The sequence below is a fragment of the Pleurodeles waltl genome, chromosome 7 (genome assembly GCF_031143425.1).
Source record: "Pleurodeles waltl isolate 20211129_DDA chromosome 7, aPleWal1.hap1.20221129, whole genome shotgun sequence".
NCBI classification, from domain to species: Eukaryota; Metazoa; Chordata; class Amphibia; order Caudata; family Salamandridae; genus Pleurodeles; species Pleurodeles waltl.
The window spans coordinates 970,104,416-970,248,594 of NC_090446.1; the positions used below are offsets into that span (position 1 = coordinate 970,104,416).

Sequence of the window (144,179 nt, forward strand, 5' to 3'; positions counted from 1 at the left end):
TATTTAGAGCTGTGCCAAGCGGCAATACTTAACTTGCCATATCAGCAATACATCTAGTAGGGGGCGCAGTGTCTCGTTTATTTAGAACAAAACTGTGGTGGACCGTGACCCTCCTCTGGCCACGTCTAGGGTTCTCAAAGAAATGCAACAACCCCTGGGGCAGTTGAAAGGGGCTGCAACCTAGACTAAGAAGTGTCCTTCCTGGTATTAGGTGAAAACTCGAATATTGGGAGGGCATCTCAAGGACAGGCTCTACTTCCTAGTCCCTCATTTGAAGCCGCAGTCCACGGTTCTCTTTAAAAGGGGACCCACCATGCCAAGGGGAGCTTGCTACCAGGGTTGGAGTGGCATATAGAGCAATCAGGCCGGGCCTGAAGGGCTGGTTTGACAGGTCAGTGTGTGGGCCATTTTTCTGGCTATGTGGGCCTGTTTTATGGTCTGGTGGACCGGTTTTTACTGTTTACTTCCCTGATATTACCACAAACATTGCTCGCAGCAAGCACAAATGCATACAGTCTCTCAAACCACACATATAAAGCATGTCTTCAAAAGTTTACAAAGGCCCTGAATAGAATACATGGGCCATTTTTTTTAGCTATTAGATTCACTTATGGGGCCACTTGTAATTTGATGATCGGGCCTATTTTTGTCCCACTCCGACCCTGCTTGCAGCCCACCTCTTGACCCAGGCTGGTGAAATATAAACACAGACATTTAAACTGTAGTGTCTCTAAGGAGGGCCACATGGGGCTTGTAACCCAGCTCTGTTTGTCCTGCCCCCATTATGCCCTGCCACCACAGCTTCTGCATGTGTAAGGAGGTGACAAACAAACAATAAATAGTGCACCTTTGTGCATATATTAAATTGTCCAACTACTTCACAGTACAAAAGAAAACTGTTTAGCTCTGACTTTGCTTGTGTGTGTATATATATCTATAAAAAATATATACATTTAGAGGTATGTATACACACATAAATGCAAAGTAAAATGTAAACATTGTAAGCAAAAAAGTATTTACAACTTTATCGAGGGCCCCACTAGTTTCATTTGTGGCCCAATGTGTGCCACTCTTGAGATACAGTTCTAGAGATGCCACGGGCAGACAGCCATTAAAGTATGTCAGGGAGCTCCTACATAGCTGCCAAAACTGTCAGCACATGATCTACCTCTGAGGACACTACATGTCCAGTACTTCCATACAGCCAGGTATCTCTCTTCAGGGTGGGTGTGAGTGACTAAGTAGGTCTGACAAGGCATGGTGGTCGAGAGCAGCTAGTGACATGGCTATGTGCCACATAATGGCCACTTACAGTAAGTGTTGGCAAAGCCAATAAGTCTAGATATAATGTGCTACCACATGCAGTGTTAGCACATTAAAGTGAGACACACAGAAGGGCGCGAGCACAGAGGACTGTAGTTGTAAAGTAGTTGATCATGGAGCTCAAGGAAAGTACTCAAGTAGAGGCAGACGGATGCACCCAGACATCCAGTAGAAGTAGGTAAGAGATGGATCGTCCTGTGAGCTGACCCAAGAGAATTGATTGACAACGTTTCAAGTCAATGGCTGAAAGAGGCCTGTGGTTGAAAAGGCCTGGTCCAACACACTGAATCTCTATGTATATTTTTAGCATTAGGTCTGTATGACAGTTACACTGTCAAAACCCATATCTAAATATGACAAGGTCACCACTTGGGAAAGCCAACAGGCAAAGGGACTAGCCAAGCTGTATCGAAAGGAAGTTGGGTTAGAGCAGGTGACCTAGGATTAACCTTGCAAGATTCTGGGATGGAGATCTGGGTGACAGTCCCTATGATGGAAAATCACCACCCAGCAGAGTTCGCTTAGATTCTTGGAGGAAATATTCAGATCTAGTTATCACATGAGCCAGCCCTATAGCAGCCAGAGTGGTAGCATTTCTGGGACAGTCTCTGGGCAGAAGAAAACAGCAGCAGGGCAGGTTGCAGGCCTCTTAGAGATCACAGGACCGGCCTCTGCATGACATCCCGAGAGAACAAAACTGTGTGTGGTACAATTCTTGAACCAGTGTTTGCTCTTCTCTTAATACTGTTTGAATAGGTGGCTTCGGGGCACAGTAAGACTCTTGTGTTGGACCCTGTGGTTCTCAACTATCAGACATTTCTGGGAAGGCCTCTAGGCAGCAGACAGGATGCAGGTCTCTTGGAGAAAGCGGAGGTCATCCTCCCACCAAGTGAAGGCCTAGGCTTTCTCTCTGAGCTCAAGGACACAACCTTCTGGGTCAGGATGCAGGTCAATGCTTTGTGGCATGGAGAACCCCAAAGTGGTATTGTTTGGAGGGGATATAGATTTTCACATGCTCTGTTGAGTTGCTTCCTTCCTTAGGAGTGCTCTGATGGATATGTTCAAATGGTCTTTGTCAATGACAAGGCCTTCAAGCCCCTCGGAGTTGGATCTGGCCTTGTCACAGCTGTGCACATCAGTTGACCTGTCACTGTTGTTGTGCTCTCCTTAGTCAAGCAGCAAAGCTAAGTTATTCCTGACCCCAGAGAAGTATCTGCCATTAGAGATGAAAACAAGAGTGCCTTTCCGAGAGAAGCCAGGCCGGTTGAGTGTTTTTTTATGAAACCAGGAAACTCAACCTGTATATATAGTAGCATCATGTGCTTTGTTGTTTTAGGGAGTAAGTTCATAATAGCACTTTTCAAACACACTGTACCTGCAGCCTCCATTTTCTGCCACATCACTGCAGCTTCATCACAATTGAACCAGGTTTAAAGCTCATTACAAGGTAAAAATCAAAAGAGCGCTGCATAGCATGCTTGCATTAATGCTAACTACTGCTAATTACTCTGGGCCACTACCCGGGAGCTTTAGCTTCAAAACTGATGATCTTTCTCAGCATTTCCTGCACTGATGCCTTCCTACAGCCCAGGGGACATGAGAAGGGGAGGGGGGAGAAAGACAATTAACGATTTGGCCTTTAGAAGCTGATAACCCTGCGACCACTACAGAGATGTAGATACACTCAGCAAAGCCGTCTCTAGCTAGCTGCTTGACAGTCCCCAGGCTAGGAGAGGGATTTGAGATCTCCTTGATGTCCTGTGAAGGCAGTGGGGGCAAGAGGAGGGCACACAAAGGAGATAAGGGACAAGGAGGCCCACCACATGCATCTGTAAAGGGCCACATCACGTTCCGTAGTTGGCAACGTGCTCTGGAACAGCGTAGAACTCTCAATGCTCCCAGAGGTCCTTCCTGGCAGCCAGACTGTTGGTATCTCCTCTTAGATAGGCTCCAGCACCCCTCGCCACAATAGGCAGGGCTTTCCCTCCATCAAGGTAGTCCAAGAGGACTTGTAGGGGGCATTTTGACCTAGGCCTCGTAGGCAGCAGTAAGGCAGACTCTAAACCTGGAGCTCAATATAATCTCACCTACAGTATTGTGCAGTTCATCCTTGGGTAGTGAGAATTTCTGAAACATTGACCTGACTAGCAGAGCCACTGTTTATCCTCGGCACTAGGTGTGAGTTTAATTTGCTATAATCTAATTGCATTAAAGTACAGCAAAATTGTGTGAGATTATGGGGAATTACGGAAGCAGCAATACCTCAGTAGTTAGTGCTATTTTCTTAATGCAAACTGCACGTCCAGTTTGTGCTTTGAAAATAGCTCTAAATACAACTGGACACAAACAGCAGCAGCGAACAGCCAGTCGCACGTGCCAAGTTCATTGCTCATGTGCTCCTGCAGTAGGATTTTTGTGACAAGTTACTCATAATTATGCAAATCACTTAATTTGGTAACTTTGTGGCAAAAGAGTAAAGCACAATTACCAAAATTACTCCATTTACACAGGCATAATAACATTTTACCCAGGCCTTAGCAGGATTGGTCTGTCAGTTCCCGACAGCTGCTCGAATTTTATGGGTTTTTCCAAATCCTTCATGCACACAGCATCATCAGTGACCACCAAGTAGATGTTCCAGAAGGGCCCTTCTTACACTGGTTGCAACCAATTCAGGTATTCATGTCCGTTGGACTTAGACAGCCAGACCAAATCATTGGTGGCACAGATGAGGCAGCAAGAAGGGACAGAACTAAGTGGCCTGGACTGCCGAATCAATCCTTTATGAAAACTCCAAAATATTTCTCTTCCCGGATTACATCCTATCAGTACAACACCGCAGAGCATCCTTCCTGGGAGTGAAGAGAAGACTGTGACAAGCTGCCCTCAGTTACTCGCTGCTCACCCTGGCTACATTCAAAGTCATGGTCAGAAAGAGAAGCTCTTTGCCTGGGAATGGGTAGAACAACGCTGATATGAGTCCTCTGTCCCACCTTCGCCATTGCCTGGGCCACGTGAAGCCAGGAATAAACGCAGCAGCTAGCTCAGGGTCCAAGACACTAGAGCCGGAAAAGTTAAATGGGCCGCTAACCCAGCCCAAGCGGAACAGATACAAGCGCTGTCAACTGCAACCATATTATGGGCAGACTGGCGTTCCCGCGGCCCCAAACTCAAGATGATGTACCCTCAGAAACTGAATCAGGCATGTCAAAAGGCAGAATTTTGTTGGTGATACTACCAGATGTGACCCACAGACTGCAGCCATCATGATGCGAAGGATTCACAGATAATGCCCAGATGACTCACACTTGGGGCCTCCTATAAATGACTAAGTTGAATGATTGACAACAGAAGGCTCTTTTCCAGGCCCTATAGCATTCCTAACACTTACCATGAAGAAATGGGTTGACTAACCTTCTTTAGACATGGGGGGTCATTCTGACCCCGGCGGGCGGCGGGAGCCGCCCGTCTGGAGGGAACCGCCAGAAGACCGTACCGCGGTCAAAAGACCGCGGCGGTCATTCTGGGTTTCCCACTGGGCTGGCGGGCGACCGCCAAAAGGCCACCCGCCAGCCCAGTGGGAAACAGCCCTCCATGAGGATGCCGGCTCCGAATGGAGCCGGCGGAGTGGAGGATGTGCGACGGGTGCAGTGGCACCCGTCGCGTATTTCAGAGTCTGCAATGCAGACACTGAAATACAAAGTGGGGCCCTCTTACGGGGGCCCCTGCAGTGCCCATGCCATTGGCATGGGCACTGCAGGGGCCCCCAGGGGCCCCATGACACCCCTCACCGCCATCCTGTTCCTGGCGGGCGGAACCGCCAGGAACAGGATGGCGGTGAGGGGGTCGGAATCCCCCATGGCAGCGCAGCAAGCTGAGCCGCCATGGGGGATTCCCAGGGCAGTGGAAAACCGGCGGGAGACCGCTGGTTTTCCTGTTCTGACCGCGGCCGAACCGCTGCGGTCAGAATGCCCAAGGGAGCACCGCCAGCCTGTTGGCGGTGCTCCCGCGGTTCCCGGCCCTGGCGGTATTTACCGCCAGGGTCGGAATGACCCCCATGGTATTGTCATGTCTTGCTGTCTGCCCTAGACTGATTCCGACACTTTGGACACCCCAGCCTCACTCCTGGGGGACAACTACGTCTACTTAACGCACATCCAGGAGAACCCCCTCGATGGGATTGTTTATTACCTGTTTGAGTGACGACAGGTTATGTGACTGCCAAGGTTTGGGAGTTGAGGGTTCTAGTTTTATTGTTTACAAAGTCATACAGTGTGTATTTGTTTAATCCTGAACAGTATGTATCTTGTGAGCTTAGGCATGTAGGGATCATTACAGAGCACACCTTTTCCCCCTCAACCCACCCCTCAGCTACAACATCAAAATAGCTGGAGTAAGCATATTAACGTGCAATGTCCATGGTATGGGTACCGTACACAAAAGACGTGCAGTGCAGAAATATATCAGGAGGAGAGGGACTCAGATTGCATTCCTACAAGAGAGTTATGTTGCAGGGGCGAAAATGACTGCAGAAGTGCTAGCGAGGCCACTACTACTATACCACACACACTTTGCTCGGGGGTCCAAACCCCGAATCCCGTTCTGCTGTACGACTACACAAATAAACCCTGAAGGGTCATTATGTTCTGGTCGAGGGGCAGTTAGATGGCAGGCCTTTCTTACTGGGGAGCATATTTGCTCCTAATGTGGCACAGCCGGCCTTCTTAACCCACCTCTCAACTAATCTTACTAGATGGGCACACATCCCATGGATTATCAGGGAAGACTTTAACTGTGTACTAGACTCACAACTAGATTTCTCACACCCACCTTTGCCGACTTCTCCTGTTGTGACTCCTGCCAACCATTTCTCCCAATGGCTGTGCACTGGTCCCTACTTGACAGTTGGCACACTCTTTATTCATCTGCTAGGGAATACTCCTACTACTCACCCTCACATGACCTGCTTGTGAGACTGGATTGCATATTTTGTAACCTAGCTACTCAGTTGCAGACCATTATAGCTGAATACTTAAGGAAAACATTTTCAGGTCATTACCTCCTCCAGCTAAAACTGGAATGGGGAGTGCCGCACCCACCAGTTCCCCAATGGTGATTACATAGGACAAGGTCTTCCGAGATGCAGCAAATGAGACATTATCCCATTATTTGATGGAAAACTGGGGTACGGAGTACCCAAGGCCAGTAGAATGGGAGGCACTGAAAGTTGTACTCAAAGGTCATTGAATCTGTGCTGTAGTTGGTATTAGAGCGGAAAAGCATAGAGACTTGAAGCACCTAAAAACATCACTAGGGACTTTAGAAATTGCAGCTCAGGCTGATCTGTGAAGCAGGGTGAATTGACAGCGGCCAGGCAGCGACATACCCAATTGATAGAACAGCTTCCCTGGCTATATTTTAGGGCTTACCAGGTAAAGATGCATGCGGAAGGGGACAAGTCAGGCCGCTTTTCGGCATGGCTCCTATGCAGCGCAATACCAGCCTCCTCTGTCCCTTTGATTAGAACAACTACCGACACAGCTAGTTACTAATTAAGTGGACATACATAGCGTATTCGCTGCTTACTACCAAGCCCTATATGACCCTCCCTCCATTGATCACCAACCTCACACCTAAGACTTCCTCAGTAGGATTACCTTACCTGCCATTGAGCCCCTAGACAGAGATGAACTTAACACACCTATCACTATACAGGGAATCCAGGACCATAAGGGGCGCAGCCACAAATAAGACTCCTGGATTGGAGGGGTTCCCCATCAAATACTATAAAGCATACCCTCAACCCCTAGCTCCCAAGCTGCTAGAACTGTACCAAGCGATGCAGAAGGGAGGTTGGCTCCCGCTGTCACTCTGAGAAGTATCCCTTCCCAAGCCCGATAAAGACACCCTAGAATTACCTTTGTCTCACCCATTGTCTATGCTTGGGTCGAATTACCAGATCTTAAGCAAGATCATTGTTGGCTGGCCTTTTAAACATATGCCTAAACTGGTTCATCCAGACTAGAATGGTTTTATCCCAGGGAGATCTACCATGCTCATCAGACGTACACTACATAGAGTGATGTAGTTTTCTCCTACCCAGTGGCCCTATAATGCTTGTATGATACTGGACTTGAAGAAAGAGTTTGATATGGTGGATTGGGATTACCTGTTCTTGACCTTGACCTCCTTGGGCATCACGGGCAGGTTACAAAGACTCATTCGTCTTTTATTCACAGAGCCCACTGCCCGAGTGAAGATTGGCCAATGCATCTTCCCTTCATTCCAGGTGAGCAGAGGAACGCGGCAAGGCTGCCCTCTGTCTCAGCTACTCTTTGACCTGGCCATGAATCACTACTGCAGAGGCTCCGACAGCAGGGTCAGGCATGGGGAATTCTGGTGAACAGAGAGACACATATCGTCTCTATATGCGGATGATGTCTTAATCTATGTTTGAGATATCCGAACCAGAATAACAGGCATCAGGAATATCCTGTCAGAATTACGAGCAGCCTCAGATCTAGGAGTAAACTGGGCCAAATTCTGCCTTTTCCCACTGCACCCTGATTTCCCACCACAACACCTAGTGGTAGATTCACATTCACTTTGCTGCGAGCCCCGTACATTCTGTTATCTCGGCAGACATATTTACCATGCGACGCAAGACCTCATAAATGGCAATCTCACTAAAGCCATCACCTTCCTCCACCCCCAAATGGCTTTCTGAAGTACACTTCCACTCACTGTCAAGGGTAGAGTGTCTCTATCCAAAATGGTGATGCTCCCTCGCCTATTATAGTACTTCCCCAATCTTCCTGTTCACATAGATCCAATTTACACACATTACATGCCACACTAGGGAGCTTCCTCAGGAATAAGGGCGGATGCTGAGTCACAACTACTGGTGGACAAAGGGGGCCTATGAGCCCCAAACTTTGAACGCTAGAACCTAGTGGCACAGCTCCAATGGCCTTCCCGATGGTTAGCGGAACACAAGAAGGAGGAACTGGGGCTATCCTGTTCTAATCGCGTGCAGTATGTGGTGTAGGAGGCTTTCCTCCCAAAAGTGCAACCCCCTTGTGAGTCCAACAACCTACTGCACGTAGCATACAACAGTTTCCGTTGCAACCGGTGACTCCTGCCACCCACTCCTCCTTATTCTCCTGAAATCCGACTATGTTCCACCATATCGTTTCACAACAGGATTGGGAGGGAGCGCCTGTCATCGTGGTAGGCCGCAGGGGTGGGCACACTGGGAGCTCTATTCCACAACAGCACGCTCATACCCTTTGAGAACCTGCAGGGGGATTGTGAGTACCGGCTGGTCACTTCCTGGCACACAGCTATATACTAGCTGAACTGGGTCAGATGTAGCACATCACAGACATGGAGCCGGGGCAGCACCCACTAGTACATACACTCCACACCATAAGTAGCAGTCATTGACTAATCACATGGTTTGTCCGGCCCATAGCATATACAACATATGACCCAATGTCATTGACTCGTAGGTGCTGGAAAGGAGACATAGGCTGGGAACTAACAAGAAAAGAGTGGAAGAGAGCACATATATACCCAAGAAAGCTGTCACGCAACCCGCTTTCAGCAACATAACATCCTGCATAGGGCTTAATTTGCACCAGCGAACCTACACAAGATGTTTGGGTCTTCCTTGGACTGTGCCCAATGCCAACAACCAGGGTAGACATGGCACATATGTTCTGGAGTTGTCCAATGTGTTTACCATAGAAGGCTCACTGCTAGGGCTGTTCAGGCACTTGAAAACTGCAAAAGCTCAGAATCATTTTCTTGACCTAGCACTACCAATAGTTCGCAGATTCATCACCACGCACTGGAAAACCCGTTCACTACCGGGACTACCCCACTGGTGCACAGCAACACTCAATTGGTGTAAGGCTGAGATGTGGCACTTAGATGCCAGGAGGCTTGCGGATGGTGCAGGATCCCCATAGCTGCAGACTGGGAGACACTGCTCCATGACTTGCAAACATTCAAGGAGGGTCTCCCTGGTTAACGAACAACCACACTCAACTCTAGTCCCACGTCCTGCTACTCGGTCCAGTTAGACCCTCCTACCTCATCTCCCTCTGCCCCCTTCCCATTCCCCTCATAACTGAGCCATTTATTACACAACACAATCATGTAACATGTTTCAAACATGCATCTCAACGTACGCTGCCATGCAAATAAGCAATACGACCACACCAGTGAAAGATGATAAAATCGCCAAAGTATTCAATATTTTCCAAAATGCGATAATATCACTGATATGACCTGTTATTTCCAATTGTTTATGTGCTTCTACCAAGGACCAAAGACTCCTGCCATGCATATTGCGCCACAGTATATGTATGATATGTAAGATGGGAACATCACTTCTGCATATGTTTCATAGATTCTTCTATACTCACCATGTTTGGTTACTACTGCTGAAACTAAATGTTTTTTTTTTTTAAAGGGACAGAAGTAGGAGCTCTCTGGCAAGGGGAAGAGAAGACAAAAAGTGACCTTAGCCCTCTTCAGTAAACTTTTGAGGGAAGGGATGTCCCAGTACAGGCACCCAGGTTACCGTGACTTTGGCAGCCTCACCCAGAGCCTCCACCTTTTTCTGCTGCCATGCATACAAAGAGAAGCCAAGACGTATTCCTGGATTCACGCAGCCGAATATGCACTCACTGTGTATACACACACGTTTTTCAAAGATCGAACTGGAACCAGCAGAACGTTTTAAACCGGGGAGGCCCATGGGCATCTTCCTCTGAAAGAGACAGATGGGGAAGGCCTCTGACATTGTTGTGATCCATCCTGCCACGACTGCCAGTGCCACAAAGCCCAGGTAAAGAGGGTTATAGCCACTATCCCAGCGGAGGAGCTCTTTGGCTGTCCCCTTGACCTCAGAGAACTTTATTCGTTTGAGAGAGGCTCTTTAGTGAGCACACGATTGTTGTGCTCCCAGAGGGAAAAATAAAAACCTGTGGCGATTTTGGAGTGACTTGTTAGGAGATCAGTACAGAGTGGGTGAGGGGGGATTCCTGATTTCCACAACCACTAGGGGTAATTTCCATCTCGACAGAGGCAATAACAAACTGTCTTTCGATATTGAGGGTTGTGAATTAATAAATCATCTATGTGTGGGGTTTCCAGTCCCTGTTTGATAAATTTGCATAGCGAGAAGGGAACAGCGAGGTACCACATCCTCTTCTGTGTCCCAAACCCTGAATCTCAGAGGATAAGACGCAGGCGTTTATCCTCCTAAAGTTGATAAAATATGTAGTATTGTGTTGGCTTGTTAGGCATACCTTTGACGCATAGCACTTCGAGGGAAAAAGTCTTTAACAGCACGCGATAAATAAACAAGGTGATATTATACAGCACGAGTACCGTCGAGCTACTACTATCATTCCCTATATTTTATCAGGTATCTCCAGACTAACCTGCTCCATGTGCAGATCTAACCATGCAGTGGCCATCGCACATCCGAGCTGGCCACCTCCCAGTGGCGGCCCGTCTTTTAGGGCGGAGGGGCCACGCCCCCCCACCTTTTGCCCCTCATGAAGAGTGTCTGTCAGGCTGAACAAAGGTCAGCCTGACAGACTCTCTTCATGTTCAGCTCAGGCAGCCAGGAGCAGACATGCACGATTTGCGCAGACTCCTGGCTGCCTGAGCTGAACTTTGCTGGGCTGAGGAGGTCACAGCTCCTATGGGCGTGACCTCCTCAGCCCAGCAAAGGTGCCTCGAGGCCCTCCCCTGGGTGACGAGGAAAGCGTCACCAATTGACACTCTCCCTGGGCGCTTCAGTTTAAGCCCTGAAGTACCCAGGGCGAGTGTCAATCAGTGACACTTTGTCACAGTGTGGGGTGGGGTCAGCAGTCTCACTGACCCCATCCCACTCTGTGACGAGGCTGGGACTGCTGCCTTCCCTCATTGGCTGACCTAAGGTCAGGGAAGGCAGCAGTCCCAACCCTCCTGGGACCTGGAGGCCGAAGGTAAGTGTGTGTGTGTGTGTATGTGTGTGATGTTTCAAATTGAATGTTTGGTGCGTGCGTGCATGTTTGAATAGTATGAATGTTGTTAATGGATGTGCGTGCGTGTGTGAAAGAATGAGTGTGTGTGATGTTTTAAAATGAATGTTTGGTGCGTGCGTGCATGTTTGAATGGTATGAGTGTTGTTAATGGATGTGCGTGCGTGCGTGTCTGTGTGTGAAAGAATGAGTGTATGTGTGTGTGTGTGCCCCGCCCGCCCCCCTCCCTCCTAAAGCTGCCAGCTGCCACTGCCACCTCCCCCCTACTCAGGCTGAACTTGTATTCCCAGTGTATCACACCGAGATTCACCCTGTGTTCCACAGAGTGCGCAAGTGTACGGGGCTCTGCCTTCCTCCCTCGTGCCCAGGCTGCCCTCCTCCCTTGTATCCAGTTGCCCTCGCCTCTCTACGCTGACCTCCTCTTAAAGATGGACCCACTGAATGCCCATGGAATGTTGCCAATATCCAACGCTCTGACCTCCTTCCTGGTGTCTCCGTGGAAGAGATCATTCTGCTGGACACTGTTAGCGTAGTCTGCTGGACACTGGGAAGAGGTGTCCTTAGGCACCATAGATGAGGTTCCTGAGGGGAAGGACTCCAGTAGACGCCAGACCAAGAGGGCCCTGTGCCCAGGAGGCAGTCACCATTCCATCTAGAGATGCCAAGCATGCTGATCTCATACCCAGGTTGCCCTCCTTGACTCTGTCAAGGTTCCTCCCTACTTGTCCCTCTCCATAACCAACTAACCCTCCAGATATAGGCAAACATTCACAAAGCTACGCAAAAAAGGGACAGGCCAGGTATAAAAGTCGGAGTAAAATATTTAGTCCTTCTTTTATGTCTGACCGGTCTCGGTTTTTGCTCCTCAAAATCTGGCCACCCTACCTATAACCCCAGCAGGGCTCTTCGGTTCCCGTGCCCCTTGCGCCGCTCTCGCACACAAACGTTCGTTATATTTGTGACAGTTTGGTGCCTCTTGAAGGCTGATGAGACTGGGGTGGAGACGGGCACCTCAGGCGGCGCCCCGGGCCCGCTGGCTTTTCAGGTGCACTCCTGCCTGGCTGACTCCGAGCAGCTCCTTCGGTCTTTCAGAGGCAGCGGGCTGTCACTAAAGCGCCACTGCGGTCTTATTTGCATGCAAACTACCCGTGAGGCTCCGCGCAGCGAGCACCGGCGTCTGATTTCCATATAACCTGCCGCTGCGAGCCTCGGCAATTAATTTTCGTTTTATAATTAGGAACAGTTCTTCTTTTTAATGGCGTAGGGTTGGAAGAGGAATGTCGGAGGCCAGCGTGGAATGCATGAAGCCACACTTCCCCAATTTAACAGTGACCTGGGAGTCTCTACCTTCAAGTACCTACCCTTCATGACTGCATAGTGTGTTTAATGAATGGATAATTGTCACCAGAGCATGAGAGAGCCAGTGATCCACCCCACATCATATGCACTCTATAACACTGATCCCATCTAGCCGTGTGGCATCCCCTGGAACCGTATACTGTAGTTTACCACGTGGTCTCATGCCCACCAAGGACACAAGGTTCCACTCCCGTGGTTTACTTTAAAACCCAAATGCACTCTGGGACTGGTTCAGTTCAGTGGATCCAATAGAACTCATGCGCCTGAAAAGAACGATTTGTAAAAGAAAAGTCTAGAGCTCGACTTTCCATCCTTAATGAGGTGTCATCTGGATCCGTACCGATATTTGTGTGATTGTCAGGGCGCTTGAAATTGCTGACTCCTCTAGGGCTCCAACATGTCTAGAAATTATATTTGCACTCTAAGGCTTTGCGTCCCTCTTGCGTCGATCGATGTCTCAATCTGATTTTGAAATGTTTAGGCCCTGAAACTGTTACCTGAACGGTGATCAATTGCTTTCTTGTTGGCCAGACCAGGCGCTCTGCCCATCCCCTGGAGCTCTTAAAAGCCCACGACAGGAGGGTCTCAGCTCTGAGAGTGACTGCATTCAGAAGCCAAGGGGAGGCCATGCTTTGTTTGGCAGCTGCTTAGCATCAAGTTCAGAGGTCACAGATCCAGTCATCTAACAAGTATTAGCAGAGCCAATAGCTTTCGCCTATGAGATCTATTGGGTTGGCAATGATTTTAGTCATGGTGTACAGTATTGTGGCGGTCGCGCCATTTTATAGGCGTGTGCCAACACCGTTTCACACAAGATAAGGTGTGCATTTAAAAAAAACAAAAAAACAATCCGAGATGAATTAGCAAATAAAAAGTCGTCTGAAATGTGTTTTTTAAAATAGCGCTAATGTGTTTTTTGGATATAGTACTAATGCGCTTTTTCTAAAAAAAAAATAAAAAAAAATTAAAAAACACCTGGGGAGTGAGTTGAGATTGGAGAGCTGGTGGAGATGTGGTAACATGGAAGGACATAAGGCAGAACAGAAGGATGTGAGTTATGAGACAGAAAGATAAGGAAAGGACAACAGTGGGGAACCAAGCACACAGACAACGGATGGCAGGGGGTGGGGAAGCACATGGACAAAGGAGGGTGGGCAGTGATGGGAAAGGATGACAGAGGCTGGCCAAGAGGCGATGAGATGGTACACAGACAAGGAAGAGGTGATGAGGAAGCAATCTGATATCAGAAGGTGGGAGGGTTGGGATAGGGAAACAAAAGGAGGTGGGGAAGCAAGAATGGCATCTAAAGGTGGGCGGTGGGGAGGAAGCAAGAGTGGCAACCGAGGGAGGGGAGAAACACACAGGCAAGAAAGAGGAAGATGAAGAACACAAGTGAAGCAGCTGGCAAACACATGTATTCTCATAGAATGCTTAACCTAAAAGACAAAAGTGCTGCCTGAAAAGGGAGCAGTGGGAGGGCTTAAGTAATGAGTCCGTGCTCCAGGGAAGGAAAACCCATAGAAGCCAACTAATGAGAAGCAAGCAAATGAGAGTGACAAGCAAACCACTGGTAAGAAATGAGCAGGCCCCTAACCCATTGTAAGCTAACAATATGTCTTGCTAAAGACAGCACATGTGCTGTCTTAAGTACGACCTAAAAGCCAACTTGAATTTACATAATTCAGCATATTGTCTTTTTTGCCAAACTTGAAGGATTATGGGATAGGAGATATGCTATGTGCATTACAATTACAGCTGCTTTGAACCTTGTATGGATTTCCATTTGTTTTGCCGAGTTCTCACTTTCTTGTCTGTGGTTAGTATTTTAAAAAGAATGTTCTGCACAACTTCAAACAACTTAGTAATAATTACTCTTGGGGGTCTTTCTTACCCACCAAATGATGTTTTGCATACACATCCAGCTTGCCTCCTTCTTACCTACCTATAGTGTAAAGTCTGATTGTGTTTGTAATACACAAAGACGTTCTTGAGCTTCATTGTCTGCCCTTTTGTTTCGCTATTTAGCTTTCTACACTAGCCCATACTTTCTGAAAGCTTTTAATCTGCCTTGCTTTTTTGTCATTCAAGAAAAGGAGTGTTATCCCCTGACCAACTGTTAGTGAGATATCTAGGCGGTTCAGTCCCTGTGAGCATATCAAAGAACACGCATCGAGTCTTGTGCGCTGTATCGAAATGTGATCCTCTATTTTCTATCCTTCGTCAATACTTCTAGCCAATCTTCTAGCCAGCACGTTTCATCCAGCTTCATAGTTTAGACTTCTTCAGGTCTTATTCTGACTAGAGTCTTGCATGAGTTGCAGGCCTTTCCAACATTACACACAGTAATGATAATATTCAAATGAGCTGTTGAACGACTTTAAAAGTTGCTTGGATTTCTGTCTCACTCCATAGCTGACTTCACTGTGTACTCGCTATTCGTTCTAAATGGCATAGAGTGACTTTTAGTGTAGCTCATTTGAATATTATTGTGACTGTGTTTAATTTTGATATTAGAAGTTTGTCTCGAAGTATTGAAGAAGAGAGTAAAATAAAGGACCAAATTTGGGATACAATGCACGAAACTCAACACATGTTCTTTTGTGTGCTCACAAGAACTGAACTTTGATATTTGTGTTCTCATCAGACCTTGAAAAGCAATGGTGGGCTGCTCCTCCCATTTGTTCGAGCATCTTGGGAATATTCGGTATTAACTGAGTGATGACTGTGACAACACAAACTCTGACCACCAGTATCAGTGAATAAAAAAAAAGAGATCTAGGCACTTTATGTTGGAGAGCAGTGGCAGCCCTCAACATTTTGAAAAGGTGCAGCACCGAGGCTAAGATTGCACTGGGTGTGTGTGGGTTCAAAATCTTTTCATGGAGGTTGGCCCCTGTGTGACTCTCTAGAACATAACTACTCAGGCTGTGGTTGAGCTGCTGCAAAACAATTACTTACAGGTTTATGGCTACTTTTCAATACCTGTCAAAACAAAAAATCAACACAAACATCGTCCACGGCAGCTCCTTCGCGGTGGTAGAGGAGCGTTGCCCTGCTGGCTCAGAGCCAGCAGCAGAAAAAGGAAACAATATTTCACTATTGTTCTTTTTTTCTGCTGCTAGCTGAGCCAGCCTGCGCAGGGAGGTGCAGGGTCGGGGCATGGGCGGGAGGAGGGGGAGTGGAGTATGCCCTTAACTTTAACTATGGATGCCTGTTGGCCGGACATTTTAGGCCGGCCCAACAGACATGCGCAGTTATGTTTCTCCAACCCAGCAGTATTTGACAGTCGGTTTATTTAAAAAAAAAAATAAGGCACACCAAAGTAGTCCACGGAGTTTGTGGGGTGTAAAGCAAGTCAGTAAGAGACACGTGTTTCGTCATCTAAACATTTTCAAGGCAAATTCAATGGAAATGCATCCATATGTGAATTAAAGACATGTCTTACTCTACGCTTTATGCCACTAACTTCTTGGCTTATAATGGCATTGTCTCTCAAGTCTTGTTGAATTATCTCTCTCCACAGAGGACAGCGAAATTTAAAGTACTCTAATCAGCACAAACTTTAATCCACATATGGATGCATTTCCGTTGAATTTGCTTTGAAAAATGCTAGATGACAAAACACGTTTTGTCTGTTGCTATTGGAACCATCATAGCGTGGGATGAATAAATCATAATCAACAACAGGATGTATCCGGAACTCTTATTGACTTGCTTTACACACCACATACTTTGTGTACTACTTTGGTATGCCTCAGTTGTTTAAATAAACTTGTTCAGTCCTAATTGGTTCTCCGGTTGGGGCAGCCAGACCCTTGTTGGTTGGGTGTGAATACCAGTACAGCACCTAATGGACATTGCATGAGATTATTAGATACATCTCTCCCCGATTACTTAGTTTGTGTATTTAGGATGTGCGAACTTGTAAGCACAACCATCTTTACCTTGTAGTTTGTATTTGACAGCCCAGTTGAAAAAACAGCACAGAATCCCTGTGCCTGAGTGAGCGGTAAACCAGCCCGCTCAGGCCAATCCCTGCCCTGCTCTCATGCTAGGTAGTGGCATGAGGTCAGCGCAGGGATTGCACAGGGAGTCTTTGATGCTGAGACCAGGAAGCAGAGAAGCGCGAGGCGGCCATCAGCACCTGGTAAGTGTTTTTTTTTATTAACCCCGCGCTCACCCCTTGCACTCTCCACTCCCCCCTCGCACTCCCTGCTGTCCCTCCTCCCGCCCCACCACTTTTAATTTAGGTCGGCCGCCACTGAACATCAGGTTCCTGAGTGACAGCAGAAGGGCTTTCAGATGCTGACATGGCATATAACCTGAGAGAGAATGGTGTTAGAACTTGCATATTTTGTCATTCATTCAGACACCTAGCCATTCCTTGCAATGACGTAAACACCCGCTCAAGAGATCTGTCTGGAACCCACCTGCCACTCATTCCTTAACTGTGTATGTTCTGTGAGTAGGAAGGGTGTGCACTAGTCTTTCCTACAGGATATGTCCTGCAGGGAATGGAAGATTGCACTTGCTGCTTTCCCTGGGAAAGGGAAGCCTGCTTTGCTACTGCAATGATGTATGTGTTCTGTGAAGGAGCAAAACCTTTACTGCTGCTGCTTGATTTGTAAATTACCTGTAATGGGAAAACGTGTGTCGTAGCCGCCCTAGCTGTACCTGTCCTCCTAAGGAGCGAAGGCTGCACTGTCTCTTCCCAAGGTGCAGCTGTTCTAAGAAGATCGGTTCCACTGCTGTTGCCCCTTGTTGTAAAAAACAACAGCTATATTAAATGCACTCGAATACCATGCCCTATCAAACTGAAACTGTATCCCCTGATCCTCTAGGGGCATTATTTGAGCACCAAAACATGCTGATGGAAAAGAAAAAGAGGGTCTGTAATTTCACACTCCTTTGTTAGTCGTCCGGTAGGGAGACACTAGTAAAAACACAGGGAGATCAGAAATGTTGAAATAAGAGAAATAATCTCATGTAAATTAGGAAACCCATAACTAGGATACTACACAGTTAGTGAACATTAGCACTTTTTGATGCTTTCCAGTGCTAGGTGTGGACACAACTTATGAAGCATACCACTGTTTCTTCCAGGGGGTTTGTATTTATTACACATGCATGTTTGTTTTTGGCAAGCGTGCAACAATCCTTTAACTGCTGTCTCTCTCTCTTCAGTGTGGTAGCTACCTGTGTTGTGCCTGGTCTGGATGTGTGAGAGAATCTTGTGATGTTTTTCTGCTAATTTCACTTGCAATTTACCTATTCTTTGTATTACGGTAGGTTGCATGGCTGCTGTCCTTTTTGTCCCTTTATTCTGTTGTAAATCTCTATAAAAAACCTTCCAATGCACAAAAGACAAAACAATTGGCATAACCAATGCTGGCTTTAATGCATGATGTGAATGAAAGTGTGACCCTTCACAATATATGTGAGCATAGTTCACCTTTGGATTTATGAGTGAAACAATCAGTTTTTCAAACTGATTAAACAACTTTGTAAAATTTTGAAACACGGCTGATAAGTGGCTCAAGGGCCTGCATAACACCTCCAGCTAATGCTAGCATTTTAGCCACCAGCACTTTGTATGCTGGGGTTTTAACCTTATTTTGAAACTATTAACAGCAAATCAATAACCCAACAATGCAACATGATGTTGTTTTAAAAGCCAGGAGTAGCTGATGGTATCAAACAGTGTAGTGTCAATTGGCAAAATTGTGAAATGCAAATAAAATGTAGTTCTTGACCTTCCACCTTTGTTCATATAGGCAATCCAGGTTTAAACAGCCCAGTGGGTGAGAGGGCATAGACAATCTTTCACATGCAAATGCAAGCATCTCCCAGTTAATGATCTAACATTAACAGTCTTTTGAAAAGCAGCATGTTAAAGAACATCCTGTTTGTGAGACAACGCAGAAGTAGCCAGGGTTGCCACTTTTCTGTGACAAAAAAAACGGCCATTCATTTATGGCTTGCTAGGATGAAATCCCCAAGAGATAGGGAGATAAAAAATGCAAACCTATTCTGTACATCTTCATTATTATTTGTAACACTGAAGTTATTCCTGTATTTGCTCTAATTCTCATCTAGAAATAATTTGATAATTCTTAAATTCTTTTTAAGTGATTTCATAATTGGTTTCCTGTGTGAGATGTTTGGTTAAACAAAATATTGGCTTTCACTGTTTTTCCCAATAGCTTTATCTGCACGGGCTTAACAATACAGACCAGGCCAGTAAATAACAGTCAGATGGCAACCCTAGCCGTTAGACCTTTCTGAAGAGAGACAGAGAAAGGAAAAACAAGGTGCTGGCACACCACTTCCAGAGCTCATCCTCGGTTGAGAGGTTGGTGCGATTTATGTGGAGTATTTAAAGCACCAGTGTGAGGCACCCTACCTTGAACAAATGCAGCATGTGCTGCAGGTGCTGCTCATGAAGGCCACTAGTGCTGGAGAGATATGGAGACCCCGACGGGTGGGTGAAAAGTATGTCTGATTTCCAGGGGTGCATAACTTATAAACTGTTGATTGTGTGAGATGCCCAGAGTGAGAGTGAAGGTTCTGGTTCACCTTTTTAGAATTAGTGACCAGTAGTCTGATGGGGAGGTCAGTGTCCCATCACATTTTCTAATCCCATTCCAGTTCAGTTAGTGAGGGCTGTGTTATGTATGTGCTACACTGAAGAGGAAACACCCCTGTGGTTTCTCTGGAATTGGTTTCTTCAGAGGCATAGGAGACACTAGGGCCCATATTTATACTTTTTGACGCTAAACTGCGCTAACGCAGTTTAGCGTCACAAAATTTTGCGCCGTCTAACGCCATTCTGAAGCGCCATGCTGGCGCCGTATTTATGGAATGGCGTTAGACGGCGCAATCAGACCGGCGCTGCCTGGTGTGCGTGGAAAAAAACCACATAGACCAGGCAGCGCCGGCGTTGGGAAAAAATGACGTTAGGGCGTCTTAAAATGGCGCAAGTCAGGTTGACGCTAAAAAATCGTCTTAACCCGATTTGCGCCATTTTTTCGACGCCCAGACGCCATTTCATGACTCCTGTCTTAGTAAAGACAGGAGTCATGCCCCCTTGCCCAATGGCCATGCCCAGGGGACTTGTGTCCCCTGGGCATGGTCATTGGGCATAGTGGCATGTAGGGGGGCACAAATAAGGCCCCCCTATGCCACAAAAAAAATAAAAAAAAAATAAAAATTATACTTACCTGAACTTACCTGTACTTCACTGGGATGGGTCCCTCCATCCTTGGGTGTCCTCCTGGGGTGGGCAGGGGTGGCAGGGGGGGTCCCTGGGGGCAGGGGAGGGCACCTGTGGGCTCATTCTGAGCCCACAGGTCCCTTAACGCCTACCCTGACCCAGGCGTTAAATTCAGGCGCAAATGCGGGTTTTTTTGACCCGCCACCTCCCGGGCGTGATTTTTGCCCGGGAGTATAAATACGACGCATTTGCGTCGCCGTCATTTTTTTAGACGGGAACGCCTTCCTTGCATCTCATTAACGCAAGGAAGGCGTTCACGCTAAAAAATGACGCTCTTTGCCCATACTTTGGCGCTAGCCGCGTCTAACGCCAAAGTATAAATATGGCGTTAGTTTTGCGCCGAATTTGCGTCGAAAAAAACGACGCTAATTCGGCGCAAACGGAGTATAAATACGGGCCTAGGTTTCTTGGCAAGGGAGTGGCAGGGTCAGCCTTGGGGCCATCTGACTGACCCAATATGAATTACCTGCGGTCTTTGCACTGTAGGTGCGAATACATTTGTAACACAAAAGGATGATGGAAGGAGTGCTGAAACTTTTCAAAGACTCAGCCCTGTCACAGATCTGGGTTTAATCCATCGTTCTTTTGCTCACCATGCCACCCCAGTTTGGATCCAGCCATTTGCAAATCAATCTTCACCCTGTTCCTCATGGGAGCAGTCCAGCCCGAACTGCCAGGCCAGGTCCTCCCTGGATCAGAAACAAGCATCCTGGGACCGGTTTAAGGGTATCCCCCTTTATCAGCCAGGCTAGCTTGAATCCAGTGACACAGTGTGCACAGGACACATGTCTGGGCATACCCTTCCCACTTAGGGTGGCTTTAGCAGCACAAAAGAATGATGGACGGAGTGCTGAAACTTTTCAAATACTCACCTCCAGTCACAACTCTGGGGTTAATCCATCGTTCTTTTGCTCACCATGCCACCCCAGTTTGGACCCAGCCATATGCAAATCAGTCTTGACCCTGTTCTTCATGGGAACAGTCCAGCTCAAACTGCCGGGCCAGGTCCTCCATGGACCGGAAACAAGCATCCTGGGACCAGTTTCAGGGTATCACCCTTCATCAGCCAGGCTAGCTTGAATCCTGCGGCACAGTGAGCACTTGACAATTACTAAATATGGCTAAATGCAGAGAAGTAGCTGAGGTAGAGAGAACCCAGGCCTTGCCTGGAGCTGGGAGCCTTTAAACAGATATGTCATCTTTGCTTTTCTGTGGTCTTTACTCTTTTCTCGCATAGACTGGGACTGGCAGAGAAGGCAGGTCAGCATCTCATGCTGCCCATAAGTCTTTTAGAAATGGAGTGGGGCCCTCAGGGGAGTGTCAGGAAATGGAGAAGTCAGGTAAAGGAAGGACAGTGTTTCATGGCACCATTGTGTGTATTGGGAAAGAGTGAGGTAGTTTAGGCCCATCTGCCTTTTCTTTTCAAAGGCTGCTGAAGAGGAGTGAGGTTAGCCTTGGGCACGTGTAGATAAAAAAAATGACTGTGCCTTTCTGCAGCTGCTGAAGGGCAAGAGAATATGCCCAGGGAAGGGGCTGTATAGAAAGTGTCTGGCTTTCTGTGGTGCTGCTGAGATAAGGGGGACAGGCCCTTATCACTGTACTCACAATCACAGTTCCCATACTTTCTGTATGCACAAACTTGCATGGCTGTCCGAGTTTAAACTTTGCACAGTGTTGGACAGAACATGGATATCTTCCAACAACAATCTCATACCGGAAGTGGAGGTCTGCAAGTGTCAGACGAGGAGGTACATTGGTTTTTACTGCGAAGGGAAGTCCTGCAGGGCTCCACTTCAATGTGCCGGGTAGGGCTGAGGAGGGGTTTGGACACTAGGTGACCCACAGCCTGGGCTTGCCTGGCCTGGGGTGGCCCATGGACGTCCTGCTCTCCATCCGAAAGGCAGCTATTGCGCTTCCTCCTCTTCATTTGTCCTCAGCTGCGAATGTCTCTTTGAAGTTGACCTGGAGGGCAGGCAGACAACATCACAAAGAATTTTCAAAGCCTTTGAGCCTAAATAAAAGGTCAGAGGGCTTAGGGTGGGGGGGTCAACTTTGTGATGTCAGGCTCATTGCTGACCCGTATATTGGTCATAAGTACTGGAGGCAGGTCAGCAGGCTGTACAGCAGGGCCATCCTATGTACCACTTTCACTCACCAATGGCCCTGCGAACAGTGGAGGTGCGCCACAACCCCCCATACTTGTCCCCATACCTTCTCCACTCTAACAGCTGCACCCAGGGATTTATTCCACAACGTGTTACGTTGGTTAAATAAAAAAATGTGCTGCACGCCCAAGTCAATTGGCACACGAAGACTAAACTAAACACATCTCTGTTTCTTCATTCACCCTGCAGCAGCAGCACATGCCCGCACCTGGCAGCACACCAGTGGGTACAGCCGGAGGAAAATGGCTTACAGGATAATTGGGACTTTTGAAAGGCAGGAGCTTTGGGTCGGATTTCAAGGAAAGGCAGAGCCAGTCACTGTTCTACACATTTATATCTCCTTTAAGTTGTTTCCTCTGCTCCCTGTGGTGATTGGCGACCAGGCCCAATTTGATCTTAGAAACTTTACAGAAAAATAACAAAGTAGGCAAAGTTCTGAAGCAGTATATTTCTTTATTTTTTATTGTGTAAAAATAAACTCAACATTTCATGTCCTTTTAGCGGTAAAAGAAAATCAAATGCAGTAAATTCAATAGAAAATGAACCACAAACACATCGGTGGAAGCTGTTGACCTGTGACATACAACGTACAACCTAGCAAAAAGCCAAAGGATGTTGTGAAATCGAGGTGAACTGAAAAGGTGTACAGCTTTGCTGAACAAGAACGACAATGCAGGTACTGTCATTCTTTAGTTCTGCCTGTACAATATTTACAACTCATGAATATCACTACATGTTGGCGTATAAGACATACAAGGAAACATGGTGGTATTGTCTTCAAGAGAGTCATAAACCTTACAAACCAATTGATGTGTGTGCAGAAATCATCTTTCTTTTTCTGTCCCTAGCCTAAGTCTTATTCCATATTTAATTTTCTATTGTTAAAAAATGCCTGAATCCGCAAGCCCTTGTGCATGGCATCTCAGAAGTAAACCAGCTGATAGTGAAATCTCATGCTTTGACGAAAAGTGAATCAAGTCTGATATACAGCCCTCCCATCTTTCAGAGGTAGGGGCCTGTCTGTAGAGCTCAGATTCCCTCTAGGTCAACCATGCTGCGGTATGTTCATTAACAGCAGGGTGCAAGTGAACTAAGCAAGCCACGGCATAATAACCACAGTTACCCTCTCCACTCATTGTTTTAGTGTTGCAATGTTGCTAACCAGAAGGGTGAAAACAAGTTTCAAAAGTGGCAATGCCCGAAGTGGCATAGCTTGCTTAGAATTCTGTGGGACCAGATGCCACATGGAACTTGTGGAATGTTTTTCTCTCTGATCTAAAAAGAATGTATGAGTTGGGGAAGATAAGTCTTGGACACACAATACTCATTTGTAATAGTTACATACTCATAAAAACGTTTTCTTTTCTTTTTTTCTCTTTCTAAATTGTGCTTAAGTGCCTTACTGCCTTCAGTCAAGCTTTTAGTTAATCAGGAAACTGCCCACCCCACTTGCATGGCTTGAAATAGGTTGCTAAGTTCTAAAATACATTTCAATGCCCCATCGTTTGGATCCAAACAAGTACCTGTAGTTAGTTACTTCGCCTGCTTGCACTTGGGCCTTACTTCCTGTTTCAGTCATAACATGAAACAGGCATATCCAATCAAGTTACTCATTAGAATATCAACAGAAGCAGCATTCCTTGTCTCACTGATGTGGCTGGACAGTGTCACTGCTTCCATTCTTTAGCTTCTCCCCAAAAATCATTTTTGGCAGTAATCCAGTATACAGCCCCCTCCCCACACCTTGTGCCATAAACACGTCTGAGGGCTGCAAAGCAAGTAAATAAAAATATACAAAGTCTATTCCTTTTGAAAATAAGTGCTTTTATATTCTAATTTTTGCAGATTGTTTAGAGGTTTTTTGTGCCAGGGATTAATAGTTGTTTTAAATTTAAATCTACTTTTTAAAGTTATCATTTTTCGTACAAAATATATCAGTTATAAACTCATCTTTAATCTTTACAGTAAGAGCTCACACGCAGCGTTATCAAAAGTTGGAAAGCTTCGAGAGGTGTGAAGTCGGCCAACTTGGCCGGCGTGTAATAGTGTTTAAAATGCACTGGGAGTGGCAAGCAGCAAACACACGAAGGAAAATAGGGAGCTGCAATGCAGTGTTCAGTATAAAATAGCATGGCCTCAGAGCGAGGCATGATCAGTCACTGCAGGCTGCGAGATGGGTTTGGCTGAAGGGATGCAAGAACAGTTCGTATTTTGCCAGAAATAAATATTTCATGTACCTGGACAAGCCCATGGTTTACTACTCTGATTCACCGAGGCGTGGCTACAGTCTAGTTTTGGTGGTAAAACACCACCGTGCAGATATGTACCAATTAAAATAATCTAGAATTATGAGAGGTTCTCTTTTTTGAGACGCCTGGGGAGTAGTTCCACTCAGTCGACGTCAAGAAATACTGCCAAGTAAGGCACAGGGAGATTTGCATCAAAATCGGAGGTAACCTTAAACACAACTTTGACAAACTTGAAATGTATTCTGCCTGGCTCAGTCCCAGTTTCTCGAAAGTCCCCTTAGTTTTCAAATGTTTTTAAACATGTGCATCGCTAACCTGAAGAAAACAGTAGACGTTTCAAGAGGGAGTTTTCGGAGCGTGGGAAGGAGGCTGCGACCCTGCAGCTCCGTTCACCCCTCTGCGGCTATCGTCGTCTTCTGGGTGTGGGAACACATTGTCATCAGGCCCATCCTTCCACGCCACGGAGGTGTTGTGCCTGCTACGTCACAGCTGCGTGAACATCACGGGAAAGCAGCACTTGCGGTGCCTAAGCTTACTTAGAAGCAGCAGCCCAGCAGAAACTGTGCACGCTATGTCACAGCTGGCTTAGTGTCCCTGGAAACAAGCGTTTCAGATGCTCACTGGCGATAAATATCACAGCTTTATTTTTATTCGGGGCAAGCAGCAGTCCAGTCAGTGTGCCTCTTGTGTAACAACTTAACTGTACATGTCCAGAAAAAGCACAGCAGAAAGCTGCCTGCTTGGCATCCTGGGACAGGCCTGGTTCACCTGGTATGCCTTTTGTGTGACATCTTACCTTGTTCTTGTGTCCAAGAGTAAAGTAGATGCAGACATTTAGGGAAAAAATGTACATTACCCAACCTTGTTTTTCACTAGGCCTACGAGCCAGAAATGCTTGAACAGGGGACATGTAAAGTTGTGTAGCCTGGGTTTGTCTTTTGTCAAGTTGTATTGCTGAGTGAAAAATGTTGGGGTGCACACGGCCAGTCGAGCTGCTCAATAGAAAGCTGTATTCCATGACACCAGTAGACTGCATTACTGCACCACTCGAGATTGTGCAGCACCACATGCAAGCAAGCGGGCGCCTCGCGGCCTGATGACAACGCATTCATGCTTGTATCGTGATAAACGTGCGACCTGTACAGGAAATATGGGCTTCAAAATATGTGGACCATACACCAAATCGCAGTGCACTCAACATTCAGTGTTAAAAAACGGCACACTAGGAAAAGATTCTGAGTAGACGTTTTCTATTATAACATGAGATTTAAACCTAGATCACGCGTCACTCCTGAATGTGGGTCTTGCGCATGCGCTATACTCTGCAGCTGACTGGCCAATGGAGTACCGGAAGGTATGTGTTCAGTCTGTGTGTATGCCTTGTGCGAAATGAGTAAAAAAGCCTCTTCATTTTTTATATTCTAAAGTGAAAATCACGTGTCTGTTATTTTACTCGCTCAAACCAGCCAACTCATAAACGCGCCAGCCATGGCATTTGTTCGCACATTTACATATTTTGCGTCTCGTAAAAAATTGATTTTTCAGGGGAACAGAATGGGCCGAAAGCACAACAACAACTCTGTACATAAGTTTGCTGTTTCTCGTGACGTCTGCCGTGCGTTCAGCTTTAGAAACAGTGGGTTGACACGGGATTGTCGGGCATTCTTGCGGCGAGCTGGGTGAGAGTGGCGAGAGCAAAAACAACAAAAACTAAACCCCCAGAGAGGAGGGCACCTCTGACGAGCGGCGTGAAGCCCATTCATTTTCAGAACAGATGATAGTCAGCTAGTGATGTAATAAAGGGGTGGGGCTGATGATGCAGGCGCCTGCGGGGTGTGTGCCGAGGCACTATGGCTCTGAGCTGAGTTGGCAACGGGAAAGTCTGTACATCTAGAAAAGCAGGTTACTAGCGCCCTGTCATACCAGGCCTTCGAGGCACTCTCCGGAGCAGTGCTTGCAGAGGCAGAGAAACAATCGGACATATTCACTGCTTGGGTAGCAGCATCTTCCTTAAGGAAGTGTCGACATTGTCCAATCAAAGTCATGCATACTTATGTCAGTACTGTTGTGTTCTGTTAGCCATCGAAGTCCTGCAGAGAAGCCCCCACAACGTCTTCCTGGAATTGGCGCCTATGCTGACTCCTGGTTGGCGTCAGTTCTGCACAAGAGTGCAATTACTATCCGTTCACCGATGTCACCGCCCTACACGTACTGTGCTAACGAAAGGTACGTAGTCTTGTCCATGTAGGTTCTGCCGGGCGCGCCACTGGTTATGAAAATAATTACAGGGTGTACCTAAAGTGCTAGCACCCGAACTAAAAATGTGCCACCACCTGCACAGAACTGGCTGTGGGTAACCGCAATAACAAGCGCAAAATTGCAGAAAAGTGCCGTTACTGTCCAATTTGCACGGCTGTTTTGTTGAAAAAGTGCTGGTATTGTCCCTTTAAAACTTCTGCAGCCAAGCGAAGAGATTCCAGTACTGTCCAATTAAAAGTATCACAGCTCAGCAGCAAGTCCCGGTACTAACCTATGGCAGCCACGCTCAGAAATGCTCGTACAGTCCGCGTAGCAGGTACTGAGGCCTGGCAAGAATCCCCGTGTTGAACACTGCTCCGAATAAAGCCGCGCCCTCCCACAAACCTCCGTGCAAGCTCAACCTGGCCTATGGTGTGCTTGTTGCGATCTGCTTCGACACAGTTATTGACTTCTGAATGATGATAAACGGTGATTGATTGGTGATAGTTTTTTTGTTTTGTTTTTTGTTGTTGCTAGAAATGAAAACGCACCCGCCCTTTCCTCTTCCCCCGGGGGTGGAAAGGAAAGAGGCGGAAGCGGCGAATGGCTAAAAGGGGCTGGGCCATGCCCCGCCGAAGGGTCTGGGCGCGCCTCAGTTGATCTGGCGACAGGCCTCGAAGGTCCACTTTGTGGCCCCGCCGTAGATGTCGATGTTGGATTCGGACCAGGTGATAACGTTGCTGGCTGGGGCCTTGGTACTGCAGGTCGCCAGGTTGTACACTTCAGCGGGCACCAACTTCCGGTCCCAGATGTTGAAATGAGAGAGTTCTCCAACGAAGGCCTGCGTGGCGTCAAACCCGCCTCCGAGCGTATCCTGCAGATGAACACAGCAAGAAGAGAACTTTAGGATGTTTCTTTTATGATTTCTTATTTTACGATTTTTTAGAGCCTTGATTACAAAGAACAGGCTACTTACTGTTCACTGTGTGTGTTTTGAGACCTGAGTCAGACCTCTTACTTTCTTATATGAAAACAAATTACAGGGCACCCTGTATGCCCATGGAACTAGTGTAATTAAAGACATATAAATAAAAACAGTTGCAGAAGGAATCACTTACAGTAAATATTTAATACAGCTACAGGGCTACCTGACATAAAGGCCCTGCTGACACAATCAATGTGCTATAGATCAGTGATTTAAAACATTTAATCCCTTGTCATTGGTTGTACAGTACCTGCTTGTTTCTGACAAGTGCCAGTACACTCCAATTAAAATTATTGTGTTTTTCTTGAGAAGTGCAGGTACTCTCCCTCTCAAAATAAAGTACACATACAAACCAGTGACAGTTCCCATTAAAAGGGCTACAAGTGATGGCGAAATGCAAGTGAAAGGAAAGGGAAGAACAAAAATAAACATAAAATAAAATCATATAAATAAATGTATTAATGATACGGACATCATTACACAAAATAAAATCTAATTCAGAAATGATTTTTCAAATATCTCTCACATCTGACACAAAAAGCAAACACGATTAAGACCAATTAGTTGACATTTCGACCTCAAGATCTCATTTAAACACGGTATTCCTCAGTACAAGAAAGTAGCAACCTACATGTGACTAAAAAGTGACAACAAGCCATTTGTAATGCAATGGGTCTCGTGTTCGCTCGCGTTAGAGCTATTAGCCTTGTAAACTCCTAACTGGACTTTTCTTGCTACATAAATAGAAAATGAAAAATAAAACATTTGACATAAGCGAGACAATTCAAAGCGTTACAGCCGCCATAGGCATGAGTGTGAAGGAGAGACACAAAAGGAATAACAAGTTTGCTCGCAGTCAAATGTATCGGCAAACGTGCAATTATCCATGTAACACGGTCGGTGTCTAAGGTGGTAACAAGCCTGCCCTGAGGAGGAACAAACATAAAGCATTTACTAATGATAACAAAGGATTTTTGAAAAGCAAGCCCACAAACAAGTGAAAGTGATGGTCGTGGAGTGGGCATGAGTAGAAAGAAGCCCACAATACTGACAGGCCAAAGCGCTTGCACGCTCGACCTAAAAAGGGGGGTGGGGGGGCGTGTCTACATTAACAAGGTCCCACAGAGATCAAAGGGTCCATACATGTCCTAGGGCCATCCCATCACATGGGTGTAATGATTATTAATGAAAGTCATATAGGTGATCTGATATATCACCAAGGTCTCTGAGCATGATGGTAATAATGAAGCTGAAGAACGCATGGCCACCGGCTGCAGACGCACCATTTTGTAGAATTTCATTTATCAAAAGGACACATTTACTGCTTAAACCTATAAACATTAACAATAAAGATGTATGATTCTGATTCTCGAATCCCTATTCACACACCTTCAAGGGGGAACACAATTCTGATTCTAGAATTTTGTATTGAAACATCATAAATGGGACACCCACATCTAACTCTATAATATGAAATACAGAATCACATGCCATACACATGATCAAAATTACACATACTTTGCATTCTATAATCCTTATATAAGCATTTACAGACATACATTTTCCAGCTTTAGAATCCCCCACAATCATCAATTCGTCCTAAAATATGCATTATGGTATCCATATTTATTCTTTGAAGGGATTTGTGATTGTTGGTCTAGAATCCCTACTAACATATGATAAAATAAACACATAATTCGGATACTATTATGAATAGTCACTTATCAAAGGAGCAAACGCTTCTGGTTGTGGAATCCACACTCCTGACTGTAGAATGTATACCAACACATTGTGGAATGGACCCAAGATTATGATTCCCAAGATTATAATTCTAATATTCCTATTCACACATTATCAACGGGGACACAGTTCTAAGTCCTGAATCCCCATTTGCACATCGAAAGACTCAGGATTCTGATCCAAAATACACACTCATTCACCAAAGGGACACAAAGAGCCTCATTATGAACATGGCAGTCCAGACCACCATGCCGGCGGAAATTACCACCACTGGCATTTTGGTCTGGACCGCCATATAATGAACAAGGGAGACTGCCACAGACGGCCCTCCACCACCGCCAGGCTTCCGCCGGAAGGCACCCTGACGATGGTGGATTTCTCTATCCGACAGGGCAGCGCTGCTTGAAGCGCCGCCCTACAGATCTCTTTCAGTTCATAGACCTCAAGGCTCAATCCTGAGTTTATGCTTATTTTCTTTATACACTATTCTTTTGGGTGAAATCTTCTCCTCCTCCTACATAGCCTTGTCGCGCAGTCTGCGCGACGGGTGCTGCTGCACCCGCAGCACTGCGGCATTGACGTCGGCTCCATGTGGAGCCGTTGGCAATGTTCTGGCCCAGCATTCCGCTGTGCCGGCGGGCGGAAACACTGTTTCCGCCTGCCGGGCCAGTGGAATGTATATTATAGGGCCGGCGAGGTCTTCTAGGGGCTGGCGGTGTATGTTTAGACCGCCAGCATGAACACGGCGGGGAATCCCACCGTGTTCATAATGAGCCCCAAAATCTGACTCCACACTCTTTATTCAGTCTCCATTGGGATACAAATTCTGAACTGTAGAATCCATATTAGCACATCGTGGAAGGGACTCGTGCCTATGGTTCTAGAATATCTATTCACACATTATCAGAGATGAACAGAGTTCTGATTCTAAAATCCCTACTTACACTTCATCTAAACTGTCACAATAGCTTCAGTACAATTTTGAATTACTGATCACCCAACAATTAACCCCATCAGGGGGTCAATAATTATAAGGCTGCACTGCCTCACTCTGAATTCACAGTGAGCACTAACAGAGGGATATTAGAATATTTTTGTCTGCGTTCCTGCAAATCAATTACATTTGGCAATTCAGCAGCAACAGATGGTAAACATTCAGAATTATTCTCAAATAATCTTGTTTAATGGTACCAAAAGCAGTGGGATAGAGGGTTGCTAAAATATGTCACGTTCATTGAAACAGGCTGATTGAAGCGTTTCTCCCCAAGCATGCCCTACTGGATGCCAATATTGGACAATACCCATATTGGATGTGGCAGAAAAAGTTTACAAAAAAATTATGCATTCACATCTCTCTAGATGAGTAGATAATTGGAACAGTCTACCAGATAGGTTGACTAGATTTGTTAGTGCAATTAACACTCTCTAGTGCAGTGGTTCCCAACTGTTGTTCGGGGACCCCTGGGGGTCCGCAAAGCCTCCTCAGGGGGTCCGCGACTGCTTAGAAAATTAATTTATATGAACAGATTTGGTGCCCAGCTTTCAATAATTACTCAGTGAGGGGTACCCGGATTCCAGTAGTGATTCAGTGGGGGTCCCCAGGTTCCAGCAATGATAAAGTGGAGGTCCACAGAAGTCAAAAGGTTGGGAACCACTGCTCTAATGTGTAAGACTCTTTATGGTAAGTGTGTTCAAATTACAGGTAGATGGCTGTTTGCTACTTTTCTGACCATTTCTAAAGCCTTTGACACCAATGACTGCACCAGAGTTTTAATCAAATACAGCTACGCTGGTACTTTCCCTTGTATTATGAATCTGATCCAGGTGGTCAATTCTGGTAACATAGAAGTATGTGCACAATGCAGGAGGGCATTAGACAGGCAATCCCAGCGGATGAGCGGCTAGGAAGGAGTGTATGAAGATCGGACTGACACTTACAGGGCTATTTACCCTGCAGAGGTCAATGGGGGTGATATCAGTCTTTGCTGTATGCGGACCATATGCCAAAATTAGATCTGTCAGTTGATGGGTAAGAGCTCATATTATCTCAGGCTAATTAGTATTTTAAGAAACAACACCATGACTTCAACTTAGAGCATATAAAGTTAGTGTGCTCTGGGAAAGGTAGGTGTAGTTATGGCTGATATTTCTAGTGGCGTGAATTAGAATCAGCTAACATCCGCATATACCATATATATTTTGGTTTTCACTGTCTCAAAAACGGAGAAATCATGTTATAAGGGCCAGAAACTCACATCAAGCAAGATGCTGGGTTCAAGCTGCTTTTGCTTTAAATACAAAGCATGGTCTAACGTATACTACTTAGGAATACATTTTGGAAAGTTTAGTAGCCTCTAAATGGAAGCGAGATTTATGGTGGGATCAAAGCTGACAGAAGGGATGTTATGCTGGACCGTTTCATTTACACAGTACTGTGGGTCCCAAACTACTGTATACTTCATCTGCAGCACATCATCTGAAGACTTGTACTCAGATCACTGAGATACAAGCAAGGGGGCGCCTGTGAAATGCCACTTAAAGATCGTGATGAGTTAGCAAGTGTATGCAAATAAGGTCCATATTCTGAGCTTGCTATTTGAGGAGGTGATCAAGAATTCAAACAACTTATAAAAGCTTGTGATTTGGGGATAATTGCCCAAGTGAACAATCAATGAATCAAGTACATTTATGATCTGCTCCTTGCTCCCCGACAATCAGGATTCCACGTACTCCCCTCTACTGAGACAGCACTCACTTCACTCCCCTCTACTGAGACAGCACTCACACATATAATCAACTTCACTCCCCTTCACTGAGACATCACTCACACATATAACCAACTTCACTCCCCTTCACTGAGACAGCACTCACACATATAACCAACTTCACTCCCGTCCACTGAGACAGCACTCACACATATAATCAACTTCACTCCCCTTCACTGAGACAGTACTCACACATATAACCAACTTCACTCCCATCCACTGAGACAGCACTCACACATATAATCAACTTCACTCCTCTCTACTGAGACAGCACGCACACATATACTCACCTTCACTCCCCTCTACTGAGACAGCACTCACACACATTTAATCAACTTCACTCCCCTCTACTGAGACAGCACGCACACATATACTCACCTTCACTCCCCTCTACTGAGACAGCACTCACCCACATATAATCAGCTTCACTCCCCTCTACTGAGACATCACTCACACATATAACCAACTTCACTCCCCTCTACTGAGACAGCACGCGCACATATACTCACCTTCACTCCCCTCTACTGAGACAGCACTCACCCACATATAATCAGCTTCACTTCCCTCTACTGAGACATAACTCACTTCACTCCCCTCTACTGAGACAGCACTCACACATATAATCAACTTCACTCCCCTTCACTGAGACATCACTCACACATATAACCAACTTCACTCCCCTTCACTGAGACAGCACTCACACATATAATCAACTTCACTCCTCTCTACTGAGACAGAACTCACACACATAGAATCAACTTCACTCCCCTCTACTGAGACAGCACTCACACATATATAATCAGCTTCACTTCCCTCTACTGAGACATAACTCACTTCACTCCCCTCTACTGAGACAGCACTCACACATATAATCAACTTCACTCCCCTTCACTGAGACATCACTCACACATATAACCAACTTCACTCCCCTTCACTGAGACAGCACTCACACATATAATCAACTTCACTCCTCTCTACTGAGACAGAACTCACACACATAGAATCAACTTCACTCCCCTCTACTGAGACAGCACTCACACATATATAATCAACTTCACTCCCCTCCACTGAGACAGCACTCACACATATAACCAACTTCACTCCCCTCCACTGAGACAGCACTCACACATATAACCAACTTCACTCCCCTCCACTGAGACAGCACTCACACACATATAATCAACTTCATTCCCCTTCAATGAGACAGCACTCACACATATAATCATCTTCACTCCCCTTCACTGAGACAGCACTCACACATATAATCATATTCACTCCCCTTCACTGAGACAGCACTCACACATATAACCTACTTCACTCCCCTCTACTGAGATAGCACTCACACACATATAATCAACTTCACTCCCCTCCACTGCGACAGCACTCGCACACATATAATCAACTTGACTCCCCTCTACTGAGACAGCACTCACACATATAACCAACTTCACTCCCCTCCACTGAGACAGCACTCACACATATAACCAACTTCACTCCCCTCTACTGAGACAGCACTCACACATATAATCAACTTTACTCCCCTCCACTGAGACAGCACTCACACATATAACCAACTTCACTCCCTTCCACTGAGACAGCACTCACATATAATCAACTTCACTCCCCTCCACTGAGACAGCACTCACACACATATAACCAACTTCAAAGCAACAGCCCAGCACGTTCTTCTCTTCTTCATTCCTCGGTCTGCCTGCTGCGCTTGGTATGTTTGATCATGCTACTCTGACCCTTAAGGTTCTCGACATGAAGGGCTCTGCCCTTAAATGCTCTAACCCCTCCTATCGCTCGTACACTTCTGGTACAGTTGCCTGGGACTCCAGACTATCCCAACCGACTGCTCTTTCAGTTCATGGACCTCAAGACTCAGTCCCAAGTTTATGCTTATTTTCTTTATACACTACTGTATTCTTTTTGGTGAAATCTTCTCCTCCTTTGGTTACTCGCATCATCTCTGTTCTGGTGGTACCCAAATATTTTCCTATTCCACATCTTTCTCAAGACTTCTCCAGTTAAGCACATCGGATGCCACTACAGTCATCCCTCATTGTATGGCATTAAGATCCCTCATGCTGGGCTCCTCCAAGGCAGGGATCCAATACCTTCCTTCCTCAGCTGCACACACCTCTTCGCTCCCGACATTTCCCCCTCTGAAGAAATCTTAGAGTTCTTTCTAGTACTACTGCAGATCGGAATCTTTCATTACTACTGCAATGCCAGCCCCGTATCAAGTATTAAATACACAAAGGCTCTTTCCATGCATCCTATTACACACAGCCATATCTCCGCACAATGGGATTTATTTTGCGGCGGTCTGATTGCAGGTCCGTCTATTTAATTGTTTACCCTGTTGGACAAAGCCTTAAAGTAAGCCACAAGAGCACATGCTCTCTTCCCAGGCACCCCTCCCCTATTCACATCAACACCGGGCTGGCGGCCTGGCTGTCTTAAAACAGAGGCTGTTACACGTTGCCAACACTTGTATTTGAAGTTGTTCATGACTTTGCCCCTGACTAACGTTTGACAGCCATAGCCTGCTACAGTCATTACAATCACCTACTTTTTGCTCACCAGAAACTTCTGGCTTCACCCAAACCCCCCAGTGCTGTATCGTGGTTTTGGCTCTTCCTTCCACTATGACCCCAAGTACTTCCTGCTAACATCAGGACCAGCCTCTCCATTCAGGAATGTTAACGAACACAAAAGGATCACCATCTGGTCGTAGAAGACAAAGACTGATCTCAACATCCGACCGTCCCCACTCACAGTAAAGATGTGGATCCAATACATTTGCTTTCAAGCGCATGGAACCCTATATTAGGTGTGTATGAATGTAAATTTCAGGTTTTTTTCCTCATTCTTATTCATTTTTCTTATTCATGTACGGTCTTATATTGCTGCTTGTTATATAACTGTGTTTTACTCTCATCACATACTCTGCATCTAGTTTTTTTCCAATCATACACCTGCCTACGATATTAAGCATGAGAAGCGCTTATCCCGATTGTAACATGAAAAATCAAAAATGGATTAAATATTCTGATTCCAGACTCTAGATTTACTCACTAAAGAAGCACATGATTCTGATTTTCAAATGATCACTCTCTCATCAAAGGACCGCAGGATTATAATTTGAGAATCCTTATTTACACATCTTTAAGATGGTCCTGGATTACTACTTTAGAACATATATTCACTCAAAAAAGGAATCACAGATCTGACTTTGTGGCCTACATTTTTGGTATTGATTGTAAGTGGTGCTTCAAAGCCGGATAGGGTTTCACTTTTTCAAATCCTTTCGTACTGTGATGAATCTTCCTTTTTGCGTATGACGCACAATTTTCCACTTTCTTTAGACATTTGATTTTTTTTCTCTTCTTTTTGCTGTGTATTCGGACTCCCTACTCAAGATGGTCTAAGGAGAATTCACATCACTCTCTGGGGAAAGCAAGATTCATTACAAAGCGCAAATTCTTTAAGTGTAACAGTTAGCGTCTGCGGGGAAGACCCATTACAGATCATAACCAGTAGCGAGAGAGAGCGGTTTAATAAGTCGACATAAAAGATGCTGCCCTTTCTGCCTATTTTATTCCTGATGAAGGTCAAAGCTAGACCTTGAGTTTCCACATACACTGCATGGTTTCTGCACTAATTCCACCCGTCACCTTGCATCATATCCTCACGGTGTTCACCACAAGAGATTATTATAAAGATTATAAACATAAAAGAACCCAGTTATTCCCTTTTAATTAAACATAATTGCTCCACGTTGTTAGCTAATACTCAAATTCAGCACATGACATGCCGCCTTACAAATTCATCTTTTTCAGTTTTTCTACTTTACGAAGAAATAAAGTTGCTGGTACTAATATGACCGTTTCCAAGGTTACACCACAGATACCTCCCTTCCTGGACTTCTTTAATGTTATGCTTAAAAAGGACTGGAATTAACAATTTTTACACAGATTTGCGACATACAATTCAGTCTCCATAATATACAAGTAACAATTAAAATTACATTTTGTCCTAGGACTTTTCTCCCAACTACGTGGACAGGTTTAATGGCCAAATGGCAGAGACTACACTAGTTAAAAACTACTTTCTTGGTAATGTTTTGTCTTTCATGACATACAATTATAGCGACACATATTTACCACTTACCTTCGGTGTGTCAAGCCAGAAACCTCAGCGTAGTAGTATCACAGGGATCCAGCCAGTTAATCAATTGATTCGCTGTGAGTTTCACGCAAGCACCACTCTTTGCATTAAGCAGAAGAGTCCACTAATACCCTTGCAGCAAATGTCACTAATTGTGAATTAACCCAAATTTTCTGCACCTAGGCACCTCTAACCAAGGATGAAACTAGTTTGTGTGGGAAAGAAGTAGCTCTGCGCACTTTGCACCACCTATTATGCTGTTTCTATTTTGCACCGATCGGCCTCCTTCCACCCCTGCCACCTCCTGCTTTTGACACATCCCACAGAAACACTTCACTGATGCCTTACTGGGTGCCAGTTCCCACTGTGCCCCCTGGATGCCCCTGGCATCTGCTGTCTAGGGTTACCCCAACGGCCCCCTTCTCAAGCAGTTCACTCCATCTAACTGTCTGTGTTGAGGTCATCTGATCAGATGGATTTTGGGTTGCAGCATCAGCTGCATTTCCCTGTGGTCATGCCTACCGCTCATGTCACAGACCCCAGGAACCCCTAACGAGAGGCACATTGTGAAAATTGTTTGCTTCAATCCATTCAGAGGACTTAACGCACATTACCTGACCAGAGACCATGCTGGCCATATCGAAGTTGTTATGTTTCTGTCTTGAAGTATCTTGACCAACATGCAAGTCTTTTGACCCTTTTTACCCAGCAAGGGATTGAGTGAAAGATGCCCGGCCCATTAAACTTTTACAATGCAGGTCTACGGGTAGACCTGTGACCCCTTTCTTGGTCAAGCATAGCCAGTGCCATTGAATATACCTCAAAAGCTGCTTTGACCTCTGAGTACACATTCAAGAGGTATACCATTTTATGTGCTCAGGTCCCTGCCCAGTAAGGACACCTGACGCTTTTACCCCCCCTTGACCTCCAAGAAAGCTTCGCTACCTGCTTGGCAACCTCTTGTGGCCAGCAGTAGGAGCACCTGCTGCCCATGTCTTATGTGCAGGGGTGGGATGGCCATTAACTCAGTCTGGCTAATGCCAGACTGGCTGGCTGTATTAAGGGTTCAAGCAGGTTCCCTGCTGGTGTATGACTGGTCCCCACCTCGTTTGTGGCCACTTCATTGTGAGGTAACAATAACTGCCCTATGCCCTTGATGCCGCACATGAGTTGAGAGCTATTCTGAGCCAATAATATTACACTCTCGCTAAGTGACACCTCAAAATTTCTTAGTACTTAATGTAGGTGATTTTGCCTAGTGAGCACACCCATGGATGCACGTGGAGGATCGGACACATTTAAGGACTCTTTCCCACTTCATCTACTCCTTCCTACCTATGCTACTTCATGGAATAAGAATACAGACCACTTTCCCAGTCCAAACAATGCGTTCTCACCCAAGGTCTCAGCCTACCACAAGAAATGATCTCCTGCACCAAAGCTATTAAACAAATCTTTTTCTCCTCATAATCTCTCTTTCCATCATTGAATCAGACTGCTGCCTGGATCTATAAAGTATGTTGTGGCCATCTAGTGCTGGTATCCATCCTTGAGACTTGCACCCTACCAAAAATGGCATTAAAATGGTTGTGTACCATGGTCACAGGTCTTCTGTTTCGAGAGAGCATTGGTCATTGTCAAAAGTAAGACAATGGTTTCTCCCCATCAATATAGAGGTTGAAATTCCTCTCCATGTCTGTCCTGTTGCTATATTTCATTAAACAGGAGCTGTGTCCATCCATAAAAACAGAGGGAACTCAAAATATCCAACAATGAGGGTTGGAACCAAAAACATCCAACAATGAGCGTTGGGATCCTGACACACACCAGTAATCGATTTTGCTTTGCTGTGAGTGGCTGTAGGGGATAATTTTGAACACATAGAATCAAGCCCCACAGGAAGAGGGAGAAGACATCTTCCAGTAGTCAAGTGTTCATCAAGGAAAATGGCCAATTGGTGTACCTACTGGCCTCTGCCCCTGTATGAGCATGTGGTGCGCTCTCGATTCCCCTTACACAGTTTGATTCCCCCTATATTAGATTCAGATCCTACCACATGAGCATTTTTGTTTGTTCTATGTGATAATTACTACAGGGATCATTTATGTAGAGAGGGTAAGAGTCAAGTGTCACACATCCTGAAGAAGGTCACTGACCTGGCTGGGCTTCAAAGCTGGCTGAAACAGATCCACTCTTATGATCAGGCATTAACTGTTTTTCCATGGCACTCCCCTTACACGTTTTTTAAGGTTGAGCGCGCATGCGCTCTGGCATGTTGTAATCTATCTGTGGGCTTTTACCCATGCCCACCGCAAGCCCATCACTATCACTTTTTTGGTGGGCTTGCCTTTCAAAAAGCCTTTGATATCGTTGGTAAATGCTTTACGTTTCTCCCTCCTTGGGGCAGTTTTATTATCGCCTTGGCCATCAACCCTGTTAGATGGATAATTGCACTTTTGCCGATACGTTTGACTGCGAGCAAACATCTTTTTCCTTCTCTGTCTCTCCTTAGTGCTCATGACGGCCGTGGCGCTTTGAATCAGCTCGCTTATGTCAACTATTTTACTTTTTATTTTCAATTTGTATGGCAACAAAAGTCCAGTTAAGAATTTACAGTGCTAATTGCTCTTACTCGAGCAAACGCAAGACTTATTACATTGTAAATGCTTGTTAATATTATCATGAGCACCCCCATTGAATTTTATTTGAAAGACCCACTAGATAATTTTATTCTTAAGTCTCTGAGATCTTCCAATTATGTTTCATGAACATATAAGAGCTCCCAATGTTGGCTGAGCTCATTAAACAATGATTTGCCTTGAATATGGAGAGTACCCAGTGGTGAAGCATGCCACAAATTGTGGGTGAGGGTTCTTTGTCTCCAAATACTTTTTGCTTTTATTGCGGAGTCTGTCACACTAGTATGTATCTTCTGCTGGTTCGCTTTTTTTGTGTGTAGGTATTTTGTACCAAAAATTATATTTGCTTTTGAGTATGACTTAGGAGGTTTTGTGTATGCACATGCATGTGTGTGAGAGGAAGCCTTGCAAATGACAACTACCTCCATTTAGTTGAGGCTCAGAGAAGAAATTATGTGGCTAACTATGTGGCTTTCAGGGGTTTGTGGCAGGGCATCGGTCACATTAAAAGTGGTTCACTCTGTGACCACGGTCAGATGCTCTTCCCCTCGCCCTTTTCTTCCAAGCGACAGAAGTGCATCAGTTGCTACACTCTGCGCTGCTAAGCTCTGGCTCTGTAGATGAAACCTGCCATGGCCCTCTGAGTACCTCTCTCGGGGACACATCCATCAAACATCAGACGTCTTGGCCACCAGCTGACGCTGCATGAGAAGAACGCGCTGCTTTGTAAGCTGGATCATACTTCCCCCTGCTACAAAGGGCCCTGGACATTGCTTTATCTCCAACCAACGGCAAATGAATTCATGGCTTCAAAGGCAAGGGTGGGGGGGACTGCCTTTGTCTCAATGTGTTATCATCAAAAGCAGCACTGCTGGCGGGGAGCCTGGGCCTCTTTCTGTCTCTGCCACTCGCTCTGATGTACTCACCCTCCTGGCCTGCTCTGCGCAGTCCTCCTTCTAAGGAGGCAGAGACGCAAAATCTGCAGGGCTGTTTCTTTAGGAGGAGCAAGATACTGCGTTGCCGTTCTGTCTCCCTCAGCCACTGCCCCCTCCCCGTCCTCCTCGAGCCTTTTGAATGTGCAATGACCTTGACAACTATTTACAGTGCAACTTGTGTGTGTGGCGCTTGGCACTTCAGCTGAGGGTGTAGGGGTGGGCAGTGAGAGGCCACCCCTAACCTCCTAGAGCCTTCTAGAACATGCAATGACCTTGACAACTATTTACAGTGCAACTTGTGTGTGTGGCGCTTGGCACTTCATCTGAGGGTGTAGGGGTGGGCAGTGAGAGGTCACCCCTTACCTCCTAGAGCCTTCTAGAACATGCAATGACCTTGACAATTATTTACAGTGCAACTTGTGTGTGTGGCGCATGACACTTCAGCTGAGGGTGTAGGGGTGGGCAGTGAGAGGTCACCCCTAACCTCCTAGAGCCTTCTAGAACATGCAATGACCTTGACAATTATTTACAGTGCAACTTGTGTGTGTGGCGCATGACACTTCAGCTGAGGGTGTAGGGGTGGGCAGTGAGAGGTCACCCCTAACCTCCTAGAGCCTTCTAGAACATGCAATGACCTTGACAATTATTTACAGTGCAACTTGTGTGTGTGGCGCATGACACTTCATCTGAGGGTGTAGGGGTGGGCAGTGAGAGGTCACCCCTAACCTCCTAGAGCCTTCTAGAACGTGCAATGACCTTGACAATTATTTACAGTGCAACTTGTGTGTGTGGCGCATGACACTTCAGCTGAGGGTGTAGGGGTGGGCAGTGAGAGGTCACCCCTAACCTCCTAGAGCCTTCTAGAACGTGCAATGACCTTGACAATTATCTACAGTGCAACTTGTGTGTGTGGCGCATGAAACTTCAGCTGAGGGTGTAGGAGTGGGCAGTAAGAGGCCGCCGTACTCCGCGATCCTTTTGAATGTGCAATGACCTTGACAATTATTTACAGTGCAACTTGTGTGTGTGGCGCATGGCACTTCAGCTGGGGATATAGGGGTGGGCAGGGAGAGGCCACCCCAAACCCCCTAGAGCCTTCTAGGACATGCAATGACTTTGACAACTATTTACAGTGCAACTTGTGTGTGTGGCGCATGACACTTCATCTGAGGGTGTAGGAGTGGGCAGTAAGAGGCCGCCGTAGACCGCAATCCTTTTGAATGTCCAATGACCGTGGCAACTATTTATAGTGCAACTTGTGTGTGTGGCTAGGGGTGCGCAGTGCAAGGCAGGTAATTTGGCCACGGGTCTTCCAGAGAGATTCCAAATACATGATCTCACAAACAGAGGGTCCATTATGAACTAACTTTACTTGTGAGAAGGACCACTAGAATTACGCAAAATACGCTGACAAAGTTTGTGGCTCGGAAAGAAAAATTATGCAGCAAACAATGTGATTAAATGCAAGCCATGCTAAACATTCCATGGACTTAACATCTTGCTAGTTTGACATTTTTAACACATATTACTACAAGAGGGTCCCAGTGCTATAAAATTGAATAGTTTTTGTCCCAAAACAGGTAAAAACTTTAGGATTCATTGGCACTCAAGTTTAAGTTTATCTCCTCAAACTGTCAAGGTCACCAAACAATCCTGGCTCACGGTCTGCAGGCTTCATAAACAACTCTATGCTGCAGTGGAATCCCATAAAACGTGATAGGAGCACAAATAAATTCCAAATTGCTTTTTGGAAGTGCTCTTTGTGGAGGGCTCCTAAATTGTCTGCTTGCACGACTGCAGCAATGACTTACTGCAGCAGTTCACAGTATTCTAGAACTCCCTAAAATTGACTCAATTTTAAAGCTGCAGAAAGCTGCCTGCCAAATCCAGGGTCAAGTTTAAAATACTGACACTGTTCTTAATATGTGTCCATTACATGGCACCTTCTAATCTTGGACAAAAAAATAGGAATACATAGCCTCTCATCTTATACATCATGTATCACAGGAGTATTCACAGTTTGTGGAGCAGTTGCATTCTGCACCCAAAATAAAAGCGAGGGTCGATTTCAGAATTCTAGTAGCTGTTGTTTAATTGCAATGCTCGCCTCAAAGAAGAAACACTTCCCAAACTTTTTCTTAGATAAGCTCTTGAAATGGGAAACGACGAAACTGTTATTACAATATACATGCAATGGCCATTTTGGCAAGCAAGCTAAGGTTGAGTGAAATACAAACCTTTGTGTGTTTTATTGTGTATGGTATGGTATGCTATGCTATGGTATGGTACAGCTCTTAAGGAAATCGATCTGATTCGCGCACACCAGCATCACCCCTTAGTGCCTGTAAAACTCTCTAATGACAATGGGCTATTGCCAAAACTTTTGACCACCAATGCAATACTTCTTTCACTTTGTATGACCAACTTAATGGATACCCTTGACCAGGTCGAGAGTTTGATCCCTAGTTTGAAGAGTGTCAAAATAACACGCTTGGCCTTTGTGGATGACCTAATACTTCAATCTGAAATTCCGTTGAGCTTGAAAAGGCTGTCAAACCAGTTTCAGGTATGCAACTTTAGCAATTACTTAAAATCAACTTATTCAGAACCAAACCATACATTCCCCAGAAGAAAGCCAAATGTAGTTGGTTTATCGATAATACTGAAATTGAGCTTGTTAATTAAGATCCGTATTTAGGCGTATTGGTGGATATTAAGGCAACCTGGAACATACATTAGTCATCTGTGACCAAGTGCTGTTCTGGAATTGTTAATGGCCGGAAGAGGCTCGTGGTTACCTACAGGAGTGGACCGAGAGAAGCTGCCTTGTCTGCTTTTTGTTGCAAAGTCAATCCTGTTAATTTGTATGAGTCCATTGCTTTTATGGGATCAACTAATAACAAGTAGGAAGCTATTAGAATGAGGTGTGTGCGCAATCTGTTTAATATGACAACTTCAACCCTCCACAGTAGCACTGGATGAGAATTACATGTGATGTCTGTTTCAGTCCTAGTGGATGCACGTTCTGTTACCTATCACTGTGTACAAAAGCTGAGCTAGGTTACCTGAAAATGTTGAAATGTTGATTTATTCAGCACTCTCTCTGGGATGGAGCAGCAACAGTAAGTCTTCTTTTGTGCTACAACTGCAGCAATGTGTTGCTGAATATAATTTGGGATATTGAGAATCACTGAAAGAGATGCTTTTGCTCCCGAGTAAAACTTTAGTGAAGAAACCCAGTAATGAACGTACTTTTATTCAAGATCTTGAAAAGTGTTCTAATTATAAATATCAAAGATGTCCCCTCAGAAGACTTCATCCAACAAGGCTATCTTATATGCTTAGCATCTCATGTCCCCCTACTAAAAGGCAAAGCCTCCATTTCCGACTCCAGTACACACCTATACATTTGAAGGATCCTGGAAGGGTATTGCACAGGAAGACCGGTGTTGTCAATTACGTAATTTATACTTAGAGACAATTCACCACATCCTAGGTATTTGCCCCACAATTTTTGATTTGAGGAATACAGTCCTCTCACCCATTTGAGAACTTTAGATGTCTCAGTGAAATTAATTATCTTGCAATGGTCGATCGAACTGAGATATTGGGTGAATGATTTAATATTTGAGCTTGACCTCCAAGCAACTTGGATCATTTGAATAAATGAGAACTTTGTATAAATAATAATTTGTTACAGAATATCATTGACTCAGTTGTTACTAATATGTCATAGACAGTCTTCTGAAACTGTAGGTCTGACAGTAAATATATCATAACCTGGCATTGTTTTGGATCTATGTGTATGTGAGGTTACATTGTTATAGGTAAGATGCATTGTAAATTATTTTCTTTAATTTATACAATTACATTTTTTATCTGGCCACTAGGCCTTTGGTGACTTTCTGCACCTACTAGTTTTCGGAACAAAATATATAGCACACGGTGACCAGAGATTTTCGGTTCTTGGCCCCACATATTGGAAAGAACTGCCACTAACCATCTGTAGAAGCATTGTTCACTCTTGATAGATAATGCTCTAGATGTTTGCTAAGTATGATAATTGCACTGTCTTGACCCATTGGCCTGTGCTCCCGCAACTTTTGCTCATTCATCGCCTAGATAAGGCTCGCTACTTTCAGAATATAAATAAAATGCAATTAAAAATCACTCTAATGAACCATTCATCGGCGTCTGCAGAGTAACTTCAACTGAAAGCTTTTGGTTCCAATAGTATCAGTTTCCTCATTAATGAACAAGGACCCAAAGGGTCGTTGGCTAGAGATGGAGTTTCATGTCCTCTGTAATAAAGGGTTCACATTATGGAGGTGGCACGCCTGAAAATGAGAGTCATGTAAACAACAGGAGTTACCCATAAACCTCTCAGGGACCTGGGTATTGATCATAACAACAACAATGTCCCACAGGAAATATTCAACTTACAACGGTCATCAATTCAATATAAGGTATTTTATACCATCATAGAGAAGAAAAGAGAAGAAAAAATATGACCCAAACTGGAGAATTAGCAAAATATCATTTTTTTAAAAAATAACTGATTGTTTTTTCGAAAGCAGCATTTCAAATTGTCTCAAGTGCAGTGTGCAAAGAACAGGCTCAAAGAAGAGCGAACAGCGAAAGAGGTTCACACGAAGACAGAGGAGCAGTGAAAAGAACACAATCTTTGAGTAAACCATATTTTGACATAATTCATTGAACAAAGGGAATGTATAGTTCCTTTTTAGTTGATATATTGTCAAACGTCGTCAAAAAGGTTGTATTGATCATTTTTTTCTTTTTGCTGCCCCTCTTTGTGTAAATTTTGTTGCCGCTTCCCATTTTTGAGCCCGTTCTTAGCACATTGCACTTGAGAAACTCCTATGAAATGCTAATTTCTAAAAAAAAAACAGTTATTTAAAAAAATGATATTTTATCAATTCTTCAGTTTGGGTCATATTTTTCCTTTTCTTTTCCTTCTCTAAGATGGTATAAATTACCTTGTATAGAATTGATGACCATTGTAAGTTGAATGCTACCTCTGCGACATTGTTTTTGTTACTGAAAATAAAACAGGAGACGTATTTACTTCTCTAATTTTGCTCTGCTAGTGCATGAGAAGGGGGTCAATACTGAAGAACCTTCTCAGGCGTCTTGGCACAGATAGAGGTTCATAATACAGTAGCCACCTCCTCAGAACTTCTACGGCCCATAAAAAGCATGGATGTCCTACATAGGTGGAAAGTGCAGTCTCATGAAAAGCATAGCAGTCTGGCTGAGAAGTGCAGACGCTGTGCCGTAACGCCATGTAGAGTAATGCTTTCACTGTATGAATGGGAGAGAAGTACTGCTGAGAGTTGACATTGGTACCCATTTAGATATCACAAGTAGCAATCACTGGTCAGCAAGAGATGTCTTGATTCGTATGCTACCATTACATCGCATGCAAGTACTTTGATGGTGGGCTTTCACTCAATTTAGATTGTGTTATTTTACTTTACAGTCAAAGGCTTTTTTATACTTTCAAGTGACATAAACATGGGGTGCGTGTGTATGTGTTTTTTATTTTTTAAGGTTATGTAATTTAAATAGAGGCAATAAGGGATTTTTAGGATTCAGGAATGGGTAGAGTCAAGGAGCAGAAAAGGTTTTTTTGGATTTCAGGGCGGATAATGTCAAGTAAGAGATTTTTGGGGTTCAGAGATGGTTAATATTACGGGTAGTAAAGATTGTTTTAGAACATGGGTACTCACAAACATGTTCACAGGTGCCACAAAGTATAGTTTGTGGTGTACCCAAGAGCCGCACTGACGCCAGTACAATGGGGGTGGGCTTTGTGTGTGGGGGAGGGAGGGGTACTGTGGGGGTTACGTCAAGCGTAGGGAAAACACATCATATGCATTGTCTAAATTAAACCTCTAGTCAATAGAAGATTCATAGCTGTGAAAATACTGTTTTATTGTGTATCTGAGTCACTATCCCTTCACGTACTGCACCTTGGGGTAAGCCTTCTCTGCTTGCTTTTGCTACCTTAGGAGAGCGAAGTGTGAAAAGGAAGATTGTGTGATCTTAGGCAATTGTCTAATTTCACTTAGCCTCCCTTTTCCATTTTGATCTATAAGAGTACCTTGAAATGGATGTGGTTAAAATATAAGGCGTACAAAATATTTTGATTGTTTGATTTAATAAGTTATAATGTTGTCCATCTATAAAAACAACCCAGCCCACCCATAGGGTTCCTGGTGATAACTGGTTTGCCTCTTCATTCAGTATTGGCATTGTTGCCATTGTGGGAGGAGGCATGACTGTTTCTATGTTCATTTTGAAAACTGTCACTTTTAAAAAATACATCTCAAAGCACTGGCATAATCTGATGTACTAAGGTGAAGCATATGTTGATGAAGACTTTTTTTTTACACCTTTGTTGAAAGGTGTCTTAAAAAGAATGTGTTCCTAAAGTTAAATGGTGCAGGGCACCTTATTTGCTTAATTCTTCCAGTTATTGTAGATAAATGCTTGCCCGTTTAATTAACATCTTTATGAATGTTAGTGCTCTCAGCAGCCCGTGCAGTTGTTCAGCTGGGGGCTGCATGGAAGGTCAGGAGGGCCGCGCGTGGCCCCCGGGCCGTACTTTGAGCATTACTATGTAGGATATACTGGGAAGCCAGCACCATAAGCTGGGTGGCCTAGGGTCATATGAGGAGATGTTGGCATCAGAGGTAGTAGGGCAGGGTGTCGCAGGAACATAATGCAGATTGTTTTTTATAAGGATTGGCTCAGGTGTGAATCAGCTTCAGCAGGCTCCCGACCCTCCCCAGCAGCCGGGGAGATGTACAAAAGGGAATAGAATAAATAACTACTCCCATAGCCTGAATGACCCCTTGTCTAAACTATGAATAGCTACTCTAAAGCTTAACTATCTGTGGTTTCAAAAACAGTTACTTAGTGATGCATATTTGTATGAATGCACAACTTTACACACTCCCTGCCCACATTATCATTTCTCACACTAATGTGGATATATTGTTAGAGGTGCTTGTTGCTGCTTTTTTCTTAGATATCTTTATTAAGAGCTGGATGTGAGGTGAAGATCCTTTAGAGTCTTTTCCCATTCCTACGGCTTCTATGAATTTAGAGAAAATTGATCCTAGTAAAACTTAAAGTGCAGTGCATATGATACAAATATTACTCTATCAAAGGCCAGAGTTCCAGCACAAAGTCTTGCTTAGTACTGGGGAGGGTGCAATTGCACATTTTTGGTGGTTACAATTAAAAATTGCACAGTTATGCATATAATGTACATTTTCTGGCCAGTATCTCATCAGAAAATTGAACTCAGGGGTGTAACTTGTGTCCAGAATTAATGCAAGATACCAGTAGGAGACTGGCGCTGAAGGAGAACATTTCTCTGTGATTGGGTTGTGCTGTGCCATTCTAGAACCAGTCTCTTACGGACAAAAATCATGTGAAATGTTGTCATATGGCAAATAATTTTGCAAATTTGCAAGATTTTACCATTCTTAAAAGAAAAACTAGCCTATGCCTGGTCAAAAACCGTGTCCCACAGGAAGCCATGGCCCCCCGCTCTTAAGGTGTGTGGTATAACTGCCCGGGAGCACAGGTGGGGCAGACTATTGGAGAAACAAAGGGATATCCAGACAGACTAGTACTTCAATAACACAAGTAGGGTTGTGGCAGAGCCAGTCAGATTACAGGCATGAGTTTCTCTTCCATTCCTTTTTTTTTCTTGACATTCTGGCTGTTGTAGTTTTGCTTTTCCAACAGTATTAATGCAGGACTACAACTTCCAGGATACAATGTCACTTTCTTGCATGGGGCAGCTGGCGATTTCAGGCTTATATTTTTAGCTGTTTGGAATTTCATGTGAGCCATACCTGTTCTTGCCCCAGCACTAGTACTCCATGGGGTTTGATGGGATGGTAAGGGGCCAGGTTCTCCCCGCTGCCTTTCAAGGTGCCATCCTGATAGGCCTCCCAGACCCCATCCCGGGTGGTCCAGGTCAGGCAGATGTGGTGCCATTTGCCATCGTTGATCACGAAGGGCAACTTTGCAACCTGTGGGTAGAAGAGGAAAATAGTCAGAGGTCCTGAAAAATAGGAAAAAAAGGGACTTAACAACTGTCCCCTTTACAAACATGTTAAGAACTTAACAAGCATAGTTTAGTTTAAACATGATATAACTTTGTAAACATTATTGTGGTCATTATGAATGTGGCGGTCCCACCACCAACAGGCTGGCGGTGAAGACCACCACATAATGAGTGTGGCGGGTTGGCCTCTTCCAACCGGCCACATCTCCACTTATACCAACATGACGGTCGGAACCGCCAAGCCGGAGATGATGATCTCTGACCCGGCTGCTCACAGAAGACTGCCGGCGGTATTAGGAGCCGGGTTTCCACCATGGTTTCCGCAGCGGTAGCACCGCGATGAAAACCATGGCGGAAGGGCTACCGGTGACAGGGAATTTCTTCTCTGTCACTGGTAAACTGCTCCCCCCCCAGCAAGCACTAGACCCCTCTCCCCCTCCCCCCAACCCCACACCCCCATTCATACACATCGTTCCTCACACACATTCATGCACACACTCAGACACCACACACTCATACACACGCACACACCATCCCTCACCCTCCCACCCCCATCCCCTGCCAGACGATCACCTCACCTGTTCCTGGGAGAAGGTCGTCTGGCAGGGAACGGGAAGGGGCGCTTCAACCGCCGGCAGCACCCTGCCAGCAGGACACCGCCAGGCCATATTATGGCCCATAAAATGGTGGGCGGTGTCCTACTGGCAGGGCGGTGCAGGTGGTAGAACCACCAGAGCGCCTCCGCCTGCCAGCATGACTACTGCCGGATTTCCACCCAAAGTGTGGCGGAAATCAGGAAGTACCCATGATATGGCGGGCGGGAGACCACCAGCACTGGCAGTCTCCTGGCGGCCATGGCTTTGGCGGTCTTCATGGAAGACCACCAAAGTCATAATGAGGGCCTCTATATGTATATAGATATAGAAGTACACTCTTTATTTGGACGTTTAAGGACAGCAAAGTGATACATTTTCCTAGGCCTATGCCTTACTTGGTCAAGGTTTTTTGTTGAATGCTAGTATTTGTAGTTCTGTTTACCCTATTAGAAATGCAGAACTACGCCTCTCAGTATCCAAAGAAAAGGCAGGTCTGGGCGCGCTACTCATGCGTGAGCCTCACAGATCTGACACTTGTGTCAGGATGTTCTTGCGTGCCTTCAAACATGATCACCGGTGCGTTCTTCGGATACCAACCATTGTGTTTAGGTCAAGGGCGCAAGTGCCTTTTACCTGTTGTGAGTCTTGTGGGCTTTTAACCATGCCCACGTCACACCCATCACTTTCACTTGTTCGTGGGCTTGCCTTTCAAAAATCCTGTGTCATCATTGGTAAATGCTTAACGTTTGTCCCCCCTTGGGAAGGTTTTGTTACTGACGTGCAGACTGACCCTGTTACATGGATAATTGTACGATTGCCGGGATGTTTGATTGCGAGCGAGCTTCTTTTTCCTTTTGTGTCTCTCCTTCGGGCTCATGCTCATGGTGGCCATGGAGCTTTGAATCGGCTCGCTTATGTCAACTGTTTTACTTTTCATTATCAATTTATGTGTCAAGAAAAGTCCAGTTAGGAATTTACAACGCCAGTAGTAGGAGGAAATGCGAGACCCATTGCATTGCAAATGCTTGTTTTGTCTGTGATTTCAGTTCGCGGCAGGGGCGCGGAGGCACTGGTCTGCATGCTGGCCCCGCAGCATCATTAGCTCCTACAGCGCCTGGGCCCATAAGATCTCCAAGGCACCTCTCTTTCCGCTTCCTTTAATGGTCTTTTTCTTTGAGGTCGGGGGAGGGATGGCTGAGAGGAAGCAAGCTAACAGACCATTACGCACGAGAGCGGAGGGCACAATTTGAAAGGAACATGCTGGCGAAAAGAAGCATGCCAGTTGCACTGATAATGAATCTAATTTCGTTCTTCGAAAAGGAAGAAATAGCCGAGGCTCCCCTTTTAGCAGGGCTGTCATCTGTGGCTGCCATTTTGTCGGGTGCCGGCGGCACCGTGAGTTCAGGGCTCGGAGGGGATTACAAGCGCAAAGCTGGCTGTGTCTGATCTCGGCTGTCTCTAATCTCGGCTGCCTGTCACCCTGTCTGTTTAAAGCGACGTCCTCCTGTAAACCCCAGCATCTCTAACCCTCTCTGTCTCTAAGCCTGTCTTTCTCTAACTCTGCCCATCTGCCCCTGGATCCGACCGTCCCAAACCCTACCTGTCACCAACACTGCATTTCTGTGACGTGGGCTATCTTTAGCAGTGGCCGTCTCCCCCACTCGATGCCTGATTCTCAACATAATTTTCACTCTCTCCCTGGTTATCTTTCACCCCATTGTGTGGTGCTCAGTGTCTCTTATCCTGGTTGTTTCTGACCCTCGTTGTCTCTCAACTCTGTTTTGTCCTGCACTGTTTGTCTCTCGCCTAGGTTGCCTCGTGCCCTGGTCGTCTCTCTTCCCCGTTGTGTGTTGCTCTGTCTGGCACCCAGGTGGTCTCTCTCCCTGCTTGTTTCTTGCCCTGGTTGTTTCTCACCCGGATGTGTGTTGCTCTATTATTCTGTAGCCTAGGTTGTCTTTCCCCCTGATTGTCTCTCACCTCGGTTGCTTGCTGCTCTCTTGTCTCTTACCCTGGTTATCTCTTATTCCCAGTGTCTCCCACCCCGGTTGCGTATTGCTTTGTTTGCCTCCACGCCCTGGCTATCCCTCAGCATGTTTGTCTAACATCCTTGTTGTGTGTTGCTCTGTTTGCCTTTCACCTAGCCCGTCTTGCTTCATCGTTGTTTCTAACCATGGTTGTGTGTCGCCCTAGTTGCCTCTCACCTTGTTGTCACTTGCCCCAGTTATCTGTTTGTCTTTCGCCTCCATTTAGCCCTGGATGTCTCTTGCCATGGTTGTTTCTCACCCTAGCCATCTCTCACTCTTGTTGTCTTTCATCTCTGCTGTGTGCTGCTCTGTTTTCTCTTGCCTTGTTGTCTATCACTGTTTCAGGTCCTGAGCTCGCCCCCCACGACCGCAGCACCAACCTGCTGCCTCCTGCCTCTGTCCCCTGACCACGCTGCTGTTTGCGTGTTTGAGGCCCTCCTCCACCCGCAGGCATCCTCCTGCGCCTCATCCCTGGGGTCTAGTGGGCTCTGACTAGCTTCACTTGACCCGTGTGCCGCTTTCCGCCGTCCCGTAAGTGTTTTTCTTTTTTTTCGCTTTTTTCAGCGCCTCGCCGCCGGCGCTTCTGCCCCCTTTGTGCCCCCCTGATTGCTGTCTCCCCGATCGTATATTGTGCCATTTTGTTTTTCTGATTGTGTGCTTTTCTTATTGTAACTGCTTGTATTTTGCTCGTTTTCAGTGTTTTGCCCCTTGTGCGCTCCCCGTTCCCTGCCGCTGCCTCCCTGCGGCCCCGCCCCCCTCGCGCCCCCATTTGCCGCTCCCTCCCGCCTCCCGCCTCCCAGCTGCTCCTCCCTCCCCCCTCCCTTCTTAATGGCTGGCGCTGCGCGTCGCGAGTGAGCGACCTCTGACCTGTTTCAGGTCCTGAGCTCGCCCCCCACGACCGCAGCACCAACCTGCTGCCTCCTGCCTCTGTCCCCTGACCACGCTGCTGTTTGCGTGTTCGAGGCCCTCCTCCACCCGCAGGCATCCTCCTGCGCCTCATCCCTGGGGTCTAGTGGGCTCTGACTAGCTTCACTTGACCCGTGTGCCGCTTTCCGCCGTCCCGTAAGTGTTTTTCGTTTTTTTCGCTTTTTTCAGCGCCTTGCCGCCGGCACTTCTGCCCCCTTCAACGACACCATCGCTGACCTTGCAAGCACCCACGCCCTCGCTTCCCCGGATTACATCCTCCTGGGAGATCTGAACTACCATCTGGAAAATGCCAACGACGTCAACACCGCGTCACTGACCTCCAACCTCCTCAACCTCGGTCTCCGCCAGCTAGTCAACACACCTACCCACATCGCCGGTCACACCCTTGACCCCCTCTTCACCTCTAGCAACCACATTTCCTTCAGCCACACCTCCGAACTCCACTGGACTGACCATCACTGTGTCCATTTCACCTATAAGAAAACCACAGAGCAACACCGCATCCAGCTACCTCCCCACCGCCGCTGGGGCAAAGTCACCCAAGAACAACTGACCAGCACCCTCATCAACAACCTTCCACCCGACGCAATCGACCCGAGCACAGCCGCCATCAACCTCCATCAATGGATCCTCGACTGCGCCAACACCCTTGCCCCTCTCAAGAAACCCACCACCATCCAAGGAAAGAAAAAACCAGCCTGGTTCACAGACGATCTCACCACCTCCAAAAGCAACTGCCAGAAACTCAAAAAGAAATGGATCCAAGAACGCACACCCGACAACCTCGCCGCCCTCAAAAACGCCAACCGCGAACACCACCAACGGATCCGCACCGCCAATCGCGCCCACTTCACCGAACGCATCAACAACAACGCCCACGACTGCAAAGAACTCTTCGGCATCGTGAAGGAACTCTCCAATCCGAAAGCCAACTCCAACGACATCCCGCCCTCCCAGAAACTCTGCGACGACCTCTCCACCTTCTTCCACCAGAAAATCACCACCATCCACGACAGCTTCATCACCGGTCCACCGCCAGACCCCACCCCGACGTCTCCTCCCGCGACTGCCGCCTCACCGCCTGGACCCGCGTGGACGAGGCAGAAACCATAGCAACCATGAACACCATCCACTCAGGCTCCCCCACGGACCCCTGCCCCCATCATGTTTTCAACTCAGCCAACGCCACCATCGCCCCCGAACTCCGCAAGATCATCAACCTCTCCTTCACTTCTGCCACCTTCCCGGACAGCTGGAAACACGCAGAAATCCAACCCCTCCTCAAAAAACCCAAGGCTGACCCCAACGACCTCAAAAACTTCCGTCCGATCTCTCTCCTCCCTTTTCCAGTGAAAGTCATCGAGAAGATCGTCAACACTCAGCTCACCCACTTCCTCGAAGACAATTCCATCCTGGACCCCTCACAATCCGGATTCAGACGAAACCACAGCACTGAGACCGCCCTCCTCGCCGCCACAGATGACATCAGACATCAAATGGACAACGGTGAAACCTCAGCCCTCATCCTCCTCGACCTATCAGCCGCTTTTGACACCGTCTGCCACCGCACCCTACTGACCCGCCTCCAGGAAGCCGGCATCCAAGATAAAGCCCTCCACTGGATCTCATCCTTCCTCTCCGACAGAACGCAGAGAGTCCGTCTCTCCCCTTTCCGCTCCAAAGCCACCAACCTCATCTGCGGCGTCCCCCAAGGATCCTCCCTCAGCCCCACGTTGTTCAACGTCTACATGGCCCCCCTCGCTCAACTGGCCCGCCAACATCATCTCAGCATCATCTCCTACGCCGACGATACCCAGCTCGTTCTCTCCCTGACCAAAGACCCGCTCACCGCCAAAACAAACCTCCACGAGGGACTAAAATCCATCGCCGATTGGATGAACAACAGTCGCCTGAAACTCAACTCCGACAAGACGGAAGTCCTCATCCTCGGACGCACTCCCTCAGCCTGGAACGACTCATGGTGGCCCTCCGTCCTCGGACCCCCACCCACCCCTGCCAGCCACGCAAGAAACCTCGGCTTCATCCTGGACTCCGCCCTCACCATGTCCAAACAGGTCAGCGCCGTCTCCTCCTCCTGTTTCAACACCCTTCGAATGCTCCGCAGAATCTTCAAGTGGATTCCAACAGAAACCAGAAAGACGGTGACCCAGGCCCTCGTCAGCAGCAGACTTGACTACGGCAACGCACTCTACACAGGCATCCCAAAGACATCAAACGCCTCCAACGTATCCAAAATGCCTCCGCCCGACTGATCCTCAACATACCCCGCCGAAGTCACATCTCCCCTCACCTAAAGGAACTCCACTGGCTCCCGGAAGACAAAAGGATCACCTTCAAACTCCTGACCCACGCTCACAAGGCACTTCACAACTCCGGACCCTCCTACCTCAACACCAGACTCAACTTCTACACTCCAACACGTCAACTCCGATCCGCCAACCTCGCCCTCTCCATCGTACCCCGAATCCAGCGCAAGACATCCGGCGGCAGATCCTTCTCCTTCCTCGCCGCCAAGACCTGGAACTCTCTCCCCACATCTCTTCGCCAGACCCAGGACCTCCTCGCATTCAGAAGGCTCCTCAAGACCTGGCTCTTCGACCGCTAAACCAGCAGCGCTCCCAACCCCCCCCCCCTCAGCGCCTCGAAACCCTGACGGGTACATAGCGCGCTTAATAAATATTATGATTGATTGATTGATTGATCACTCTTGTCTTTCACACCAGTTGTGTGTTGCTCTGTCTGTCTCTTGCCATAGTTGTCTTCTGTCCTGTTGTCTCATACCCTCGTGTTGTGCTCTGTATGTTTTTCGCCCAGTCCCTAGATGTCGCTAGTCCTGACTGTCTCTTACTATAACTGTCTTGGACCCTGGCTATTGATGCCTGGCGTTTTCTGCCTATAGCCAGGGCAACTGGAATTATGCAGCAGGAGAGGGCCAAATATTGCGGCAGGCTTGAGTAAATTATGTGACAACAAAAGCCAAATTATGCTGCATAATGTGGCACATTTTGTAAATGTATAACTTAATTATTTCGGCATTTTTAACATTGGTACTATTGTATGGACATTGGTTGCACCCTATTAGCAACAGAAAGGTGACCAGTCAAGCTTTGAAAAGGGGCTTCTACTGTGCGACAACACGTGATGCTACATGTTTAGTAACTTTTAAACCTTCTGAGCTAGAATTTTTTTTTTTAAATCAGCAGAATATGTGGCAGATTATGGATTATGTGGCAAATGCAGCAAATCTATAATTATGTGGAAATCTCTGCAGCCGCAAAAGCACACAATTCCAGTGGCCCTGCTACGTATAACCCTTTCTGCCTTCAGGCTCCCCTTTTTGATACTGGCTGTGCCAAGGCTAGCTGTCTCTCTCCAGATGTGTATAGCTCTGGCTATCCCTAACCATCACTACATCTAGTTCTTGATGTGTTTACCTATTTCTGTGCCAACCTATGACTGTTTTTTGACATTGCTGTGTCTGGCCTTGGCACTCTCTAATCCAGCTGTCCTCAACAGTAGATGTTCCCGCCCTTATCTAGCCCAGGCTGCAGCCGGCACTGACGGTATCCATCCCTGACTGTATTTAACTATCTCTGGATAACCCTGAGTGCAGCCGGCACTGTCGGTATCCACCCCTCACTGTATTAAACCTCTCTGTATAAACCTGGCTGCAGCCAGCATTGGTGATACCCATCCCTCACAGTACTTAACCCTCCATCTACATGGCCCACCCTGCGGCCAGCACTGGCGCGATCTCTCCTTGATTTCATTCACCCCTCTCTAGGAGTGAACTAAGATGCAGTGGGCACTGGCGGTATCTATTCTTGATTGCACGTACCTCCCTATAGGAGTAAACTAAAATGCAGTGGGCACTGGCGGTATCTATTCTTGATTGCACTTAGCCCTCTCTAAGAGTAATCTAAGATGCAGTGGGCACTGGTGGTATCTATCCTTGATTGCATTTACCCCTCTCTAGGTGTAAACTAAGATGCAGTGGGCACTGGCGGTATCTATCCTTGATTGCATTTACCCCTCTCTAGGAGTAATCTAAGATGCAGTGGGCACTGGCTGTATCTTTCCTTGTTTGCACTTACCCCTCTCTAGGAGTAAACTAAGATGCAGTGGGCACTGGCGGTATCTATTCTTGATTGCACTTACCCTCTCTAGAAGTAAACTAAGGTGCAGTGGGCACCGGTGGCATCTATCCTTGATTTCATGAACCCCTCTCTAGGAGTAAACTAAGATGCAGTGGGCACTGGCTGTATCTATCCTTGTTTGCACTTACCCCTCTCTAGGAGTAAACTAAGATGCAGTGGGCACTGGCGGTATCTATTCTTGATTGCACTTACCCTCTCTAGAAGTAAACTAAGGTGCAGTGGGCACCAGTGGTATCTATCCTTGATTTCATGAACCCCTCTCTAGGAGTAAACTAAGATGCAGTGGGCACTGGCTGTATCTATCCTTGATTGCACTTATCCCTCTCTAGCAGTAAACTTAGATGTAGTGGGCACTGGCGGTATCTATCCTTGATTTCATGCACCCCTCTCTAGGAGTAAACTAAGATGCAGTGGGCACTGGCAGTATCTATTCTTGATTGCACTTACCCTCTCTAGGAGTAAACTAAGATGCAGTGGGCACTGGTGGTATCTATCCTTGATTGCACTTACCCTCTCTAGGAGTAAACTAAGATGCAGTGGGCACTGGCGGTATCTATCCTTGATTGCATTTACCCCTCTCTAGGAGTAATCTAAGATGCAGTGGGCACTGGCTGTATCTTTCCTTGTTTGCACTTACCCCTCTCTAGGAGTAAACTAAGATGCAGTGGGCACTGGCGGTATCTATTCTTGATTGCACTTACCCTCTCTAGAAGTAAACTAAGGTGCAGTGGGCACCGGTGGTATCTATCCTTGATTTCATGAACCCCTCTCTAGGAGTAAACTAAGATGCAGTGGGCACTGGCTGTATCTATCCTTGATTGCACTTATCCCTCTCTAGGAGTAAACTTAGATGTAGTGGGCACTGGCGGTATCTATCCTTGATTTCATGCACCCCTCTCTAGGAGTAAACTAAGATGCAGTGGGCACTGGCGGTATCTATTCTTGATTGCACTTACCCTCTCTAGGAGTAAACTAAGATGCAGTGGGCACTGGCTGTATCTATCCTTGATTGCACTTACCCTCTCTAGGAGTAAACTAAGATGCAGTGGGCACTGGTGGTATCTATCCTTGATTGCACTTACCCTCTCTAGGAGTAAACTTAGATGCAGTGGGCACTGGCTGTATCTATCCTTGAATGCACTTACCCTCTCTAGGAGTAAACTTAGATGCAGTGGGCACTGGCTGTATCTATCCTTGATTGCACTTATCCCTCTCTAGGAATAAACTAAGGTGCAGTGGGCACTGGTGGTATCTATCCTTGATTGCACTTACCCTCTCTAGAAGTAAACTAAGATGCAATGGGCACTGGCGGTATCTATCCTTGATTGCACTTACCCTCTCTAGGAATAAACTAAGGTGCAGTGGGCACTGGTGGTATCTATGTGTCTCTCTATTCATCCCTGTTTCTTCATAACCTGAGCAGCACTGAGCCCCGGCGATATGTATCCCTCGCCTCTGTTGGACTGACCCTGACTGCCACCAGCCTGGTTGTGTCTATCACTGATGGCGTCCAGTCCAAGGTAAAACAATCCCTGACTGCCTCCAACACTTGACTATATTCCGCTGCCTCGACCTCTTCACTATCTCAGTGTCTCTGACCCCTGGGTATCTTTATCCAGGCTATCTATGGATGCTTCTTACTTCGGGGTGTCTCTGGCTGCGCTGACACCTGGCTCCTGCATGATACCCCTGCCTGCCCCCAGCTGCCTCTGACCCTCCTCTCTACCTCTGGTGCTTCTTCCCCCCCGGGTATCCCAAGCTATCACCCCTGCGGTGTTTAGTTGCCACCCACCCGCAGCGATGCCTGGCTCACTCTGACCCCTGGATATCTCTGGCTCACTCTGTCCCCTGGATATCTCTGGCTCCCTCTGACCCCTGGATATCTCTGGCTCCCTCTGACCCCTTGATATCTCTGGCTCCTTCTGACCCCTTGATATCTCTGGCTCCCTCTGTCCCCTGGATATCTCTGGCTCCTCTGTCCCCTGTATATCTCTGGCTCCCTCTGATCCCTTGATATCTCTGGCTCCCTCTGTCCCCTGGATATCTAGCGCTCCCTGTGTCCCCTGGATATCTCTGGCTCCCGCTGTCCCCTGGATATCTAGCGCTCCCTCTGACCCCTGGATACCTGGATATCTCTGGCTCCCTCTGTCCCCTGGATATCTCTGGCTCCCTCTGTCCCCTGGATATCTCTGGCTCCCTCTGTCCCCTGGATATCTAGCGCTCCCTCTGACCCCTGGATATCTCTGGCTCCCTCTGTCCCCTGGATATCTCTGGCTCCCTCTGTCCCCTGGATATCTAGCGCTCCCTCTGACCCCTGGATATCTCTGGCTCCCTCTGTCCCCTGGATATCTCTGGCTCCCTCTGTCCCCTGGATACCTGGATATCTCTGGCTTCCTCTGTCCCCTGGATATCTCTGGCTCCCTCTGTCCCCTGGATATCTCTGGCTCCCTCTGTCCCCTGGATATCTAGAGCTCCCTCTGTCCCCTGGATATCTAGAGCTCCCTCTGTCCCCTGGATATCTCTGGCTCCCTCTGTCCCCTGGATACCTGGATATCTCTGGCTTCCTCTGTCCCCTGGATATCTAGAGCTCCCGCTGTCCCCGGGCTATCTCTAGCTGCTGCTGACCCCCTTTCCCCCCCTGCTTATCTCTGACTCTCTCTGACCCTTGGCCATCTCTGGCAGACTCTAACCCCTGGCTGTCTCTGACTCCCTCTGTCCCCTGGATATCTCTGGCTCCCTCTGTCCCCTGGCTATCTCTGGCTGCCGCTGACCCCCGGCTATCTCTGGCTGGGACTGTCTCCTGGCTATCTCTGGCTGCCTCTGTCCCCTGGCTGTCTCTAGCTGCCTGCAGCGTGGGCTCTCACTGCGTCAGCTGACGGCGGGGGCTGGGACTGAGCTCTGACCGCTCCCAGGGATTATCCTGGGCTCAGCCCTGACTCATGGCTGTCAGCATGTGATGGAAGATTATAGGGTCAGATTATAGGAAGGCAGCCTAGAAGATTCACATTTAGCCGGTGGTGTGTGTAGATGGGGGAGGGAGAGGACAGGGTAGAACGGAGAGTAAGGGAGAAACTGAGTAAGACATAGTCTAAAGGGGAGTTTGAGAGAGAGGCTGAGTGGAAGGAAAATTCAAAGCAAGAGATAACAGCAGGGGACAGTAGAGAGATGGAGGGAAGCTAAGAAAGGAAAAATAGAGTGAGAAGAGAGATATGCAAAAAGAGCATGAGAGAGAGAGGGGAGATGGAAAGACGAGGCAAAAGGTTCAAAGGAAGTCAGAAAGAGTGAGTGGAGGCGCGAGGGACAGCAATGACACCACATTGAGGGGGTTCAATGACAAGTGAAATGGAGAATTAGAGCAATGAAAGGAGGGGGGAAGGGGGCGAGGCTTGCTTCTGTTCCCTGACCCCATAGTGTATTGTCCGTCCAGAGGGAAGTTAACTTGCGGTTTGCTGAGACCTTTCTTTTCTGTATTTTCTTTACAAAAACATCTAGTTACCAGAGCATTACTCCATCCACACAAATGAACCCAAGGTAGCAATGTTGGTAATTATGTTACTCGTGATGTCACCTATGATATCATACATGACGTCAGGAGCAGGTCACTGCAGGAATCATTGCTGCATAGCCCACCATAACTGGCATTCTCGGTGTTCTTTTCCTTTTTGATCATAGCCACAATGTCTCCTCGATTAAAGTTTTTTAGTGGAGTTTCTTAATAGCACTCGAGATTATGTGATCTAGGTAACAACCTTTCGCTTCCCTTTAACACAGTTTTCTGTGGTTATTTGCATACCAGTAACTTCTGCCCATGCTTTGCTTAATGGGAGAAATCTATTCTTAAAATTGTTTCATGGCATTGTGTATACCGTGAGCATGATCACTGTGTATATTTATTTTCTATTATACAAGACAGTTGATGTTTCCTCACTTCACCTCATGTGTCCTGACTTTGAGGTGACTTGGCAACCCTACAAGGAGAAGGTAAGTGCGGTCTCAACCCACCTTGTCGTTGATCAAGATCTCCATTGGGTTGTTGCCCCATTCAATCAGCACCACCTCATTGGCTTGGCCTGGCACAGCATAAGAGAAGGGGGTGCCCACTCCGGGAGAGGCATTGGACTTGAGCCACATGCATACGGTGAAGGCGTACATCTCTGGCAGGCTCTTCTTCACCTTGGCGTACATGTAGTTGGTCCGGAGTGGGAAGGTGAGCTGGAACTTATCAGTAGGCCTGTTCTCCTTCTGACCTGAAATCATATTAAGAAGTGACATTTACTTCCTCTGCGCACAAACATGACAGGGTGGCAGAAGGTGATGACAGCACAGAAGGTGATATCAGAAAAGACTGTAATTGGATTGCATGAAACAGGCCTCTTAGATGCACCTAAAGCACAGGAATGGGCGATGCCATAGTAGCTTACTCCCAGAGGCAGCATGTCAAGTCAGACCTAACTTCAATTGACGCCATCACAGGTCTAGTTAATGAAATCTTTCACATAAGCCTAGTTAACCATTGAGGCCAGAACTGAAGGCAGGCTGGAGAAGGTCTGGTACCAGCTGTAAGAATATTGTCTGGCTTAAACATTGTGGCCTATATATAGTCTACAAAATATGGCTGCTTGGGGTTAATATTAGAAAATCTACAAACAGTAGGGAGACATTTTTTGTAAACGATATTTAATACTCACTATTTATGCAAGACAACATTTCAGTAAATGATATTCTGACTTGCAGCCTCAGAGAATGAGGGGGAAAGGATGAACAAGGAAAGGCACAGCCAATAGGCCTGCCTTTATAATGCAAGTGCCTTTGATTTTGCTGATGCTTGTTTGTAAAGCATTGTTAATAAAAGAAAAAACATTACAAATAGAGAAATAAACAATTAGTTAAATCTTTTCAATATTTATAAACAGCATGGTTTGTTTTTCAAATTTCATTCAGGAAACTCTGAACAGACTTTAAAAAGTCAGCTTAATAACAACACAGAGGACTAGTTACAGCTATTTAAAAGAACATGTCAGGTCTCTGAAGCCACCAAGATCATCTGCGGCATACCCCAGGGGTCGCCCCTCTGCCCGACCCTCTTTAACGTTTACATCGATCTGCTCGCAAACATCATCCGATCACACAATCTCAACATCGTCTCATACGCTGATGACACCCAGCTGATCCTCTCCCTCACCAAGGACCCCGCCAATGCCAAAACCAACCTCTACGATGGGATGAAGGCCATCGCCGAATGGATGGAGAACAGCTGCCTGAAAATGAATTCTGACAAAACTGAGGTCCTCATCCTCGGCTCCACCCCCTCTGCCTAGGACGTCTCCTGGTGGCCTGCCACACTGGGAACCGCACCTACACCCACCAACCACGCACGCTACCTGGGGTTCATCCTAGACTCATCGCTATCAATGACCCAGTGAGTCAACGCCGTCTCTTCCTCCTGCTTCAACACCATCCGCATGCTTCGGAAGATCTACAAATGGATCCCCACCGGAACCAGAAAGATGGTTACCCAAGCCCTCGTATGCAGCTGACGGGACTTTGGCATCGCCCTCTATGCAGGAACCACAGCCAAGCTCCAGAAAAGACTGCAACGCATCCAGAACACCACCGCATGCCTCATCCTGGACATCCCACGCCACAGCCACATCACAGCCCACCTGAAAGACCTGCACTGGCTCCACGTCATCAAGAGAATCACTCACGCTCACAACGCACTGCACAACACCGGACCAGAATACCTCAACAGATGGCTCTCCTTCTACACCCGACTTGACAGCTTCACTCCACTGACCTTGCCCTCGCCACCGTTCCATGCATCCACAGAACGACCGCCGGTGGCAGATCGTTCTCCCACCTTGCCACCAAGACGTGGAACACTCTTCCTATCCACCTGCGACAGACACAGGACCTGCTAACTTCAGGAGACACCTCCCGGTGAGAAGGCCCCTCAAATACAAGGGAGATACAGAAGTTCTTAGATGCAACTTTGGGGTAAATTGATGAAAATGTCAAGGGTAGTAGACACCATGCACCCTTTGACCACCTTTGACACCACCGCTTTTGTTCCTTAGCTAGTGCTCATTTCTCCAACAGCATCTCCTTTTCTAATGATGAGCAGAAAGAATGGAGGCTAACAAGGAATGTAAAGTGCAGTAACTGTACCTGTAACTATTTGGCTGACATATTAAATACTTTTGATTGTGAAGCCTCTTTGATGAAGTTAAGAACTTCCTGACTTTCTGGCTTGTTTGCACCACAAGTTACTTCATCAGTATCACAACAAAGCTTGCACCTAGCCACTCTGCTGCAGGGCCAACTATCACAATGCATCACTAAAAAAAATTAAATAGGAAGATTCAGCATTTATCACCCAATCACTGAGTTACCTGTTGCCCTCACAGAATGACAAAAGATCATAACAAAATAGTTACAGGATCTCAAATTAACAACCTTGGTCCTTCTCAGACAGGTGTTCTTCCCATCACAGGAGCAATACATCCCAGGAAGTATCTTGAGGACCAGAAACAAAGGGGGCCCTGCTAGGCTAGCGCTATTATACTTTTCTGCTGTCTTTGATATGGTAGATCACCCAATGCTGCTTGATTGCCTTACATATGTACTGATGTGCAAAGAAAGCTACTTACATGGTTTGGTTGAATTACAGTACAACACTCTAAACTGTCCATTTACACATTTCAATCTCCTCCTAAAAAAACTAACCATGGTGTCCAGCAGTGATCTCCCCTCTGACTATGGCCCTCATTACAACCCTAGTGGAAGGTGGTAAAATGGAGAAAAGTACTGCCAACAGGCTGGCGGTACTTTTCCCCATATTATGACATTGGCGGTTTGGTTCAAGCCAAACCGCCAATGTACCACTCAGTCTGCCACAGCGATAACAGCCACAGGGCTGGAGACTTCAGTCTCCAGCCAGTGGGCCGTCACTGTTCCGCCTGTGGGATTATGACCCCCGCCTACCGCCATGGTTTTCATGGCTTCCTTAGTGCCACGAAAACCATGGCGGTAGGCACTAACAGTGAAAGGGAATTCCTTCCCTGTCACTGATAGGGGTCTTCCCTGTCCCCCTACCCCAGTCTCCTCTCCCCACTCCCCCTCCCACTCCAGACCCAACCCAACATACATGCACCTTCACCCACCATCGTACACACACATATACACACTCATACCCACATTCACACATGCATTTATACATCCATTCACACACACATCCACACATACTGACATACATACAAGCACACACGCATTCACACAAAACAACATACACTCACTCATCCATACATACACACACATACAACATGCAACACACACCCGAATTGACGCACACACAAACATTCACACACAGACACACACAACAACCCCCACCCCCTCCCCTGTCGGAGCACCCGACTTACCTTTTGAAAGGGGTCCTCCGGCAAGAGACAGGACGGGCGCTGCTGCCAGCAGCAGTGTCCACCAGCAGGATACCGCCAGGCCGTATCATTGGTCACGATATGGTCTGCGGCGGTCTACTGCCGTGGTACTACTGCGGGCAGCAGCGCACCTTACCGCCATCGACTGCCATAGCCGCAGTTGGAATACCGCCATCCTTCTGGTGGAACTCCGGCTATGTTCATAATTTGGCGGACGGCTGGTATCCGCAGCGACGGTATTTTGGCAGCCGTCGCCGCAACGGTAGGTGGTTTTTACCGCTAATGTTATAATGAGGGCCTATGTCTGTTTAACAATTATATTACTTCCTTCCTGCAAGCTATTCTTGGTTAGGGTCTATGTATCCATTCATACACTGACAACGCATTTGTTGTGATATCGTGCAGTTCACCCAGCTTGTACAAGTTATGGGCACCCAGTAACATTTGTCTCAGTCTCCGCCAGCTGGAGGTAAAGGCTACGAAAACAGAGGCCAGGTAGACTAGAACCTGCCTGAAAATAGTTTACCGCTAGGGTCAGTTAGTGGAAAGAAACATCACACCTGAAATTTCGAAATCTGAATAAGATGTCAATTTTCTCATTAATTTATTTGCTCACATGATTTATTTGTTTAGGAGTCATGTTTTTTTGCAAAACTCTTTTTACATGCAAGAGTGATGGCATTTAGCCAGACTGAGGCAGACAGGAACATTGTATCATGTTCCTCAGCTGCAGCTTCTATTGCCCATGAACTTTGACTCTAAGCAAATGCTGGTGGTTGAATAAGTAGTTGAAGCACAGACCTCTTTGTGACTACTGATATATATGCAATAGCAACACAGGGCATGGTAAAGCCTAGACAAAGAATTGTTCATGGAAGCCTGGCCAGTCCAACAAGGTGTCTCTTAGTAGAATGCAAGACACTCACCCACCAATGCTGGCATGCTTCATCGTAGGGAACGCGACTCATTCAAAACAGGTAACAGTCCTGTCTGAACGGGTTCCTATTGGAAGGACAATAAATGTACATATTTTTCTTTTCAACAACAGGTCTGTGCTAAATTTCCAGGCTCCAAGGTGTTTTTACTGTTAAAATTATGTGGTGATCAGCCAATATGATTTTATTATGATTATTACTGATATGACTTAAAAGCAAGAATTTTATGTTATTGAAATTCAGTCATTGGTCAGTTATCTTGGTCGATGTGTTTCGGTCAATTATTAAGCCCATGGGAATCAGTATCCTTCGTCAGAACCTAAGAATCCCCAAACACTGTTCCTATACTCTGTGCTGTGTCTATTATATATGAGGTATAGGGTAAGAAAATAAACAAAATATGAATGCTTGTGATTCAGTTTGGCCGGTATTGCGAGAAAGGCAGATCCCAAACCAACCCAATAGTGTTATTTACTTCCATGAAAAAGTAACCAGTCATACTCTTAAAAACACTATCAAAAGGAATGGAAGACTTTGAGAATTGATTCATTGACTATCAACTCCAGGCCTTAGGGATTTGTAATGGTCTTGATACAATTATTACTCTCCTTAACCTGAAAGTCCAACAATTGACCCATATTTTCATTATTCTCAAAACAACGTTATTATAGTAAAGTGGCTTTTACTGGATTGTTCTATTTTTCTCTGAATTGTAATTTTGAGAGCAATTAATTCTGAGAGCAGTTCTTTTTCTCAAGGCTCAAACCATTGTTCCACTATGCATTTAGCTTGGGAGAATTCTATTTGAAGTAACTGCTATCTCAACAAGTCTACTTTTTTGTTCTCCTAATCCCCTTGAATTGTGAAGCTTAAAGAAGCCCCTGGGCATTTGCTTTCCAGGCTTCCCAAACACAATATAAAGATGTAGAGTTTTCATTGTTGTTTACATAGTCTACAATAGCCTTGGGCATATACGAATCAAATGACTAGGATCTTCCCATGATACTTAATAGTACTAATTATGTTTTCCCTATAGCAGGCGTTACTATCCTAGTTACCAGCTATACTCGATTTCTTTTGTGTTTACCTTTAATAGTGTTTGTCTACAGGAGTTAGTACCAAAGTTCCCTCCATGTGACCTGTTACCCTTCTATGAAAGGTAAGATAGGACTATATGCTGTGCTTTTTATTCACACAGATGTGCTTTCCTTCTTGCCTCAGTTTTGCAGGGAATCACTTGGCTGTGAAGTGTGTCCATATCAAGGATTCAATGTGTTTTCACCTAATAATAGTTTTGTTAAGTGTGTGATGACTAGTTAATCTGTCTGGAAGTATGTGACATAATATTTTTTCATTCTAAATTTCTCGTAATACTAGGTATTTATTGCAGCCAAATTGAACTGTGAGTATTTCATTATTTATTTTCCTGCCCTACATATTATACAAATAGGGGCATGGAAAGTGTTGGGGGATCCTTTGGTCCTGACAAAAGCCTCTAATCCTTCCGGGCTAATTATCTTACTGAAACATGTTGACGAGGAAATGTACTGGATGACTATATTCCTCTAACATCCAACAATTGCCTTTTAGTCTCTACAGTGATAACCATAATCAAAACATATTGTCTGGACACAGGATAATTTTAACAGTATCAAAGACTTTTGATCCCAGGCTTTAATTAGAGCCCTACTGTTAAAAATAAATGGATCCCCATTAGAGTGGTGGGTCAGAGTCCTGTACTTTATTAAAAGGTGCCGTGTTGGACAGGCTAGGTTTTCATGAGCAATTCTTTGTCATGGACTTGCCATACCTTGTGCTAGCAATACATGTAGGTTGGAAGGATGTATAGCTGATCTCCTCAATTCTCTCAATATCCCTGTTCTAGTGTTTTGATAGTGCTCTTTATAATCAGTCCAGAACCCTAGAGACGTTTCCATGTCTCGCCCGCCCACAGTTAAGGCCAGATTTACTTTTATTTCACTCAACACATCAAGGTAACTTCAAAAGCTAATATAATGTTTTTAGACATTATTAATAATAAGACACCAAAACAAACCAAGGCAAATAAACAAGGATTCTACAACTGGCCATCTACACAATTTAATCTCCAACTATAAAATTTAAGGTTTATGATTTCATAGTTGCAATTCCTACCAAATTACAATTCCTAATTTCTAAATAAGTATTTACAAAATAGTGATTCATAATGGATTTGCAAATTGACCTACCTCATGAATATTAATGAGGTAGTTTGCAATTTGCCACACATCAGGAACTGCTGCCATCACAAGGATGGTGGCTTGCTGAGGTCAGCAGACCATCAAGTCTGTGATTGCTTTCTGTTAAAGGAAGCTTTTTTAATGCAGCCAGTTTTCCTTAAAGAGAAACATGATGTGTTTAAAAAGACAAAATGAAACTTTTAAGTTTATCTTTTTAAGAGTACGTAGTAGTCCGTGGGACCATTTACTGCTCTTAAAAATAATGTTGTTTACATTCTCAAATGGGGAAGCGGTCCCTTGGTAACCCCTTCCTATTTGCGAATGGAACCACTTCCTTTTATTAGTTTGGAAAACATTAATGTTTTTCATTCACATAACATTAATAAATATCACTGCCATTTAGCTTTGGAAGGGACGACCTAAACATGCCCCTTCCAAATACAGAATTTGTGTGTATCTACAATTCCACATTGCGATTTGGTAATGTGTTACTGAATCTCAATATTGGATTCATACATTCCAAAATCCTTTTTGGGGGTTTGCAAGTGGGCTAATTCTGTGAATTTTTCCATTTGCAACTGCAAAAAAGTGTTGTACATTGAGCAAATTAGTTTTGTTTTAGATATCCCTCTATCTGATGAAAATCTGTGTTTTGTCTGTATAAAAGTAGAACCCAATACACTGGCTGTGCTCAAGAGCAGCAACTGGCTTTGTAAATGAGGAAGAATACTGGCATATGCAAGAGAGTAGCCAGAAAATAAACTACTCATCACTTTGGACCATGTCCCAAATGGCACCAAGTGTGCAGAAGAGATGAGCAAGCCTGGCATGTGATGGGTTGCACTCCCAAGCTATTAAAGTGGAGGTTAATGATGCCCCTTGGGCTAAGGGCAGATTCTAGGGGCATTCCAGATGTCACTCATCCCACCTTAGATCAAAATCCAGGCAGTGTCATGATTGGAATCTTCTTGCTAGATAGGATTCAGTCGATACTAATGCTTTGCCTGAACTGCATGTTGCAGCCTTTGCAAAAGAAGAGGGTAGCTCACATTGTCAAAGGTTGCTGATAAATCCAACATCACCAATTCATAAAAATCCTATGTTCTTCTGTCTTCAAACCATCCGACACAGATATGGTTACTCACTCTGTACCCCTACTGAGCAGGAACTAGTGCTGGGCAAAGTCTTGATTACCGCAATGTACTTTTACCAAGGTCCTGATTGTTGACCTACTCGTAGCTCAGAATGTCTTGCTTGTCATACACCAACATGCTAACAGAATGGGTTTCTGTTGCAAGTGTTAATTCTAGTAACTTCCAAGCACTTTATATGCTAGTGCATACATATGTTTTAACCGCAAGTGACTAAACACATGCAAAAGTTCTGATTTTCTCAGGAAAGGCTACCTCACATGGATCTTTGCGACCTCCTTTCCCTAGTTTTGTAGTTTTTGCCAGAAATACCCAGAGTTTTCGGGACAAAAAATGCAACTTTTCATACCCACGGTTGAAACCCCACCTGTAGATTGACAGAAGTTGTATTTCCATTAATAACGTTCAATAGTATGTTTCACTATGTCACATGCAGTATATGGCACAACAATATTATTTGCATCGACTACATCATCCTACCACTTGTTGCAAGGTAAGTATCATAGGTGGGTACAATATTTAGCTGTGATGGAGATGATGTAAAGATAAAAATGTGAATGCTCCCTTAAGTCCCCCACCCCACTCATTTAGGGTATCTTCTCCCTTTCAGTGTCTTCCCTCCCATAGAGACTCTCTAGTGTCTCCCATGCTTCTCTAGGTGGGAGGGGACAACTTGGATGGGAAGAGAGGCCTGGATAAGTGGGGTGAACCCAAATTGGGGGAAACCCCCAAAGAAGAAAGAGACACGTTGGAGCAGGGGGCTTTTAATGTCAAGAGAGACCCTTGGTAGATAGAGGTTGACCACAGATTTGAAGGGGCGTTCCATGTATGTGAGAGAGAGACCTCTAAAAGGTGGGGAACCCATACAAAGGAGAGAGAAGCCCTAATCGGAGGCTATGGAATCTTACATATGAAGGGTGACCACAGAGGGAGGGAGTGATCTCAAGTGAGAGAAGAGGTAGTTAGAGACCTTAATGATGGCAGAGACCTAGGTAGGAGGAGCAACTCCGAAAGGGAAAGAAGACCTGGATAGGGAAATACAAAATACTGCAAAAGGAGAGGGAGGCAACAAATAATGAGGGAGTTCGTGGGTGGAATGAAGAGGCTGCAGATGGGAAGGATAGACGGCTAGATGTGAGGGGCAGACCTGTAAAGAGAGGGGTGAGTCTCAGTGGGGTGGCGGGGATAACCCTGGTTGGAAGAGAAGAAGTTGATAGGAAGGGAATCCCATATAGGATAGAGACACCTCAAGTAGAAGGTGAGACCCTGGATGGGACAGGTATGTCCTGGACTATGAGAGGAAGTAGTGAGGGGGTAGAGAGGCCGTGGATGGGTAAGGGAGACTCTGGATATGAGTATGAAACATTGATTCAGAAGAAACAACACGGATGAAAGAAGAGCATCTGAATAACAGATGCAAACATGGTTGAATCTAATATGAAACTGGCTCTGCTCCTGCCCTACCAGGCTTCCAGAGGTACTGGCCTGTCATAAATCAGAGCTGTTAATAGCAGACAAGGGCCAGCAGGCTGCCTAGTCTGGTTGTATTTGTACCAGCTGCAACTACATAGACTCTCTGAGTACAAATGCCTGGAGATATTTCTTGCTCCTCTCTTAACTTACTGCTTGTTTGATGCTTCGACTCCACATGTCATCCAGGTGCCTGCTCTACCTGTGCACCACATGAGCACCATGGGCTGATGGGGGTGTGCGGCACCAAAAGGAAGTACTCTCCCTTACCTGTTTTAGTGCTGATGGGGGGTTCTGACAGTTCAAGGTACAGTCTTTGCCCTGCTCTCAGAGGGATCCATTCCAGAAGCAGCCTGCTGTTCGGTGGGGCTCCCAATCCATTAGACTGAGGAACCGTCCTGGGATGTCTCCGCTGAGGGAAAGAGGAATCTCTAGGATGGTCTCTTGTTTGAGAGTGCTGTCTAAGGGATACCTCTGGCTGGCTCATGAGTGGGACAGTAGAGCACCATGTACCACTAAAAAGTGACATGCCTCAGCCTGAGTGTATATGAATAGGCCAGAAGATATAGAGGCCAGTCCTAGTGCCTTGTTCGTGGACAACTGGGACAAAAGAAGATGAGGACCAGGCTCTGGACATGTCCTCTTTTGTGATGGGTCAAACAACAACAGTGGCTCACCTCTCTCTCCCCTCTTCATTTGAGGCTAGGAGTGCACTTTGCTGGCAGAACGGGGACAAGTGGTTCCACAAGGTCACTCACATCAGTGACCAGACCGATGAAGGGCACAGGCCTAGAGCACCCATCCTACCTCTGTGGGCATTTCTCCTTCTGCGCCTCATGTGTGAGCACCAGAAGGTCAGACTCCGGTCTGGGTAACTGAATCTTGGCTGTGTTCCTCCCTTGTCATGTTTCTCCCATGTGGTGGAACAGACTGTGGGACCAGGAGGCCAATAGTCTGACGAATCTCCTCAGACAGGGGAAGACTGCCCTGTTATGTCGTGGACTGTCCCCCAAGCCACAGTATATGCCGGTTAAACTGACTGAGCATGCAAAGGAACCCTGCCTCTCTGGCATGAGTTTCAGAATAGAACCCTAAACTATTTGAAGGGCAAGCCAAGGCATGTAGGATTTCTTACTTTTAGAAGGGTCTAATATTACAGAGCTTTCGGTAGAGGTTAGAATAAAGGTCTATTTAATGGATGTCCCTGTGATGTACCCCTTTACAATTAAAAGTACTAATGCCAATGTAGAAAATGTTTAGAGTTCCCAAAATATGACCCTTCCTATTACCTCTGAGTGCGTTGCAGGAATATGAGATGGATACCGAAGTGTGCAAATGTAACTCCACTCTGGACGGTGACTAGCCGTATTGGCAGGAACCCTTCTAGAACCACTGCCAACCTACATGTTTCTTTTTAGAAAGTAATCTAGCTAAGGCTGCCATTTTGTTGCTCTGAGAGTGTCTAGCTGAAATGTTCGCCATATTCAAACACCTGCCACTAAATCTGGGGGGAAAATCGTCCTATTCATAAAACTTTGGCTGCCCGAACTCCTGCGACATCCGGGCTTATTTACTGTCTGGGTGTGTCCCAAAACCTTTCAATTAATGCTGAATTGCTCTTTTAAATTGACATTGCCTTCAGGTTCTTTATTTTCCCTTCGTTGTTACCGTTCTCTTTTTGGTGTTTCTTCGTTTTGGATTCTGGATTATGTTTTTATTATGCTCTCTTCGTTGTCGCATGATGCTGACCCCGGAGCTTCTCAGCTCTTCCTTGTCACTGGAGCCCAGTGACGTCATGACATCCGCAGAGGTCGGAATCAACGAATGGGCGTCTCTGAGGGTCACTCACCTTTCTCCAGGTCGGAGATGCGCTGGTGCAGCGAGGTCAGGGTACTTTCGATCTTGCCCCGCTGCTCGCTGTCGTTCTTGCCCCCCAGCTTGCCCTCCTCCAGGCTGTTGACCCTGGAGAGCACCTGCCGCTCGAGGTCCTCGATCTTGCTCTGCAGCAGGTCCTTCATGGTGCTGGTCTGGGTGGAGGTATTGCCCCGGCTGTACTGCTGAGGGGGGAGAAGGGGAGCACGCCGGGTAAGTGGATTGTGGCTAAAACAACATTAGCACCTGGTATTTAACGGTGACAGTAATCCCGGGCCTCCCGCTAGGAGTGCGGTTAATTGAGAGATTACCGGGCAAACACTGTAATCACATTACAGAGCGCAGCGCGCGGCTCCGGCCAGCAGGTGCTGAGACAGAGGCGTGTGTGGTACAAAGAGACGAGAGAGGGAGAAACAGAAAGACGGACGGAGAGAGAGAGAAAATTAGAGACAGGAGGAGAGAGAGTGTGCGAGAGAGACAGACGGAAAGAGGGAGAGAAAGTGCGAGACGGAGAGAGAGAGAACGTGAGAGAGGCAGCAAGAGATAACATGCGAGAGAGAGTGATATAGGTAGGAAGATAAAGACCGAGAGAGCAAAAGAAGGCAAAACAAAGGGAGAGAGCAAAAGAAAACAAGAGACCAAGACAGAGAGAGAAGAGATCAAACGGATGAGACGGGGAAAAGGGGAGAGCGGAAGAGAAAAAGCGAAAAGTAGAGGTCATACGATAGAGCGAGAGGGAGATTAACTGGATGAGGCAGAGAGACGATCAAAGAGAGAGAGAGTGGGCATGATTCCCAAGGGAGCAAGAGACAGAGAGAGACAGCCCAAAAACGAGAAAGAGATCAAAAGACAGAGCTGGTAGATCGAGTGAATGAGACAGAGGAAAGGGACGAGATGATGAGACACAAAGACAAATATAGAGTGAGACGGCATGACAGACAAAGGAAGTGAGAGACTGAGAAAGAAAGGGAGGTAGGAGTAGAGAAATGAAGGATAGAGAGGGGGAAGTAGCGGGAGTTAGAGAGCAACATAAAGAGGGACAGGCAGAAGAAGAGAGATACGGAGAAACCGAAAGAGCGTGACAACGGGTGAGACAGAGAGACGATGAAAAAGCCAGGCATGAGGGAGACAACGAAAAGCAAGAGAGGTGGGCTCAGGACGAAGAGACAATCAGAAAGAGTGGGAGCGGAAGAATTTATAAGATAAAGAGCGAGTGAAGAACAGGTACAAAGTGCAGGAGACAAAGAGAGAGTGCCAGAGACAGAAAGGGAGGGACGGATAGGGAAAGCAAGCCAGACAAGGATACAGCGAGAAAGAGTGAGACAGAGAGACGCGGAGAGAGAGAGAGCAAGAAAAAGAGGGAGAGGGAGACCGACAGGCAGTGAGAAAGGGCGGAAGGAGGAAGAGAGAGGCGGAGATGTATAGAGTGTAAGAAACATACACACGAGGCAAAGAGAAAGGGGTAGAAACAGATCAAATGGAATTAGGTAGCGAGACAAAAAGGTAGGAGATAGAGAGGACAAGACAGAGAAGGAAAGAGACAGAGAAGGCAAGGCACAAGTAGAGAGACAGACAGAAAGTGAGGGAAATAAAAAGGAGAGAGAGGGTAAGCAGAGAGGATATAAAGTGTCGGAGAGATAAAGTGAAAGAAGGGGTGAGGAAGGGAGATATGGAAAAAGGGGGATAGAGAGAGAAAGATTTCGGGGGAGAATGAGTGACAAAGAAGGTGAAGAGAGACAGTGAGAGTGAGAAAGAAGAGGAGGTAGCAAGATAAAGAGCCGAGAGAGAGGGGACAAGACAGACACAAGACGAAAGAGAGAATGGAAAGAGAGGACAAGACACTCGAGGAGAAAGAGAGAGACAGCGAGATAAACATGCGAGAGACAGCCACAAGGCAAGAGTGGGGATGGAAAGAGAAGGCAAGGCATTCTGGGAGAGCGAGAGCGAGACAGAAAGTGAGGGAATGAAAACACAAGTGAGAGGGGGAAGCAAAGAGGATATAAAGAGTTAGACAAATAAAGTGAAACACGGAGTGAAGAAGGGAGATATGGAAAAAGGAGGCATAGAGACAGAGAGAAAGTTGTCAAGAGAAATTAAGTGACAGAGAAAGGGAGAAAGGGAAGGAGGTAGTGAGAGAAAGACGCGAGAGAGAGGGGACAAGATAGACAAGGCGAGAGTGAAAATGGTAAGAGAGGACAGGACACTCAGGGGGAGAGACATACATAAAGCGAGAGAATGAAAAGGGAGTGATAGAGGGAAGCGAGGAGGACATAACGAGATGGAGGGAGGAACTTAATGAAGGACAGAGGGAAAGGGAGGTAGAGAGTGACCAATTTAGTGAGAGAACGAGTGAGAGAGAGAGGTGGTACAATCTGGGAGAGCCAGGGCCTGACTGACCGTAGCAGGCATCGAGCATTTTCCTAATAGGCCGAAAGGGTGGGGCAGGTTTTGCAGAGGTGCTGCAATATCACCCCCTCCTGATAACAAAAGCAGCAGTGCTTCGCACTTAATACTCCACCAACCTCCTCCCACCCTGCACCCCACCCCTCAACCCAGGGACTGGTCCCACAACATTGCTAGGGCTGCTTTCGGTTCCCAGGACAGCCCTGGACAGAGAACGAAAGCGAGCTAGAGAGAGAGAGTTAGAATTCTGCAGCCGCTCTGCCCGCAGCCTGGATGTCTCGATGGCTATTTAATATTCCCTCAAATGTTATTTTGCAGTTGTGGGCACAAGAGCAAGTGACAAAGGCCACATGGAACACGCAGCATCCATGGGCGAAGGAAAAGGGCTTGTCCTGATGGCCGAGAGAAGTACACAGCCAGAAAGTGTGACAGGACAGTCGGGGCACAAGGCATAGAGCCATGGGTACAGGGAGTTGAAGAAGCCCAGTGCACAAGGCAGATGCTCTTGGAAAGAGGATGTCAGCAGGCCCTGTGACCAATGTTTAGCAACTCTGGGACATAGGCCAAGGAGAGCCAAGGAACAAGTGAAAGGACACAGGGGCACAGATCAAGGGACACCAAGACACAGGTCAAGCCACCAGAGGGCAGGTCAAGGGATACCTATGAAGAGGTTAAAGAACACAAGGTAGAGCTCAATAAACCATTGGACACTTGGCTGGGGTCACCTAGGCATTGGTCAAGCCACACCACAGCAGAAGTTAACATACACTTAGGAATAAGTCAAAGAACATCAAACAGAGGTCAAAGAACCCTGGGACACAGGTGAAAGAACTCTAGAGAAGATGCCAAGCAAACCTGTTGCACAGGTCAAGGGGCACAGAGGAATAGATCAAAGAATATGGAGCAGAGGTCAAAGAACTCTGGAGCACCCAGGGCTTGCTTTAGAACTGGTGGCGCCTGGTACAACAATCTTTTTTGGTGCCCCCACCCCATGACCTCCTCCTTTGATTCCCTCACTATCACCCAGCAAAATTGCCCGTCATCTCTCCATAGCAACTCTCTCTCCTATACATTTCATTTGTTTTAAAGCACTGGAAAAGGCTGGCTTTCCTAATCCACTCAGCTATCCACAAAAAATACAGATCTGTTCTTTGCAGCATGCATATTAACTCTCTGAGCTACTTTATGGAGAGTCCAATCTCGCTCTCTAGCAGGGGCACTAACCACAAAAGTTATCTTGACATTTTTATTGCTGCTTAAAAGCTGGACCCACAGGGAACTTTGCATCAGGTGCTTTTAAATCGTAACTTATTGCTAAACACAACACCCGACCTTGCTGTCAGTGCCCTCTCTCCAGGTCAGCGCCCAGTGCGACCGCACCAGTCGCACCGCCTAAAGCCAGCTCTGGGAGCACAGGTTAAGAGACACTGGGCACAGGTGAAAGAATTCTGGAGTAGACGTCAAGCAAACCTGTGGCATAGGTCAAGGGGCAGCTAGGAATTTGTTAAGGACCACCGGGCAGAGGTCAAAGAACCCTCGGGCACAGGTGAAAGAACTCTGGAGTAGAGGTCAAGCAACCTTGTTACACTGGTCGAGGGACACCAGGGCACAGGCCAAAGGATATCTAGGAGTAGGTTAAAGAACACCGGGCAGAGGTCTATGAACTCTGGGCACAGGTCGAGGGACATGGAGACACAGGTGATAGAACTCTGGGTTAGAGGTCAAGCAACCTTGGTGCACTGGTTGAAGGACACCAGGGCACAGGCCAAGAAATACTGGGGCCCATGTCACGTAACACCGGGGCACAGGTCAAAGACCAGGGCAGAAGCCTACTATGGGTGCCCCTAGCAGAGAGGCATAGGGCAGAGACAGGGGAAATGCCCACCAAGGAAGCCCTGGGAGCTCCGGGGCTCAGACCTCTAGCAGGCACCGCCGGAACTGCAAGCGAGGCTAATATTCGGGTCCTGAGGGTGTTAAAGACAAGAGGGGGCGGCAGAGCAGCGCTGAGGGTAACAAGGAGAGGGAGAGGGGGGAGGGGTGAGAGAGGCTTCAAGAAAAAAGTAAAGGGGTAGTGACAAGATATTTCAAAGACCTGGAGCGGGGCGCGCAATTCAGGGGAGAAAAGAGGGTAGAGATTGAGAAAGGGGAGAGAGAGAGGGAAAGAGAGAGAGGGAAGATAGAGAAAGAGAGAGAGAGAGACAGACAGACCGACCTCGGGGGTGTCGGAGCACTTTACCAGGACTGCGAGCTGGAGAGAGGAAGGACTGGCGGACGGGCGGAGAGGGACGGACCGGGTGTAGCGAAGAGAGGGCATTGGAGAGGCTGAGGAGAAGACTGGAAAGCTGCAGCAGCCGCTTCAGAGGTCATTGGGGACCCACAAGCCCCGTCGTGTAGATAAGAAGCGGGCTCCAGCCGCACCGCGAGCCAGAGGGCAGCATATGTGCCCTTTACCACAGGGTGGCGTGCGCTCCCTCAGTGCCACCATAGCACGGCCCATTAGTCAGGGCAACACATGGACCGGGGGAAAGTGTGGGAGACTGGAGGCAGGAAGGGGTGGGGTGGGGGCTGCATGAGTGATGGAGCGGGGAGGGACAGAAGAGCGCGCGAGGGAGAGAAGCGATAAGGAAACTGAGAGATGGTTGACGGAGAGAGGACCGAGGCATGGATGGGGAAAGAGAGACAGGGTGATAGGGCTGCGTCAGAAAATAAGCTAGAGAGGAAAGGACTAAGAACGGGAAAGAGAGTCTTATTCAAGTGAGGGCGGTAGAGGGGAAGGAGGGAGGGAGGCAGAAGCTCGAGATTTCTATGGATGTAGAGTGGAGGGAAGAGGGAGTATGCGCTGTAGACGGGTGAAAAGTACCAAAAGAGGGAATGAGGCGTGGGTGAGCGAGGGGGGAGCGAGAGATCCGGGTGAAGAGGAGAGGCACAAAGGCAACTGGGAATGGAGATGAGCGGTAAACAGAGGGAGGGAAGAGAGGGCGGGAAAAAGGAGAAAGTGAGTGATTGTGACAAAGAAAGAAAGAAGAAAGACGGGGAGGTGAGAAGATAGTGGTTATAAGAGTGAAATCGAGGGACACGGGGGTTGTGAGAGAGGACGAGTGGGGCACGAAGGGGGGGCAGCGAGGATGGAGAGAGGGAGGCGGATAGCGAGGGCGTCAGAGCAGAGAGAGACGGGTTATTGAGAAGATTACGCGATGGAGAAAAGGGCGACGAGAGACACGGTGAGGCAGGTTAGGGATGGGGGAGAGATGAAGAGAGAAGCTTATTAAGAGATAGAGGAGAGAGAAAGAGAGAGTGCGGGAGGGGAGGAAGAGAGAAAGAGGACAGGAGATGCGTTTGTAGAGGGATCGCGGATTGATGAGAAGGTAAGAGAAGGTAGTGAGGGAGAGCAGGAGGGGAGTAGGGGGACGAGAAGAGAGACAAGGAAGAGGTGAGAGATGAAGTATACTGTGAGAGAAATACCTTGTGAGCGAAAGGAAGAGGGGAACGGATCGAGAGGGCGGGAAGAACACGGCAGAATAGCACAAGGGAGGGGGTCAGACACCTGGAGAGACGGAGAAAGAGAGAATAGGGAGGGATCACAAGTAATGGTGGAGAGAGAGAGCGCACAATCCAGAAAGCAAGGGATGAGAGAGGGAGGGATGCAGTCAGAAAAATGAGCAGAGAGAGGGTGGTGGGAACCATAAGTTAAGGTGAACAGAGGGAAAGAGTATATTTCTGCTAATACACCGAAGAGACAGGACTGCGGCACACATGTGGGGTGATCACCTTCTCCAGGTCGTTGCAGACAATCTTTACAGGCCTAGATGATTTTTGTGATAGCCTCGTGCATTCTGGGTGTTGCAACCTGGTTTTGCTTCCATTAGACTAAACCCCTTGAACTCACTGATTTGTAGGTGAAAAGTTTCAGAGTGACAGCAAGGTCCCCAATTACCTGGAGTGAGGTGGTCACCCTAAACCCACGGGGGGAGAGAAAGGTGTGAAGGGCGGGGACCCTATGCACATAGGAGAATTAGAAAGTAGCAAGAGGGACCTGAAAGAACAGTAGGAGAACCAGATGGCAGCCTGAAGAAATAAAGCGATAGATAAGGATGGCGAGAGAAGGGAGGGAGGAACGAGGGAACAGGATAAGGTGAAAGATGCCAAGCGAAGATAAGTGACAGGGAAAATGATTCGAAGAAGGAATGTAAGAGAGAAGGAAAGTTTGAAAGAAAAAAATGAGAGAGGAAGATCAAGGAGGGATAGCAAAGGCATAAGTAAAGGCAGAGAGACGGACAGGGGTGGGGAGAAGGAGAGAACATGTGCTAGTAACAGAAAAGGTGAGAGAGAGACACCGAGCGCAGGCAGAGGAGTCGTCGTACGCACAGCCACCAGCTGGATTTTATTGTGCATTGCAGACCCAACATATCCACATTCCCTGCTCTTGACAAAGCACAAGAGAAGTCCAGTTCCGCCCTGACCCAGATTATACCAGCCATTAGCCGCCAGCCAGGCGCCTGGGACACAGCACAGCCCAGAACTGGGCACAGCATTCTAGACCTGCTGAGGTATGCCGATGGGTAGACAGGTGGAAGGTTCTGGGTGAGTAGACAGACAGGTGGAGAGACTCCCAGAGGAGCAGAAGGGAGATAGATGTATGCACAGGCTGCAAGAGAGGTGAACAGATACACAAGTGCCAGGAACTTGTCTGGGTAGATAGATCAGTAAAGAGAGCCCAAAGGGGCAGTTGGAGAGAGGGAGGAAAAGAGGGGTGGAAATGCATTAGGAGACGGACTAGGTCCATGAGTGGGAAGATGGAGAGGCACAGAGATTCACAGCCAGGTCCACTGGAATTATGCAGCAGATGAGGGCCAAATTATGCAGAGTGTTGACAATTTATGCGGCAAGAAATGCCCAATTATAAGACGTAATGCAGCACATTTTCTGATAGTAACTCTTCGTTATTTTACCATTTTTACACTTGTTAACATTGTCTGGGCACCTCATGAGTATCGGTTTAGCGGCCAAACATAGAAATAAGAAAAAGAGGGGTGACCAGTCAACCTTTGCAAAGGGCTCTTTCACTGCGCTTCAACATTTGTCTCTGCATTTTTTGTAACTTTTGGCCCGTTTGAGCTAGAAATGCAATTTTCCGTTAAAATACGCAGATTATGCATCAGGTGAAGGATTATGTGACAAATAACTATTCGAAACACGCTGTGGCGGCCCAATTCTCATAATTCCAGTGGCCCTGCTCATAGCCGAGAAGATACGGATGGAGATAGTGCTGTCAGACCCTGCAGAGCGGTGTGGACAGGAAGTAATAGCCAGGTGGGTAGGTAGCGTGGTGTGTGGATGGCTACATTGGCAGGTGGCTAGACCAGGCTCTGATGGTCAGGTCACCCCAGCTCTTACCTCCAGGTTCTCCAGCCGGGTCTTGAGGGTCTGCAGGGTCTGGCCGAGACTGCTAAGGGTCTCTGCGGCGGGCCCTCGGGACAGGTCCCCCAGGGAGCCCTTGGGTGGAATCTTTCTGGCCCCCGGGAGCCCGGCCTTGGCATCGTTGGTCCCCGGCTCAGCGGAGCTCTGGCTCTCGCAGCGGCTCAGCTTGCTCGTCAGCTCGCGGATGGTGTCCTGTTGGCTCAGCAGCGTCTCCTTCTGCTGCAGCACACTCTCCCGCAGCTGCAGGATGGTCCCACGCAGGTCCTCCGTCGGCCCCGTGCCCTGCATGGACCCGCACAGGTCCGTGTCCGCGGGCACCGACGTGCAGATGAACCGGCTCTGCCCAAAGCCCTGCCCGGACCCACGGGGCCACGAGAGGGTCAGCAGCAGAAACATCCACGCCAGTCCGGGGCCCATGGCTGCTGGAAAGTCCTTTGAGGGATCCGCACTCACGGGCGATTGAGATGGCGCGCTGCCTGGTTTTAATCACTCAGATCGCGGCAAATCCTTCTCTGGAAGATGGGAAAGCCGTCTGAAAGAAGGAGGTGGTGGGGAGTCCGGCTCTCCCTCTGTGGGAGTGGAAGGGGAGTCCTTTCTGGCAGGAGGAGGCGCCGGCAGAGCACTCCGCCTCCTTCAGCACTTCCCTTAGTTCAGCACCGGGAGCTGTTCCTGCCGCACCCCTCGGTTTGCTGGTTTCAGCACCGGGAGCTGTGCCAAGTGTGTCACTCCGATCCCTCAGCACCTCGAAGTCCCGCCGCTCACCCCTCAGAGCTGCCCTCCTGCCTTCTGCTACTCCCGCTCTCTCCACACTCCGGAGCTGTCTGTCCTCTCTTGCCCTCAGCGCCTCGGCGCTTTCCCTCTCTTCCCTGAAGCACCAGAGCGGTCCCTCCCGTGCTTTCTACTGAGTATGAATGTGCTTGTGTTTTCAGCACCTCCGCTGCGCGAGACTCGGATCTGCACGAGGAGCGGCCCCGTCAGCCCACGCCTGGCTCGCGCCTCTCTTCAGCACCAGGAGCTGTCCCGTCAGCCCGCACTGCCCGCTTCAGCACCAGGAGCTGTCCCTGAACTTCAGCTCTCTCCGGAATCCGCCCCCTCAGCTTGCTGCAGGTCTTTCTCAAGGGGTGTCAGCTTGTCTTCTTGCTCGCACCCGGCCCCTATTTAGATCAGTACTCAGCACCCTCTCTTCCCTGAGCTGCGCTATCTCTGCGCTAGGAACTGTCCCAGAAGCTGTGCATCCAGCCTGCTGCAACCCTCACTGCAGTCCAGGGAGCTGTCTGTCCTGCTCCAGCTTCAGGAACTGTGTGAAGTGTCCGTGCAGCTCTTTCCTATGCCTGCTGCAGCGCCACCCCGAGCCCGCTGCCGCCTAGAAGCCGTCTCTGCTGCAGCTCCTCCCTCAGTAACAGGAGCTGTGTTTGCTGCTCTCCGTGCTGTAGGCTAGCCCTCTGTTGCACGAGCTGAGCTGCAAGTCTTTCTTCTATACTAGAAGCTATCCCTGCTGCAGCTCCACCCTAAGCGTGCTGCGCCCATGCCCTAAGAGCTGTGGTTTGCTGCAGCTCTCGCTTCAACCCAGGACCGGCCTCTGCTGCAGCCACCCCTCAGCCCCAGGGTGTGTCCCGGCTTCAGCTCCCCCCTCTGTCTCAGCAGCTTACACTGAGGCCTCCGCTTCCGCCGGCCAGGGAGCTGCGCTGTGTCCCTGCTGCAGTGCTCTCAGTCCCAGGAGCTGTGGCTGAGCCGCTGCAGCACGGCTGCAGCTCTTATACCGCGGCCGAGGGCACGCCCCTGTGACGTCAGCAGGGGTGGAATCCCGCTTTAATCGCCGTGTGGCCGCCTCCGCCCGGCTTTAGGTGGTGCAGAGAGAGTTGCCCAGAGCCGTCAGGCGCTTGGTGCCGCTGCCATTGCGCCTCTATCCCGACACCTCGGTGTCACGACCAATCACTACTGCCGCTGTCACTGGTACTGATAGTCTTTTATGCTATTATTATTAAGAATAACACCAAAAGCATGGTACTAACTCTAGTGATTACGAAGCACCGCCAAGTCTGCATCATACGACTACTGTAAATTGGTGGTCATATACAGGCAGAGGCTGCAGGCCAAACGGTTTTATAAGAGGACGGCCCCTCGAGATGACTTGCAACATCCTCTGCGTGTTCACTTGGAGGTGCTTTATTTCATATAATACTAAGTACTAACCACACACCTTTCCTGAGTGATTTAATTACATAGTATATCTTCATCCTGCATACCTGCACCTGAATAGCGCCTTGCTCTATCGCAGCTTAGAGAAAGGAGCAGAAGCATATGGTGGTAAATGATTTGCCAAGGCTCACGTTGTTTGTGTAAGTGGTAAAGCCAAGCTTCAGTCATAGAACTCCTGGCTGACATTTATAAAGATTTTGCACCTCGATTGCATCACTTTTTTTTGCATCCCCAATACAAAATCCGTGTATGTATTAACAAAGCCACACACATGTCCATCTTTGTGTGGCTTTTCAAGAAAAGGCAATGCAACAGATTACTCTGTCTTCTGTTACTTTGTCAGGTGGCATTCCCTGGGGGTGCATGAGTGGTCCTGCACACCTACCCATTGGTTCTGATGTAAACCCATATTTACAAACAGATGTAGCTATGGGTTGGCTCCAGAATGGTGATCCTGGCTGAGACTGGCATAAAAAGGAGACATATCTTTATTTTTCCTAGTTATTCCCTCAGTGCAAAGAGGAAATAGCCTCAAAGGATAGTTTATGTCCAGGAAGGTGGTCTCTCCTGTACAAAAATGATCATGACCTCAACGCAGACACCCTTGCACTATAAAGTGTGCCAGAACATGGAGAGAGAAAAGATGTGCTATTTCTTTGTAGATATGGCACAATGATGCTCTTGCCAGGTGATGCAGCACTACAGCTTTGCTTGTTATGTACTTGCGATGCACCTCTTGTTTGTACACATACTCCTTTCGTATAACTGTGATTCTTCCGATTCTCACGGAAACCTGACCTGCCGCTGGATAACATGGGTTGGCCTTTCATCTTACCAGTCTACAGCAGGTCTCTGCTTTCCCGAATCGGCAAGTGCTACTGTGACTTCCGTTTCTCTGACATTTTCTGTTTGGCTACTGGAATGGAATTGACAGTGCCGAAATGGGCTCCCGTACTGGAAATGTTTCCACAGGAAGCCATTTACGAGCGAGAGGGACTGCCCCAGTCCTCGGGACGGGGTAGGAGTGGGTGCGCAGGTCTCGGACCCTCGCTGGATTTGACTCTTGCAGTGTGCAAGGGAAGCGGCAGCGCAGAGGGAGAAGAGAAATGTTACTGCGTCCCTGCAGAGGTCAGTCACGCGACGCAGGACCCCGGGGGCACCGTGCACGCAGCAGGACAGCGGCAACACCCCCCCCCCCCCCCCCCCCACCTCTCAGCTGTGCTATCCCTGCCACCTTGGACACACTTCTCACAGTGCCAAGGCTGAGGACCCTTTCTGCATTGCGACGTCACCAGTTCCGTACTCATTGCGGGCGAGTTCTGACGTCAGACTTTCGTGTGTAAAAATAATAAAAACTGCAATCTTTAAAAGGACAGAACAGTTTTCCGCACACTACATTAATGTTAACAGTTTGAAGGCCTATACAACAATAGTCACAGCAATAGGGATACGAGTAACAACTGTTACTAGCACGAATCACATTATTGTTAAAGTGAGTGGACAACTCGTGTTTTTGGTCTGAGAGCTACGACAGCAGTGCGCAGCCTCGTTTGTTGGGGGAGGGCAGCTAGTGTTCACCGAAGTGGACATGGGTTTGAGTTACATAAAGAAGGTGACCTGAGTACAGCTGATTGTGCCAAGCGCCTCGGTGCAGGGGTTGGAGCGCACAGCGAAGCTCTCCACCAGATAAAGAAAGCACGCAGGAGAGGCGCAGGGGAGGGTGCCTGGGAGGAAACGAGAGCCGGAAGCGGCCGGGGACCTGAGGTGTTTGCAGTCACGAGGCGTGATTAATCGGAAGGTCCTGGTGCATGCGCCTTCAAGAACGGGTGACTGTGACTCTGTCATTAATGATAATTCTAATAATAATCAAAAGAGTATTAATTCGGGGGTGGGGGTGGCAGGGTACCAGACATGTAAATGAGCGGGGAGATCCTGCCTTTGAAGTGGAAGAGACAAGCACAGGGGTCTGCGGACTGCGACCCCAAAGGAATGATGTGGGGGTCGCGAGAGCGTGGCGCCAAGGACGCAGGCTTCCTCGGCCACTCAACACGTGTCTTTGAAAACCACTCACATCTCGAGCACGGACGCGCTTGGTAAAATGTGCTTCTAAAGCAAAGCCCGATCATTGTATAGTTGGAAATATTAAATAGGCTACTATGGGAAACGAAAAGTAATGAGCACTGTGTACGTTCTGTCCCTCATATACGTCCCGTTGAAGTCTTGGCACTCTAGCTTGGCACTCTAGCTTTGGTTTTATATACTCGATTTATTAAAAGATGAAAATTGACTCAGGACGCATTTGTCTAGCGTTTCATAAAATATCCCACTCTCTTTATTCTTACTAGAAATGTTGGACACGTTTGTTTTGTATCAGTCTTTGCACAGCGTGTGTACCCTGCACAAATTACAATAAATGGAGCAGCACTATCGAAAATCAGTTTTTGTATTTTAAATTTTGGGGAATATGTTCGCATGCACCACCACAATGCTTTAGCTTGCTCTAAAGTTTTATATTCTGCGTAACTGTAATAAAAAAACACGTCACTTTGGGTGGCCTCAGACGGGTTATTGATTACATCAATGAATATTGAAAGACTGCATGACCCGGGATCAGAAAGCCTGGTTTAGAAACCAACTGCAGGCCACGAACACTAAGACAGCTCGGCCGGTTAATGCACCTGTTACAGTACTTCAGTGTAAACTGAAGGTCCCAGAGTCGAAACCTAGTAAATTAGCTGAAGCTGGTGGTTGGTGTGCCTCCTTCACACATCTGCTTCTAGTTCACAAGCCGCATGTAGGGCAGCTGAGTGGGTTAGCGCGCCTGCTGTCCCTATGCGAGTTTGACTTGCAGGTCCCATGTTCCAATCCAGGCCATACTCAGCACAGTGCGATATCCTGCCAGCCCTGACGGAGCAGAGCCCACCCACGGATTCCTGGCCATGTATCCATACCACCTTTTATGGCTATCCTTCCAGAACAATCCAGTGCCTTCTGACTCACACCGTGACTGCTTCAGTGAGTCACCCCTCCTTACCAGTGACACTTCTGAAACTCACTCATAGAAGCGATGCATAGGGGAGAAGCGCTCTCTAAACCTTAAATGTTAGCAGTGCTCATGAATACTGGATCACATGGCAAGGGAGCGACGGCGGGGTCTCGGCTGCGCATCTTCGATCGTTTGACCTGCTTTTCTTTGCTATGGAAAGTAAACTCGTGAATAAAGCGCCTAGCCAGAAAGGTAGCTCGCTCGGTTAACGTTCGTGCGGTGGGGACCTGTGTGCAACATGCAGTGCACAGGCTCTTAGCCGAGCACGTGAGCTCCACGGGCTCTCGCGCTTATTGTACAGGTCAGTGCGGCAGAACACAGGTTCAAATGTCAGCCAGGCATCCCGGTGGATGGAGCGCCCACCGCAGTGATCTACATGCATCCGACAACTGTTGGAGTCCAGCTGTGCCGGTTCTGCCACTTGTCCTTTTGAGGTCGATAACAAGAATGCCATTAAATGAGGCAACAGTGACAACTATTGTTTAAGTGCCCCCGAGGCACTGGAGTGAATGGTGTGCGCTAAATAGATGTACAGTGAAAAGACAATGGCCAAATATAAGCACCTCGTCCTCCGATTCCATTTACCAGTCCACTTTCCCTGGCAACAGCCATACGTCTAACGTTGATAATCCAATAACAATAATGTGTTAATTGTGTAGTGCTTAAAACGAATTAGTGTAGCGTCAATGCATCATAAATAACATGTTGTACTCTAAAGGTAGAACTGTTAACGACAGAAATATTCTGACGTGTTTTCATTAGATTCTAACACTTATGTTGAAGGCATGCAACCTCATCAAGCCTGTTAGGTAGCTCAGTCGGCAGACTGCCTGCTGCAAAGATCTGTGTGCAGCGTCCTGCTATTAGGCAATCACAAGGGCTATGAACCTTTCACTATGGGACAATGTATTTGGCAAAGAGCACTATATTGTCGGTCTTTATTGAAGTAGCTATTGATGGGACACAATATAGTAGATACGACAGCTTGGGAGGTTAATTCACCTGCCAGAGGCTTCTGTGTGCCCCCTGCTGGCCACAGGTTGAAGCCCTCATGCCTTGGCTCCGTCAACACTTCTCACCAGGTTGCTAAAATGAGAACCATATAGTAGGGTAATTGTGAGATCTGCAATTTATTCCAGATCTAAGAAGTAAGGGCCTCATTTACAACATTTTGGCGCAGGGCAGCACCACAGGCCTTCTTGCTGCGCTACCATGTGTCAAAATAAAAGGGGCAGAATGCGCCCTATCTATAAGATACAGCGCATTCCTGTCCTTGTCCCCTGCAATGGCGCACACATTGCTGTCACGCGCCAACGCAGACACTCTAGCACCGTGGTGTAAGGGTGCTCGCTTTGCGGGGATGATTGTATTTGTGCAGGAAGAGACACCTTCCTGCACAAAAACGATCAAATACATGTTTTTCACTTTCTAAGTGTGCTCCAAAATGCAGCACGCATAGAAATAGGAAAAAATGGGGAGAAATAATGTTATTTCTTTCCGCTGGGCCACCCTTACGCCACTCCTGGGGTGGTATAGGCTTTTGATGCATTCCCAGGTTTATGAAACCTTGTAAATCTGGGAATGCATCAAAATCCATGGGTGTTGCGTGGAAACACCCACTGCAACACCCATGGACTGCCTCCCTGACACAAAATAAGGCAATGCAGCGACTTGCGCTGAATTGCTTTACTCCATATCTACAATGCCATGTAAAGCCACGCAAAGTGGCTTTGCATGGCCTTGCAGATATGGCCCTGCAGCCTGCACCACCAATGTGTCACAAAAAGTGACCCGCCAACGGAGCAGGCCGCTTGTAAATATGGGCCTAAATGTGCATTTTCTCTAAGAAGCTATGTAAAGAGTAGATTTGGGTTTGTCCACCCTGCACACTTTAATATCCACATTGAGTATCTAGGCTTCCATAGTGAGTTAAATGTTTGCTGCTATAATGTGTAGTGTTCTGCTGCTCGAATCCCACAAGGCTGGCTCACACTTTCATCCTTCCAAGGCAAATAAAATAAGTATTCTTCAGTGGGCTATGTTATCTGTATTTTTGTCACACACTGTCACTTGTAAGTGCATTCTGGCACTTTGCAGGTGAGCGAGGCTAACTTTCTGGGTACTTACTTGAAGAGCCAAGTCTTCAGCTTCTTGAGTAAATACTAACTCCAGTTACTTACATCATCTCAGAACTATATAAAGACAAGTTATAGCCTGTAATGAATTTCAGTGAAGATTATTTGCATATGTGCTGGTCATTCTGAGAACCTACCAGGTTTTACTTTTTAGTCGGTCAGCAAGACCAGCCATGAAAAGAGAGTTTCGGATTTTTTCATAAGGAAGGAAACAGCCTTCGTGGTTGTCAGTGGGAGCCTGTGATAATGTTTTAAAGGGAGACTCCACAGCGCCAGGAAGTTATAGGGTCATTTCTCTGCTTGACGTTGAGAGCAAGATACACTCAGCATCGATCTTGTCGGCCCTCTGGGGCCGGGCGAAAGCAATCAAACCAGTTCCAGAAAGGCAAGGCGGGGGCTCTCCAGGTTTTTCTGCGCTTCATTAGTGCGAGGCCTTAAATCATCCTGCTGAGCAAAATGTGAAAGTTAAAAAGGGCCCCTGGCATTGTTTTAATCAGATTTTAAACAACTTGCTTGTTTGTCAAGTTGCCGCTTGGCACCCGCTTTGATACGCCCATAGGAACCATCATTGCCTGAAAAGAGATGCCTCCCCCTCCTTCTTAATTGTCCGAACCTGTGAGGTAACATCACATTTTTGTGGAAATGCTTAAATACCTTGTTAGTTATATCAGTCTTATATAGTCTTACATAGCCGGCCTGCCATGCAGTAGTGAAGGACTGTTGGATTTGAGTCGCAAATGTCGTCAGAGCAGCGCAGGCAATCGATGCAGACAGGGCAACTCCGCTCTTTAAATTGGCATCAGGTGTTGGTGCAGGCTGTGCCCTTGAACCATTACTGCTGAGTCGTTTTCTTCTGATTTCAGACATCGTTGAAACCAGTCTCACGCAAATATCTAGTACAGGTAAGCATACACCGCCCTACGCCGTCTCTGCTGTGCCACTGTTAGCTCAAGCGCCTCTTCAACAGATGCACTTTGATATGAGTGCAGCATATTACCACAAAATCTGAGACAACACATTAGAACTGTGTGTAATTTGCATTGTGGGTAAATCAAAGTATCTATTACTTCACATTTGTAGATGTTGTTTGGTTGCTGTAGGTTTGTGTCACTTCCACAGCCGCTAAGAGTGGTTTTATGGAGGTGAAGAATGCGTTCAAAAGAGAAGTTTGAGGTGGACAAGCCAAACCAAAGTCCTTGAAGGCCAAAGATGACCTTGTGTGTACCGCCTCATCAGGGCACCAGGGGATTCCAATAGATTGCAACAGCTATGGGGTTTATGTGGCTTGTTTTGAAAGTGATGACAATATTTCCATTTTTTCTGAGTTTTGCACACACGGACAAAACAATTGTCACTTATTACTGCCATGCCAACCTGATTACAAAGAACAGGATGTGGTTTCCTTATATAGCTGCAGATGCACACATGTCTTTGCAGTACAGTATTAATGAGGATACTGCTGGGGGTAAAATATGTCTCTTTACAGTGCTAACACCCAACAGGTACCATTTGTGACCGTACATGTGTTGAATAAGTAAATGAGGAAATGTATCAGTTGCAACTTCATCCCTTTTCACTGAACACATAATAAACAAGAAGGAAAACAGGCAATAAGAGCCAAAAAACATGGTTACATACAGACAGAAATGTCAGAAAATAACTACAATAAAACTGAGAGTCGTACTAATCATAGTCACTCACAGTAACACTTCAGTGGCATGGACCTTTTATGTTTCGAAAGGGGGATGCAGGACTATAAGTCATCCCCTGCTCCCCGATCGCCTGTGCACTCACAGCCCAGTGTTTAAGTGATGCACAGAGCTATAGTTTCGGAGCTAGATGTTCAGTGGAGTAGGAAAGCATCAGCATGTCCTTGGGAGTTGTCGCTTTACAATAGGGTGGTATGTGTGAAAAGAGCTTTGGCACAGAGCGCTCAGGACTATAAGGAGGACATGCTTCTCAGACCAGGAGGTACATGGATGAAACTGATCTGCAGAAGCAAGTGGGACTCAGGACAGAATAAGGGTAATAGTCCAAATAAGCTTTCCAGAGTGAGTACAAAGACCGGACTGGCGATTAGGTAGTGTGTGGTTTTAAGGAAGGCAGGAAATGGGCGCAGTAGATAGGCTAATGGTGATATCGGATTTTAATATCCAAGTAGCTAGGTGCAAGGTAGCCAAAGTGAGTTTGCAATCAAAGCAGTCACTTGTCCGCTTAAGTTGTGAAGTTCCCTTTTGAGAAAGTGTTGGGCTGATCTGTTCATTTATTCTTGGATATTCCGGGTTGAATGGCTCTATCTCAAATAGATATGAGCTGGGTAGGAATGCAGGAAAGTTTCAAGCTCCTGTTGCTAATCTCAAGTTTTTTTTCCATTTTATTTGCCAAGTGCATGCACACTCGAAATCTTCATAACAAACGGCATGTATTTCATGGTGCTAGGCTGTGGGAAGCATAAACAGAAACCCATACCTTCAGGCTGACAAAGAGTCCCAGATTTACCAAAGGTTTGTGTCAAGTTTGTGTTACTTTCTTAACACAAATCAGACTCCAAGTCTACTGGTAGGATTTACAATAGAACACAAATTAAGATTTGGGTTGGACTGTAGCCCAGAGTAATGCAACACAGCACAATGCATTGCTTTGCATTACTTTGGATTAGGGGGCGTTCCATGGGTTTGCGCATGGATGTTCCCATGGAACCAAACATAGGTTTAGAAGTAAAGACCTATCTACAAAAAATTGTAGACATAGACTTGAGCCAAAATCCTGCACCTGTCTAAAGGTGTAACGAGAAAAAATGTTTTCATTCCTCCTCAATCCTCCATCTTTGCACGTGTGCCACATTCTACAGCCCACATATAAATCGGAAAATGCTTTCAAGAATAGTTTTTGTACAGGAAGAGACCCCTTCCTTTATACAAACTAAACTTACCATAATGTAGACATCCTTGAATGGCAGCCAAAAGAGCACAAGGAAAGAGAAGAACAGCAACATACGACTGTTCTGCTCTCTCCTGTTGATACAGTTGAGTGAAGCAACCTTACTTGCTGTGCTGCTTTGTGCCATTTCTTTGTACATTTGGCTCCGATGGTATATACAAGATAGCTCTGAAACAGCCAAGTGTTCAATTTCTTCTGAAAAGTTAAGTGTTCTTATTTCTGGCAGAGGTGGACAGGCAAGACATCCCAGAGTTCTGCTGCTTGTACTCTTAACACATAGCCACCAATTAAAACCTTGTTAAAGGGTCAGACTTGAACAGGCCTGTGACTAGCAAAAAAACATTTCTTACTAAAAAGTATGACCAAAACCTAATGGTCAGGAAATTGAGGCCTATTCCCAGTCATCATTTACCCTCTTCACAGACAGTCCTGAAACTGTCTTCTTCCATCAGCCAACAGATTTGAGCCAGCACAAGCAACATGTCATCCTAGCATTGTCTCATGGTAGTCGACCTGATGGCTGCATTTTGCTGGCACTGAAGATGATTCAACTAGTGGTGGGCAAGCCGACAAATTAAGAAGAAAAGCCGAGCCAAGGGCCACCTGTGGCTCTAAGAGTGGGTGCACAAGCCGAGGCTTGAAAACATATGGCATGTAACTCATGCAACAAATGTCATGGTAATACACAGTAAGGAGTCTTCAAAATTCAAAAAAGTGTATTTCTGTAACACACAGAAGTGTTTCATCCAGATTAAATCTCTGCGTGGAGAAGTATTTATTAAAAGTGAGAGTTTCTAAACATGAACTGAGAAACATTCCTGCCCCCGTCCTTATGATAAGGCTATTAGTAAACTATGAAACAAGTCAGTTGGCCCTTGTACCCTATATGTGGCCTAGATTCCTAACATTGATGGAACTCTTGTATTTGAAGGTGTTTTCATATGTGATAATGAATAAAAAGAAGGCTTGGTGAAATGAGGTATTTGTCTAGGATCACACAGGAAGGCCGGAATTGATTCCAGATTTTGGAGTTTAACACTGTGGAAGGAAGTCACTAGAAGGCTGCCAGTTTCTGAAAGCAAAATTTGTCTTTAATTCTCGGAAGATGAGATTAGAGGGGGGTGACAGATGGAATCTGCATTTTATTTTTGGCAGTTTTACATTGCACGAACCTTGTCCAAGGACGTGACAGTGTTGTACAACAGATACAGGCTCTTTTATACCTTTTCTTTCTGCACAGGGAAATTTGCCAGGATTCAAATCTAGTTTTCTATGTTGCATGGTCAGTAGCACTAGCCACTAGGCCACATCAAATCCAGTGAAAGTTTGGCTTGTTTTGGGCTCCAGGTTCAAAGAGGATCCAGAGCCAGCCCTCTGGCTCGAGCTTTCAATGGGTCGTCCACCTCTAGATTCAACACAGACTTTAGGAATCCCAAACAGAGTTGCAATGGTCCAGCCTCAAGAGAATCCCAGCACCTGCCAGACGGCAGTGGTTAGTTTGAGTGACAAAGGGCAGAATGTGACAGAGTGCTTTTAGTTGGATTTGACAAGGTCGCACCACGGTTCCTATTTGGACACTGAAAGTCACGCTCTCATTAAGAAGGACTTCAGGACTGCAGACGACGGGAACCAGCTCTGGGAGAAGAGGAAGGGATTCAGGGCAGAAGTCCTGGGACCACAAATAGGGTCCTCAGGCTTATTGTCATTTCACTTCAAGAGGCAAGAGTGCGTCCAGCCAAGCACTGCCTCAAGATATGAGTCAGTGAGAAGGTAGCGGAGGGGTTGGAGGAGTCAATGTGAAGCTGAAGCTGCGTTTTATCTACATAAATCAGGAGGCGGAGGCTGAGCAAAAGCTTGGCCCGGATCAGCTTGGTCGTAATATATAGCATAGGAGACCTTCAAACAAGTCAAAGGCATCAGGCCTGTGCCATGGCTGATGCACAGCCACGTGTTAGTTTATATACTTGTGATGTAGCATTTATGGACGCTTACCAACCCTTCTTTGATGTAGTATTTTACACAATTGCAGAACATATACATTTATTTCGAAAATCACCTTACACCACCCCACTTCAACCTGGGCAGCACCGCCGAAGTGCATCTGGATGGCTTCCCTGTCCACCCGTCCAGCAGTGAAACCCAAGCACAGCACATGGGGGGAAATTATACATGCATTAATACAGAGAAAACGCATTCCAAACTGCCGACCCTGGGCATGAAATGTCAGCAGCCTTGGTGGAGACAGGTGGGGGACCGCATCGATACCCACAAACAAAAAACAGTTCACACTGGTTTTCCCTCTATGATCCACTGCTTAGAGCAACATACTTTATGTTCACAGTAAACAAAGCAGACTGAAACCTTCCTGCAATAGAGAATATAACAATTCTCAGGCCGTATTTATTCACAACCATATAAACACGACATAAAAAACATCATCATATGTACAGTATTTCTTTTCATCCTTAAATTTCCATAATTATTTACAATATGCATCTCAAATCTTAAAAAGGAGTCATGGTCGTCCACCCACCAGGCACCTGTGGCATCATCTGTAAACTGGGGGCCGTGTTCCCCCCAAAACCAATTACGCTTCACAAGGCGAGACTCACCTGCCCCCTCAAGATAGAGGGGGCGCGGGCCAGCATGAAAACTGTCCCCCAATCCAACCATGCCAGAGCCAACCCTAAGCAAGGGATCCCCCCTGGCACCCAATGGGAATGATACTGGGCAACCGGGCCATACCTTGGTCCCCTGGCGCAGTCTCATCCCCCCAAATAAAAAAATTCCAAGGCCATGTAATGGAGTACCGTGGGGGGAGCTATGGACATTCGCGGTAGCGGTCGTCCCAAGCCCCTTTCCTAAACCCACAGCACTGCCACCCTGGTTTGAGCCAAAAAGCTCATGATACCGTCTTGAGTTTGCCTGCACTAGTATTCTTGATGCCAAGGTTATCCACCTGTTTTGTGCCAAAACATGACTCCTTCCCTCCTAAGGTCTTCCTAATCCTGCTATTCTTTGGGGATGGGTGGGCGGGAAAGAATTCCTCCAGTCCTCTAGAGGAGTGCGTCGATCCTCAGGGGCAGCCCAGGGTCAAGAAAACACCCTGACCCTAGAGGGACTTGAGTCCCCCTTTTAACTAACTCGGGCTGCCCCTGCTGATTACCTGGGAGCCCCCACCACCCCCCCTCCAGCCAATCGGCCACCCCTCGGGGTGAGCGCGATTTTCAAAAATTTTCGCGGCAGCCACAGTTGGGCTGCCGGCCGAAACCGGTCCGATCTAGCCCGCACCTGTATTGGGGGCGCGCTATGCCGTGGTGCGCGCCCCCTGCCCAGGAGCACTGGGCGTTTCCAGAACACACCTCTCACTTTGAAATGCCTGATGTGCCGGGGCAGAGTCAGCCATGAATCAGACACGACAGAGCCCTGTGCTCGGCGCCTGAAAGGCACCAGCCTGTCGAAGCCCCCGCTCTCCAGGCTCCTCTGGCCTTGAAGACGCTGTTTGCTGCTCAGTAGATAAGTGGTTAACCTCTTCCGTGTTGCTCGCCTTCTTCACCGCTCAGCCGTGTCCCCTTGTGTTCCCAACATTGCGTAGCGTCACCTTGCTGCATGCATTCCAGGCGACCTTCGGTGAAAAGGACACGTGCGTGCCGGCGAGCGGTGCTCCCGCATCACGGAGAATGCGAACCAAAGTACTGCTGCCTGCCTCTCTTCCAACAAGAGGGCCTCACAAAGACTGCCGGCAGAAGACCTTGAGTGCTGAGATGCTGAGCCAAAGGAATGTGACGTGAGAGCTGATGGCCTGTCAGCAGCGCGGGAAGATGCGCGCCAGGCGCCCTTCGCGGCGCCTGGGGGAACTAGGGCTGGCAATGGAAGCTGTGTGTGTGAGGGTTGGGGGGCGGGAGGGTGGTAAGTTATCCGTGCCCTTATCAAGCACACCCAAACCACTCTATAATGTGAGACCTGAGCTTGTCAACCCCAGGCCATCTATACTCCCATCTAACGAAGCTAGCGTCCTGTATCTCTGCACTGACCACTACGGCGGAGAAGTCCCTTTATACCCCCGTCTAGCTTCTGGAAGAGAAGTGCGCCATACTGCCCCCGTTGGCAGTGAAGTACATTGTAACCTTCCCTTAGACGCTCTCATTAAGCCACGGCGACAGGCCGCTAGGTGGCGCTGCTGCGCTATATGCTCAGTGTCTGGTGACACTACCGGAGGTAAAACCCCATTACAACTCGTTCTACAAGCTAAGTGACACCGAATGTTTACCTTCTTCCTTTCCGTTGTAACTGTCTCGGTACTTATTGTAGTGACTGCCTGTGCTGCCCTGTAGGGTGCTTGTGCATGTTTCCTTATCACTAACTTGAAAACATAATGGTTGTATGGTTGGTTCCGGATGCAAGCTCCCAATAGCCAGATGTTCCTTGACCCCAATGTGGTGGTGCCCTCGCAGAAGTGACAGAGCAACGTGCTGATTCTTCAGAGGGCTCATGGCATCTTTACACCCCTACTGGAAGTTTCACGTCGAACCGCAAAATACATTTCACATTGTCCATCAGTGAGCACATCTATCACCTGTGTACTGTAGGAGTCAGGCTCGGGGTCTCTTGTATCTGGAATTAGAAACCGCACAACAGTAAGAGCGAAGGAATAGGCTATATTTCTGTAAATTACGCGCACAATGTCTGTTTAGATGGACCAGACTTCAAACCAAGGCATTTGTGCCAAGGGAGTTCTCAAACCGAGACTTGTCCTATCTGAGTGTGTCTAGAGCATTGGGCTTCAAACTAGAGGGCAGGCCCGTAAGTGGACATGAACTATTACTACTATTGGTTGATATTGTCTTTTGCATTGATCTCAAGGGGGTGGGGGCGAGTCACTGGCCAAGAAGAACAGAATGCAGAAAAGTGCTGTGCTTTTAGAGAAAGCCCAGAGTGGCAGTGAGACACTCTGTAGTGGGCCATCAGTAACGTTTTTGTCAGTCATGTTCCGGCTGGGAGTAGGTGTCAAATGAGAAGGGACTCCAAATAACCCTTGACGTCTCTTGTACCCATTTCTGATAAAGGATCATACTGTGTTTACTTTTAAACTTTAGGAAGACCAGGCTGCCCCTGAAAAGGCGATCTCTCTCTCTGATGCTTGGCACTAAAAATGTTGGCGCAGTTCACAACAGGAATCACTTGACAACTCGAGTTGCTTCTGACTTCGTTTCCTGTTGATAGTCCACTTCATGTGGGTGTTCCTGGCACAAGGAAGACTCTGAGCTTCTCCTCCTAGACAGTCTGACACTGTGCATCCCTTTCAACGGGGCCACCTAGAAATGGGTTAAATGCCAGACGCTAATTACTAATATTGGTTGATATTGTTTATTTCATTGTCAAAATGTGGGTTGTGGGGAAGTAGTGGAGACTTCCAGTCACCCATGTAACAGAAACTTGATTTTTAATTATTGACAAACGAGGCCTAAGAGCTCTGGTCCCTTAAAATGTGGGGAAGCCCATAACTTGAATTGCCAACCTATGCCCTTCCCTCGCTCCACACAGACGAGGGCGGCCATGGAAGGCTTTGTTATACACTGGGTTCCAATTTGTTTGCTCAGTCTTTGGCCTTGTTGGGGAAGGTCACAGGCTCTGACGCCAACTTTGATGCCAACTTCAGTGATTGTACCAACTGGGTACCTGAGGACCAGAAAAAGCCTAGCCATGTTGGATTCCCCAGTATCAATGAATAGCAGTTGCTTCCCCTGTATTAACACACAGTACCACAGACGGTGCCCTTGCTACTCCTACTTCCAAGGGCCATTAAAGCAGAGGCAGGAACAGAATGTAAACCGGGATATTGGAGCCGTGTTTCCTTACTTTCCCTTGGTTGCAATTACTTTCGCACTCTGTAGTATATAATATGCTGTGTGAAGGGCTGAAGTGATGGACAGTGGTTCAGCCCTGTGATGTCATAAGAGATTAAAGGGTGTGTGATGTCTCTCACACTACCCTAACAATTGTGATGAAACAACACTCAGGGCCATGGATCTACTGGCAGGATTCGGACTGGCCTACAAAACAAGGCAGTGCCTGAAGGGGTGGCCTGCCAGGTCAATGTGTGGGCTTTTTTTTTTTTTTTTTTTAATTTTTGGGGGGGTGGGAGGGGGCTGCTAAGCTTTTTATTACGGTTGTTTTCCCTGGCATTAAAATAAACATTGCCTGCAGCAAACTCAAATCCCATGCAGTTTCCCTATCTTGCAAAACACCTATACTGCATGTCTTTGCAGTTCAAACCTGCCCCAGTTTGCTAACATGGTCACATCTTTAGTTATCTAATTCACTAATGGGGACACTTTTATTTTGGTGTGTGGGCCTATTTTCGGCCCAGTCGCTGTCTGCCATAGCTGGAAGTCTCCACGCTCCTGGCCTGCTTGAGAGCCAAGCTGCTTTTCCGAGTCAATGAGCCATCCGGCTGAAATCACTTACCCTCTGCTCTCGGTGGCAGGGTTAATGGCGGGTTTCAGTGGCTCCGAAATGCTTCTACCAGTTAATCAGTTTTCCCAGCCTCTCTGTGTCTCAGTGCCCCCTCGTGTAATAAAATATTTCCGGTTGTATCTAAAAATAGGGTGAGTTTTCATTGAAGATAGCACCGCGTGCCCCCTCTTGCCGCCTTCGACATGGAAGGCGATCCATAGCTCGACTCCGGTGGGAATTAGGGCTTCCGGCTTCCACTCGGCGAGCGCTCGTTCCTGGAAATTAAAAACCTCGACAACAATGCAGTCAGATTTGTAAGAAGCGATGGATATGTGTGTGTGGACGTGTGTCTGTGAGTGCGCGCCTGAGGAGGGGTGTATCCCATTAGCCCTCTTGCCTTTCAGGCGGGAGGGGGGGGGGGGGGCGTTGTGTGATTAAAATGCGAACCTGTAGGCTGTACAGTGAGTTACCGCATCAGACGTAAGTGGGTGATCATTTATCGCGCCAAATGAAAAATTAATGGCGTCACCCCACAAAGACTTAGAGGTAAAGGTAAATTAATTTATTCGAATGAATTTTTGAGGTGAAGGGTTTAGAGGAGACGGGTGGAGCCCCACTCTAATATCTCGCAAACATTTATAGACTGGGTCTATGCTGAATTAATGGTTCTTGAAAGGTCGGGCCCTTGTGCTGCAGGGGCCCATGTTACGCTCATGAGACGAGGGGGATATTTAGATAGGATGCATAAGAGACAGAACATGAACAGCATGCACACGCGACAGAACAGCACCAGCATGGCACTGGAGGCAAAACAGACAGAACATGAACACCACCAATGCGACTGAACAGCACCAACGTAACGCATCAGACAGAACGAACCGCGGTAAGAGACAGGACAGCATCAGCATAACACAGGAGACAAAACACCACCAGTGCAATTGAGCAGCACCAGAGTAACGCATCAAACAGAAAAAACCGCGCTAAGAGACAGGACAGCACCAGCATAGCACAAGAGACAAAACACCAGCAGCGCCAAAGTAACACATCAAAGAGAACAAACCGCATTAAGAGACAGGACAGCAACAGCATAACACTGGAGACAAAATACCACCAGTGCAACTGAGCAGCACCAAAGTAACGCATCAAACAGAACAAACCGCGTTATGACACCGGACAGCACCAACATAGCAGAGTAGACAAAACACCACCAGTGCGATTGAGCAGCACCAAAGAAACGCATCAAACAGAACAAACCGCGTTAGGACACCGGACAGCACCAGCATAGCAGAGGAGACAAAACACCAGCAGTGCGAATGAGCAGCACCAAAGAAACGCATCAAACAGAACAAACCGCGCTGAGACAGGACAGCACCAGCATAGCACAGGAGACAAAACACCACCAATGCGACTGAACAGCACCAAAGTAACGCATCAAACAGAACAAACCGCGTTAAGAGACAGGACAGCACCAGCATAGCACAGGAGACAAAACACCACCAATGCAACTGAGCAGCACCAGAGTAACGCATCAAACAGAACGAACAGCCTTAGGAGACAGGAGAGCAGCAGCGTAACAGTAAGGACGCCCAGCGCTAGTGAAACAGCACGCAGAACAGCACAGCACCAGTCTAACCACAGCACTGGTGTAACGGAGGAGGCAGCACAGCACTTGTGTAACACAAGAATTAGAACTTCACCCATATTAGGAGAAACATAGAACCATGTAGCAATAGCGACACAAGCATTAGTGTAACCAAGGGTACAGGATAGAACAAGACCTGGCTGTTCGAGCAGTTGCCTTCACCTCTCCCTAGTCCCCCCCTCTCAGCGCCTTGAGACCCTCACAGGTGAGTAGTGCGCTTTACAAATTCCTGATTGATTGATTGAACAACACCAGTGTAACAAAGGTGACACAAGAACATTAATGTAACAAAGGAGGCAGAACAAGTTCAATGTGAGTAAGACCAGCCGCACTAGTGGAACAAAGTAGACACAGCAACAGGAGTATAACACACGAGCCAGGACAGCACCGTTGTAGAGCAGGACACAGGGCAGCGTGGGTAACACAGCTGATACTACAAAACTAACAACACCTGTATAAAAGAGGACAGGGCACTAGCCGGGTAACGCAGCAGATAGACGAGCACTAGTGTAACACGGCAGACCCAACAAAACTAGTTTGAGATGGGAGGCAGAAAATCACCAGCGTAACACAGGACATGGAACAGCACTAATGGAACTCGGCAGACAGAACAGCACCAATGTGCCAAAGGGACAGAGCAGCAGCACCAGTGTAACACCGAGGACTGAAACGAAGCAGTGTAAGATCGGAGGCAGAACAGCACTAGTGAAAGGCCACATAGCGAGCAGTTGCAGCATGAGTCTAACACTGGCGGCAGAACAATATTAGTTTAACACGGGCAACAGAACTGCACTCGTGTAACACCACTGTACTCACGTAGCCCAACCAGTGTAAAACAGGACAGGGCACTACAGGGCAGTGCAGCAGAGAGGATCCAGCAAAACCAAGGTCCATAACTATACCCTTTTTGCACTGCATTTGAGTCATTTGTTGCTGAAAAAGCAGCACAAACGTACAAAATATAATTGTATTTTGAAACTTTGCGACGCTTTTGCGTAAACAAATGATGAAAATACGACGCAAAAAAAGTAGAAATATTGGCCCAAGTAACTCGGCAGTTTAAAAGAATTACTGTCACTCAGGATACAGAGCAGCGCTAATGGACCACAACAGACAGAACATTTACAACATCAGTGTAACACAACAACCAGGACAATCGTAGAACAATACACAGGAGACAGAACAGCACTAGTGTAACACAACTAACAGTACACCACTAGCATAAAACAGGGCAGGACAGCATCAGTGCCAGGAGAAGAAAGAGGGTTGAAATCCCAGGGGTTGCCACTCCATTGGACAGGGAAGGGCCTATAGTTCAGTTTGTCCTTAGGAATGGGAAATCCCGAACCCACTCACACATAATAGATTGGAGGATGAAAGGACACAGCTGATATGTATCACGTTAATAGAACCAAAATAGTGCGAGGCATTGAGACACAGTCCCGAAATGATGCAAATTTTGTGCTGTATTATTAATTATACATTTGGAATCCCTTAACCAAAAACACTTGTTGGCTGTTGTTGGTTAGGGGATTCCGATTTTCTCGGAATGTTGAAGAATCCCCACACACATTAAAGAATACATTACGAATTTTGCATAATTTTGGGACTGTGTCTCAAACCCTCGCACTATTTTCGATCATCCCATGATCTAATAACGTGATACAGGCAGGGGCGCTTTCTTTACTGGTACATGGGGGGCGTCGCCCCGCTGTTTGTTTTGTTGCCCTGGGCCCCATTTTAAATGTTTTAAACAGTTTGAATTTTTGTTTGCTGGCCTCAGTGTACTGCTTTAATCTCAGCAACAGCGTGGCTGAGCTTGCCTTTCTGCATGAGTTTGGGCGGACATGGGTGGGGCGGTGGCTGTATTGACAGCCTAGTTTAGCTCTGCTGAGCTTTGGAGTGAAGTGAGCATGTCAGGTTGGACTGGTGCCTTACTCTGACCAGCCCGACATGTGCACTTGAAGCCTTTCCTCATTGAGCAATGTTAGGAGCTCAGGGGGTTACAGCCACAGTCCCCAAGTCTCTTAAAGAGCTCTGGGTTGCCCGACTGAGCCAATCATTGCGCTGCTCTCATGCACAAACAGCAAAGGGAGCAGTGTCTAGATTGGCTCAGGAGAAATCCTGGGGTGTGAGGGCCAAACTGTAGAAAAAAGCAAGGTTTGGTCACAGGGTTCCATTACCAGTGTACGCCCGAAGGCAGCCACAACTCATAAGTTCTGAGTAAATGTTATGTAGGTAAGAATTGTGCTGTCTCTTAAACGGGGTAGCTTTAAAAGTGCACTACTAATTGTGAAAATATGCTGTCCATCAGCACAAACTGTTATTGGGAGACTAATAATGACACTCAGGGGGTCATTCCTACCCTGGCGGTCATAGACCGCCAGGGTAGGTGACGGAGGAAGCACCGCCAACAGGCTGGCGGTGCTTCCGGGGGCATTCTGACCGCAGCGGTAAAGCCGCGGTCAGAAACGGGAAACCGGCGGTGTCCCGCCGGTTTCCCGCTGCCCCAGGGAATCCTCCATGGTGGCGCTGCTTGCAGCGCCGCCATGGGGATTCCGACCCCCTTGCCGCCATCCAACCGCCAGGAACAGGATGGCGGTAACGGGTGTCGTGGGGCCCCTGGGGGCCCCTGCAGTGCCCATGCCACTGGCATGGGCACTGCAGGGGCCCCCTAACAGGGCCCCACATTGATTTTCAGTGTCTGCTTGTCAGACACTGAAAATCGCGACGGGTGCAACTGCACCCGTCGCACCCCTTCCACTCCTCCGGCTCCATTCGGAGCCAGCATCCTCGTGGAAGGGGGTTTCCCGCTGGGCGGGCGGCCTTCTGGCGGTCGCCCGCCAGCCCAGCGGGAAACTCAGAATGACCGCTGCGGTCTTCTGACCGCGGTACGGTCTTCTGGCGGGGGAACTTTGGCGGGCGGCCTCCGAGACTGATGTTGTAATATTAGCACAGCTGCCATCCATGTGCTGTCTTGTAGTGCATCTGTCATGGCTGTGTGGCCTTCGGGTTGGACTCTCACCCATCTTGGCTAAGAGTGGTTTGATTTGTTGCAGTTGGCCCAACCCTCCCGGCTCACAATCAGTACCTCACCAAAAACACAACCAGTAAAAGGTTATTTCTGGCAGCCTTACGCATGGACTCTAGAATGCGACATCTAAGGGGAGTCGTGGTGGAGCAGAAGTTACTCTTTTCTCACGTTAGCAATAAGGCTCAGTCACACACAGGCAATTAAGGAGATGCAGGAGACTGCAATCTACAGTAAAATGGATGAGCTGCAATGATTAGGATAATGAACGATGCAAGAAGCATAATTGTGAAGATGGGAGTTGTGAATACAAAGACCCTCACCATCTTGCAACAAACATGAAATGTAAAATCCCTAGCCTGGAGAACCTAATCTCTAACCAAAAGATAAACCTAATCTGCCAGTACTATATCCATCAGAAGCGCCCCCAACCCTTGCTACCTTGGAATGAGGTCTCTAGGTCAGACTCCATGGTGGGATGAAGGCTGAATTCTGCAGGGAGGTGGCGTGCAGCATAGATGGCATCTGGAAGGAATCCCTCTGATAACCTTGTCAGTGTCAGATGTATTTATACAGATCATGTAGGATCCCTGATGCAGGTATGTTCCCAAACCATAGATAAGGGAGCAGACTTGTGGCAGCAATTATGTAAATGGTTCCCACCAAATGTACATTAAGGGGGTCATTCTAACCCTGGCGGTCCACGACCGCCAGGGATAAAATGACGGAAGCACCGCCAACAGGCTGGCGGTGCTTCCCTGCCCATTCCGACAGCCGCGGTCGGAAAACCGGGTCCGGCGTTTTCCCGCCGGATTAGCCCCGGCTGGGCTAATCCTCCATGGCGGCGCTGCTCCCGCCAGCCTGTTTCTGCCGGTTTTCACCGCCAGAAACAGGATGGCGGGAACGGGTGTCCTGGGGCCCCCTAACAGGGCCCCAGTATGCTTTTCACTGTCTGCTTAGCAGACAGTGAAAAGCGCGAGGGGTGCAACTGCACCCGTCGCACACCTGCAACACCGCCAGCTCCATTCGGAGCCGGCTTCTGTGTTGCAGGCCCTTTCCCGCTGGGCCGGCGGGCGCTCCCTTGGCGGGCGCCCGCCGGCCCAGCGGGAAAGTCAAACTGGTCCCCGCGGTCTTTTGACCACGGAGAGGCCAATTGGCGGTTCCCGCTTGGCGGGCGGCAACCGCCGCCCGCCAAACTTGGAATGAGGGCCTAAGTTTCTGTCACACATAAGTGAGAAAGGGACATGATGTGAATACCTGCATACATCACTTGATTATGACTGATAGTGAGGCCTTTAGAGAATGCCACTGATAACACAAATCAAAACATTTCAATAACTATAAACAGTAGCAGCCACCCTAAAAGAAATAATAAAACAAATGGGCTAAGACAGAGCAACTTAAGTAGGTTAAAAATCACTAGGTGATGGGGGCACATGCCTTCAAGCCAAAAGGCTAAGCTAACCTCATGAGTCCTAATAAAAGGTAACATGGATTCACTACAGACTCCACGGCTGTTCAGGAGTATATTAATAGTTAGATGCGAAGATTGCTGTAGGTTCCACAATGAGGAGAAGAGACAGATCCCTGCAGCCAACACCAGCAGGCCATACCGTGCACATGTGTATTTGTTTGGGTCTTCTATAGCCGGCTTCAGGGCCCAGCTGCCCTGATGTGATGACAGGAGAGACTGAAGAATAAGAAGGAGAAACACAGGCTAAGGGCGAACTTCAGTGAAGAAGGAAATAGTGTATTGAGTGAGGTCGAAGAAAGTGAGAGACAAATTGAGCATTGAAAGCAAATGTGGGAAGAAAGAGTGAGAGACTGACGTGGACAAATAGAACTTTAAAGAGAGGTACCTATCTAGTATTGCCTATTTTGTTACTTAGCAAGTAGAGTCAAGAAGAGGCAGTGTCCACAGAAGCAGACCATTTGGTTAGTATGTGTACAGTTAGCTAAAGAGAACTGAAAGAGGGACACAAAGAGAGTGTGGTTTGTGCATGAGTTTGTGAGAAGCGACGGGGATTAGAAGGAATAACAAAGAGAATGAGAAGGATGGGATGACAGCGAGGTAGAGGATAGGAAACCAATGCCAAAAGAGAGCGCAAGAAAAAAGTATGAAGAGAGAGGGCACAATGAGGAAATGCCATAAGAAAGACCTTATAGAGTGTAGTTACCATCTGACCACATGCCGTGAGGGACACCAAGTTTCCTTTTACAAATTGTTGTTTTTAGGCATGTTAGTCCATTCTCTTTTCCCTGTTCAAATGAATAAAGACTACAACTACCAGAATGCAATAGCCTGTTAGAGGAAAGCCTTAAAAACAGCTAAGCAAGCCCATTGTTCATAACCAAGGCTTTGAGTATAGTTTTGTTACAAATTTTTGAGTATAAACCCAATGGTTCAAAGTCGTGCATGATAGCCACAACCTTTCAATCAGTAACTGTACGTTCATCTTCATTCCTGGTTTTGTAACCAAGTGCTAATTTCTTTAATTTCTTGGCAGATGTTTCCGAAATGTTTACAAGGCAGCCTGTAAACTGCTAGCTGTTTGTTGTAAAGGAAAGAGCACTTGCCAAATTCATAGCACTTGCCCTAAAACTGTTACTACAATTCTCAATCCTCAGTAGATTTAGTGAGTAAAGGTATTACAAAATTGCTTTATCAACCTTCTTGCTGTGTCAAATTTGCTTGAAAATGCACCACTTGCCTACTCTTATTTTCAATTTTTTCCTGGAAGGAGAAATCCTTTTGAACCTCCCTTATGATGACAGAGCTCACTCGCTATTCTCAGTCCCCACAGTGCACTCACCCTGGACTTTTACGCCCCACCACTTTCAAATGTCACCAGCTGCCACTGGATACAGGTAAGCACAAGTGCAACAAACAAGACATAACATCACTTGTATAACAGCAAGAAATACTTGTAAAACTGAAATTATGCATCAGGGAGCATTATGTGGCAGGGTTGACTAAATCATGATGCAAGAAAAGGCCGCAAAATTGCAGCGTAATGTGACACATATTGTGGCAGTATTTCTGCAATATTTTGTCATTTTGCACTCTTTGGGAAAAAGGTTTCACCCAATTAGTGTCAGTTTGACGCATAAATACAGCAATCAGCAACTGAAAGTTACCCAGTGAAACTTTGCAAAGGAACCAGCACTGCATGGCAACACAGGTGGCAGAGTTTTTAGTATCTTTTGACACATTTGAGCTAGAAACTGTTTTTGTCTGTAAACCCTGCAAATTAAGTAGCAGATGATGGATTATACAGCATATATGGCAAATCCATAATTATGTGAAAAAAGCCATAACCACAGAAGCGCTATTTTCCAGTGACCCTGTATAAAAGTGCAAGTGTAAGCAAAGCAGACATGGCACACTAGGGTAAAAGAGGAGACGGACTTGCACTAATGTAACAAAGGAGATAGAACAGTACTGGTGTAACACAGTAAAGAGAACATCACCTGTATAACATGACAGCCACAAATTATTGGTGTAAGGCAGCAGAAGAACAGCACTAATGTAACACATGAGGCAAAACAGCACTAGAGTACCATTGAGGATAGAACAGCATCACTAGGTGTTACAGTAGCATTCGTGTAATATATCAGAAGGAGGTTGTTAGAAATGGGGCCTTTGGTTGACAGTCAGGTTACCCCCTGTTCAAGCAAGGACCCTCACTCTAGTCAGGGTAAAAGAGAATCACCCTCAGCTAACCCCTGCTTACCCCCTTGGTAGCTTGGCAGAGCAGTAGGCTTAACTTCAGAGTGCTAGGTGTAAAGTATTTGTATCAACACACACAGTAACTTAATGAAAACACTACAAAATGACACAACACCAGTTTAGAAAAGTAGGAAATATGTATCTAAACAAAACAAGACCAAAACGACAAAAATCCACAATACACAAGTCAAGTTATCAATTAAAAATCAAAAAGAGTCTTTAAGTAGTTTTAAACACACACTAACGTTGTCAGCGTGAAAAATTACCTTGGGCGTGTCAAAAATAACCCAGCACGGGCGAGTGCGCGTCAAAAAGGGCTTGCAAGGCGTTGATTCCACTCCCAAGCGGGACCGTGCGTTGTTTTTCCTTTTGCCTGGTCGGGGTGCGTCGCTTCTTCTCTCAGCAGGAGAGCGATGCGTCGATCCGGTCAGCACTCTCGGGTCCGGGCAGGCCTTGCGTTGTTTTTTCCACGCACAGCGGTACTTGAGTCAGAAATCCAGCCGCACGATGATCCGAAAACCCCACAGCGCGGGTTGTGATCTCCCAGCCTCCGTCAGCAATGCTGTGCGTTATTTCTCCAGCTCCGTGCGTCGATTCTTCGGTCGTGTTTCATGTGAGCGTTGTTTCTCAGCTGCGGAGCCGGCGGCCCGACGTTTCTTCAGCCGCAGATCGGAGTCGCGTCGATCTTTTGCCCGCACAGCGCTCTGTGCGTGGATTTCCTTGTCTTTAGGCTGCCAGCTTTTCCTTTCAGGGTCCCAGGAACTGGATGGGCACTACAGGGCAGAGTAGGAGTCTCTCCAGAGACTCCAGGTGCTGGCAGAGAGAAGTCTTTGCTGTCCCTGAGACTTCAAACAACAGGAGGCAAGCTCTAAATCAAGCCCTTGGAGATTTTTTCTCAAGATGGAAGGCACACAAAGTCCAGTCTTTGCCCTCTTACTCTGGCAGAAGCAGCAACTGCAGGACAGCTCCACAAAGCACAGTCACAGGCAGGCCAGCTCTTCTTCCTCAGCTCTTCTCCAGGCAGAGGTTCCTCTTGTTTCCAGAAGGGTTTCTAAAGTCTGTGGTTTGGGGTGCCCTTCTTATACCCAATTTCTCCTTTGAAGTAGGCTTATTTAAAAGTAAAGTCTGTTTTGAATGTGAAATCCTGCCTTGCCCAGGCCAGGCCCCAGAGACTCACCAGGGGGTTGGAGACTCCATTGTGTGAGGGCAGGCACAGCCCTTTCAGGTGTGAGTGACCACTCCTCCCCTCCCTCCTAGCACAGATGGCTCATCAGGATATGCAGGCTACACCCCAGCTCCCTTTGTGTCACTGTCTAGTGTGAGGTGCAACCGGACCAACTGTCAAACTGACCCAGACAGGGAATCCACAAACAGGCAGAGTCACAGAAAGGGTATAAGCAAGAAAATGTTCACTTTCTAAAAGTGCCATTTTCAAACACACAATCTTAAAATCAACTTTACTAAAAGATGTATTTTTAAATTGTGAGCTCAGAGACCCCAGACTCCACATGTCCATCCACTCCCAAAGGGAATCTACACTTTAATCAGATTTAAAGGTAGCCCCCATGTTAACCTATGAGAGGGACAGGCCTTGCAACAGTGAAAAACAAATGTAACAATATTTCACTGTCAGGACATATAAAACACATTACTATATGTCCTACCTAAACCATACACTGCACTCTGCCCTTGGGGCTACCTAGGACCTAACTTAGGGGTGTCTGACATGTAAGAAAAGGGAAGGTGTAAGCCTGGCAAGTGGGTACACTTGCTAAGTCGAATTTACAGTCAAAACTGCACACACAGACACTTCAGTGGCAGGTCTGAGACATGATTACAGAGCTACTTATGTGGGTGGCACAACCAGTGCTGCAGGCCCACTGTTAGTATTTGATTTACAGGCCCTGGCACCTCTAGTGCACTTTACTAGGGATTTACTAGTAAATCAAATATGCCAATCATGGATAAACCAATCAACAATACAATTTACACATAGAGCATATGCACTTTAGCACTGGTCAGCAGTGGTAAAGTGCTCAGAGTTCAAAAGCCAACAGCAACAGATCAGAAAAAATAGGAGGCAGGAGGCAAAAAGTTTGCGGATGACCCTGCATAAGCAAAAAAGTCCAACAGAGGTGCACTGTTATAACACAGGGGACAGAGCAGCACTAATGGAACAAAAGAGACAGGGTGACACCGAAGTAACGAAGGAGACAAAAACACACTGATATAATACTGAAACTGGACACCATAGTCTAACTCAGCATAGAGATCAGTTACAGTACCAGTGCAGCAAAGGAGAGAGCGTAGTACCTCTATAGTACAGGAGACAGAACAGCACTAGTTATCACACAGGAGACATGCAGCACCAGTGTAACGCAGGAGGCAGAGCACCACCAGTTCCACAACAGAAATCGAACAGCACTAGTGCAACACAGCAAACAGAACAACATCAGTGTAAAACAGGGCAGCAGCAGTATAGCACACCAAAGTAGCACCAGTATAAACAAGCATTGTCAAAGTCAATAGGTCTCACCTATACAGTAGCAGAGTGTCACTGAGGTCAGAGGAAGAGAGTAGAGTTCAGTGGTTCGGTGGCAGAGAGTGTTGTGGCATTGAGTGGGGTGGAGTGGGTTGGAGTGGTTTGTGGTGAGGTGAGATGGGCTGGAAGGGGTGGATAGTACTAAAGTGGGTGTACTGGATTGGAGTAAAGTGGGGTGGATTGACTAGAGCCGGGTAGATTGGAGCGGAGAGGGGTGGGGTGGATTCAAATGGGGTGAGGTGGATTGGAATAAAGTGATAGAACTAGCGTGGGGTGGATTGGGGTGAGGTGGGTGGGTTGGATTGGGGTGGTTTTCAGTGTGGTGAATTGGAGTGGGGTGGATTAGACTGGAGGGGGAGGAGTGGATTGGAGAAGGATGGACTGAATTTATTGGATTGGAGTGGGGTAGACTGAACTGGAGTGGGGTGGATTTTGCGGGAGTGGATTGGAGTGGAGTGGATGGATTGGTGTGGGGTGGAGTGCAGTGGGGTGGGTTGGATGGATTGGAATGGAGTGGATTGAACTGAGTGGGGTAGATTGGGGTAGGATAGGGGCGGATTGGACTAGAGTGCTGTGGATTGGACTAGTGTGGATGGGTAGATTGGAGGGGAGTGAGGTGGACTGGAGTGAAGTGGGGTATATTGGAGTGGATTGGAGTTGAGTTGACTGGATTGAATTGGGGTGGGGTTGACTGTAGAGGGGTGGTTTGGAGTGAGTGGATTGGATTAGGGTGGGGTGGATTGGATTGGGGTGGAGTGGGTTGGATTGGAGTGGGGTAGATTGACTAAGGTGGAGTGGATTTGAGTGGGGGTGAATTGGACTCGAGCGAGGTGAACCGAACTGAAGGATGGATTGGATTGGTCTGGAGTGGAGTAGATTGGACTGGAGTGGGGTGGATTGGACTGGGGTGGGGTGGGGTGAGGTGGAACTGGGTCGGTGGAATGGAGTTTGTGGATTGGATTGAGTGGGTTGACTAGAGTGCCATGGACTGGATTGGGGTGGACTGGATTGGGGTGTGGTAGGTTGGGGTGGGGTCGAGTGGACTGGATTGGAATGGATATTTTGGAGTGGGGTGGGGTGGAGTTGGGGATTGAAATGGAGTGGACTCGATTTGAGTAGGGTTGATTGTGGTGGATTGGACTTGAGTGAGGTGGACTGGATTGGAGTAGGTTGGATTTGATTGGAGTTGAGCAGAGTGGGGGATTAGAGTGGGGTGGATTGGAATGGTGTGGGTTGGACTGGAGTAAAGTGGAGTGGATTGTAGTAGAGTCAGTGTCAGGATGAGATGGATTGGAGTGGGGTGTACTGGATGGGGTGGACTGGATTGGAGTGGAGTGGAGTGGATTGAAATGGGATGGGGAGGACTGGATGGGGTGGATTTGATTGGAGTGGGATGGATTGGCTTGTGGTAGGGTGGGTTGGATTGGATTGGAGTGTGGTAGAGTGGACTGGAGAGAGGTGGAATGCAATGAGGTTGGGTAGATTGAACTGGAGTGGGATGAGTTGTATTGAGTGGGGTGAATTGAATTGGAGTGGGTGGAATTAGAGTGAGGTGAACAGGAATGGAGTGGGGTGGATTGAATTGGATTGAGGTGATGTGGATTGGATTGGAGTGGGTGGATTAGATTGGAGTGGAATGCACTGGATTGGAGTGTGGTAGATTAGATTGGTGTGGAGTGTGGTGGACTGGATTGGTATGGAGTGGGGTGGATTGGAATGGAGTGGGGTAGGGTGAATTAAGGTGGTGTGGATGGATTAGATTGGAGTGGGGTGAACTAAAATGAACTGGATTGGCTGGAAAAAAAGTGGATTGGATTGGGCTGGACTCGGATGAGGCAGGTAGATTGGAGTGGGGTGGAGTGGGTTTAATATGATTGGATTGAGTTGGACTGGAGTGGGGTGGGCTGGTTTGGAATGGATTGGACTGGAGTAGTGTGGGTTGGAGTGTAGTGGGGGGTTGGACTGGAGTGGGTTGGACTTTGGTGAGTGGGGTGGGGAAGATTGGATTGGGCTGGATTGGGTTGGATTGGGCTGGATTGGATTGTGTGGGTTGGATTGTGGTGATTGGATTGGACTGGAGTGGGTTAGATTGGATTGGGGTGGATTGGATTGGGATAGAGTGGGGTGCATTGGGATGGAGTGGCGTGGATTGGGGTGAGGTGGACATGATTGAAGGGGGGCATCCTGGATTGGGGAAGACTTGAGTGTGGCAGATTGTTTTGGAATGGAGAAGATTGTTTTTGATTGGAGTGGGTCAGATTGTTTTGGATTGGAGTGGGGGAGATTCTTTTGGATTGGAGTGGGACAGATTCTTTTGGATTGAAGTGTGGCAGATTGTTTTGGATTGGAGTGGGGCAGATTGTTTTCATTTGTAGTGGGGCAATTTTTTTTTGTTTGCAGTGGGGCAGATTGCTTTGGGTTAGAGTGGGGCAGATTTATTTGGATTGGAGTGGGGCAAATTGTTCTGGATTGGAGTGGGGCAGACAGCAGTGGGCAGATTGTTGCCCGTTTCTCTTTTCTACTGGGTTTATACCGGATAGCCTGAGGTTGTATTTGTGTGCTGGAAAAAGGGGCATTCTTCCACCAGGAACCAATATCTTCCTGACTCCTTGTACTATCCAAAAGAACAGCAAAGTCCTTATAATCCGTTCCGATTATAGCTTCTTCAACCAAATGTTCTACTACCCCCATTCTTACTGGTGTTTCTTTCCCCTCCCAAGAAAGGGTGGCCCAAGTCATGGGGTATTCTCGGGTTTCTCCATGGATACAGCAAATTGAAACGGTAATCCCAGGAGTAATGGCATGCCTGTCTATCAGGTCAGCCCTAATTACTGACTGGCTACATCCAGAGTCAATAAGTACCATGGTTAGTCTCCCATTGAGTAATATCTCTTTCTTATATTGAGTATCTTTTCCCCCGGTGAAGAAAACCCTTCCTCTAGTAATACCTATCTCCATAGGTTCTGTCTTATCATTTTTAAGGGGACATGCCCGGGCTATGTGGCCCCACTCCCGCAACTATAGCATTGGGGTTGTTGAAAGAACGGTTTCTCCATCCCTCTGGATTTTACCGGATCTTCGACTGGTCTTCTTCCCAAAGGGGGTAGCGGTCCCATGTTTTGTCGTGATGTTGTAGGGGCCGTACGATGGAGGGGAGTTTTAAACTCAAGGGAGCGGTGGAAAGCACAGGCCAACTCAATGGTGGTATTCGTGTCGGGACTAGGATGTTGTTTGATCCAGTTACGGGTGCTGACAGGTAGAGCCTCTAGATATTGTTCCAGCAGAATGGCCTCAATAATATCTTCCCTATTAGTTCCTATGGGTCCAAGCCATTTGAGGCCCAGGTCTTTTACCCTGAAGTACAAGGCTCTTGGATTCTCGGATGGTCCCCACTTGCTTTTCCTAAACCGAACCCTATATTGTTCTGTATCAAACCCTACCCTCTCCAGGATACTCTTTTTAATGTCTTGGTATGGGGTAGTACCTCCCGGGTTCACAGCTTGATAGGCTGCTTGGAGGGTTCCAGTTAATAAAGGGGCAATATACTGACCACACCTATCTTGAGGCCAAGTGGCTGAAGTGGCAACGCGCTCAAAGTTTGTAAAAAAGGCATCCGGGTCTTCGCCTTCCTGGTACCTTTGTAGCACTGAGCTTGGCACGTTTGGGTGTACTCGGGTGGCCGCGATGGTGTCCGTTAAGGATTTTAGAGCGTTCTCATGTACCAATTGATTGTTGGCCATGATAGTGGCCTGGCTCTTAAGGGCACTTTGTAGGGCTTCCCTTTCAACCTTAGCCTCTTTCTGTTGCTCTTCCCACACCATCTGGAGGTGGCTCTGGCCTTCCGCCAGCTGCTGCATCATATCCGCTATGGTGGGAGTTCCTTCCATTGTCTCTTCGTCCGGGTTGCCTATTCCAGTATCCCACTTCTGACACCACTGTGATGGGTTCTATGTCTATATGGGATGGATATTGGAATAATGCTATAGGCACCGGGTCTTGGTTGTGAAATTTCTTTATTGTTAGGTTTCCAAGTTAGTTTGTGTCGCTTTGCAGGGTTTCCTTGGTTATTTCACCAGGACTTTTACTTCTTTTTAGGTGTTTCTGATGGAGGTCTCAACCCAGTCGATCCCCTGGTGGAATGGGGTCTGTTCTCTTCTCCCGTGACGTTGGACCGGTTTCCCCAAAACAAAAAGAAGGAAACAAGAGGTAAGTGTTGAGGTAAAAGTATGGAGATTTAAGGTGGTTAGTAGGGGTAGTGGGAGGAGGGGGGGTGCAGGGTTGTGATTGGACATATATATTATCATTTAGTGAAGTCACCTTCCTGTGAGTATACACTCTCTCTCTTTTTCTTTATTGTGGTTCTTTACAGCTGGTGGGGTGATGGAAGGGTTTTTAACTCAGTGGATATTAATTGCTTATAGGGCTCAGAGTATCTGCCCTTCCTTGTAGCACCTTCCCCCTGTCAGCCCTTCAGCCCCTGAAGACTCCCCCCTTCCCGCTAACCAGTTAGGTAAAAAGGTAAGTTTAAGGTACGATCGTACCTGTGACTGCCACGCCCCTCCAGGGACGTGGCGGGCCCCTTCGTGGTTCCCCGGATGTTCCTCGAATGGTTCTGGCAGCTGGTACAGGGCTCCTCCGTCTTCTGGCCTCGTTGGATTCACAGCTTGGCTTTCCTCTTCCTCCGGCACTCGCGATGCTTCTTTCCTTGCGGTCGGTAACGGCAGGGTCGCTTCCTGCTTCTCGGACACCGTAGTCCGGTGTCCCTCGTCTATTTCTGGCCCTCCTGGGCCGCGTCCGAAGTCTGATGTCACTCCGTCAATGCCATGCCTCTCAGGAGGGCCCCGGGGTATGGGTTTGTTGGCCCGGGCTGATGAGAAGTAACCGAGGCGATAGACGCCCGGTTACAGGCAGATTGTTTTCATTTGCAGTGGGGCAAATTATTTTCGTTTGCAGTAGGGGAGATTGCTTTGGATTGGAGTGGAGCAGATTGTTTTGGTTGGAGAGAGATTGTTTTGGATTGGAGTGCGCCAGGTTGTTTTGGATTGCAGTGGGGCAGATGGTTTTGAACTGGAGTGGGGCAGGTTGGAGTGCGGCTGGTTGTTTGGATTGAAGTGTGGCAGATTGTTTTGGATTGGAGTGGGGCAGATTGTTTTCATTTGCAGTGGGGCAGATTTTTTTGTTTGCAGTGGGGCAGATTGCTTTGGGTTGGAGTGGGGCAAATTTATTTGGATTGGAGTGGGGCAAATTGTTCTGGATTGGAGTGGGGCAGACAGCAGTGGGACAGATTGTTATGGATTGGAATGGAGTAGATTATTTCGGTTGGAGACAGATTGTTTTGGATTGGGGTGCGGCAGGTTGTTTTGGATTGCAGTGGGGCAGATGGTTTTGAATTGGAGTGGGGCAGGTTGGAGTGGGGCTGGTTGTTTTGGATTGGAGTGGGCAGATTGTTTTGGATTAGAGTGGGGCAGATTTGACTGGGACAGATTTTTTTGGATTGGAGTGGGGCTGATTGTTTTGGATTAGGGTGGGGCAGATTGCTTTGGATTGCAACGGGCAGATTGTTTTGGATTGGGGTGGGGCAGATTGTTTTAGTTTGTACTGGGACAGATTGGAGTGGGGCTGATTATTTTGTATTGTAGTGGGACAGATGTGTTGGCTTGTAGTGGGGCAGACTGGAGTGGGGCATATTGTTTTGGATTGGGGTGGGGCGGACTGTTTTGGATTGAAGTGGTGCAGACGTTTTTGGAAGGAGTAGGGCAGATTGTTTTGGACTGTAGTGGGACAGATTGGATTGGAGCCAATTGTTTTGGAGTGGAATGGGATAGATTGTTTTGGATTTGAGTGGGGCAGGTTGTTTTAGATCTGAGTGGGGCACATTTGAGTTGGGCAGATCAGAGTGGGGCAGATTGAAGTGGGGGTGGGTTGGGGTGGGGTGGAGTTGGATGGGATGGATCGGGGTGAGGTGGACTGGATTGGTGGGGGGTGGATTGGACTGGACGGGCAGATTGGATTAGAGGGGAGATTGGAGTGGGACAGATGGTTTTGGATTGGAGTGAAGCATACTGGAGTGGGGCAGATTGTTTTTGATTAGAGTGGGGCAGATTGAGGTGGTGCACATCATTTTGGATTGGAGTGGGAAAGATTGTTTTGGACTGGAGTGGGGCAGATTGTTTTGATTGGAGTGGGGCAGATTGTTTTTGATTGGAGTGGGGCAGGTAGTTTTGGATTGGAGTGGGGCAGACTGTTTTAGATTGTGGTGGGGCAGATTTGAGTGGGACAGATTGTTTTGGATTGGAGTAGGGCTGATTGTTTTGTACTGGAGTGGGGCAGATTGCTTTGGATTGCAACAGGCAGATTGTTTTGGATTGGGGTTGGGCAGATTGGAGTGGGGCAGATTGTTTTAGTTTGTACTGGGACAGATTGGAGTGGGGCAGATTGTTTTGGATTGTAGGGGGGGCTGATTATGTTGTATTGTAGTAACACAGATTTTGGGGTTTTTAGTAGGGCAGACTGGAGCGGGGCATATTGTTTTGGATTAGTGTGGCGGACTGTTTTGGATTGAAGTGTGGCAGAAGTTTTTGGAAAGAGTAGGGCAGATTGTTTGGGATTGGAGTGGGACAGATTGGATTGGAGCCAATTGTTTTGGATTGGAGAGGGGCAGGTTGTTTTCGATCAGAGTGGGGCACACCTGAGTGGGACCGATCAGAGTGGGGCACATCTGAGTGTGACAGATCAGAGTGGGGCAGATTGAAGTGGGGGTGTGTTGAGATGGGGTGGAGTGGGATGGGATGGATCGGGGTGAGGTGGACTTGATTGGTGGGGGATAGATTGGTCTGGAGGGGGGCAGATTGGATTGGAGGTGGGATTGGAGTGGGGCAGATTGTTTTGGATTGGAGTGGAGCATACTGGACTGGGGCAGATTGTTTTTGATTGGAGTGGGACAGATTGTTTTGATTGGAGTGGGGCTTATTGTTTTTGATTGGAGTGGGGCAGGTTGGAGTGGGACAGGTAGTTTTGGATTGGAATGGGGCAGATTGTTTTAGATTGTGGTGGGCCGATTGTTGTGGATTGGAGTGGGGTAGTTTGTTTTGGATTGCTGTATTGGAGCTGGGCAGCTTTTTTTTTATTGGAGTGGGGCAGCTTTTTTTATTGGAGTGGGGCAGATTGTTCAGGATTGTAGTGGGGCAGATTGGAGTGCGTGGGTTGGGAGGATAGGAGTGTGGTAGATTGGAGTTGATTGGGGTGAGTGATTTGGATTGGAGTAAGGCAGATTGGATTGGAGTGAGGTGGATTGGGATGTACTGCACGATTATGTGTTAAAGCACCAGTTTTGTACAGCAGAGAGATAGCACATCACCCTCAGAGACGGAACAGCAGCACCAGTGCAACACAAAGGAGAGAAAAGTATTAGCTTAACAAAATAGACAGAACAGCACAAGTGAAATATGATATACAAAAAAGTTACAGCATCAGTGTAACACATGAGCCAGTATGATACCAATGTAACAAAGGACACAGAACAGCAGTAGTATAAAACATCAGTACAGAACAACACCAGAGTATAATTGGCAGTACTAGTATTACATAGTAAGCAAAACAGCACCAGTGCAATAAATTAGCCATAATAGTGCTAGTGTAACACAGCAGATGTAACAGCACTAGTGTAATAAAGCAAACATAGCAGCAATAGTGTACGCGGGAAAGCCACAGCACTAATATAACAAAGGAGCCAGAAGAGCACTGGGGTAGCGTAGCAGATAGAACAGTGCTAGTTTAACACATCAGAAGAACAGCACCATTGTTACACATGAGACAGAAGAGACCGGGGTAACATAAGAGGTAGAGCAACCAACGGCAGCTGCTTGTAATAACGCTGGAGCGGGGGTGTTTGTTTACCTGCCACATGCCACCTCGGTGTTCCTCGCTGCCTCAGTGATTCTCTGCTTCTTCTCTCCCCACCCAAACAGATACTTCTCTCATGCTGCTACCCAGCATGAGAAAAGCACCTGGATTGGTCTGAGCGGCCTGAAATGACGCTAAGCTGAGGACTGGGAGCCTGCACTGGTTCTTCACCCGAGCTGTGCAACACAGCAAAGGTGGACAGTTCTAAGTGCGCATGTCGGTTTGGCCAAACCAACATGCGCACTTAGAGGGCACACTACTACTCCTCCTCCTCCTGCTGATGAGGATAACCCCGCCCTGCCCTGCCCTGCCCCACGAGGAGGAAGCGAAAAATAAAATGATAATATAATTGTTGTATTATCATTTTATTTTTCTGCTGCCTTTCAGCAGCGGAGCGACACTCCTCCGCCATAGCGGAGGGGCCGCCCCTGAGAGAAGCACCAGTGTAGCACATGTGACAGAAGGGCAGTAGTGCAGCACAGCAGACAGCTCAGTTACACGCACCACAGGAGACAGTACAGAGGCAGTGTAAAACAGGAGACAGAACCACTATCGGTGTAAAACAGAAGATACAGGGTTACACCAGTGTAACACCAGTGTAACAAAAGAGACAGAGACAGAGCAACACCAGTGTAACAAAAGAGACAGAGCAACACCAGTGTAACAAAAGAGACAGAGCAACACCAGTGTAACAAAGGAGATAGAACAACACTACTTTTAAGCAGTACCCAGAAAAGCACAGGTGTAACATAGGAGACAGAACTGTAATGATGCTACACATGAGACAGAACAGCAGGGTTACACGTCACACTATTATATATATTATAGTGTGTGGAAGAAATCATGGCACATGGTTATATAAAGAACTAATCAACGCCACAAAGATAGACATTTCAGACGTGAAAACAAAGCCGTTTGGTAGCAGACATAGTCAGGGAGGCAGACGATCAGGAAGAAACACAAATTCTCTCTCTCTCCGTCTTCTCTCTATCTCTTCCCCCATACACCGAATACATCTAGCACCCAAAAACAGAGAGGAAAAAACAAATAAATTAAAAACCAATAGCAAAATAATATAGAGCAATATATGCTCTAGACCCACATTAACCACAAAGCACAATGACTACCCAGTCTGGACACCAAAAATAAGCAGGATCACAAGTTTACGTTTGGTTGTTAACTGTCATTCTTTGTTTGATTTTGTAACTGGCATACTGAAAGGAGGTTTGCTCTAAAGGATTATTACTAAACAGAAAACTGGGTACCAAATTAATAGCTCTTGTTGTAAGCTAGTGAGCAGAAAAACCAAACACATAGGAACAACTATTTAATAATATAAATGAAATCAGCATCGTCAAAATAACTGCAAAAATCAATTATAATATTGCAATCATATGTGTATGTTGTACTAATGCATACTGCCAATGTTTTGGAATTTTACAGGTATTTAAATGCCAATAAAAATATTTTTAAAGGGTTACACCTCAGACTTAAAAGCACAATTCAAACACATCAGGAAAAACAGCACCGGTGTACAACAGCAGACAGAACAGCACCAGTACTGCAAACTAAACAGTATTAGCGTTATGGTTGGAAACAGGACAAATTCAACGTAAGAGAGGAGACGAGACAGCATCAGTGCAACACACCTTCCACTTACTTCTAGTTGCATATGCTGGCGGATCGTTGAAAAGGGATAGTCTTAATTTCCTCCCAATTTATTAATTTAACTCTTACTTTTGTTATATTTAAATCTTCAGTATGTCATCCAAGATTTTCAATTAGATCCTAAACTCAATGTACCGTACCCTACAAGAAACATACTTAAGTAAGTCGAAGACCAAAACTGTACTGCAGGGGTAGTTGCTCTACTACAACACTGTGTGAATTGTAGAGTATCCAAGTCACACAAACCCTCAGAGATGCTCTTACTGTGACTTAATAAGTATCACAAGCATTGTATATCAAGTTGTTTTCTATTAAAATATCTGTCTACTCACAAAGAGGCAGCAGATGGCATTAAAGGCAGCTCACTCAACAGAAGCATTAACAAGAATCCTCCTACACCCCTTAGAAAAGTTCAGTTTCTTTGAAGCCTTTGTTGCACTTCTTGTGTTCACCTTTTTCAGGTCTTGCTAACTTACCAGTGCAAGCTGTTTGTAAAAAGAACTATTGTCAGCTTACAGTGGGCACATAGGCCACCCATTGCTTACCATCAGGAGGGGGGCTCCATTGTCACTCTTACTTGCTTGCTTTTAAATCACTAACTTCTGTGGGCTGTCCTTCCCCTTCTTGTGTTTGTCCATTCCTGAGAGTATGGCTTCATTACTTGTGGCCTTCCATTGCTCACTTTTCAGGCACTACTTTTTTTCTTTTTGATTAATACTCAGAGTGCATGTGTTTCCCAGCTATCTCTCTCATGTTTTTCTCCCACCACCACCTATGTAGTCCTTGTTTCTTTCTCTTCTTTGTCCTCTGTGGTTCTCCCTTGCCTTTGTGCTGCTTTGCTCCTCCACACCATACTACATTTCACCTCCACACCCACTCCTTTGCGAACCGCTTGCAGTCATGTTATAATTTTTGCTAATTGCAGCCAGGCGGCTACTCTGTGTAAAAAAGTGCTTATGCTCTAATAAAATATATTTTTTTATTTACCACTCCAAATTATATTTGCCATCTTAGATTTGTATACAAAACAAAAAAGATGCTGCCCTCCCAATTCTGTCTGCGACCACAAGCAAAATCACACATCATTGTGCCTTTTATTTATCTATCGGCTTTAGCAATGTGAATGGGCAATGCCTGGAAACTCTGGTGAACTTTTTCTCGAGTAACATCTCTGCACGTTTACATCGTTTGACTTTATTTGTTATGTCCTTTCACTGTTTAGGTGATGGGCACATGGGCGAGGCAGAGATCACTGTAGTGACATGAGAACCCATGGCATCCTTGTCCCACCATTATAAACCAGGAATCAAATGCACGCAGAGCATCTGCCCATGTGGACCTGTTGACAGTATGAAATGTTATATTCTTCGAGTTATACCCTTGAAAGCTGGGATTTCTCTCTTTAATATGCCAACAAACAGTACACAACAGCCTGTTATTAATAATCTGGCAAGCTTCAGAGCTGGATTTGGCACAGGGCCGCTTTTCTGTCGAATTCTCAGTAAATTCATTCAAGTGAAAATGAGAACATGTGCAAGCAGAAGAAGGCCTGCCCTGCTGATGAATGGTGTTCTCTGCGAGACAGAGTTCCGCTGACAGGCTTGAACAGATATGGTGGGCATGTGAACGATCTGGCTAATGCCTTTCACAGACACCTCGAAGCTGCTGACAAATGCCTTTAACTGACGTGATGCATTGTTGATTCTCCTACCGCTCTCCTCCTAAACTACATTGGTGCATATTGACAAGCCCCTTGCGCCACCTTAGCGCCACCATTGCATTTCTGACACTAAGGTGGTTTTTCTGTTGCGCCATATGTACAAAGTGCTGCACTGCTTGCATTGCGCCACTTTGCAATCCCTTGCGTCACATTATGCCTGCGTCAGGCACAATGTATATAAGGAGGAGTTCTGGCGCAGGGAGGCCTGAAAAAATGGTGTAGTGAAATCTACAAGATCTTATTGCACCATTTTTTCTGGCATTGTTATCGCCTGTTCAGAGCAGGTGTTAAAGTGACGCATCAATTATATCCAATGGACCTCCCTGTGCTTTGCTGTACTCACGTCAACAATTTTGACGCTGGTGTAGCAAAGTGCTACAATAGTGTCAAAAATGTTGACGCTATTGTGCTAACAACCATGACGGTGCGTCGTATTTTAAATACAACACAACCCTGGTGTAAATAGGTGCTGCTATAGGGGCACAAGAAGCAACGTAATATGCCCCATTGAATTTTTCTGCATCCAGGTGTTGTTATTACTTACGTTTTATCACAATCACCTTTGTTTTGGTGTGCTGAATGGCTGAATGCACGGAAACTCCATCCCCAATGCTTTAAGCCAAAGCTTTGTAGCTTGTCTGTTGATAGTTTTTTCTGCCTCACCAGTTGTTTGATGAACAACACTTAGAACTAAACCTCTTTCTCGTTTATCGAAACGTCCACCCCGCTTTTGAGTACATCAGTGGCAGATGAGAGGTGTCCAGTCCTATGGAACTGCGGGAATCCCTGGTGCCTAGCTCTGCTTTGGCATCCTGCGCCAAGCCCATGTCGAGCTATCCCTCAGCTCTACCAGTTTCTGAGTATGGTACCTGAACACAGGCCTTGGCTCACAGTCCGCAGCAACAACCTGCCCACGCAGCTGATGTTGAATGCTGTTTTTTTTAAGTTTGACATCCTGTGAAATTTGGTTTCATTGCTCAGTCCGATAATGCCACAACACCGTGGCAAACAAATAATATTCTAAGAAACGATTGATTTTTTTTAAAGATGCACGCATCATATACCAACTAGCTTTGCTGTTTTCTAGCAAACCACCTCCAGCCCTAATTTTGAGGCCGTGCAAAACTGCCACTGCGGCAGAAGTAGTGCACTATCGGGTGTATAGTTGCAGCCAGTGTTGTTTCAGCCCTAATACTGGTGCAAATCATGCCACAGTACTTTTTTCTCAGGTTAGAACAAGGTCTGTGAAGTGCAAGAACCTGCAAAAGAGTCCTCTCAGTGTCCAAACAACTAACCAAAACATGGGCTGACAATTAAAATGCTTAATACTGAACATGCTTTTGACTGACACAGCTGACGGTTTGCATTTTTTTAAAGGTCTCGCGTACATAAAACTTTAGCTTTCTGATGTCAAAGGCCCTTGACATTGAGTATTGTGGACTATACAAATTCTTACAGTGGCATGTTCGCTTGCTTCTTACTCCGTGGGTTTCCTTTCTCTTCCTCTGTTTGTGGCCTCCCTGGTGCATAGCTTCTTTACTATCCTTTTGATTGGATGAATATTTTCACCGCTCACATTCATGGGACTGCTTTTTAGATCTCGCCTGCATGCAGTGCGCTTGCGCTGTCGCTTGGCGCTGATCGTCTCTAAAAAAAGCTCTGAAAAGGGGCTGATCCCGTCCATTACTTACCATTCCTTGGAATCATTATCACGCTCCTGTGCTGCCGTATAACTCAGCACCGCAGGCCAGGTGTCACTATCTGCGTCACTTCCTTTCCTTTGTGTGGACCATGAAACTAGTACATAGTGATTTGTTTCGATTAGTGTATGTTTGCTGCTCGCCCAGTGATCGAGGTACTTCTTTTTTTGGGCATTTTTATATAACTCAAACTCGACCTGACCCAAGACTGGGGGTGAATGTTTGATTGGTTCTGCATTCCGTCCATCCAGTTACGCTATCCCACAGCGTTTATATTTTGCTTTGCTTTTGCTGCCCTAAGTGCGCCGGGTATGCCCAGACGTGGGTCCCGGGCTCACTGTGCCACTGGATTCAAGCTAGCCTGGCTGATGAGGGGTGAAACCCCGAAACCGGTCCCAGGATGCTTGTTTCCGGTCCAGGGAGAACCTGGCCTGGCAGTTCGGGCTGGACTGTTCCCATGAGGAACAGGGTCAAGACTGATTTGCATATGGCTGGGTTCAAACTGGGGTGGCATGGTGAGCAAAATAAAGGATGGATTAAACCCAGATCTGTGACTGGGGGTGAATGTTTGATTGGTTCTGCATTCCGTCCATCCAGTTACGCTATCCCACAGCGTTTATATTTTGCTTTGCCAAGATATAGGATCGCTTGACGTGAGCACTATTTACATTACACAATTTCACAATTATTTTCATATTACAATGTTACGTAATTTGTTTTCAGAAAAGCGAACTGTGCATCTAAAGTATGCCTGCGACTTTGCATGGGATAGTTATTACTAACCACCTAATTTTACTAAACCATTTACAACTTGTGGCATTTTAGAGACAAAGGAGTGATGGTAGGGCGTAGCCCTCTCCAGGGTCTTTGTTTTCATTTAACAAGCATTGACAAACCCATTAGGTCTCGGCTATGTTAAATCTATTGGTTTTGTCAGTGTTTTAGCCATGCTGCACAGCAGCACAGCCGCTGTCCAACATGGCTGGAAGTAAAAAAAAGAACCGTAGAGCCATGACGCAGTCAACTCTGGCTGCGTCATAGCATTTTTTCCACTTCCAGCTATGTTGTGCAGCAGCTGCTGTACAACATGGCTGAAAGTTTTTTAAAAAACGCTGGGATGTGGAGCAATGCTGTGCCAATGCACTTTTTAACAATAACTTTAAGACGTTGCACAGCAGCTGCTGTACAACATAGCTGAAAGTTTAAAAAAGTGCCGCAAAGCGGCCCAGGTTGACTGCGTCTTATCTCTTTCATTTTCTTTATTTTCATCCGTGATGCATGGCTAAAAAACATTGCCAAAGCCAATTGATCTCACATACGCAACATCTATTGTCGTTGTCAATGCTTGTTTCCTTTGCTGTTAGCATTTCATGGAAGTGCATTTGTTCCCTTGCTCTCCCTGACTTATGCTACCATTCCCCTCAGACGCTGCTCTGACTCTAGCCGTGTCGCTCATACCCCCCAGCACCCTTTGTTGCTTTCGCCACCCGTTCCATTGGCAAAAAGTGTCGGCAAAGCCGTCTGCACTGAAAAACCTAAACCGTAAAGGCAAGACCTGTTGGCTTTGCCAATTCTTGTTCTCCTTAATGAACTGTGAAATGCCTGACCTTGATGAATAGACTCTCAGATGCTACTAGATGTTTATGTGTGTCATGCAGACGTGCGATCAAGAAGTACAATTTTACTTTTGAAGCTACTGGTTGGTAAGAAAAATGTATCTCTTTGTAGTCTTCAAAAGCATTTATCAGGTGCCGGAGACCACCTCAAGCAGAGCACGTCATCTGCACATAAGAACAAGTTTGCCTCCATGCCTGCTAAATTCAGCAGGAATGCCCTCGTTGTTCCTTTTTGTAGTTCTGAGGTGTGCACTTTGAAGAGGACTGAGGAAGGACACAGCCTTCAGTGAGGCCATTTCAGTTCTTAATCTTCTAGTAAGCCTAGCCTAAGTTTCAATTTGATGCTGTATTCAGGGGTCAGTGTGCGAGCTCTCCGAGAGTGACAAGAAACCACTACTGATCCCCCCCATCTGTCTGATGTGTGGCCTAAGTGGTTCCCACCACTGTCACTGAAGGCACTGCCATAAATGATAAAAGTTCCACAGAAGTTCAATTTTTCTTTATGCCTTTTTCATAAAGCTATTCAAGTCTGTAATATTAACCAACTTCGAGTCCCCTCTTTAAAACCGGACGGCGAGAGGCGTGTTAATCCATCTTCTGATGTCAAATCGAGGACGATTTTAGCCTTGCAGTCAGTCAGTTTTTTCCCGGGGTTTAAGGCGCTTCCTTCCTGAATAACGAGCGCACAATATTTCCTAAGTACAGAGGTGGAATCACGTCTGAAAAACAGTCCTGTTGTAGAGAGACGTGAGACCTGATCCTCAAAACCTGTGGCTGCTTAAAACACTAGGTCAGGGCCTAGCAAGGGATTATAGTCTTTTGATGGGCTAACTTTGCATTTAACAGTTTTTAGTTTCTGATATAACATTCATCCCAGGTGCCCGTAATGTCTGAATAATGCATGGTATTGTCACACTTTCTCGATACCATCAATATACTCTTTCCATATACTGAGGTCAGGCCTACTCCCACAGGGACCCTGACAGCCACAGTGCCTGTGCAATTAATCTGTGCAATGCCTTGCTGACCTTTGCCCTCACTGCTGATTATTATGACCCCGGTTGGTCTCATAAAAGTCAGGTTTCCCAATTCCAATAGCATTTTTATTTATATAGTTGCTGTTATTGAATATCTAGTGCGCAGTAGGTCTTGGGTGTGACATCAAGCCATAATGAGAAGGAGCACAGATTTATTTCCCTCTTTCTGTAGCAAATGCAGGCGCCCGTTATAGCTGGGCATTCTTAAAATAGTCTGTTATTTGCACCTACCACTGTCCAATGTACTAAATAGCAGCGTCATTATTGTTGGCCAAGTGTATGGGGTGATTGACCGTTCTTGTGTTCTGATTAACTACTGGCATCTATGCCCATTGTTGAACCACCCTGTTTTGACTGAAGTAGCCACCAATCTTTTTACACATCTAATGGGTTCAACCACCATATAGCAACAGTCTTTTAAATGGCTAGTTTTGGTTTTTGTTGCATCCATCAAAACTGAGGGTGCCGACATGTGGATGATGGGGGTTGTCATGAAGCTTCACGATTTCAAAGTCAATGCATATTTGATAGCGACAAAACTGTGATAGATTTTAGCACATGAGACTCAAATATATGCCTTGTAGAAATGCCCCCATTGCATTGACTACTGAATGAATGGAATTGCAGGGATCTAAAGTCATTAATCAGGTAGAATCCTATTGGATAGAAGCACCGAGTAGGAAATCTATTCCCATCCATAAGTATTATCAATTGATTTTCTTTCCTGAAACTGTTTTGCCCATATTTAACTGAGACCACAGGTACATATTTGTATTACCGTTTTACTATTTCACTTATGCATCTGAGATCATTGTAAATCAATTTGGTCAAACATACATTTGTACTATCTTTTGGTGATCCATATGTAAAATAATAATACGTTTTTATGTGGTTCTAAATACCACACATATGCTGTTACCAGTTCGTGAAATAATAGATATTACTATCATCCAATTTATGGTACTCAATGTAGCCACCTCAGAAGACTGAATTACTGAGCCTGCCTGTCCGGAATTCGAACTCAAGACATTCAGAACACTACATTCAGCTCACTAAGACATACTCCCATCTTGCTAATAACTTTTAACCATTGCAAATTACCCATTCAGCTTGCATTTGAAGATGCTAATTTCAGTGGGTCTCTGACTTTCACTTTCGTGAAAAGAATTTTCAGAGCCCCAGGCAAAATAGCATCTTAATGTTTTAATGTTCACTTTCTCTCTATCAACAATGCTTTATTTAAGGCTATTTCTTTGCAATCTGGCACCATTTATGGCCTGTCCTGTGAATTGCTACTCTCTCCTCCTTCAAAGGGTTGCCTACTCCTGCCTGAAGGAAGTTTTGTTCTAGTTCTTTTGCACCCATCATTGAATCTCTGTAGAGAGCATCTCATAACCATTGGAGGTATGACCCAAAAGCTATCCTACTGCTACCCTGAAATAAATTAGATTGTCTTTGGTGGATCAGAAACAGACAATTTCAGACCTTTGTCTCTGTTGAAAAAACAAGACGGCCCTGTGCAGCAAGCATGATGGAAAGAAGGAACTGTCAAAAGGTTCAGTAAGGCAAAGCAAGGAAAGGGATGGGATGATATGTCTGGAAACTTGAAGAATAAACAGGACAAGAGGAATGTGCTACTTTGTCACAAATGTATAGGCATTTGAAGATAAGGCATTTAGGGTTTGGAAGCCAACAGAACATAAGGGAGCATAACCACATTGCTCAATATGCAGTCCTGGTGAGTCAATCCAAAGGTGAAATAAGCAGTGGCATTCCATATGACTAGAAGTTTGGCTCAAGTGTATTTGGTAAACCCCAAATAAGGAAATTGCTGTAGTCAAAGAAGAAGGATATATTGGTTTTGTAGTCACATCTCTGTGTTAAGAAGAGATCAACTCGACCATGTCTAGTGAGGCAGTGAATGAAATCTTGCTTATCACAAAGGAGCAGGTAATAGATTCTGAAAATGTGTTCATGACAGAGGTTTAACTACCTATGCTGTTGGATGATGGTAGGCAACGCCTAGAGGGTGAGATCACTGAAGAGGAGATTGCAGCTATGATTTCAGCTAAGTCCTATAACAAAAGCCCGGGGATGGATAGCTTCCTGATGAGTCTTGAACAAAGCTATACTGGTATCACTGCTTTACAAAGTCTTTGAGGCGGTGGAAACCATGGGTGGATAGGTTCTGAATTTAATAGGGCTCTTGTTAGCCTCACCCTGAAGCCCAAAACTGAAATGACACAATGTGTGAGTTACCGTCCAATGTTCTTAATATATACGGGCATGAAAATATTTGCCAAACTTGCTACCAGATTAAAGAAAGTCCTGCTAAGCCTTATACATGAATCCCAGTTCGGTTGTGTCCCTTGTCACTTCTCCAGAAATCACTTACAACTCCTATTTTGAAGGAAAGTTGAAGACGACCTGGATGACAAGACATTCCTATCCTTAGATGCCGAAAAGGCATTTGATGGGGTAGGATGGGGATATTTCTTTAGAACACTGAGGAAGGAAGGCGTTGGTGCAGGATTTCTTGACAAGAGACATTGGCTGTCCTCTGATCCTACTGCACAGGTTGACTATGAAAGGCATATGTCATATCCCTTGGCCATATCTAGGGGGATGAGAAAGAGGTGTCTGCTTTCCCCTCCCTTATTCCTCATACCATTAGAACGAGGGGTGTGCGGTAAACTCTGCTCCGCTTGGAGCATGGAGTTTGGCAAAAACGTCACCACCTGCCACGTAACTGAGTTTACTGGCGCTGGGGCGCCATCCGTGTAATTCATGAATTGGTTATGTCCGTTGTTGCACTCCCAGGCCGTATAACAACAACCAATCCTGAGGCAGAACATATTCAATCTGACCCATCTAAGAGTTGTCTGGGTGTAGAGGATGTACTGCTAAACGTGTACGGTGATTGGAGCATTGGGGGCATCTCAGCCTATCATAGTGCGCTGCACAATTTCTGATGTGCTGAATGGCTGTGCAGTTCGCACGTTCCCTTGTCTGCGTCGGCTACCGTCAGTTTTTTGGGTTGGCGAATGGCGCTAATGATACATACTGGGGTCATTAGGAAGAGTGAGGTAAACAGTACGCGGCTCTAGAGGAAGGGCAGCTGCACGGGGAGGAGAGCATAAAGTAAGGGGCTGCAGATTGCCATCCACAATATTTTTGGGCCTTCCAGGTGCCTGCCTCTGCATGATCCCTGAGCTCGGCAGCCTCTGCTCCGCCGGTGACCTTTCCTCCCCTCCACCATGTCTGGTTGGTGAGAGACCGAAGGCACAGATTATCTAGCCCAGGTCCTCGCAAGCTGCCCCTGCTGCCTCTACACTGGGTGAGTTGTCTGGAGCCAGGCTAGTCAGTGGGGGCCAATCGCACAACACCTGTAGCTCAGCTGCAGTGTGCGGTAGCCAAGAGACACAGCTCCTCAGGACTGAAACGCTACAGAACAAAGCGCAGAGCAGCCACCGGAGGTGGCACGGTAAGGAGGATCTGGACGCTCACCTTCTGCTCATCAGATTGACACTGCTGTTACTAAGGCTGCCAATTGTGTTCTTTACAATATTTGCAAAGTGGTTTCATTACTATGCCCTCACATCTTATGTTTTTTATGCATGGGTGGTCTTTTGTAGATCATTATATTGCTCTGCAATGTGCTTAAATGAAGGACCGGGCAGTGGCACCGGCATTCCGCCGCACGTGGAACTCTGCAGAATTTCATTGAGTTTTTAGATAACTCCACGGAATTCAGCGGAGTGAAACTCCATGAGCTCCGCCCAGGCCTAATTAGAACCACTAGCAGTGGCTTTTCATCAATGTGAGAAAATATGAGTAATTGATACAGTTGTCGGCAACATTAAAAACTCCTCCTGTATGGTAATGACGTCCTCCTCATATTCAGCGACCCTGAAACCTTGATTCCCCAACTAATGTCCCTGATCTGAGTTTTCCACCTCCTCTGGATATAAGATTAGGTGGTCAAAGAGCGAAGCATTGCCAATCACGAAATGCCGATTACAAGGCTCCTTAAAGACTTTAGGTTTGTATGGAACTTCACGGGATAGCTAGGCATCCAGGTCACAAGAGGCTTAGAGGGGATGGTGATGGCCAATTTTCAGCTGTTGCTGGCACAAATGGACCTCGACTTCCACAGGTGGTCCTCCTTACAGCTCTACTTGTGGGGTTGAACCCAAGTCCTAAAAATGGTTAATGCTCCGAGATTCAATTATGCTTTTGGTATCCTACCACTTGCAATTTCTAAAAAACTCCTTTTGACCGAAAATAAACATGTTAAAGTGTTTATCTGGGCGGGCAGACAGCCTAGGTTTAAACCTGCAAACCTTCATGCAGACACAAGAGCGGAAGGGTCTTTGTCTACTAGATATGTACGTATATTATCTTGCTCACTACTTCTTGGAGCTGGTCCACTTGTACAGAAACATCTGGCATGCACACTACACCAGGCCTGAGTATACTATGCTATGCCCAACCTTTCCCATTAATAATGTGCCCTACCCACAGTGGTGACAATGTGGATAGTTGCAGAGATGTGATTAGGAGCCTGGGCTTAAACGGTCAACTTCACCAGGGAGCACCACTCTGGCCTAACACATCTGTTAGGCTAGGTAGTGACACTTTATCAGGCCACAATGGGCTAAGAGAGAGATTATGGCGACAGAGGATGTTTACGATAACACTACCAACATGGTGAAGACCTTTCAAGCCCTCTACTGGGACCTTTCCCTTAAGCCAGTACACTATTGCCTACACTGTCAATTGTACCATTGCTCACGCAGTGTGCTCAGTGCCGGCCCAGTGACCCTATCAGAGTCACCTATTAGGAAGTACTTACATACGTAGGACAACTCCAGGGGCGTAATATTAGCTATGAGGCGGTATTGGCAGGCCTGCTTAGGTGTTGAAATTACTGATGAAGACTGGTCGGATTTTCTTGATAATCATGACAAGACTGCAAAAGAGGTATGATTAAACTTTTCCTATTTTAAAATCTTATATGCCTGGTAATGGTCCATCTACAAGTTGAAAGGGCTCACCTACTGCCTTAAAACAACTGCTGGAGGTGCCAGGAACCTAGGTATGACTTCCTTCACCTACTGTGGTCCTGTACGAAATGATCCCGCTACTAGACAGATGTATGGAACATATTGCAAAATATTAGCACTATTCCCTATATGGCATCACCCAACTTTGCCATCCTGCATGATGTTCTAGAGGTGAATATTAATACTATTCATTGAGAGAAATGGATATGGAGAGTCTTAATGATGGCAACGGTCTGTATCCTCAAGTAGTGGCGCCTGACGACATTTCCAACACACCGAGATTGGACAAGCCACTTATGAGAGGTGCATATATGAAATTCAGGACAAACATACCCAGTTTGAAGACGTGGGGTCCTTTCATAAGATTAAATGAATCCTAGCCCCTCTCATTTGATGATAAATGGCTTGTGTGCACTTACTCAATATAGTCATAATCTATCTTCATACCCCATTTGGATGATCGTGGCTCAACTGGAGGGAGCGATTTAAGAATGACGGACTGATTCCGCAAAACATTGACTATTGTACTGATAGACTGATTATGTAGGATGTGATGGACCAGGGAGAAAGGTTTGGGGGGCTCTTTGTTCTTTATTTTCTGTTCTTTGCTATTTATATCTTGCTCTATGTTCAACAATGCTTTATTTAAGGTTGTTTCTTTGCAATCTGGCACCATTTTTTGCCGCTTGTGGTGGATCGCTAAGGTAGCTTCCCTTACTCTCTCCTCCTTTAAAGGGTTGCCTACCCCTGCTTGAAGGAAGTTTTGTTCTAAATGCCCAGTTCTTTTACACCCGTTATTGAATCTCTGTAGAGAGCACCTGATGGATGCATTAAGATTGGCTTACATTCTTCAAACTATCCTTCATTTTCTGCTTTCTCACCCTATTTTTGCTTTTATCTTTCTCTTATAAGGCACTTATGTATGCAGCTGTTGTAAAGCATGCCAACTTTCTTACGCCTGTTATGACTATATACCATTATAAGCTGGTTTATTGCTTTGAACATTTTACATTATAAAATATTAAAGAATGAATACACAAGGGGGCAGGTAATGAGCAACATGCCTTTTTTTAGGTGTCTAAATATGGGAGTCACTTGATCCGGCGGAGGAGTGGCCTTCATGAGGGATCACTTTGCAGCGAAGTTGAAGAAGAGCATCACTGCTATATGAGTGGTGCCGGTGACTGGTAGGGCATGTGGAAGCTATGTTGGGGTTTCTCACCCTGCACCCGGCAGGCACACGGACCAGCCAAATGGGATTGCCTAAAGCTGCTTTGCCTTAAATGCTACAGGCTTACCTGAGGGGTGATGGGCTTGACAAAGGCTTGTGTTCGTTGAATAGTGCTCTAATTCATCTGGAAAAGCGCGCTAACCCTTACTGATGCCTTGTTGGGTGAAGAGTGCAAAATATGAAGTCCCGCAACTCTTGCTGGCAGGGCAGCTATAGAGGAACCAGACTGGAGTTAGATGAAATGAAAGAAACAACTCAAGCGAAGGAAAGTGATTTAACAGAAACAGCACACAGACGCTCAAACTAAAATAATACATTAGAATGACAAAGTCAGACAAGGAGCTAGGTCTCTATTATACAAGGGAAGGAAAGAGGACGAATAAATATAATTTTAAAGGCGTAGGACTATACCGCACTTCGTATCTGAACTGCTGTGTTCGAAGACAGGGGGGGCTATCTTTGAGTCATCCTGTAATTTCAGTACAGAAATATTTGGGGAAAGTGTATTTTCAGGTGCCCTGCCATAGTGTTGCGCGAAATCCCTCTGAATGCCCACTAAAGGTGAAAGGGCATGGACAGACTTGTAGGGTCTAACAGAGAGAACAGCGGCTTCCTCATCAAATGGAACTGGGACGTGATCGGGATGCGCGTGCCAAACTCAGCTGACACCGCAGGACCAGGGGAAGGAAACCGGAAGATGACAGGCTGGAACGGGCAAAAGATGAAGCCCAGCAAATCTTGCTGCCTTGCAGTTACAGAGGAACCACAAAGAGCTAAATAAAACAAGAGACATTATTCAAAGAAGTGAAAGGGAGTTAAGGTAAAGCGCGGGGGTGCTTTCGTTAGTGTAATCGGATGCCCTCCAGTAGCCATAATTTGGAGCTTGAGGGTCACAGTTTACTTCCCTGGAGCCCCCTGGGTACTCGGTGTGTATGGTCCTGAACCCGGAAACACTCTTGCCAAGGTTGAAAAGTTTCCTTTACCGGTTGGCTGTACAGCAACAAAATATCAACCTCATATCTTAGAAGCTACTGGTCATAGTAGAACATTCTTTTTGCCAGTGGGTCGCTTTAGGCTTGTAGAATCATTGAATGAGTTATGGCTCAAAAAGGGCCCAATAGGTTTGAAGTCCAATGCCTATGCAGTTACAAGGCGAGGCTGTTGGGAGCCCCGGGTGCCTTCGAACACCTTCACAGCCCAGTCAGTGGGTCTTCGTTCTGGACACCAAACTGCAGGTACCAGTGAACAGCGGGAGGAAAAGGGGCAATGGCAAAGGATGGGGAGGTGGTAGGGGAAGGCCAAACAGCAAGGACAGGGCGGGTGACAAAGGGGCAGTAACAAAGGGTAGGATGGAAGGTAGAAGGCCAAACAGCAGGGCCAGGAGCAGAAAAGGGGCAGTGACAAACAATGGGTTGAGAGGTAGGGGAAGATCAAACTGCTGAAACATGGGAAGACCAAAATGCAGGGACAGAAAAGAGGCAGCGACCAATGATGGGGCGGAAGACCAAACAGCAGGAACAAAGGCAGAAAAGGGGCAGTGACAAAGAATATTGCAGGAGGTAGAAGAAGACCAGACAATAGGGACAGAGGCAAAAAATGGACAAAGGATAGGACTGGAGGAAGAAGAAGCAAACAGCATGTGCAAATTAATACCAATTTCAAACAGGTGGTAACCATACTCAGTAGGTACCAGGTCACCCAAAGTGCATTGCAATCTTTCACAATGGCTACACTTTATGCTGTGGTGAGGAGGATGTACATTCTAGGAGCTCAGTGGAGGAGAAAAGTGAGCATATTTAGGTGGAGTGTTACTCTGTCTGAACAAACAGACAATGAGATGTACAGCAGATTTAGTAAGAAGGTTATTTTAAGTTTCATTTTTGAATTGTGGCCTGAATTAGGACCGTCTACCCAGCATAATGTGCCTATCCCTACACATATCCAGGGGTTATGCTGCCTTTACCTGATTGCATTTGGGAGTTATCAGTGCACAATAGCAGTTCCTGAGGGGGGGAATTTACAGAGCCCTTTATCTAGAACATTGCACAACTTTCTATGTGCTATGCCTGAGAAATTACATGAGATTATTTAATTTTCCCAATGTTCCTGTGAAATTATAAGCCACAAAGGTGCCTTTTTTTTCAATATCACGTTTCCTAAATGTAATTGGATGTGTGCATTGTACACATATCCTCATTTGTCCACCAACATAATCTCAATATATCTATCAAAATAGAAAATGTTTCCCTTCTAACTATTTAGATGGTTTGTAATGCTTCATGCGTCATAACCGGTCTCATGGTTTCCGGGACACACCCATAATTCCTATATTTTTTAAAATTGTACGCTGTATAATCAGCTAGCTACTGGACAGTTTGGAGATGGGTGGTTGCTCGGTAAGGATACATTTATATCCAGTACATAATGATTATTATAAAATAAGATTGTTTTCAAATAAATAGATGTATTTTTCGTTAGGAGACAGTGCATTTTGCTTGCAACCTTGGATTCCTACACCACGTTTTCATCCACGATTGCCTACTTAGAAGAGGTATAATAAAGAACACAAACAAACAAGATCAGTAATGGAAAGTAGTTTTGGATTGCTAAAAGAAAAGTTTAGTTGTCTTCATATGTCTTGTGATATATGACGCAGCAAAATATTGTAGAACTATTGCTATTTGCACCGTGCTATATAAAATTGTAGTATGAAGAGGCATGCCTTTCAGACATACTCTCTGATGACTTTCACAATGGGTATCAACATATGATTGGACTTCAACCCCCTGGATATGAGGCTGCCATAGAAGCTGAAGGTTGACAATGATGAATTGACGTAACAAACAATTATTTGGGGATGATTAAAAGATATCACATTATTTGTTCATACAATAATGTTTATTTTTAACTAACTATTATAAATTAAATTGTTTCCCTTTAACAAAAAGAATAACCAAAAATATGCCAGTTTCTTTGGCTACTTAAAGATGCTTAGTACTGTATGTTCTTCAATTTGTTATGAAAATAATCATTTGGTCTAGTAGCGCTACTCGTTGATTTCACAACTGGATGTGATGTTTCTCTACATTATCCATGTGAAATTTGACTTCTAGAGGTTCTAGTAGGCCATGGGCTGTATTTCTTTGAGGGTGTGTGTCATTTTGTGCCAGACTTCTGGCTACCTGACTGCTCCAATGCACCATTTCTTCTTGTATACTAGAGGTCCATCTACACAGTCATTGTTACACCTGCTGACCTTTCTAGTGACCGACTTAAAGACTGTATGCGCATTGCATTATGTCTTTGTCTACACCTGTCTGCCAGTGTCTTGGATGATATTGCATGACATAGATCCCTCGCTCTCTGAGTAATATCTGACATACTAGATCGGATTATGTCACTGCACTCTGACATGGTTTTATTGATTTTGTTAATCCTTCAACTAAGCTTATGAGTTGCTCTGTGTTGTTTTCCTGACCTGTTAACATTGATGTTTCAAGGGCATGAAATTGAGATGCACTTGAAGTCCCGAACGGGATGTTTTCTACTAATGTAGACCCTGACTGTCTAGATGCCATTCCCTGTTTGATTATAGACTGACAATATTCTCACTCGCTACAGTTTTTTTTATTAGTTAGTGACATAGGGCCTGATTACAACTTTGGAGGAGGGTGTTAATCCGTCCCAAATGTGATGGATATACCACCCGCCGTATTACGAGTCAATTATATCCTATGGAACTCGTAATACGGTGGGCAGGATATCCGTCACATTTGGGACGGATTAACACCCTCCTCCATAGTTGTAATCAGGCCCATAGTCTCCATAAACTCTTTCTAACGTCACATGTTTAGAAGCTTCAAGATTTACAATGTCAGATGTTTCTTGTAGTGTTTCTGTCTGTCTGATCTGTGAAGTAGTTTCGTTTAAGATAAATGAAATGTGTAAATATTTCTTAGGTCACATACATATACATTTGTTTTTAAGTAAAATATGTGTCTATGGGCCTCATTATGACCCTGGCGGCCGGCAGTAAGCTGGCAGTGTTCCACCAGCTATTATGACCGCGGCGCAATAGCCACGGCCATACCGCTGGCCCCTCCACTATACCGCCAGGCTTCCGCCTAGGGGTCATAATACCCAGGGCAGAGGTGCAAGCACCGCTGCCCTGGGGATTATGAGTCCCCGACCGCCAGCCTGGCCACGGCGGTAAACACCGCCATGGAAAGGCTGGCGGTAAGAGGGACTTGGGTGCCCCTGGGGGCCTCTGCACTGCCCATGCACTTGGCATGGGCAGTGCAGGGGCCTCCAGGCATAGCCCCATCACGAATTTCACTGCCTGAATTTCAGGCAGTGAAATGCGCAATGGGTGCTACTGCACCCGCAGCACATCAGCATTGCCGCCGGCTCTATTACGAGCCGGCAGCAATGTTGATGTGACTTTTCCGTTGGGCCAGCGGACGGTAACACTGTTATCTCCGCTGGCCCAGCGGAAAAGTCAAAATAGGGAGCCAGATATACCGCCAGCACTGGCGGTGTATTGGCGCCCGCTGCTTCGGCGGTCTTTTCCAAAGACCGCCAAAGTTGAGATGAGGGCCTGTACCTTTTGAGTTTTTTTTAGGGTGTCTGTTCTATTAATCTACCGAACAATTATGGGTTGCATTACCCAGAATTCTATGTTACAGGCTTTTGTAAACCCCTAAAAAAATGTTTTGTTGATTTCTTGTAAATAGAATTTTGTAAATAGTTATGTCACTTCTGTATTTAAATATAAATAGTTAAAAAATAAAACAGGATTTATATAATTAATTTTCTTCCTCGCTGGAGGAGAGTCAGTATTACAAACTGCCCATACTGTTTCAGGCTGGAGAGTTGTTTTTAGTAATTGCTCCAAAGTTGATGATGTATCCTCTGAGCTGTACCTCTCCTCGTTTCAGCGGCCTCCTTTATTCTGGTGGCTAGTTTTTCTTTGGTTCATGACCTACGATCATACCGCCTTTTCAGAATTCCTTCCACACTTCTATTAATCACGCCAGCAGAAATTATCCTGCTCTGGGTTCTTCTCCAAATCTGATTTTAGCAGACAATGGGACTCTAAGGGAGGACTTGACAAACAATATTTCCCCAAATCTCCCCAACAAACTCTTCAACAATGATTTTTAATCCCATGTCATTAAACTTTCTCTTCCTTTTTCTGCTGAATTCTTGCTGTGGCTTCTGTGAGACCATTTTGCTTTCTTCAAAGCTTTTTTGAAAAACTGTAGAAATCTGCTCGTCTCCCAAGCTCAGCATGAATGATTCTGGAACAGTTTCTGAATGTACCATGTCCATGTCATAATTTGCAGACACTGCCACTATGCAATTTGCAAACACCAATGCTCTAACAGCGACTGATAAGAATCGCAAATGCGGAGCCGTTATTTAAAAAATGCAAATAGAGAATCACAATTTTAAAATAGTGAATTATAAGAAATCACTGTTTGGAGACTGGGCTGCACAGTACTTCACAATTTGCAATTCCAAAATAGCAATTCTGTAAAAATTACTATTTCAGAATTTCAAAAAACACACTTCTGGCCACCTGGCCTCTAGATTCCTTCATTGGTGCAGGTGATGAAACCTGCCATGCAAGCTGACTACAGTGGCGGTTCCTACCTGCACTTTTGTGGATTATTTTTGTGTGCTCTCTCAACTTCTGGCTACGCCTTCCATCATCACACATCCTTCACTTCAGCCATGTGCATTCTCTCTTGACATTTTTCAGGTGGCCTGAATTTTTCTATGGTTCCGAGTGCTGGGGGTGCTACTGTTGCTGTGGCCTGCCCTTTGGCAAGAAAACAGTCTTCCATGCAGAAATTTGTTCTAGCTTAGTCCCAGATAGGGGGAGACAGACCAAATATATGTTCCACACCCTGATGAGAGCCACCATATGCTCTGCAGGTCATGTTCAAGGTCAAACACATCCTCTTGCATTTGGCCCGATTGGGTCCAGTGCATATCCAGATTTGGGGAGAACTGGACAGGCTTCCAGTGTAGTTTGAATTTTCTGGGGAAAACCAGTAGGTGGAAAAGCTGGATTTGCAGCCTTTTTCAAAACCATTTTGAGCAGGGGCTGGATGTTGAAGCCATGGATGTAGAGGTCTGCCCTGGGAGAAGCAAGCAAAGAGCCTCACCCACAAGCAAGATGTAAGGGAAAGGCCCTTGGACCCAGTCAACCTTCCGGGGAAAAACAGCTCCACAACACAAGGACAAAATCATATAGGGGAGGATTGCCCTACAGTGGGGGCCTGGTCACAGGTATCCATTCCTGGAAAACATATTGCAGGCATGCACTAACCATATAGGGTCACATCGCAGGTAGCCACACTGGCTTTAGTGCAGGGGCTGGCAGCCCTTGCCTTCAAGGATTTGGGAGAAGGCTGTAACCCAGTACTGCAATCGCGGTGCCATCATCCCTGCAGCCTTAGGCAGTCCAGGGCGCAACTTGGTCAGTAAGATTGGGGGTATGGGCTTCAGATTGTCCGACATTCAGGCTGCCATATCATGTTTAAAAGAATTAGAATACGACAAGCAGGGTGCAGGAGAGGGGCATATGGGAGTGCTAATAGAGAAAATACAATATTTTGTAAAATAACCAATATTTTCGAGGACTTTCAAAACAGTGTTTAAGGTTTTTTGTCTGTGTCACCATAACACCCCAAACACCCCCCTGAGGCAGCCTTTCTTATAGGTCATTCACTGACGGCTGAAAGGAGGAGCACACACGCCAGGCAGAGTCTCCCATCAGTGCGGCGCCCTGTGAGTAACACTGACAGTCTGGGGCGCACACTGAGGGCGAGCAGTCGTCTGGCTGGGCAACTGCGACAGGGATCGCCACATTTCATTCTTGCAAGACACATAAAAGGGAGACAGAGCATGTGTAGGACAGGAATACGATGGGTGCAGACGGTGAAACAGCTTCCTGCAGCTGCAGAGCAACCAGCACTTGCTCCACAGGTTTGCCGTGCTCGGCCCCGCCTCTGCTCCTCTGGTTTAATGCACTGAACAGAAGCAGCTCGACTAACAAGCACAGACGGTGTAATTACTCAGTACTGCTGCATAATTGATGCTCGCCCCTACCGATGACTGTGTGACTTGTCGGGCTGATGGAGTGATATGACCATAATGCAGCCGAGGGTGGAGGGAAGGGACTAGAGGGAGAGAGGGTGTGCGGGAAGGGAGGATGGAGAGGGAGGGAAGGGTGAAAGAGGATGGGTGCGAGCAGAACAGGAAGAAGAGTGCGGTGGGATGAGGGATACCTAGCCTGAGAGGGAAAGTTTGGTCTCCAAAGCGTTCTTAACTCTCCGGGGTCATTTGGTGGAAAGGTCAAAGCCAGGGTGATAGGAGGTTGAGCTAGATACAGTGTCTCTGAATTATTACACTGTGTGAATATTACTGGCCACATGGGATTGTTACTTTAACACTTCAGCAAACATGTTAGAATTCTCGTACAGTAAAGGCTGAGAGGAATGGTGCAATCCGAAGCCTGACTGCTCAAGGGACGCTGCAGGAAGCTGCGTTAGGATTCAGGCCAGTTCTGCTGTTCGTTGTTGGGTTTGGGGTCTGCTGCACGGTTGTGGACTCGGGGGGCTTTAGTTGTCTGCTTGTTAGGGTGACAGACTCCCACTCTTAGGGACCGTGCAGCTCTGATCACGCGGGCTGAGCGGTGGTGATTTCAGGGGCGGTGTTCTCACCAATACTGGGTGCTTGATGCCAACCCCAAACCCAACCTCACAGCCCACCCTCTCCATCCCAGTGTAGGAAACGTCTGGTCCACCCTTACCCCTTTCCACCCCTCAAAAATGTGGTTGTCGTTGCTAGGTTTCTGGAGCTTATGTATTTCTTGGTAATAGAGTGCGAATATTTTCACATCATTCTGTTCTTGATAGAGAGGGGGCAGCGTAACGTGGCTGGGGGTGAACTCAGCACTTTAGGTGGAGGGACAGGTGGGAGACTGCCACATGGGCTCTGTAGGCGGTGAGAGGACAGCGGCCTGCGCAGGACCGATGCTCGGAACAATGATGTGAAAAACAGGGCCTGGTGCAAGGATATGAACCGTAGGTGAGCACTCCCTGTGGTGAGGGGCAGCAAGACCTCTGGGTGGGATCTCTTCGGGACAAGCCTTACTGATGGAAGTAGTCCCTACTTCTAGGGCAGCGAGGAGAAAAGTATTCTATCCTGGGAGAGAGTCTGTGTCACTCAAAGTGTTGCTGCTGTAGTGTCGCTGGCCAGTGACGTAACCGGCCAGCCGACACTCTGTGAGACATGGGGGTGTTTGGGGTTATGTAATTTACTGTTTGTGGAATCCCCGGATGTTCCGAGGGATTCCACCTCTTTACATGTCATGTGTGGTTTGCTCCGTGGCCTCCGGCCCGGAGCTATAAAAATAAAGAGAGGCGTGGTCTGGAAGGGAGTCGCCGCGCTACGAGCACACGGACACCGTGTTGCAGGGCGCTTCCACGATGAAGGCCCAACCCGACAACGCCGGCCCATCGTCTAAACCGGAGTTGGGTGAGTCATTTCTTATCAAGACGCACCTCTCGCTCATTGCGTGCTGTAGCTCTTATAAGAGCTACAACACTACAAATTGTCGATGAGGGTGTGCGGACCCTCGCCCCTGGCTGTGCTCCGCAGCAGCCGCGTGCACGACGCGGTGCTCGTGCGGTGGAGGCACGGCCTAAAAATAAATAAATGACAAAGACAAACAAATAGAGCGGCGGCCGCTAAACACACGGTGCTCGTGCCGGCTCTATTTTTTTGTAGTCGTCGTGTCAGGAGACAGAGCGGCGGCCGTGAATGACACGATGCTCGTGCCGGCTCTGCTCATCATTCTGATGAGATCTAAGTGAGGAACTTAGATCACGACCACAACGGCAACGTCAGCCAAGGACCAGAGGGCCCCCTCTAAGCTTTAATAAGGATTTTTTTTCCCCCCCCAAAAAAAGGGAATTACACAGAAGCAGACTATCCCAGGTTTTTTTTCCTCATCTCTGAGCAGTTAGTCACCTGTAACAGGGTGCTACAAAAAAAGGGAGTGTTGGAGGCACAACTGTGCTCACCACAAACACTGCACAAATACATCTGGTACCTACACGGCAGGATTAAGCCCAACTAGCCACAATGTCCGCAATACCTCCAGTCGAACCATTTGTTGTAGAAGGAGCACCGTCTGGCCAGGCTCCAAAGTGGAAAGAGTGGGTAGAAAGAGTACTCCTATTCTTTGAGGCAACCAAAGTAGAAGATGACCAGAAGCGTGCGTTACTGATCCACATAGGAGGTAAAGACATATACAAGATATCAAAAAACCTGGTGGAGAATGAACCCAAAACACATGCTACGCTGATAGCGGCACTTAACGGGCATTTCGAACCTATGGTCAACACGGACCATGAAAGGTTCATATTTAGACAAGCGAGGCAACAAATGGAAGAGTCGCTAGATGCTTTCCACATAAGGCTAAGAGAATTAGCGAGCACATGCAGATTCACGGATGAGACTGAAGAGGTCAGAGGACAGCTAATCCAAGGGTGTGCGTCCCATAGGCTTAGGGAACGTATTCTCGAGGAATCTGGAAAGTCTTTACCGGATATTCTACAGTTGGGCCGGACTAAGGAGCTGTTGAGAGCCAGAGCTTCGCAAATGGAAGCAGCCCTCCAGCGTCCCATTAAGGAAGAGGTGGCCAATGCAGTCACGGCACCTACTAGTCGACCCCGACAAATGGGGAAGAAGGCACGAACAAGGCAGTGTGGATATTGTGGTGGGGTACCACACAGAGTATCAGAGTGCCCAGCTCGAGGAAAAGTGTGTTCCAGCTGCGGAAAGATGAATCACTTCGCAAAGGTTTGCAGGTCGAAAAACACTCGAAGTGCATCTGTCAACGTTGCACTCGAAGAAACCCCTCCAGAGAAGTCGGAGCGGGGAAGTGATATGGATTATGACGAAGCCGTAATTCATGTTGTACACTCTCTATTTGCTGTCAGACCTACCAGCCATCGTCAAACACAGCTTCCAAAGTGCCAGATCCTCATGGGCCAGCATGAAATTGCCGCAGTGGTGGACACGGGAGCATCCATAAATGTACTGGCTGCCGAGGAACACTGCCGGATGTCACCAACTCCAGCACTGACCAAGGCGAATGTCAAGGTATATGCTTATGGGCAAAGCACCCCTTTAGCTCTGAGAGGCATGTTCCAGACAATTATCACCCACGGATCACAATCCACACCTGCGAAAGTCTATGTGACGGAGGGAGGAACTGGTATGCTGTTAGGCTGCAAGGCTGCGGAGGAATTAGCAATTGTGAGATTTGCGTTCAGCATTCACAAAGAGTCCGTGACCGAGTTGGTCGCCCGATATGATGGAGTATTCAATGGCATTGGGTGTCTAAAAGGCCGAGAGATTAAACTACAAATTGATCACACCGTGCAACCGGTAGCCCTACGCCATCGGCGAGTGGCGTTCCACCTTCGACCACAAGTGGAAAGAGAGTTGGATAACTTGTAGAAAGCGGGAATCATTGAGAAGGTCTCTGGGCCCACTCCCTGGGTATCCCCGATTGTGGTAACGAGGAAACCCAAACAGCCTGGTGAGGTGCGAATATGTGTGGACATGCGCCTCCCTAATGCTGCCATAAAGAGAGAAAGACATTGACCTCTACAATTGATGACATATTATATTAGGAGAATTCAGTGATTCTAGGTGTTTTTCGAAACTGGATCTCCGATCCGGATACCACCAATTGGTGCTAGCCAAGGAATCCCGTTATATCACGACTTTCTCCACACATGTGGGGCTCCGAAGATATAAACGCTTGAGTTTTGGGGTGTCCAGTGCTGCGAAGGTGTTCCAGAATGTCATTCAGGAGCTGTTGGTTGGTTTGCCTGGAACTATCAATGTCAGTGATGACATTCTTGTCCATGCTCCTACTATTGCGGAGCATCACTTCAGGTTACAGAAAGTCCTCCAGCAAATTCAGGATTCTGGACTTACCCTGCACTGCCAAAAGTGTGAGTTTCTAAGGGATAGAATACAATTCTTTGGATATACGTTTTCCACCAGTGGGGTAGCCCCTGATCCAGCAAAGGTGGACGACATCAAGAAGGCTCTTCCTCCTACAAACGTGACCGAGGTGAGGAGTTTTCTAGGGATGGTGAACTATTGTGGCCGATTTATGAAAGATTTGTCTAACATTACTCAGCCTCTAAGAACTCTCACCAAAGCTTCTGAGCCATGGAGATGGGGTTCTACTGAACAGGCTGCTTTTGACAATATCAAAGATGCTTTGTCCAGCGAAACCGTTTTGAGATATTTCGATCTTAAGAAAGACACCAAGATTGCCATGGACGCTGGGCCAAAGGGCCTAGGTGCGGTGTTATTGCAAGATCAGGGAGAAGGAATGTGGTCTCCCGTTGCATATGCCAGCCGGTCACTCACTGAAACGGAACAACGTTATTCACAGATCGAAAAGGAAGCGATCGCTGTGCACTGGGGTTGTAAGCATTTTCATCTCTACGTGTATGGCCGCCCGTTTGTGGTAACCACTGACCATAAACCGTTGCTTACTCTGTTCAATGGAACTGCTTCCAAGCCGCCTCCGAGAATTGAGAAGTGGATGTTGCAATTGCAGGACTATCGGTGCCAGTTAGAATATCGCCCAGGATCTGAGAATCCGGCAGACTATTTGTCGAGGCATCCCACAGCTGCCTCTGCTATAGAGGTTGAGAAAGCGCAGGAAACCGAGGAGTATGTCAGATATGTCACCAATCGGTCCTGGCCCATGCCAATGACCATGGACGAAATTGTACAAGCGACCTTGAGCGATTAATGTTTGCAGAAGATTCTGGTGGCAATGCAGAATAATTAATGGCACCGTCTTAAGGGACAATTACCTTTGCTGAACACTGATTCTCAACGGATCATTGGGAGTCTGTACAATGTCAGGGATGAACTCACCACTGATGCTAAGGGGTGCCTCCTGAGGGGAAGTCGGTTAGTTATTCCCTCCTCCCTCACCACCAAAGCTGTCGAGTTAGCCCATAATGGCCACCAAGGGATGGTCAAAACCAAGAGCCGTCTCTGGTCAAAAGTGTGGTTTCCTCTTATGGATGAGCAAGTTGAGAGCCTGGTGAGATCTTGCAGGTGGTGTCAGGCAACGGGTGAGTCGAGTAGGCCTGTTCCAATCGAAACTGAACCTTCCCCGACGGGTCCTTGGGTCTCCGCTAGTTTGGATTTTGGCAGTTTGCCTGACAGACACCACACTATGGTCATCATTGATGATTTCTCGAAGTACCCAGAAGTAGAGATTATCCCTGCACTCACTGCTGAAGTGGTGATTTCAGGTATCGAGAAAACCATGGCCACTCATGGTCTAATAGCTGAGATAAAGACAGACAACGGACCACCTTTTCAAAGTAAGGAATTGGCTGAGTATCTGAAGATTACAGGGACCCGTCATCGCCGAATCACCCCGCGTTGGCCCCAAGCTAATGGTGAGGTAGAAAGATTTATGCGGACTTTAAACAAGGTGATTAGAATTGCACTAGCTGGGGGTCAGGCTGTGGAATACGCCATTTTCTCATTTCTGCTGAACTATAGACAGACTCCCCACGAATCGAGCGCCCAGTCACATGGCCTTTGGGAGAGCGTCTGTGGATGCTATTCCTCATCATTTTTCTTGGAGTCCTCCTGCCATGGCTTCAGATCTGGTTCAGGAGAAGAGGCGGGTGTCTAATCAGCGAGTGAGCCGTACTCGACGAGCGGTTTTGTCTGAGCTCAAAGTGGGAGACCAGGTATTGCTTAAACAGTCCCTGCCTGGTAGTAAATTTCGTATGCCTTTTGGTTCCGTCCCGTGGAAGATTCTTCAAAGAAATTGGTCTGCCGTTGTTGCCCAGCGTGGAACTGACACGGTGACTCGCAATATATCTTTGTATAAGAAGTTCCACTCTTCGGGAAGTAATAGTGATGAAGCGGTTGGTGACACTGACGATGTTATGCCGTTGCCTCCAGGACCTGCTGTGGAGAGTTCAACGTGTGATTCTGGTGATGTTCAAAGTGGTGTTCCGGGTTTGGCCCAGTTGGAGCAGCCGATGGATGGACCCGCCCCGGAGTCATTGTCCCAACGCTCTGGGTCTGCCAGATATGGTTTGCGTAGTAATCCTTGTCCATCAATCCGTCTACGTGATCACCTGTGTGACTGATTGTCAAGTGTTTTAGGTGTCGTTTTCAGTTTGGGGATTTTGTGGAGGAATGTAGTGTCGCTGGCCAGTGACGTAACCGGCCAGCCGACACTCTGTGAGACATGGGGGTGTTCGGGGTTATGTAATTTACTGTTTGTGGAATCCCCGGATGTTCCGAGGGATTCCACCTCTTTACATGTCATGTGTGGTTTGCTCCGTGGCCTCTGGCCCGGAGCTATAAAAATAAAGTGAGGTGCGGTCTGGAAGGGAGTCGCCGCGCTACGAGCACACGGACACCGTGTTGCAGGGCGCTTCCACGACGAAGGCCCAACCAGACCACGCCGGCCTGTCGTCTAAACCGGAGTTGCGTGAGTCATTTCTTATCAAGACGCACCTCTCGCTCATTGCGTGCTGTAGCTCTTATAAGAGCTACAACACTACAGCTGCCGCGCCCATTCTGTGCCATTCAACTAGTGAGACAGCCTCAGCTCACCAACAGATGTATCAGGTGACAGAGAAGGATGGGAGGGATGCAACTGGTGTCAGGAAGTTAAGCTCTTGCCCTTTGTCCGCTCAGCGCCCTGCATGAAGTATTGTCTGTTTACATCCCTAACTGTGTGCGGTGGGCGCCAAGAGTCAGAAAAACTGACTAATCAGGAAACTGGTTGTCTTTTCACTAGCTCCTTTTGGCGTCCCTTTTCCTCCTTCACTAATGGCCCCGACTGCGTTGGGGGGTGGGGGTCTCTGATTGCTTGCACTTTAAATCGGTCAAAAGATTCCCTGCACTTTAACTTGATTGAGAGATTACCTACACTGTAATTTGGTTGAGAGATTACCTGCCTTTTAAATCGATTGAGAGATTATTTGCACTTTAACTCGATTCAGAGATTATCCACACTTTGACTTGACTGAGAGATTACCTCCACTTTAACTCGACTGAAAGATTACCTGCACTTTGCAGCACAAGTTCAGTGCTTCCATTGAGAGGGTACCAGCACTACATCAACACAGGTTGACAACTTCCAGTGAAAAATTACCAGCACTTGGCAGCCCAGGCTGAATGCTTGTAAGAGGGCAGTACTAGCACTTGGCTGGTAAAAACTTTGAGGATACCTCAGTACGGGAATCATTGTTTTGGGTTCCCAGCAAATGAGAGTCAGTTGAGGTGAACGTTGAGACCTCTGTGGATACTTCAGTACTAGGACACTAGTGTACTGGCTTGCGAATGCATGAACCAGACTTGCACAGGGAGGAGGATGATACCTCTGTGGGTACTTCAGTACTGGGACACTAGTGCACTGGCGTGCAAATGCATGAACCAGACTTGTACAAGGGAGGGGGATGAGACCTCTGTGGATACTTCAGTACTGGTATAGGAGTGTACTGGTGTGCCACTGCACAATGTACGCTTGGATGGGTGTGAAGGTTGAGAGCTCTGTGGATACCTTGGTACTGGGATATGAATATTATTGTATGTTAATACACGATGGAAGCCGGATAGGGATGAACTATGAGAGGTCCCTGGATACCTCAGTATTAGGATGGTAGCGTACTGGTATGCTATAGCATGATGCAAGCTTAGATAGGGGTAAATGGTGACAGCCCTGTGGATACCTCAATACTGGGACACAAATGTTCTGGTATGCTTGTGCATTGTGCAAACATGGATAGTGTGAGACTTGTGAGAGCTCTGTGGATACCTCAGTCCTGGGATATTAGTGTACAGGTATGCTATTGCATGATGCAATCTTAGAGAGGGGTAAATGATGACAGCTCTGTGGATACCTCAATGCTGGGATATTAGTGTACTAGCATTCTATTGCATGAGGCAAGCTGGGATGGGGGTGAAGATGAGAGCTCTGAGGATACCTCAGTACTGGGCTACTAGTGTACTGGTATGTAATTGCACGATGCAAGCTTAGAGATGGTAAAGGGTGAGAACTCTGTTGGTGCATCAGTACTGGGATATTAGTGTACTGGTGCACCATTGCATGATGCAAGCTTAGATAGGTTAGGGAATGAGCTCTCTGTGGATGTCAGTACTTGTATACTAGTGCACTCGTATGCTTTTGCACAGTGTAAGCTTGGATGATGTACTGGGATGCTAGTGTATTGGGATGCTAGTGCACGATGCAAGCTTTTATTGTGTAAACTGTAAGAGGTCCCTAGATACCTCAGTAATGGGATACATTCATACTGGTATGCTACTGCATAATGAAAACCTAAATGGAAAGAAGGGTGAGACTCACTCCCAGGAAATGAGCAGGGCTACTAGAATTGTGCAATTGAGTGGTAGTGGCTATTTTCGCATAATTACAGATTTGCCGCACTTGCCACTTAATCCATCATCTTCTGCATAACCTGCAGATTTTTATAAAAAAATTGTTTCTATCACAAACTGTTCAAAAGTTCCTAAAATGCAGCGACACATGTTGCCACACTATGAAAGGCCCTTTGCTTAGCTGGACTGGTTACCTTTTTGGTGCTTATTGCTATATTTGGGTATTAAAATTGTATTAATGAGGTGCAGACAGTGTTACCAAGTTTTAAAATAACAAAATTATGAAGTAATACTATTACAAAATGTGCTACATTATGCCACAGTATTTACCTATTCTTTCACATAATTTACCAAACCCTGTCGTATAGTTTGGCCCTCTCATTCTGCATAATTCCAG

The 144,179-nt window shown here is 46.8% G+C and overlaps 1 protein-coding gene across 2 annotated transcripts; it reads right to left on the reverse strand.

Moving 5' to 3' along the window:
* Positions 1-22,596: 22,596 nt before the first annotated feature.
* On the reverse strand, positions 22,597-80,354 carry NPTX1 (neuronal pentraxin 1). 2 transcript variants are annotated; one of them, XM_069199729.1, is made up of 5 exons: positions 78,603-80,354; positions 70,783-70,990; positions 59,725-59,969; positions 47,783-47,962; positions 22,597-27,524 (listed from the first exon to the last, which is right to left on the reverse strand). In XM_069199729.1, the coding sequence occupies exons 1-5, from the start codon at positions 79,041-79,043 to the stop codon at positions 27,303-27,305; spliced, it is 1,296 nt and encodes a 431-aa protein (XP_069055830.1). In that variant the 5' UTR covers positions 79,044-80,354; the 3' UTR covers positions 22,597-27,302. The 2 variants fall into 2 exon arrangements, with proteins under 2 accessions (XP_069055830.1, XP_069055832.1); XM_069199731.1 differs by having other exon boundaries at positions 70,783-70,987; positions 78,603-80,340.
* Positions 80,355-144,179: the final 63,825 nt, after the last annotated feature.

Bases quoted from the DNA above. Each gene is read 5' to 3' on its own strand.
- NPTX1 (XM_069199729.1), bottom strand. From the start codon at position 79,043: ATGGGCCCCGGACTGGCGTGGATGTTTCTGCTGCTGACCCTCTCGTGG. The intron at 70,991-78,602 runs GTAAGAGCTGGG...CTCCCCCCTCAG, and splicing joins CCCGGCTGGAGAACCTGGAG to CAGTACAGCCGGGGCAATAC. The intron at 47,963-59,724 runs GTGGGTTGAGAC...TTCTACCCACAG, and splicing joins AGATCTTGATCAACGACAAG to GTTGCAAAGTTGCCCTTCGT.